This window comes from Ostrea edulis, chromosome 3, assembly GCF_947568905.1.
Source record: "Ostrea edulis chromosome 3, xbOstEdul1.1, whole genome shotgun sequence".
In the NCBI taxonomy this organism is placed as follows: domain Eukaryota; kingdom Metazoa; phylum Mollusca; class Bivalvia; order Ostreida; family Ostreidae; genus Ostrea; species Ostrea edulis.
In genome coordinates, this window is record NC_079166.1 from 58,493,475 (window position 1) to 58,637,653 (window position 144,179).

Consider the following 144,179-nt stretch of genomic DNA (forward strand, 5'->3'; position numbering starts at 1 on the left):
TACGCACGAATAAGTAGCAACAAGGATGTGATTTTGCCCTAAAAATATTTCTATTATGAAATTACCATTATAAGTTTATCTTATCTGTGTTAGATACAAATAATTTGTGACGTAATAATTAGACAAATATTACGTAACAACCATTAGCGATCAATTGATTTTGAATTTGGTATATATGGGACAAAAATAGGACATTAATACCACTAGCTCTCTCGATAAAACATTTGCATGTACTTTAAGAAAATTCAGTATCATTAAATCAGAACTATCTGGAAAACAGTGGTCTATTTTATGTGCTGTCTAGCTAGGAGGAATATATACCCAATGACAATACAACAGTGTGCCACTTTCAAAATCTATAATAGACATGTAAATGTTCATGTTTCAGCACATTAACTTACTATTCTATGTACGTTTTTTTTTTTTACAATAGTTATAGCTATCACTTTGTTATCTGTACACTGATATCAATATTTCAACAGATCAGTGAAATTGTTATAATAAAAGCATATATATTATGTGTTCCTATATATTATTCTAAAACCATTCTTCCTGGTTTTAATCTATATAATTACTTATAAAATCTTCGTGCCCAGAGACATATACATTGTAACGCATAAAGCTAACAATCAGGTTCATCCAGCCTTGTATGGCTGTAACAATCTTCCTCACTCGCCTCAGGCTGTAAAAGCATCGTTTACCACTAGCAAACCTTCCTCCAGTAATTCCAACCTTGTGTGTCAGTAACAACATTCCACCAATTCGCCCCAATGCTTCTCAGCCTTGTGTGTTAGCAGCAACCTTTCCCCTTCCGTTGTAGGGCTTTTCAAGTTCACTTCGCCTCAGGTATTTCCATCCTTGCATGTTCGTTGACACCTTCCTCACTTCGTCTCAGGTATTTTCAGACCTATGTTTCGGTTGAAGCCTTTCTCATATCACTGCAAGTCTTTTCAGCCTGCAACAACCTTTCTCTCTTTCTGTCATCTGATGTTTGTTTCGTGTCTCATCAATTTTTACTTATAGGCATACATGTGATATCAAAATAATTTATTTCTAATTGGAACAGTATGTTTTCCTACTTAAGAAATGTTGGTTATAATACCTTTGTACATGAAAAAGGTGAAGATAAAGATCGGTAATCAATCTAATAAACCCCATAAGAATACAAAAATTGAGAACACCGGCCACTGGAAACACTTGAATAGGATCAGGTGTCTAAAAGAAGTAATATCTCCTGTTCACTGGTCAACCCCGTTGTGCGCACTCTAACTTGATCAAGTAAACGAAGCAATCCGTTGTCAAAATTAGTATACAAAGAACGGCTCAACAACTGGTATGAAACACATCAGACAGAATTAGACATAATGATATGTCTTATTTGCAAATAATATCATTATAAAGATCATAGTATTTGCAAAAATGCTTACTTTAAATGAGACAGTTGAACCCCTATAACATAACCTTATTTGTCAGTAGCCTGTCCCTATTTGATAATTGATCATACGCAGAACATGATCTTGCGGATCAAACTATGTTGGGAAACATAAACACCATATATAGATGATAATTGAATATTACTACATAAATATGGGAAGTTGATGGAGAACTGAAGTCATCTTGTTAATCATAAGGTTGAGTTTTCCGTTCACGTCGATTTTCAGTTAAACATAAAAACATGAAATAGATATGGAATTTCCTGTGGTGCCTTTATTTCGTGTTCATGGGGTAGATCGAATCGACATATCGATGAAAATGAATATATAATTATTTCGATCTCACTTGCATTGCTTCTATACTACAAAGGTTTTGATCATTTTGACCTGCCCTTCAAAATACTCTCCATCTTCATGAATACGCCATCTGAGCCGCCAATCGCACGTTTGGAAGCACAGACCATTCTCTTCAATGGGGATACTTCAGATACTGATAGACATCAGATCCAAAGGCATTTTTCGAATTACATCTCCTTCCAGGTAGACGTTATTTGAGTTTGGGAAACAAAACATTGTTGCAGGGGGCCACATCTTGTGGATACGGGGGATATTGGAGACTGTAAACCTTCTCTGAATACAATGCGTGCCTTGGGAGTGGATGCATTATCATGTAAAAGTCGGAGGTACTGAAGTACTGTTTCCGGGCAGTGAATTTTGCAATAGTTCTTTAATTTTGTTTAGAATAACGTTTTTTATGGAACTTATCTGTGACCGTTCTTGAGTTCGCACAACACGATTTCCCTGAAGAAATGCACAGATGACTTTATTCCTGGAAACACCCCTCGTAAGGGTTTTGGCAATCGTCACTGCAGTATGTACAACATTTTTTAACATTTCTGTGTAATTCATGTCTAAATTCCCTGGAGGAAGACATAGTGTTATATTTTGAATATCATATAATCCATTATTCCCATGAGATTGATTTGTTGCAAGATATGTATTGGTTAGTTTAACCCAAACTAGGATTACATAGTCTGGATTCGCTGACAACAGCATATCCAAATCATCTAATTTGATTAGGTTGATATGAAAATATTTCTGGTCAACGAAAGGCGTAACGTGGTCATATCGGTTTGATCCGCGTCGGTACTTGTAGGTCAGCCGTTACTTGGTAAAGCAGCTGACTGAAGATCCAAGAGTCCCTGGTTCGAACCTCGTTACTGTCAGTTGTGTACTATTCTCTCCTTTTCTGATATATATCCCTTGGACTTGACCCATAAAATGCATGTATGGACAGGAATCTGTTATTTTCATGCCCCCCCCCCCCAAAGGTGAAGGATGTCTGTATCAACCGTGCCTATTCAACTACCAAACCAGATACACGTAGTTCTGTGGGAGAGTACCAATTTTTGATAATATGAAAAAGTAAAGATAACGAACAGTGATCAATCTTAAAATTCCTATAAAGAATTCAAAATGAAGAGTAGAGCAAACACGGACACTTGGACACACCAGACATGGGATCAGGTGCCTGTAGACTAGTCACACCCGCCGTGAGACCTATCTCTTGGTCAGGTAAACGGAGTAATCCGTAGTCAGAATCAATATAAAGAAACGGCCTAACAATCGGTAGAAACATGTCAGACAGCATTCAACTTAATGTCAGGTTGATAAGGTCGTAATAACAATAATTGGATTTGCGGATTGCTGACTTTTAAACGAGACTGTTGACACCCCTGTAACATAAGATTGTTTGTCAGAAGCCTGCCTCAATTTAAAAACTAATCTAACGCAGAACAACCTCTTACGTATCGAATCAGGTGAGAGATATAAACACCATATATATAGTTGTCAATGGAATATTGCTACATAAATATGGGAAGTTGACGATGGAGAAGCTGAAATAATCCCCTTTGTCATAAAGTTGTGTTGTTAGTTTACCGTTAACGTTTATGTTCAATTAAATATCTAAGTATGAAGCAGACGTGGAAGACTGTGGTGTCTTTTATATTTAGTTCATTGGGAATAAGCAAATCGACATATGAATGAAAATGAGTATTGTTAATAGATAAAACATTGTCGATATACTGCAATCATATTCCGATCAAATCCTTTAAAAAAAGAATATGAAAGTATTTCATATTTCAAATAATTACAAAATATTTTACACATTTCCTCTCTTCATAAAAAATACCAACAATAGAGAAACTGTGAACAAGTGACACACTGAAACTATGCAATGTTTCGTTTTGATATGTTATTCAAAATGCAACACATGCTCCTCAAACAATACAAGACAATGGAAGCATATTAATTTTCAACACCCATCTCTTTTTCTCACATAATTAAGCATGTACATGTTCAGTAGAAGTAAGAATTTACGCTCTGTAAGAAGTAGTATATTTTCCCTTGCTGAAATGGATATTTGGACCAGATTTTAGATATTTTTAATACAAAAGCCATGTCGCATTTAAAAGGAAATGACAATGCAAACCTGCCAATAGTTGACAGCCCATCTCTTTTTTTTTTTTTGATCGGGCGAAAGAAACTGCAAATCAAGTATGCACTTTGATTAGTGTAACAAAGAGTTGACAGAGGTCATTTTCTAACGTCTATGTGACAGAAGTGAAATTACCGCGAGAGAAACCGAGACGTATTCTATTATTCCTCCATGTAAAAACTAGATTTGTTTTCCAATCTTTCCTTATGCTTGAGCTAGGTTGTCAATATAAAGGTGGTATACCTATACAAAAACAGGGATAGAAAGAACGCGTTTGTGGGAAAAAATGGATAAATTGACGCTTAACGAAAGTCGGTAATTGGTCATAATCGTTTAACTCGCTTGATCACGACTACGTTGGGTGTCATTAATTGGTTAAAAAGACTGAAATGAGTGATCAGTCACCGACGGCCATTTTGTAATGGTGGTGATGACGAAGTAGTCTACGTGTGTAGGATGTTGTAACAAGTGCACTCGCCTTTATTCGCATTATCTCTATTTTATTGAGAAAAAAAAAACAGCATTGTTTTTGCTCAAAATAACACCATCATGATTACTAGTTCATTATGATACATTCCTTTGTTGGTTTATTATTTTAGGTTTTTTATTTTATTCCAAAATGCCCTTTTCTAACTTATGATTTTAGAATAATTTTACAAAGATTACAATCCCCCTCCCAACCCAAACCCCCTCAAAGCCTCTAGAAGAAGCTTTGTCTGTGTAACTTACATTGAAGTGATATAAAGGACACTCGTGAAATCTCTCATGACATCTTCCACATGTCATTTCAAAACCAGCATTGCACTCAACTTACTTTAAATGTATCACACGAATATTGACTCCTCTAATCAATAGCAAAGGATATCAAGCTGTAAAGCTGTGCTCACATGATATCAAGCTATGAAGCAGTGCTCACATGATACCAAGCTATAAAACTGTGCTCACATGATATCAAGCTATAAATGTGACTATACAGATATAAGGTTCCAATGGTAATTGTTAATTTTTGTCAAAGAAAACAAAATCATCTTCCTCTATGCCTATTGTAAAAAATAAAAAAAAACAAACAATAAAAACCAAAAAAAATACGTACACTAAAAGTTTGGATGCCTATATTGTCTGAGCATTTAAAAGAATACAGAATTGATAAATGTCATAAGAATGCAATTCTTCATATATGCATTGCAATTCTACAAATATTTTGGTGAAAAATATTTTCTTTCACCATTTGTTTACACAGGGTCTTCTATAGAACCAAAACCAAAACCAAAAAAAAAAAAGGAAGATAAAACAAAAGATAACCCCCCAAAAAAAAAATCACGAAAAAAACAAACAAACCAAAGACAACAACAAATAATAGAAAGTGATAGTCATTGTCTGCGCAGTGGAAGCAGTAATAGTTCGGTTATATCTATTGTATTGACATCAGAAATTGTTTTGATGAATAAGCAGTAACTTGTGTTTTTTGTTTAAAGTCAGTAATCACGTAAACCTTTTTAATTAATTGACCCTGGGGGGTAACCCGATATCTTGCACCCATTTCACAATTCACATGTCTCGGTATACAATTTCAAGTAAGAGTTGTTTATGAAAGAAAACGCGCAAGCGACAATGAAGAGAGTTACGCACTTTCTCGCCTATATAAGAACCAATGTTATCATACCCATATTAGTAGATAACCCAATGCAGATGGATGACGTCGACCACAGCGATAGCAGCCTTGAATTGATAGAGTACAAGTCTTAACAGTGGAAGAGAACAACAGCGATAGGACGGCAGTAAAGACCAAACGTCTTGGACTGGGGTAGGATTTCATATCAAAGCAAGGTGTACCCTCTCAGACACATTAAAGGATTAAATCAGAAAGGTAAGTTGAGGATATTTAGTGAACATTGCTTTTCAAATATTTGAAGAAAGTTTGAATTTCAAGAATTGCGAACTAATGTACCAATGACTTTAGTGTCAGATTCTTGAGATTTAAGAAGTCTCGAATGCAATTTTATCGAGTAGGAACTTTCAATTAACGTCAAGGGTTCTGTAATGGCAATGGAAACTTATCTTTCTTCGATTAAATTTATCTCCTAAGTTAATTGAATGAGATAGCACATTGGTTTGAAAACGGGATTGAAATATTTCAAATTTAAGTTTGTTTTTTTAAACAGAGCTAAATTTGAATTAAGGATGTTTAAAAATGTAAATATATTTCAATCAACAACTCTCGTCGGATGTGCGTTTTGAGAGGTGCATAATACTGAAATACCAGTAAAGCTTTAGATTAAAACAAATTTAAAAAAAAAAAAAATCTAAGTGCAATCTTAAATTACTCTGAATGAAATTATTTCTTTCAAAAAGCGAGTAGTTCTCAACGCGCATTGCAGAAATACAAGTATTTTGCACAAATACGTCACCGGCAAGCAAACAAACTCAATAAAAATATTTCGGACCTTTTCTTACTGCACTTTTCTGACAAAGAAATTTTGCACTCATTTTTAAAAAATCATTCCTGTTGCTCATTAAGTTGTTAAGATAATATATATGTTCACCTGCAGTGAATACCTATTTAAATAGCCAGTGCGTTTGCTGTCCACAAAATTTTATCGCACACAAACTGTTTATGTTTTCATTGTTTTCGCGGGAACAAAATCCTTATCTTCAAAACAGCTAATTGAACGTAAAATTAGGTTTGGAAATTACAGATATGGTCACTTCCTTGGGATAACTAAACGTGAAGCCGCTTTACATACAGAATGTTCATGATAAATTTTTCTTTCAGTTGTAAATTGCAAAGTTCCTGAGAGGTAACCCATTTAAGCCTGACCGATAAAGAAAACTTAAACTGAAAAAGTTTAACCATATCCCAGTTGACAGCCCCTGGGATCTGCGTCGCTGGACAGTACATGCCAGAAAGTGGTTCTTTTTTTTTACTATGTCACGGACAGGGAAACAACTGACGAGGTCAACTTCGGCCCTGGACACAGAATACAATGCACTACGCAGGCGGATGAGTCGTCTCAGGGTCCAGCAGGGACATCTACCAGTGGCGGATGGTAGGTGTGTCTTCATATTCACTGAAATACCTTTGCCTGAATTATCATACTACAATGTACATTTATACTGAGTTTCTCAGAAATCGATTATTTGATTAACTATTTCATGAAATGCTAGATCCTGTCCTACATGACATAAAACACATAGTTAATGACATCGAACACAAAGAAAATATTTGGAAACTCAAGTAAAACCGTTTCCAACATTCTTTGTGGAAAATTAGTAACCATAGAAAGTAAGCACTTTCTACTCCGTCGTAGTAAATCAGTAAAACGGTTCTCACTTCAGTACTAAAGTATAAGACGCTTATTCATGTCATGATAATACACATCATATTGAAAATATACTAAGATGATTTTACGTTCAAATGAAAGTGTATGTATTTGAATATGTATTCTAATTGAAGAACGAAATATATTCTATACTAGTCCAGTGGCTAAAATTTAAAGTAATTACGAGATCGAGAACAAGGTTGTGTTAATTAGAATTTTAAAGATTAAGGATGAATAACACATCGCCATAATGGCCGACTTCCTTTCGAACCATATATGAAAAGATGAATATCAGTGTCATATTTATTGTCCTTTTCAATTTCATTACCAATAGCCGGTTCATTCTCTGGTTGAATCGATAGCCGATCTGCAGATTCGGAGTTCAACTCTTTCCCCCTCTGATTACGACTTGCTATAAATGCATTTTAAAAACTGAATGAAGAAAAGTTTAAAGTTTTCGATTTTCAAACAGTAAGATAAACATCCTTAAGGATATAGATGAACAGTAGAATTTCCCTGAAATTATTGGTTAATATCTCCATTGTGTTTTTCTCTTCTTCCTGAAGAACGCAGGCAAACATTCGAGATTTGCTCTTGTACTGTATTACAAAACTATGCATCGGTTCAATTTCCTATTTTGTCTTTAAAAGATTTAAAACACTCATTATCAAAAAAAAAGCATGCATGATATTCTTTTCAAACGTTGTTTTGAAACCATTGTTAGGTATAACACAGTAATTTAAAATGCCTTTAACTGTCAAGAGAGGATTTTGTGATTCACTTTGAAGGTTTGTGTGATTTTAATCCCCTCGTATTTTCATTTGACGGACAATTGAGACATTCTAAGGTCGCGGCCTGTCCTTATAATGTATGCGCAATCTGGAATTGTCTAGGCGGCCATCAAAACATCGTAAAGAAAATGCACTTCTGATATCCTTTCATAACTCACATCTCCACCGGCTATTTACCTACGCTGTACACCATTTTGAACCTCTTAAAAACCATTATTATAAGAGCTAAATGTCCATCGTCTGAATGTGTATCCCGTCGTAAAGAAATATCACCAAACAAACAGATTAAGAAGGATTTCTGAAAAATCAATGTCTAAAATCAGTGTTATCGCAAGTGTAAATGTTAGCTTGACATCGCTTTGAAAAGCTTTCTTTGTGAGGGCTTGCGCTTTATCGTGTAATCTACGTAACGTTATATAGAGGTGCTGAGCACCAATCAATGGCCATACTCTATTGTTCTGAACGATTTAGATACAAAACATTATTTTGATTATACATGTATATGAAGTCGTATCATATCCTCAGCCCCCCCCCCCCCTCCCTCCCCCAAATACTAGAAGATCCAGTAAGATAAATAAGTTTGTAAAAATAATGTTTTAATTGTTGCATCTATATAGTCATTTTGTGAATTATACAACAAGTTTCAAAATGACTATGTTTAGTTGATACTTTTGTTTAGATTGTGATAAGTTGGGTGTGGGCTTTCTGTAGCGAAGTTTGACGATTAAACGCCTAATGTGTTATTTTTATCACGTGGTCTAAATGTGTTGCATTTAAAATAATTTCATAATACCCTCAACACAAGATGTTATAACCAAACGCTGTTACCCCGAGACGAGTCATTTTCATGTTGATTTCTCTGATGGGTAAATCATGTTTATTACTTGAAAAGAATACTTATCCAAATATTCACTTTTGTCAAGAGGTTCTCGGCATTCTTAAACTCATAAAGCCTGAATTTCGATAAGGAGGAAGGACTTTTAATCTCTTTCAAATCTATCTTTCAAAGTCAATTCAACCGAACAATACAAATGAAGATTCTTTGAGATTCCCCACTCCCTACTTCAAAACTTTGACACATCTTTGTCTGTGTGCTTCACACGTTGACAAAAATATCAGAATAAATTACTTAAACTTAAACTTAATGGATGTTTTCAAGAGGACGCGACACAGGTAGAGAAGGGAATGGTTATGAATTCAGACTGAGTTTCAAATAAATGGCATAATAACTACAATGTTCTCAGTAAACACAAGGGTTAATGTCAATTTGTAATAATTAGAAAACAGGCCTCTAAGCCTTCAATACATGGACTGATATTTTCATACGAATTACCGTCCCCAACTTATCAGTATACATAAAATATACGACGAACAATTTAAATTGACTGTAGATAAAAGTTCTCTCGTGTTCTGTAATTATTCAAATTTTGTACAGGTCAATCAAATTTCAAGTTTTTATTTTTCTCATTCGCTGTTAACGCAACATAGAGAATGAATTAAACAAGCATTCAAAAACAATATTCACGCATGCATAATTCATATAAATGTATATCACAATCTTGATAATAACTAAATACAATAATAGACTACATGTATATACATTTAACCCGGAGGGATGTAATCTTTCAGTTTTGAATGCAAATACATTATGAAATTTGATAATATTAGGTCTAGTATGAAATGTTTATGACATATAATGTCGCCTAATATCATTCAAAGCAGGACAAATAGGAATATAATGCATCTCATCTCCAATGCCAGAGTTGCAAATATCATGTACGAACTTTGGATCTTTATTTCTTTAAATCATAATAAAGGACACTAGTTTCGCCTAGTTAGAATTATGAAATAATAAACCATTATATTATAAACGGGTGTGCACACTATTTTAAAAACCAAATCATAGAAAACAAAGCATCACTGAGCCAATATGGATATGCATCTATTAGATAATACGTAATGAATAATATAGGGTTATTGAACTTATATTGGTGAATATTGGCACTCGTTGGCTGTGAAAATGCACGAGCTTGCGAGTGCATTTTGACAGCCAACGAGTGCCAATATTCACCTATATAAGTTCAATAACCCTTTTATTATATAGCTAAAGTATTTGGTTGTTAAGTTATATCCATTTTCACTCAAACTACTCCAAAATAGACGAGAATTCATCAATATTGCCAGTGTGCAATAACAGCATGCATTTCTTAACTGTTCAATATTTAACCCGTCATTAATGCATGAAGCAAACTGATTTTGTAAATGGGGACATCATAATTTATGTATGTACAGTAAAACATAATGCTTAAGTAAATATCAAATACCGGCTCTGTCAAATTCGGAGGACCGTCGTCTGCCATTTTTGCTTGTTTACGTCGTTACGGTAAAGTCAATATTGAACGCTCATACTCGGAATGTTTCGGGCGCATACAATTTACGCCATGTAAAGTTAGCGTTCAATAAATTCTCAGGATATTGAACGCTAACATTCTCTAGATTTTACGCAGATTTTATATTAGACTATTTATTAGCTATATAATAATATAGGGTTATTGAACTTATATTGGTGAATATTGGCACGAGTTGGCTGTAAAAATGCACGAGCTTGCGAGTGCATTTTGGCAGCCAACGAGTGCCAATATTCACCTATATAAGTTCAATAACCCTTTTATTATATAGCTAAAGTATTTAGTTTGTTAAATTATATTCCATTTTACTCAAACTACTCCAAAATAGACGAGAATTCATCAATATTGGTAGTTCAATAACAGCATGCATTTCTTAACTGTTCAATATTTAACCCGTCATTAATACATGAAGCAAACTGATTTTGTAAATGGGGACATCATCATTTATGTACAGTAAAACATTTTGCTTAAGTAAATATCAAATACCGGCTCTGTCAGATTCGGAGGACCGTCGTCTGCCATTTTTGCTTGTTGACGTCGTTACGGTAACGTCAATATTGAACGCTCATACTCGGAATGTTTCGGGCGCATACAATTTACGCAATGCAAAGGTAGCGTTCGATAAATTCTCAGGATATTGAACGTTAACATTCTCTAGATTTTACGCAGATTTTATATTAGACTATTCACTAGCTATATAATAATATGTAATATTGACATGAGTAAAGTACCCCTCCTAGGCACTTGATCCCACCTCTGGTGTGTCCAGGGGTCCGTGTTTGCCCAACTCTCTATTTTGTATTCCTCATAGGAGCTATAAGACTGATCACTGTTCGTTACCTTCACCTTTCATGTATGTTGCAGATACGGATATAGAGCCCAATGATGAATATTACAGCGACCTGCTTAAGTTTTGGAGAAGACATAAAATATATATGGGAAAGGACATGATGTCCACGATCACAGCAGCACAAGGTTTGACGATTATAACGATGAAAAAAAAATTATTGTGCATTTTCTTGAGTATTTCCATAATGAGTAATACCTATTAACTTCTAGCCAAAAAGAAAGCGAAACAAAGGGGAAGAAGAAAGTCTCACGAGTTTGAAGATTTGGATTTTAATCGGAAGACAGGTAAAGTGATTCCGGTCATAGCGGAAACGGAGGAAGATCACCACAGTGGTGAGGACCCAGTGAAGAGCTCTCCTGAGGGAACTCCAAAACTCAAAAAGAGAAGCGTGGCGGGACACTCTAAAGTGAAGAATGAAGAGGAGGCAGTGAAGAGCTCTCCGGAGGAAAGTCCAAAACTCAAAAAGAGAAGCGTGGCGGGACACTCTAAAGTGAAGAATGAAGAGGAGGCAGTGAAGAGCTCTCCTGAGGGAACTCCAAAAATCAAAAAGAGAAGCGTGGTGGGACACTCTAAAGTGAAGAATGAAGAGGAGGCAGTGAAGAGCTCTCCGGAGGAAAGTCCAAAACTCAAAAAGAAAAGCATGACTGATCATTCAAAAATGAATGGAAAAGTGACTAATTCAGAACGCAAAAGAGAAAGCAGTGCAAAATCCACGAAAAATTCCACAAAACTTGGACAATCTGGTGCAAAAACACCCATCAAGTCAACCGTTCAACGCAAAATATCTGATCCTGCCAAATCAAAGAAATGAGATTATTATGCTTCACTAGTATTTCACCAAAGTATTTTCAAAGGTGCTCTGTAAATATGCGAGTGAAATGTACGTGGCGTTGTGATTTGGACTGTGTGTTTATGTGCGAATATTACATTATTATGTAGAAAGTTAGTCATAATCGTATTGTGTTGTAGAATGTAAAAGCACATTTTAGAAGATATGTGGAGAATCTTTAAAAAGGACCATGGGCATCAATACTTGCTCATACAGATATAAAATCCCAAAGTCTGGGAGACGTATAATGGTTAAAACAGTAAATATTTACATTTCCAATGTTTTTGCCTTCGATATCCTTTTCTTAGGTTGTATATTGATAGCCATTTCCTTATGAATGCAATGCAGCTGTGGACAATGCGCGTATGAATCTTAAGAAATAAAACAATGGAAATGGACTTTAATGAAATATAAATAACCATGTGCTTTAAATAAATATTTTTAATACAATGTATAATATAAGAAAATAAATGTGCTTTTATATATTAACATAATACAGTACATTTGGTATGCTTAGATACTATTCGTTATCTTCACCTTTCATATGGAAATAATGATATTCTTAAACATCTGCAAATATTAAAATACTTGTATATTTTTGTACACGTAGAAGTTTTGGAGTATCCACGTTGTACCAACTAACTTTGATTTGCTCAGTTATATAAAGTATAGTTGTAACAAGTTGACTTAAATAGGGTAACGTTATCAGCTCCAAATCTCCTGAAAATAAATTAGATAAATCGTACATAATGTACATAAATACACGTAGACGTGCACTAAATTAATGCTATAATTTATCGGTACAAGCAAGTCAATTATTTAGATCAAAAATTTTGTTTTCAAAAATATATACTTATTCTTAACTTCATGAATTTTAACAGCGATTTCATGTTGGTTTATACATTCTAGTAATTGAACCGGAAACGGGTAAATTGCAAGAAATAGAGGGAGGAAAAAGCGCGTTATCATTTGGGTATTCTATACTGGGACAGATGGGCCCGGGTTATTTCTTCCTAGGGGTAAATTCTATGCTGGATCCATTTTTACGGGGAAAAGTCTAACCTTGGACCGTTTTTATCCAGTGAAAAAGTCTGCACTACAACACCGGGGCTATATTTCTGTAAACCAAAGCAAAAATAGATGCTCATACTGGACACAAAATTTCGTGTAACAGGAGGTTTGTCACACCTCTAAACTACGATCATTTGGATATGTACAAGGTTATTGGAAGAAAATGTTATTGTTTGTTTATATCATCTTAACGAAGTTAACCCGACAAAGAGGTTCATCTTTCAATATTTTGAGATGAAAGACTGGAAATTGATTTTAATTTTATGCTATTATGTTATTGATCCATAACGCCAAAAGCGCTGCTTCCCGTAAATGTAAAACTCTCTCTCTCTCTCTCTCTCTCTCTCTCTGAATAATTGGTATTTGGACACAATGATACATTGTAAATGGTAATAATAATAATGTAAATAAAAGTCCAGAGCGTTTATCACTTCGTTGTTCAGTATTTTCCCCTAAATTGTAGGGATTTAAACCCCCATTTCTCAGGTTGTATTTTCTGTAATGAAATAGCCATTTTAACAGAATCAAATTACAAATTACAAGCTGCATGAAATGCTAAGTATCTATATCGTAAAAGTTGATGATCGCTTGTTGATGTCACAAAAAATTAAAACCTTTATGACTTTAAAAACTCAGATTTTTTTGCGACAGTGAAATGAACTGGATTTGTGGTTTTGTGATGATCATTGCTCTAATTGCTTCCGTAATACAAAATTATGATCAACCTGAATATTGCGACTTGGATGTTGGATAAATGACCTTGAGTGGGTTGTTGCTAAAACATGGAACAGAAGACGGAACGGAAAACGGAAAAATCGTATGCAATAATGTTATGAGGAGGTCAGCATTTTGCGAAATAAAAGGTTTATCACGAACAAGGGAAGCAGAAATTGCAGAGAGAGAGAGAGAGAGAGAGAGAGAGAATTCATCCACAGAATCCACCGTTTCATATAATTCATACTAATGCATATGTATTTTAAAGTTATTAACTAATCATGAAATATATCAATAAAAAAATAATCATACTGAAAAAGACTTGGATTTTCAAATTTTACATCCATTGAATAAAAGCCTTATCTTACGATTTTGTTTTGGTGTTATCTTAGCTACATTAATCAGTCTAATTCTTAAATTATGTTCCGTTTTCCGTTTTGTTCTGTTTTCCGTTCCGCGTTTTAGCAAAAAAAACCTTGAGTCAGGGTCACAACACATTGTAAGGCTTGTGCCATGCCAAGCTTTAGCCTATAATGTATCTCCATTACACATTTGCGGTTCAAGGCAAGTAACCACCTTTTAAAACCAATACAGAAGAAGTGGCATTTTAATAGTATGGAATTTTGATTAAAAATAATAGAATGTCTTGAACCCTTGACCCATAAATGGATATATAATTGTGTACACATTCCGCCTTCTACTTATTCAGAAGTAAAGAATCTTTTATTCGAAAACACAGCAAGAACATAACTGATAGTGTTCGATGCTTTATTGCGAAAGACATACATATCTAAGACAATGGTTTTCCATATGAATTCTTCAAATATATTATAATATTAACGAGCTGGCTAGATAAAAATAAAGGCTAGTATATAACAGCTTCAATATGCTTGCTGTCAAATAATACCTGCTATTATTTGATCATATACGCTCAGGAATTATATATAACAGATTAATTTAAGGGAATCTACTTAAATAACACAGGAAGATACATTGAGAAAAATAATAGTTTTTTTTTTCTTAAGAAGAATAGAAGTCCATATCTCATTTCTATCAAATTTAATAAAAAATAACCGTGACTCATGTTTAAAAATTTTAGGATGATATATTTCAGTATATAACCCAATCCAGGGACTTATGTCCTTGGCCCAGGGACAATGAATTTCACAACATTGATATAAATGTACCCCTTTTTTGTTGCTAAATGCTCAGAAGTAAAGGCGGTTTCCACCCCCTAAGGCCCTGAGGTGGCAGGTACCATGCAACTAACAATTTCTGCTTCCCTGTTCTTAGTGCATTGGTCATATAGGTCCAGAGAAAATGTTCAAAGTATAATAATGACGCTCGACGCACGATGGAACAGACCTAAAAGGCATATTACTAGTATATGTCGTTTGAAAGTTAATTGATAAATAATTACATCTGGTTTCTCTGTGACAATTCTTTGAAGTTTCAGTGTGTTGGTTTCCCCATTTACTACACAAGAATGTAAATTAATCACTTGCATGCAAATCAACAGCTTTTCATGACATCAGTGGGCGAATATATAAAGATTAACACGGAATACCCTATTTCAGTTTTCTGTTGGGTAGTATTTTTGATATGTGGATCTTAACATTTTCATTTTTATATCATATAATTTTACATGTTACACGCTTTTTCATTGGTTGAAAAATTATTGGAATATCGTATCCAACGAAAAAAAAACCAATGGCCGGAGCTACTTTCTATTGGAATGTTGAGGATTCCTCTGGATGTTTCGTATTTATATATAGATTAGGGAATCCTGAAAAGAAAAACTTAACAATTATATCGATCTATATAAATTTATTAAACAAAAACAAACAAATATCAAATATAAACAATACTTAATTATGCAAAATGAAATAAACATGGCTATTTGAGGACACCCCCCCCCCCCCCCCCAATATAACAACACAAGTCTGCTTCTGCAATTCGGACTGAGAGTTAAATTAATACTTTGCTTGAAAAACTTACAATATATTCTTTCTCATTTTGAATTTGACATAACTCAGCACCAATAGAATTGTCTGATGCATCTGTATCCAGAACAAAAGTATCTTGTGAATTTGGATATGCAAGCGTCAGAGCATGTAAGATATGTTTTCTGCTGTTTTCAAATGCATTTTGGTGAATTTCTAACCATTCAAATTTTGACTTTTTGGATATTTTTATAAGCTGGTACAATGGATGTGACAGTTCTGCAAAATCTTTCACATGTTTTCTATGGTAATTAGCAAATCCCCAAAATGACTCTAATTGTTTCATATTTTTTGGTACTGGCCAATTTTTGATAATTTCTGTACTCTCCGGATTGACTGGGATACCATTTTCGCCAAACAATTTGTCTAGAAATTTGATTTCTGATTGATATAGTGCACATTTTTGAGGTTTTAATATCAAATTGTACATTTCAAATCTGGAAAGTACAGCTGAGAGGTTTCTGGTATGGGAGATCATATCACTACCAAAAATGATAACATCATCCAAGTATGCTAAACATTCTTGCCATGTTAAACCCCTTAAAACTTGCTGAATGACCCTACTAAAAGTGGCTGGACTGTTGCATAAACCAAAGGGTAGCCTGACATGTTCATATAGGCCATATTTGGTGGTAAATGCTGTTTTGGATCTATCTTTTTTATCTACCAGAAGCCATATCTAATGTACTAAAAAACGTATATCTAATGTACTAAAAAACGTATTTCCCCCTAAAGTGTCTATACAATCCTTTATATTGGGTATGGGAAAAGCGTCTTTTGTAGCAATATTTTTACGAGCTCTGTAATCTATACAAAATCTCATTTTCCCATCTTTTTTCCTAACTAATACAGGAGAAGATGCCCATTCTGAAATAGAAGGTTGAATTATACCTTAATCTAGCATTTGGTCAATTTGTTTCTTTTCTTCCTTTTCAAAACCCATAGGTGTTCTATGTAACCTTTGCTTACCGGTAATAGGTCTTGCTTCACCGGTATCAATTTCATGAGTTATCTCCCCATTAAAGAGACCTAATTTATGTAGATCAAAATCATCCTTGGCAAAAACATGCTGAAATTTCATAACGATCTTTCTCTTCTAAATTATAAATAGTTTTTGTAAGTACAGGGGTAACTTAGATCTTAATTCTGATGATGATGGTATGACAGTAGAAGACTTGGTTACTTCAATGTTGTTAACAGAGATTTGATCATCTTCCAAATACTTTAAATCCTCACCTTCTATACCAAAACCTACACTTTGACCCTTCTTCAAAGTAATAAATTGATCTGTGGGGTTTCGAAAAGGAATTATTCGTTGATTTAAACTGGCAATTGAATTAGGGGGCAAGAGACCACTAGAAACATCTTTGTCTGTTTCTATGCATAAGGAATCTTTAGATGGTCTGTCAGTCTGGACTGATGCAAATTTGACTGACTGAGGAGGTATAACAGTTTGGGTTTTTTTAAAGAGAAACCCTATAAATTTCAACTTTTTCAGAATTTTCTGTTTTGATCTTGGTAATGGCATTGTTGCTTGATCTAATGTAAGTGTCATGTTTCTCATATTGACAATACCCTTGTGCATTTTCATAAATCCAGACCAAGTAATAATTAAAGAATCTGCTATATCTCCAACAACCACATCCCATCTCTGTACTTTTGGCCTAATTCTTTATATCACATTTTCTGAAATTTTTGCTTTGATGGTGTTATTTTTTCCTGCACCTTTCAATACGATTTTCTTTTGAAATATTGGCTTGGGCTGAAGAGTTTCCAAAAATTCAAAACTCATAACTGCTACTTGTGCAGCAGTATCTATCACAGCATTGGTTGTTTTGTTATTTATTGTACAAGGAACATAAAGTGTGTTTTTAGTTTTATTCTCATTCCTGTAAAGTTCTATTTCTTGGAGTTTGAATTTCACTTTTGGGCATGGCCTGTTTGATGTGTCAGAGTAGGTTACACTTAAAACAAGCTTGTCTACTCGGGCTTCTAGATGGATATCTAACCTTTGAATTTTCACGACTGTTTTAACCTGGATCTATCAAATTGATCAGAGGATTTGAGGACTTGGAGAATATTTTGAAGACTATGTTTGATATCTCTATTGTCTACTTCCATTCTCTTAACCCTTAACTCTAACTTTGATACACTTGTTTGTTCTGAAGTTTGCTTTGTGTTGTATATAGCCCTAACTTTCTTTGATGTTTCCTTGTCAGTCTCATCCTCACTTTCGGAACTCTCAACTTTCACCCTTGCTTCACACTTTCTTGCACCTAATATTAGTTTTTGGATTTGTTATAGCACTTTTCATGTATTGTATCGCAATGTCAAGTGTTGTTGGGTTCTTGTCCATTGCAATAAGTGCCGCTTGTTTGTTTGTGCATCCTCTCAGGAAAACATATATTGCCACAGTCTGTTTGCAATCTTCTGGAGTATCTGGAAACCCGTGTATTGTCATTTCTTGTACCTTATCTGCAAACTCTTCAATCGATTCTTCAGGGCCTTGCTTGATGTCTTGGAGTTGCCTTCTGATTATGTGTGGGAAGTCTTTTTTCCCAAATCTTTCTTCCAGTTTGATGCTTAAATTCTTAAAATTTCTCTGATCATGGGTGGGTCTGGAGCTGAAATATTTCAGTGTTTTGTCCCTAAGGCACTCTATCAATTTGTCGAGCTTCTGTTCTTCATTTCATTTGTATCTTGTGGCAATATGTGTGAACTGTTTGAAGAATGGCTTCCATGCACAGTTTCCATCAAATGTTGACATTTTCGGGGGATTGCCATCATTTGGAGTTGTTGATTAGGATTTTCGATAAATTCCATGTGGGGCTAATTTATCTACCTCTCTGTTGATTTTTTCATCTTCTAGTTGATTTATTTTCTTCTCTAATTCTTGCATTTTACATACCCACTTATTGTCTTGCTCTGCCAGTTTCTGTTTAAGTGGGATGGGCTCTTCATTTTTGACAGTCATTGTTTTGTCCATTGTGTTCTCGTAATGGGTTATTGTGTTTTTTAATTCTGTTTCAAACTTTTGTTGCAAGATGTAAATTTGTTGTTCATGGTCTGTTTTCAATGCAAGGTGAAGATAACGAACAGTGATCAATCTCATAACTCCTATAAGCAATACAACATAGATAGTTGGGCAAACACGGACCCTTGGACACACTAGATGTGTTTTCTAATGTTCAAATTGTATCTGACAAGCAGCAATGTCTTTCTCTGACTGTTTAATTTGTATATCGTTTCTTTCAATTTCTTTTTCTTGTCTGCTAATTAGTGATTGTAATTTCATTTACTGTCTTGTCTAATTGTTATTTCTCTCCCCTTTCAATTTTCTCTCGGAACACTATCACACCCTCACTCTCCAGTGGATCCCACATTGTGCTCGGAATGGATGGTAGGGTTTTCAGATCTTCTAAATTTAGAGAACCTTTCTCTTCTCTCAACCTAACAATGACCAAAGCCCTTTTTTCGCCAATGTTGGGAATTGTATTTAAGTCTATAACACTGCTGTTGTTTATATCTACTGTGTTTGTTTGGGAAGCCATTTTAATTGGAAAAACGTCTTTTTACAAGTAACAAAAATATGGATGGAAGAAATAGACGTGTTTGTTGATCATTCTATCAGAAAGTCCGACAGAGAATCGAGAGTGGTGTTTTTAATCGTTATCAGAAAATCCGACAACACGGTGTGTATTTGTAAGAAAACAGTCTAGAAATGAAAGACAATCTAAAGAAAAATGCCAATCGGTCTCACAAAATTTTTGATAATACACGATCAACAAAAAGTTGGCGCGAAATATAAATATGTAACTTCGCACTTCACTAAGTAACAAAAATAAATGATCCTGCCGACAACGCCAATGTTGTGAAGTGCTGCTAGCAGATAGGGATATAATAAATTAGTAATGGTGATGGAATTGGGTAACTAAAAGTTACAACCCACCTGAGTTGTAGGCTCTGGAAGAGCCAGGATGGTCCGTCTTCGTCCAGGGTATGAGTACAAGTTATGCCCCTCTATTTATAGATCTGATTCCCGAACCCGAACATAATTATACTACATAAATTGTAAACATGTGGTATACCATATAGTGTTTTGAACAATGAATTTTGTATCTACACATTATTCATTAAAATATCTATAAAAGTAATTTTCAAAAACATAGTCTATTCTTTAATTTATTTCGCGCACCCTTTAATAGAGATGCATGCGAATTTAATGCGCATTAGTTTACTTCGCATTAAATTTAATGCGAAGTAAAATTTAATGCGCATCCGTGTGAACGAGGCATGAGAGATTTGTGTCAATCTGAAATTAAAAAAAGTTGTTGAACGGCGGTCGGAACAATGAATGGTCTGTTGAAGAATGAATGATGCCCCTTTCTGGTTTTTGCTTCAGTTTTTGCTGGATTCTTTTTATGACTGCACCATATCTCGGTATAAATTTCATATTGTCTTTATGTTCGTATAACCATGATGATGGAGAAATATTAATAAAACACATCATTTACATCACCTGGGACCTTATTTACGAAGCCTCCGTAAATTTCGCAGTTGCGGTGGATTTTCGGAGTGATTGCGCCGATTTTACGGAAAGATTACGGATGTTTTACGGCGCATTCACTACACTCCCGTAAACTATACGAAGTTTACGGAAAGTTTCCGCATGTTTTGCACACGTCACGGGCACCTGTATATGGTGCGACCATCTTGATAATGATATTTTTAAAAGTTGTTACATTTCCCATTGATATATTGGTTATAGTGTCGAGTTATAAAATCAGTCTTAGTAATGTTTTTTTTTTTTTTTTTATATAACGTTATTTGATTAATATATATAGATATATTTACATTTTCAACGGTATTCACCTACATAACAATATTACGAGCAATACGTATTTATCACTGCATAAATCCACTACGGGGTCAACAAAGGTCACGGCTGTGCGTATGAACATTTGTTAAAAGTAGGTAACAGGTACTACTTTTACAAAGGCAATACACATCTAGCAATTGCTCTCACTACAGAAGTCTATCAATAGATGAAATCAACATCACAAAATGTATTTATGGTTTTATTTGTATTCCAAGCAGTGGACTTTCATCCATAATTGATAAAAGCATTTCTGTAAACAATGTCTTACTATTGTATGTCTAAAATTTCGTCTGCTACAACTTCACCCTGGTCATCGGTGATGCGGAATTGTACCTACTGCTAGACGATGACATTAGTCTTTCGCAAAAAAGTCATTCACAGGATGGGCGATAAGTCGTCAAAGTGCATTAAGACCTACACACAGCACTGCCTCCGTGCCAGAGCAGTCATATGTGATTGATGTCGGTTTCCAAGTTTATTTCGGGACATCGAAGCGAGGCGTCGTTAAAAACCTATTACAAACATTTATCGAGTCAAAAGAAGCGTTCAGTGAACTCATGTTTGTCAACAATTACATATCCAAATCCAAACCGTCCCTTACCTTTGTGCAGTTCCACATTCTCTACGATGTTCAGTTCTTTCCGGAGATTCATCTGAGCTGCGTCCTCTGTCCTGTCTATAAATGATTTGCCTACACCTGACGACTGCCACCCTGTTCTTCATGTTCCTCCATCTCAGTCTTCTGTTAACTCTGTCATATCCACAGAATATCTTTCAAAGTCAGTCTTTAACGTCTTCACTTTTCAAAAGTGAAAGCGCATCGCAACTGTAAGTGTAACCTTGCGTACCCCTGTTTAAATCATAATCCCCCACCCCCTAAAATTAAACATATGGAAGAGTTTTCCATTATATATACTCCCGAGTTAATGTATAAGTATATGTTGATATACTTGCTTTCTAGCGTCTTTTAAAATAATTAAAACACTTCTTCATTTGATGGAACTTTGTTTTTTGTGTTGTCGTCATTTTGAACATATGTGACGCTTCGTTGTGGACGTCAACAATTTGAAATGTATGGAAACGTGTTATTAACACAATTCAGCAATGTTACCGATCAGAAATGTAAATATAAGTAATAAGGTATCATTTTAAAATATTTATCGGGATATAAATACGAGTTGGTACATGATCAAATTTTTGATCACGTGACCAACCCGTATTTATATCCCGATAAATATTTTAAATGATATCTTATTTCTTAAATATACAATCAACAAACATTGTATTTGTGTTTTACATATAATCTAAATACATTGGTCAAATCAAGATTTTTAAACACAAGAAAATTATCTAAAATAATAATTTCATTCCGCTAAACAATGATTAATATTGTGACGTCATGACGTAAAATTGACGTCAACAGACATCGACGTTGAAAATGGAAGAGAGAAAGAAGAAGCCACGATTTTCGGAGAAAGAAATAGAAATTCTGGTTCAAGGCGTCAAAGTAAAGTCGGATGTGATCCACTCAAAGTTTAGCGACGTAACAAACAACGCGAAGAAAAAGCACGCTTGGAATGGAATTTGTGAAGACGTGAATGCTGTTTCATTCACAAAGAGAGTGGAAGAAATTATTGCTCCTTTTATCTTTCACATTTTTCTAAACAAGAGACCACGCTTTACCTTAATTTTGAAATTTAGGGGGGGGGGGGGGGGCTGCGCCCCCTTATATCCGCCACTAATACACACTCATGAATGATCTTAAAATATCGAACTGTTGAATAATTTTCATGAATTAATTATCACTTCTTTAACTGTCTCATATAAATAGTATCTCATTTTGTGCCAGAATCAATGTTTACGAGTTTCATATTTTAAACTCTTCTCATTTTCACCAAAATAAGGCATTACGCCTCATAAAAAAAATCATTTATTTGAAATTTTGATATGAATAAAGTATTTTTTTTTAAAAATAGAATTAAAATTAAAAAAAAAAAAAACACCCCCCCCCCCCCAACAAACACAAGTGAAAAGTAGCTAGTAAAGAACAAATCAATCAAAATAAACTTTCATCTGGTCCACATTTTATCAAAGTTGTACTTTTTAAACTTTTGGATTGCAGCATGTTTTTCCACATGGTATTTAAATCTTAGATGACATAATAATCCAACCAGGTTTGCTTTATTCTGCATTAAACAAGTAAATATGTATATTGTTTGACATATAGGATTATAAAATTAATAACTTTGTTATTAAAAGACACTTGCAATGGAAATTCACCTAATATGATATTGGACACATTAAAAAATCAAATCTTTCTGAAGTCTTTCTGTATATATGAAGACTCATCTCACTCCACAATGTTTGGATTATATCACATGAAGTAAAAATATGTATCATTGTTTCTACATTTTTTAAACAAAATCTACAGCTGTAATATGTATGAATAAAGTAGTTTGTGAATGTTAACATTTCAATGTCCTTTATTTGTGTTTGAATGCATGATGGTAATCATTGTACATTGATAAAGTGGCTTTTTTGTAGGATCCGAAACAGGGACATGTGAGAGAGTGGGTTGGCGGGGATTTCTACTTTCACTTTTGAGGATGCAGTAAACGACAGTACGGGAAGCTGCGCATTGATTTGTGTGCATTTGTGTAAATTGTGTGGACGTGGATGTAATTTCAGTGAGTTCACTTGGATTTAAGAGGCTGAGCAAAGGCACAAAGAAAATGTTTCTTGAGGATAGAGTCTGAACAATGGATATTGCATCATTCCTGATGAGGCAAATCTAGATTGTTCATTTATTTTTTTTATTTATCTTTTTTTAAATTTGTTTATTGGTTTATAATATTACAGAAGGTGAAATGTACATGAGTTCATTTAGATAATATTTAACTCTTTCTGTATATGTGTTGTTGTTGTTGGGTTTTTTTGGGGGGGGGGGGGGGGGGGTTATCAATTTGTGTTGATGTAGGCAGGAAATGGAATTTGGTTTGTCATTTAAAGAATGCAAATTTAATGGGAATGCTTTACAAGGGAGTGAAAAAACAAAAATCTGGTTAGAAGTTGAAAATTGTGTAGAGTGTCAATTTTGTGTATTGCTTAATAATCAGTACCAGTGCCCTAATGTTGAACATTGGGTAGATATGTAAATTGACAATTGTTGGTTCTTGCAGTCCTCCATGACATTCACCTAGCTTTCCCACGAAGACTCTTTCTCCAAGTTATGCGTAGAGTGTCGGTCATCTATCTGTGTCTCGCAAGTACTTGGTGTAGACAGCAATCATACTGAATCCCGTGAAGGAAGGGGATATAGACTTCCTTTGGAACGACGCACATACTCAATGTTGCGTCGCTTGTGGAGACCCACATCTTAAAGAGTGACCTTGACTTTTGACCTTGACCCCATTTTTAAGGTCAACCACCTAAGACCATGTGGATAACAAAGTGATATTGACCATGACCCACTTTCAATGTCATTCAAGGTCAACAATCCTAGAATATCATGTGACTACTCCTACAGGTGTAGATGGAGCTTTATGATAGAAAACGTCATTTTCCGGCCCCTATTTGCCCCCTGGGGCCAATATGAAAATTCCGAAACCTTATTGTACATCTACAGGACATTACTATTCAGCTCCTAGAATATCAATTGACTACTCCTAAAGATGTAGATGGAGTTTAAGTGACAAGCTTTGTGATAGAAAACGTCATTTTTTTCAGCCCCTATTTGCACCCTGGGGCCAATATGAAAATTCCGAAATCTTATTGCACATCTACAAGACATTACTATTCAGCTCCTTGAATATCATGTGACTATTCCTAAAGATGTAGATGGAGTTTAAGTGACATGCTTTGTGATAGAAAACGACATTTTTCAGCCCCTACTTGCCCCTTGGGGCCATTATGAAAATTCCGAAATCTTATAGCACATCTACAGGACATTACTATTCAGCTCCTAGAATATCATGTGACTGCTCCTACAGTTGTAGATGGAGTTTAAGTGACAATCTTTATGTTAGAAAACGTCATTTTTCAGCCCCTATTTGTCCCCTGGGGCCAGTATGAAAATTCTGAAACTTTATCGCACATCTGCAGGACTGCAGGACATTGGTATTCAGTTCCTAGAATATCATTTGGATTGCGCTATAAATATGGACACAGTTTTAGTGACAACAACTGGGACGGACGGACCGGGATAAAAACAATATAATACAATATAAACAATAAAACATAAAACAATATAATGAGCACACTTTTTCATAACCAATCGTACTGATTATCGCACTTGTAACAAAAATTATAAAGCCTATAAGGTTTGTATAAACAATTTTATTGACATACCTCACTCCAACAGTTATTTGATTTTGATAACTAACTACAGAGACCTAAAATTATATCTTTAATAAAAAAATTGAAGGTGTGGGATCGACTAAGCAAAGTGGGCCGAATCGACCAAGGAACGGATCGACTAGGGACGGACCAACCGTGGGACGGATCAACCTGACACCGCATAAGGTGTTGAAGATTTGACGTTTTGGCATAAATGAGTGCGTTAGAGATCGCCGTTTTCCGTACGAGTACAAATTCCTGTCAATCCCGAACGCCAAGTACGCAGTCCGAGAACGGGTTCGAGGTATAAGAACTCACAACACCTCTGTAGGTAGTGTGGTGGAAGAACAAAATTAAGAACACGTTCGTGCGCACATGTTCTCGTCGTTCGAGACTCCAAGAACGGAGCACGAGAACAAGGGAACGGCGACCTCGAACGCACTCTCGACTTAGCTGTCGCCAATCAAATCACGCGCTCGTCCTTTTCCGTAACCGGTAAGAAGACTCGAACGTGGATCGGCGCAAGAATTGCATCAAATCGATGCATTTCTTCGCCGGAAGCGCGCCCGTGGATGATGCTAAAAGGTCAGAACCGAATCCCTGAATAATGTGTTATTTATATCTTCACCACAGATTCAGTTTTGGTATCATTAACGTCTTATTCACTCTAGTACATAAACAAATAAGTGGAAATTGATAGTGGTACAATACCTTAGATGTGTATAATATCTTAGATGCATTTAAAATATCACGTTTCATAATGTAACGTACGACTGTGACGTCATAGTTACGTTTATACATGTATACATAGCAACCAACTCTGGCTAGGTGGCGTCGATCCACATACCAGGGCCGCGTTCAAGATCGTAGCGGCAACGTAGGGCTCGGTAGCGCTACGATCTTGAACGATGTGCTAGGTTAGCCCCTACGTAGGGAAAGCTAGCATAAAAATTTAGTGCTAGATTCTAAAGCAAAATGGCGGAAAAAATCGAGATGTTACTTAAATGAGAATGATTTTAGCTTACATGAACGATAATAATCGGAACAAGTAAAATCTTTCCGGAATACGTCACCGCGATTGGTTTATTCTACTACTAGAAGTTGTTTACGGGATTCGAAAAGGCGACACAAGAAGGTAAACAGAAATAATTGATTTTTCAAGCATAGATGGTAACAGTTATAACCAGCTAAGCACTTTTTGTACCATTTTACGCTTTAGTTACTACCTACATTTTTATCCCACGATCTTGAAGTTTGTTTTATCGTCTGCTTTCGTATCATCACACAGCTGTCATATGATGATGGAATGCTGCATTCTGTACCGTGTACACGTGTACCTCATCAGGGACATTTATAACTAAAATAAATATGTCTCTGACCTCTCATATATGAACTTACATTTTGGATCAAGCGAAACAGCTGTTGTCCTCTTACCCAGTCAATAACTGTATGACCCCCCCCCCCCCCCCCAACCCATGATTTGATCAATCTTGAATCTACACTGCTGAGGATGCTTGCACATTAATCTGACTAAGTTTTTAATCTTCACTAATGAAGGATGTCCTCACATAACTTTAGTCTAGTGGTTCTTGTGCAGAAGATTTTTATATTAAACATGCCACCATGGTACATTTTGAACATTTCTTAATATCATCTCCCCTTTGAAAAGGGCACCACCCTGCATTTGAATGCTTTTGAATTCCCTTTACCGATGGATGCTAAAATAATATGTTTAGTGAAAATTGTCCCTGGCACCATGGTTCTGGAGAAGTAAGAAATATGTAAAGTTTACACTACATGCCAGACAAGCTCTTTTGAGCTCAGGTGAGCTAAAAGTATTCCTGAAATAAATGTAAATCCTAATTGTATTCAAACTGTTTTTGATCATGAAACACACAGTTACAATTAATTTGGATTGTCTAGATTTAATATTAGAAAGTTCTTTTGTTTGTATATTGTGGTGCATTTATACATATTGACAATTGAACTTTCTTTTGGTACCAAACTTTTTGACCTTGTGACCTTGACTTTTGAGTTTGATCTATTTTAAAGAAAAGTTAACTTTTTGAATAAGTCATATTTTGTACATATATTTCTTATAGCAAGACCTTTCATTTGAGAACATGATCCATGACTTTGGGACCTTGACCTTGGAGTTTAACCCAAATTACAAAACTTATACTGCAATCTTCAACTTGCTCATAACTTTTGAATAATGAGTGACAGGGCTGTCATGTTTCATCATGTTCATGTGTGCATTCCTTGTAATAATAACTTTATTTTTGGTACTAAAGGTTTTCAACACGTGTATTGTTTCTTTGTTACTATCAGAGGCATAGTGTTTCACAGGCACATCTTGTTTATTGAATGCAGTATTCTCATTAATTGACACTTCTATCAATAAAATAGCTAAATTAGATTTTGTCATTGTTATATATTCTTGCCCTTAAAAATAAGGAGAATCCTTTCAGTAACACATAACACTTTCATTGGGTCAAATGCTGTCTGACGTGTTTCATACTGATTGTTAGGCCGTTCTTGGCACACTGATTTTGACTACGAAAAACTCTGTTTACCTGATTAGGATATAGGGCTCACGCCATGGGTATGACCGGTCAACAGGGGATGCTTACTTCTCCTAAGCACCTGATCCCACCTCTGGTGTGTCCAGGGGTCCATATTTGCCCAACTCCCTATTTTGTATTCCTTATAGGAGTTATGAGATTGATCACTGTTTGTTATCTTCACCTTTCATGTAACATTTTAATTTTATCTTTGTCTTTTGTTCACGAAGACTACCGGTATCCTGAATTGGATTTGGAAAGGGGCTAGGCAGAATCTCCTAGGACATGGTATGCAGTGTTAAAAGTGATGGACTGAAGTTATTGTTCTAAAATGCACATGAACCATTAACCCAATGTAGGCCAATATTAAGTATAACTATGTATAAAACTCATTTTTATTGCATATCCACTGAAGTGTGATGGAACTAAAGCCCTTCCTATTGATAAATCTACAGATAGGTCTTCCATTGCCTTTACCTCCAGTGGGAATGTGGCGTTCATTGATTCAACCTGATTCATGGACAACCATGTTGATCCTGAAACTGTTATGCAATTGTTCTCATCCAAGACCTTTGTCACAGGACAAACTGTCACAAAAATCAACTATTTTCCAGCTGAATCAGGTGAGTTTCACAGCCCAAAAGCCTGCTTCTGCCACTCTTGTATGACCCTGGAATCAAAGATCAAAGCTAAGGTCATATTCTTTTTGGTCTGTCTGTCGTAAAAAACTTTAACCTTGGTCATATATTTTACACCATTAGAGGTGGAGCTTTCAGTTTGGTATGTACGTCAGTACGTGTATATTTCTTGTGGCAAGACCTTTCCACTGACAACAAAACCTTTGACCTTGTGACCTTATCATTGAACTTTGATCTGATTCCATTTTGTTGAAATCCAGGGGCATCAGCGTTTCACAAACACATCTGGAATTTTAGATCACCTGAGTTCAACGTGTGTCGTGCAACGTGCGTTGACAATAACTACTGTTCCAATTCTTTTCAAATGGTATGAAGCATTTTTAGGACAAGAGGGACATAAATTGTAAATTTCAGTACTCCTGCACCCCTGGGGCCTCGGGAAGGACAAATACTGCCAAAAATTGACCAATTTTCAAAAGTCTTTTCTACAACCGTACATGTGTAAGAAAAACTGAATACATTGTGATGTACAGCAGGAAGTCCTTTACCAAAATTGTAAATTTCATGATCCATGGGGTTGAGTTTCTGAGACCAGTGTGGGACCAAAACCTAGTATTGTATAGTATATATATATATGTGTGTGTGTAAAACATTTTAATAATATGGTCTTAATTGGAGTAGTGATACTTTTAACTAATACTCAGGTGACCGATAAGGCCTGTGGGCCTCTTGGTTAATTCATGCATTTATAATTTTTCTTTTAGCCAAGATGAGCTTTTCTGATAAAAATTGTCCTAACATTTTTAACTGTCAACTTTTCACACATTTTTTATTCAATTCAGAACCACTATGAGTTTGTTACATCTGACTTTGGGCTGCGTTCTCAAACACACACTCTTTAAGTCGTAAGGCAGTTGGATTTGGCACTGGTGGAGGTTGAAATCATGGTTCTGAAGAATGAGTTATGATGGAAGTGATACAATGATGGCACATTTAACATCATACCAGAATTAAAGAGTCAATATAAAGGTGAGATATGTAACCCACAGGCATCTTGTCAAATTATGAATATTATTTTTTTGATTTTTTTTTGGACAACTTATATACAATTTTTGTTTGCAACAGGAATGACAAGCAGCACACTTGATAATGAATTCTTTTGAGCATTAATACCCTGAATTATGTACATTGAAATGTGAAGTTTGTGAATATGACATGCTTTCAGTGCTACAGATTTGTTATTACTAATGATACTTCATTTTGTTTATAAATTTTGTTAAGGTTACATATCTTTGGGTACTGTACATGGTAAATGTTTTGGAAATGCTTTGTATACTAGATGCTAATTTATGTATTTGATTAAGTTTGTGTTCAAATTGGTAGATACACATGTAGGTCCAATGGGACAGGTGTTTGATTTATTTTTATACTGCCCATTTACATAAAATGAGAATGTATATATAAATAAATGACTTATATTACAAACTTTAGAAATAGGAAATAATGCTGCATTTTTTTTTATTTCTTTGTAGTCCAATGGGACAAAATTCTAATTTTATCTTCATGACTTGAAGTGAAAATTTTCATTGTTGAATATGACTTACAATTTAAATTTCAAACTATATTTCCCCCTCAAAATTTCTCCATGTGTACATAACACTGTAAAGCTTATTTGTAGATTATACAGTGTATGTACATGTATGTTGAGTTTGAACCAGTGTGAATACATGCACAATTCATTCTTATCAGTCATGCTTATATGCCCATGTATGCATTAATCTCCCCCAGAACACCCGCAATAAAGGCCATTCTGATCCACATTTTTAGAATGGTAGAAATAGTTTATTATTGTATTGTTGTGCTTTGGTGAGGTATCCTTCTTATTTGTATTTCTCTTTAATTCCAGATTCTTGAATGATGAACTTCCATTGGGGATGAAGGATGAATGAGAAATCTGTAAATGATATTTTGATTCAAATTAAGTTATATTTTATATATAATGATTCAGAAACATGCTTGCTACCCAATCTCGCCTGTATTAAAAATTATGCATGTTGCATAAGCAGTATCTATTGCATTAGATTAGAATAAAACTTTATTATGATATAAAGAATTTTTTTAAAAATAAAATTAATATGACAGCTGGTTTTGATTTGTTTTGTTAGAGCTCAGCCGATCTTTTAAAATTCTAATCATCTTTTGCCTGCCGTATGTCCATCAGCTTCTCCAAAACCACTGGGCCAATTTCAATCAAACTTGGTACAAATCATCCTTGGGTGAAGGGTATTTAAGTTTGTTCAAATAAAGGGTCATGCCCTCTTCAAAGGAGTGTCAGAGATAGTAATGAGAAGGCAAATTAAGGTGGGGTCATTTAACAATCTTTTTTTAAGAACTACAGGACCAGAAAAGTGGAAATTTACATGAAATCTTCCCAACATAGTGCAGACATATAACATATTAAATATATATATATATATATATATATATTAATATATATATATATATATATTATATATATATATATACATACATACATACATGTATACGGAACTATTTTGGCGAGGGCTTTCATATTTTGTATATAGGTTGTTTATGGCAAGACCTTTTTATACCTTAGTGTATGACCTTGAAATCTGACCTACTTTTAATTAAAATCTGACCTAATCATATATCTCCTGAACTATTTAAGCTTTCATATTTTGTAGATATTTCTTATGGCAAGGTCTTTCATTTCCTATCATAATCTATGACCTTGTGACTTTGGTCCTATCCAGAACAGCAAGATCATGCTAGTGATATTGGTGTTGAGGCATACTAAGTATCTGTGTTGTGTGAATTCATTTTCAGTATATTGTGATTTTTTTTAGGTCAAAAATTTTCATTGCAACAGCTGAATAACGGCACGGTGACTTGTGTAAGCGATGTGGCCCACGTGTCTTTTTTTTTTTTTTTTTCGTTTTATTATTATTTTTTTTTTTGCATGTGAATAACTACCAAGCAAAGATGTCTGAGAAATAAATTTTGCAATAGAAAAGGTATGAATGAGAAAATGCAAGCACATGACTGGACCCCCTCCCCCCAATTTTTATTTTTTTTAGAATCCCAAATTGTGGACCCCTAGTATACATGTACACGTAGGTTGTAACATCCCCCCTCCCCAAATAAAAAAAACCTTGATCTGTGCACAAGTAGAATTGCGCCTAGGATGTTCGAATTAAAGAGCAGTGGCGGATCCAAAAGGGGGTAGTGAAAAAACTAGGGCCATCGAAGACACTGCAGGCGCGGATCCAGAATTTTTCCCAGGGGGTGTCGAACTTTATATAATAACAGTCAACTCATTTTTCTTATAAATCATTATATTGTAATTTATTTGTCTTTGCATATTCCAGGGGGGGGGGGTGTCCGGACGCCCCCCCCCCCCCCCCCCCCCCCCCCCCCCCCCCCCGATCCCCCTCTAGATCCGCGCACGCACTGGGTCCAGGGCAAAGACCCCTGCAACTGATTTTTAACAAAACGACATTTTAGAAACGTTATTGGACATATTTCTATGTATAAGAAAAGATCATATTTTGTGATAATTATTTGCAACAGAAAAAGAATTTTAGAAGTAACATTTTTTTTATTTTTTTTTTTTTTTTGCATTTTCAGTAGGCAACTGTAAAAGAATTTCTCTAATGTTTGACCAGAAAACTGATCGTGTCTCTAGAGATCTAAAAGTATATATTTGTTATATCATGTATTAGAAAATACTTGGAGAAATAGTACATGCCTGCTTGTATGTATTTGGGGTTGTTTTTATTATTATTATTATTAGTGCAAGTTACGTACATCTCTTGCACTGATAAATGATTGTATGGGGGGGGGGGGGGGGGGGGGGGGGGGGTATTGATTGTGTCAAGTCGATGTTTGATCGAAATAATACTTGACGTTAGGGTATTCTCTTTCGAGAAATGTTGACTATTTGAAGTGAAGTGCATATTATAACGTTAGATCTGTCAAGAACGACATTAAAACAAAAAAATATCTGCAACAACTTTTTAATTTTTCACCAAAGAAAGTAGACGATATATAGAACTTCTCTATCCACTGGACTGTAAAAATCGGATAATATAGAGCTAATGTATACTGACAATTCAGAAATATTGTGCAAAAATGCATATTGATAAGGCTTAAACACAATCTTAATCCCAAACTCCAATGAATATTGTCATCTTTCGACGTTAGGTCGTCGCACTGCACGTCTCTCAAAGCCGGATATATATTTTGAAGGCTTATTATTATATTTTTACGGTTAATCTCGCCATTTCCGGATGGTCGGTTTCGGAAAAAAATAACATAGATCTGATATTAACAAAATATATTATTCAACTTGCTCGATATACAAGAAAGTGTTTATTTTCCGCCATTTTACCTAGCCGCTACATTGAGCGAACCGTTCAAGATCGCTAGATATCTAGCACGTAGCCCCTAGGCTAGCCGCTACGATCTTGAACGCAGCCCTGGTTCATTTGCGGTTACGGGAATAGCCGAGTAGTTACGATTGAGCGGTCGCGTCATCGCACGTGACCTCTGTGTACACATTGATGTTTTGGTGTAACCCTTGCGATCGCCTCCAGTACTGGTTTATCTGTGCTATATCACTCTATGCCACCTATTGGAAAATTAATTGAAGGTGATTAGTATTCATCAACATAGAATAAATGTAAGAATACTTCTCCACGAAATTTGTTTTAGGCCTATATTAAAGTCGACAAAACGAAACTAAAAATGTAAGAACTTATTCGTAGAAATTTGTCTTACGCTAAAGTCGACAAACGAAACTAGATTTACGTACGCTGTATTGAGGAAGAAAATGTATCATGATAAATAAGATATAGTCTCAAGATTATAAAGAATGAGATGCGTTTGAAAATTTATTCTTTGGGAGCTTTGATGGAAATCCCGCCCGTGAGCTGGAAGTATTAATAGATTTGTAATTAAATACTGTATTTATAATGAGTCATGTCCATAGGTGAATGTCAGTTATATTTATCTGGATTATATCAGTGTTATAGTAACACATTTCTGTTTTGAGTTCTTTCGTACTAAATCTGGAATATGGTTTTTTTTTTATTACAGTGTATATATCATTGTTCACTAAAGTTTCAACAGAGATGGAATGGCAGAGAAGGTGTTTAATCTTTTTTACGGGAGTTGGAGTTTTGGTGATGTTATTTCCTATTTACAAAGGAGTGGAATGGGTATGGACATATTCATGCATTTCTATTAAAAAAAAATAAGTGTTGAAAATATATGAGGGCATGAAATGCGAGGATTCACCAATCACGCCAGCAAACAGTACTAAAAGTGCGCTGGTGCCTCATAAAAAGCACATGTATACCGACGTGAAGCGGTGCAGTTCATATTTACAAAAGTGAATTTATGTACCATTTTTACAGTGTACATTCCATAATTTCTGTTTCAATAGGCATACTATAGTAATGAACTGATTAAGATTCACCTACACATCACATTCATGATGAAATGGCTATCAATACAATACATGTATGTAGAGATGTTGAAGGCAATATATATTCGACTTGCCTAGATGGTCGAGCGATCTAGCGCGCTGGTTACATGCTGCTAGGAGATTTGGTTCCACAGGTCGTGAGTTCAACCCCGGGTAGGGGTGGAAGTGTGTATCCAAATGAAGTGAAATTTTCTGTGCTTTATATACGTATTGATATATATATATATATATATATATATATATGTGTGTGTGTGTGTGTGTGTGTTCGCGCACTATGCCGACACTTACGACACGTATAAGGTTACACACGAGCAACCTACGACATCTTCAGAACCTACGACACAAAAGTGTGTCGTAAGTTTGGAGACCCCTTGAAATCGGAATTTTTCATCGTGTTTTACCCAGAAAATACAAAATTTTGTATAGTGTGAGTTTCCGGGTTACACACGACTTTTGTTACACACAACACCGAGCCATAATGGGGTGCTTACACACTTTGCATCCTTGCCACATTCTCGCGCATGCGCAAATTCAACTTCCTAAGGAAACGAGGTCGAGTGGATGACAATGCAAATGTAAGTGTTTTTGTTTATTTAATTGAATATAAGTAGTCAATTAATGATTTAAAATTGATATTTTTGTTCCCGTCCGTTTAGTTTGAATACATTGGGGTATGTGATGTATCGGTATTCTGCAGTAATGGTGAGAAAAAGTAAGTTGACCTTTGACACGACTAAGATACAATTAGATGCGTGTAAGCTTAAATAGTTCAATGGTTTTCATTTTCTGTATGTTTTTGTGTTTGTTTTATATCATCATGATTATCTTCAGTATTTTGGTTTATCATTGATTTGACAAAATGTTTTACAAATACAGAATCAAGGAATAGTTAGAATTTCCTCTTCAATACAATATCGGTGTACACGTTTTTTTTTTAGACATATGAACATCGTTAAAAGCAACAATTCTCTAAATATTAAATGAGAATTGAATTATTATACACAGTATATTTGTCATTCTTTGATGAATATGCGTATCTTAATGTATAACATTGATATATAACAAACTGACGAACAACTGGAATTTCCTCTTTAGAATATTCTATCTTAGCTTGGCAAAATATTTTCAATATTTTCAAAGATATAAACCCCGTTTCAAAGCGACAATATCAAAGAAAATTAAACAAGTACATAGCTCCAAAAAATTGGGTCTTTATTACCACTATTTTTGGATATTATTAACTGGTAACCGGTGGATAGCTCCAGCCTCTTTCCCCTTAATAAGGAAGGTGTGGTCAAGCGCGGTTAAACAAGTTCTTGGGGAAAATATTGTTTACCTTATTTTAAGAAATTGTTTAGATTTCATTTTGTTCCAACATCGACCAGTTGCAAAGATTTTGGGTTAATTTATCTGATGGTTGACTTTACGACATGGCTATAAACAACTTTATATAATATGTTGATTTATAGGCGTTGAAAGAAATTTCCAAATAAAGGGTGTTGAAATCAAATGGGACAAGGACATTTAAAGTATGTGCGGTTCAAGTGTCTCTCATCAATATGAATAGAATGAAAAATAAAGTAATTTGTCCCAAAATGAAGTCCCCCCCCCTTTCTTCTCTCCAACCCCATCCCCATTTGTGCATGCAGCTAGATCCAGTGTTTTCATACCAGACCAAATTCATGTTAAATTATCAATGTTTGTCCTGTTAAGAAGATATACTTTTTAAGTAAATGGAAACTCCAATCTAGTTCACTGAATTTATGAAAAGGCAAGAGCAGATCCGGATTTCTCTCTCTCTCTCTCAGAGTGTTGCCAAATCGGTGTAACTTACATTAAAAAAAATAAAGGGGTTTCGGTCAAGGGCTACCGCTATTTTTAGAGCGACCCTGAACACTAGCGACAGCGATCACCGCAACACCGGCACCAGAACATGTACAGACTGTTCAATCGAGTGGGGAAGATCCCCAGGGCTTTTTGTAAATTTCATATAAAGTTGCAGAAATGACATTTTTTATCTTTGTTTGTTTTTTTACTTATTCAATTGTAAGAAATCAGATACTATTTATATGTATTTCTAAAAATAAAATTGAAAAAAAAATAATAAATCCATTAAGAGATTCGAACTGGGTACATGTTATCGTGAGTTTCATAGACATCTCTAACGATTACGTAACAGTGTTTTAATCTTCACACTCTTGTTATTTCACACTCTCAAATAAATGAAGTTATGTAAATCAATTTTGTGTAGCCTATGTTTCAAAATATTATCTGTATTTTGCACCATTTACAAATGTAAAATAGTATTGTTAAAAATTCAGAAGTTTTTGAATTTGTCAGCACTTGGAGATTATTTTTCTCGTGCCGTAGACCGACTGAAGAAGAAAAAAAAGGGGTCAGATTATTTTCTTAGTGCTGTGTTTAAAGTTATGTATTAGTAAGTATAAAATGAGGATATCATTGTTTATAGACATCAGTCAGTGCTGCATATACATGTATTACCATTGTCTGTCTGTCTGTTTACCAGTATTTACAGGTATCTGAATTTTTAATCAGCTGTTAATCTGTAAATGGATACAAATAGAAAAATGGGAGGGGGGATGCATATAGATAGATATATAGTGTATTTATCATCTATTTATAGAGATAGAGTTTTTTCCTTTTATTTATTTATATATATTTATTGATTAAAATACCTGTGCAGTATAATGAGTATTGCCCATGTCTGTTGTAGGGGTAGTGGTAAAATAGTATGATATACATGTATGTATGATATTTTAATAATATTAACAATGAACCTACATTGTAATATTTTTGCCATAGTGTGTATATGAATTCTAGGTATCAGGACAACTCGCCCCCAAGACAACTCGCCCTCAAGACAACTCACCCCCTCATCGGGACAACTCGCCCCTAAGACAACCCGCCCTCAAGACAACTCGCCCCCTCTCTTGAGATAATTCGCTCCTACATATCATACATGTTTACAATTATTATTTTTGGTCTAAATCCAAGAGGTGTATTACCAAAAATTAATGAATTTCTTATAGATAGTATATACATCACAGACAATAAGACGTGTTCACATTAACACCGAACTTCATGTCTTTTTATGCAAGACGAACGATTTTAGTGGAAATCCAGTGTTTGGGTTCAGTAAATTCATCATCACTTTTATGTACATGTAAAATATATAATTTCAGCGGAAACAAGTTAGCGTTTGGTATAGGGGGAGTATTAGCTTGGTCTACAGCTGACGTAGTATAATTATCAATAATCTGCGTCTGTTGTTAAATCTAATTGTTTCATTTCCCCCAAGCTGTTATAAATTTACTTCAAACGTTATGAGTTACTCATCATCAGAGTTCTTTACACTTTGAAATCACCGCGTAAAAAGAATCACACTGCGTAAAAAGAATCAGTAAAGCAAAGCCGTTATAAAATTTCTAAAATGGGAATTTTATTTTTCAACGGGTATTAGTTGAGAAATGCATTAAAAGATAATTACATGTATCTTATGTATACTATATCGATAAAAGAAACACCCACACCCTCAAAATTTTCTCAGTATTAGAGACATTTAATCAATTACCTGAAGATCAGTAAATATAATTTTCCTTGCCAATTGATTTATGAAAAATATAACTTTTTCTGAAATGCAATAATTAAATATATGTATAATTCTATTAGAATTTACCATTCGTGTTAAAGTATGAAAGAAAAAGACGTATCTTTATAATTGTAATTGTATAATTAAAAGATTTATATAGCGCCCTATCAACATTAGTTCTCTAAAGCGCTTTACAAATGTGAAAGAAAAGATAATATAAAATCGATGTGCACATACATGTGAATAAAATATTCATAGTGTCAGAATTAAAATGCATAAATATTATTATTAATATATAGCGATATGATATGATTACCATAATAACATATGAAACAATTTAAAACAACCCTTAGGAATAATTAAATATGATAACAAGGACATAGGCATAATAACAAACAGCAGGGGTTTTTTTTTGGGGGGGGGTGTTTGTTTTTTGTTAACAGCACTGTAAGAGCTGTATGTAAGAGCACTAAGTATATAAAAATAATCACAAATTAAAAGCTAATTTAAAGAGATGCATTCTGAGGTCCACTTTAAAATTAGACAATGAAGTACATTGTCTGAGTTTAAAAGGCAGAGAATTCCAGAGACTCGATGCAGCTTTGTCCAAACGTCGATCCTCATATGTTTTCGTACGTGTCCGAGGTACCTGGAGAAGATGCAGAGATTCGGATCTTAGTGATCGTGTGGGATTGTAAACTGTAAGGATATCCTTTATGTAAACTGGAGATAGGTTGTTGGGAGATTTGAAAGTATGAAGGAAGTATCTTATATTGAATTCTGTACTCAACTGGGAACCAGTGAAGATCTATTAGAACAGGAGTAATATGGTCGGATTTTTTTGAGCGTGTTATTAATCTTGCAGCTGTGTTTTGTGCCCTCTGAAGTTTGCTGGTGTGTTTAGAATGAACACCATAAAGCAATGCATTTCCGTAATCTAATCTGGATGTAACTAGCGAGTTTACTAGAGTTTTACATGCTTCATCATTGATAAATGTTAAAAGTGTAAATAACACACACAAAATAAAAATAAAATGTGATAATATATTTATATATAATATTGGGGGCAGGGTTTGACACTAAGGCACGCCCGACCGACCGAGACTACTAAATGATAGGTCTGGTTGGGTAAAATGTTTATTTACTAGTCCGACTGGTCGTGTTAAAAATATGAACAAATTTAAGAAACTTTACTTTAAATCATAAAATATTTTATTCATAAAAAAAATAACTGTAAAGAGTTTGCGAGCAATTTAATGAACCGCATGATGACATAATCTCTATCTTTAGTTCTAATAAGTCGCGGTCGTAAGTGATGTTCTACGACATCTACACATTGTTAATGTGTGTAAAGTTATGTTTTGGTTAAATAGAATTATTGAATTCACTTTCATTAAAAAAAACACCAAAACAGTTCATTTGAATTGAATATAAGAAAGTGTTTATTAAACATATGTGCGGGAATGTCTATATAATCAAATATGAAATCTCGTCCTCAATGAAAGCAAAAGATGTCTCAAGAAAGAAAAAAAAAGGAAAACGTTGGGAAGAAACAAAGCAGCTAGGGCTTATGAAATAGAAATTTAAAAAAAAATATTGAGGTCAATTTATTCTAAATGGATTAAAGAATTTCCGTGCCGGTAAAAATTTAATGAAACTGAAAATAGGGTTGAAAGTAAAAGCATCAAATTGAATGACGAGATTAAAGATTTTTTTGAGACAATTAAATGCATTTTAGTTCAAACTTAACATTTTTCATTTAAATTAAGTACATGTATTTAGATATGGAGAATCTTATAAAAAAAAATTCTGGAACGTTGGTCAGGGCTAGTGGATGTAAGGTCAGGTCTAGCAAAAATCATTTTAAGTAGCCCGATTGGTCTAGTGCCCCAAAAAGTTATAGTCAAACCCTGGGGGGCGAGTGTCTCAAGAGAAGGGGGCGACTTGTCCTGAGAGAGGGCGAGTTGTCCTAAAAGGGGGCGAGTTGTCTTGGGGGCGAGTTGTCCAGCATTCGAATTCTATTGGTATCAATTATATAGTAGGCCTAGTAAGAATACTATTCTACTTCTATTCAGTAGAAATAGAGCAACACATACAAGAATATTTAAGCTTACATTTATGTATAGTAGTCTGGTACCACTAAATATATTAAGTTGAGTGTTCATAATATGTTAAAAATTCAGATCATGATGTTTATTTACATGTCAGAGGGCATAAACATGCACCATACTTTTCATGAAGCACCAACACTCTTCATGAAGTATGCTGGCGTAAAGCGCAGCAGTTCAGGGTACCTGTAAAGTGCGAAACGAAACGAAATATAACGAAACGAAATCCAACGAAACGAAATATGTCGAAAGGAAACGAAACCCACCGAAACGAAACGAAACCTACCTAAGCGAAATGAAACAAATTGTATAACCAAACTCTTTTAATTATAATAATTAAAAATGGCATCTTAGGCCCCTGTGAAAGTTACCACATATCAATAAAATTCGCCTCCCCTTTGATGTAGGCCTTCGGCTTAAATGATATAATTAAAAGAGATCGGTTATACAATCTGTTTCGTTTCGGTAGATTTCGTTTCGTTTCGGCGGATTTCGTTTCGTTTCGATTTCGTTTCGCACTTTACAGGTACCCAGCAGTTCATGCCCTTAAATACTTTAAAAAATTAAACTTATTTCTTAAATATGCATACATGTATTTGTACTTTAATAATCCATGTTTAGGAAATATTTCCATGTTATATATGTTAATCATATGTGTCACCATGCAATGTTAGATTGAAAAATAATATAAATACATGTGTATATGCAAACTAATGTTTCATTAGATTCTTTGCATTTGATTTTAATGTCAAGTTTCTTTTTCATAGTTGACGCAACAGATTATGAGATACAGATGAAACATGCAGGGAACCATGTAAATGATTCTGAAAGTGGCTACCCAGGTGCTGTTTAAGGAAGCTTGTAATAGGAGTGGAAAACCACCCAAAAACTATGTGTCTCAAAATGCCAGTAGAGACATAGAAAGAAGAGAGGAACTAGCTGGGATATCATTATGAAGAACCTAACCTCCTTGGAGTCAAGTATGTGACAAATTATTCATATAAATAATCATCCATGTCACCATGAGATCGAAATTAACTTTTTAACCACAAGAAATTTTAGGTACTGTATTCTTTTCCTACTAGGCTCCAATTCGAAATTTAACCAGCATTTTTCTATCGATTGCTTTTTTTCAGGAATTTAATAAACTATTAGCACCCCTTTTATCAAAATAAATGAGAAGAAAGTGCAATATCAAAAACAAGATTGGAATTTCTTTCCTTTAACATTTTTAAATGAATTATCAGGCAATGTATCATTGGTGGGGGTCATAGGGAACATCTATGCAGCATGTACTCACTATCCAGAGGTCCTCCACCTACAATTTACAGCATTATGTGGCTTGAACCTTAAGACTTAGTGTGTATTTAATTCTCTCTCTCTCTCTCTCTATCTATATATATATATATATATTTCTATTTACTCAATCCTGTGTGTAATCATGCTTAGCAACTATCCAGTATGTTTCTGTGTAACATATTCTCAGCCATGCGGATGTTTTTCGTTAGATGTCATTTTTTTCCCGACGAGTGAGGGGAAACCATCCCCTTACGAAACAGCCTGTAGAGAAATAAATGTTATGTGATTGAACTCCATCTGATCATCAATTTATATATATATATATATATATATATATATATATATATATAATCCAAATAGAAAGAGTTGATATCACACAGTCAAAATAATTAAATAAAAAAGCAGGAAAATATGCAGTTCCAAAATATATTCAAATCGCTAGTGCTTTCTGGATTTTAACATCCATCCTCAGGTGAATACAAATATTGAATACAAAGTTGTTTATCTTATATTGTTGTATATGTATATCTAAAACATTTGGAGATTTCATCACAGTGGCTCATCACAAATTAACCCTCTCTCTTCTATATTTACATGGGGGGGGGGGGGGGGATCTGGTATCCCAATAATCACTCCTTCAAATTTCTATTATGTCTCCTTTATTTTACTGACATAAGATTTTACGACCGCTCTCAATCGATCAGAGAAAGACCATAGTTTGTAAAAATACTTAGAATATCTGTTCGCACCAACAATATATTTGAAGGAACAATGCATTTTCTATCGTTTTTAAAACCACAGGAACTTTTCATCAATCACTCAGAATGGAAGACAGACTTGCATTGGTCAGTTCAAGTTGCTCTTCAGTTAGGATGTGTGAGAGTAGTTTAAGCAAACATCCCCCCATTTAAGAAATTATGTCATTGTGCTTCTGCACAACTAATCATAATCTTACGTTCTAAGTTTTTATAGTATGTACCTGGAATATGTCAATATAATTCCATTTTTCTCATTCATAAGAGATTTACCAGTTATCTAAATATTACGTATGCAACTAATCAGAATGAAATGCTTGACGTGTGCATGTGTAGGTATTCATATTGTAAATCAACAGCAAAAAATCATTTTAATTTAATTACCCTTTAATAAGAAAGTTGTGGTCATTTCAGTACCAAAAAATGAAAGAAAGCAATGCACGTTATGTGCATATGTCAATCTGTAATTCTGTTGATGTCATCCAACAGGTATTTGTATCATGTACATATGATTAGCATAATTAGTTTGAATTTCATGTTTGCATCATATATAAGAAAGCTGTGGAGATTTTGAAATTGTCTAATCAAAATTTAGCACAATTGTGCATGCACATGCTGGCTAGTAATTTTAACCATACCAATTTGTAAGTGCCAAGACATACTAAAATCCTCAACTTCAGAAGAATTTAATGAAAAACATAAACATTATGGTCCTTGAAGTATAGAAAAAATATAGAATCTTCAAAAGACAGGATATGCATATACTGAGTGTTGGCATTTTTGTATTACACCAATCTATATAGATACACATACTATCTACTATGCTGTGATATCAACTCATTCACTTTATTCATAAGAAAGTTACAGACATTTTAGTATTAAATCCAATCAAAATGAAATTTTGCATGCATGTGCAGATTGGTCATTTTGAACATGCAGATCAGTTAATAAATATCTTAAAAATATCTTAAAAATAAAAATCTTAAAAATTACAAGTCTTAATTAATAAATGCCTACAATATGAATATTAAACAATCTCAAAGAACAAAAAAAATTTTAGACTGATTCCCAAGTTAGTGTACCAAAATCCAATGCATGCACATTCAGACTAAAATACTATCTTTCTGCACATCCAAATGATATACATGTACGTACAATCATCTTAAAAAGATTGCATATAAAGGATCTGTTGTATAGTTATTGAGAACAGAGTATACCCTAAGTTCTGGGAACATAAATATAAGGAATCACTGTCTAGTTTGTCAGGGTATATGAGGTGATTAACAAATTAACATCAACTGAAAATATGAGAATTCATGCATAACAGCTTCACCATTTATATAGTTTGCATGCATGTATCATGTTCATGCTTTTATGGGATCTTTGTGAATTATGTCAAGGATTTGGATGATTTGAATATATTATAAAAGTGGCAAGAATGAAAATAACATGTTCTGCCATATTTTTGTTTTCGACAGTTTATTTTATTTTTCAATGCGTTGTTTTACACCAGTTTTATAACGTATGCAATGCAGTGTACACCAGTTTTGGACAAATGAAATTGGCCTTTAGTTTGCTTCATCAATATACAGACTCTATTTCAATTGATTATATATTAATAGTGAGTCTCATGCCAGTATAAGGCAATATACATCTTTCTCACATAATCACTAGTGTGAGACCAACTCAACCCATGTGAGACAGCCATACAAGATTTTTCTGTCTTACACTGCTAAGACATATCTTTGCTTGTGATGTACATATGTATGTCGTATATTTTCTGATTTACATTACACGATAAAGAAAAATAGTTTGTATTGTTTTCTTCAAATTTCAATTTGATATATATTGTGTATAGCTTTTTTATGGACAACCTTGGGTTTTGTACTTTACACTTATATTGTAAACCATTTTCAGGTATGCTGAGATCTTCATACTGTGTAATTAATTTTTGCATATATTCAAAGAAGGATTTCAATAATTTTGAATTTTCTCAAAGCTCTTGAATTAAAATACTGAACTGATAAAATGTGAGAAAAATAACACTTTATTATTTGCTCATGTGGGATAGGGAAATTCCACCTCTGGAACAAGATTCACTGCTTAAGACTCGGCAAAGTCTCGTCCTAGACTGCAAATCTTGTCCCCTCGGTGGAATTTCCCTATCTCCCATTCATACGAATGAAGGATTCCATTTATCACACACATGCAATGCACACGTGATATCATGCCAATATACATATGCATTTATCACACATGTAGCAAGTTTCAATGTTAGAACACATCTGATATATGCAGTGAGTTTTATGTCAATATATATTTATCACACACATGCAGTGAGTTTCAGTGCCAGTACACATTTGCACACATGTAATGAGTTTCAGTGCCAGTACGCATTTATCACATGCGTGTAGTGAGTTTAAATGCCAGTACACATCACACACATGTAGTGAGTTTCAATGTCAGTACAGATCAATACACATGTAGTGAGTTTCAATGCCAGTACAGATTTACCACACACATGTAGTGAGTTTCAATGTCAATACAGATTTATCACACACATGTGAGTTTCAATGTCAATACATATTTATCACACACATATATTGAGTTTCAATGTCAATACAGATTTATCACACACATATATTGAGTTTCAATGTTAATACAGATTTATCACACACATGTAGTGAGTTTCAATGTCAATACAGATTTTTCACACACATGTAGTGAGTTTCATTGTCAATACAGATTTTTCACACACTTAAACTGTTAAGTGAGTTTCAATGTCAATACAAAGTGATCAATTCTTTTGAGAAGCCTGTAGTAACCAACCATGTTGATATCCAAGAACTTTTTAACATTGTTATCTCTTTCTAAAATATTCAAAGTTTATATTCGGATTTCAAAAATCTTTTGTCTCTCAATCAACACATTGAAATTTGGTTTAAAGCATGTTGAATTTAGTTTCACAATCTTGATATGATTTAATTGTGATGATTTCAAAAATAACATTCCTACTCACCACCCTGCACCTCAGAAATTAAAATGTAACCTAGAAATAATGAATGCATTTAAAAAAAAAGAAGATTTAAAAACATTCAATATTTAAAATGATTGGACCAGTATTTCCTAATGTGAAATAATGTTAACGTGTACTGTGTTGTGCGGCGTGAAGACAAAATGTTTGGTAATAAAATAAGGTTATATTTAACAAGGAAAAAGTTTTTGAATAGGTATTGACCATATATTACACAGATAAGTTAAATAGGCAACTTAATAAATTTCAAATGATTAGGTCACTAAAGATCATTTTGGAAAGATCAAGGTCACTCAACATGTACCTTATATAGAAAAGAACCTTTATTTCAAAAGTTATATATCATTGTGCAAGTCATTTGTTACATGAAGTAGTTCAACTTCATTGGTTAGATGCAGTTTGGGGAAGCAATTACTAATATTCTTGTTATTGGATTTCACTCAAATAGAGACATCAACACTTGCCCGAGTCCCCACATACACAGGGTGGAAGTAACTTGTTTATGTGTTTGGAAAACGCGATATGTATATTACATATTTAAAGTTCATTTACATTTTGTTAATAGTAACTTACAGCAGTACAAACATTTTAAAGCTTTATCTCTTCAATGTTGTAGACTATATTCAGAGGGAATGCAGATACTGAGGCACCCAAGCTCATCTAGGAAGTCGGGAAGAAAAAAGCGAGGTATTTGTATGTCATAATTTGTATTATATTTTGTTATTCCCAAGCAAATGAAGTTTAGGAGGGTATATTAGAATCGCCATGTCTGTCTGTTGGTCTGTCTGTCTGTCGATTTGTCTGTAGGCATAATTTTGGCTGTACTCATTTTAGGAGACTAGCTAATGGAATTTTCTTAAAATGTGTACACTCTCTCAAATCATAAAGACATATAAAAATCTGCACCTAGGGTTTTCATAATGATTGGACAAAGTTTACTTAATTTAGATCATTTTGTTGTTTCTTTGAAATTAGAAAAATTTTGAGCCTTGTTTGCTTTAACTTAAGGGTATGTCCTGACCTTAGCAGAGGGTCATTTGGACAAGATTACAGATATTTTTATGCCCCCTAGATCAAAGATCGGGGGGGGGGGGGGATATTGTTTTTGTCCTGTCTGTCATTCTGTCTGAAACTTTAACCTTGCTAATAACCTTTGAACAGTAAGAGCTAGAGCTTTGATATTTCACATGAGTATTCCTTATGACAAGACCTTTCCGTGGGTACTAAACCTTTTGACCTTGACATTTGACCTACTTTTTGAGAAAAAATTGACATTGGTCATAACTTCTAAATGGTAAATATTAGAGCTTTCATATTGTGCATGAACATTTCTTGTGACAAGATCTTTCTACTGGTACCAAGATATTTGTCCTTTTGACCTTGGCCATCTTCAGAATTGGCCATTATCGGGTGCATTTGTGTTTCACAAACACATCTTGTTTGTCCTTGCCATAAATTGCAAGATGAGATAAACAGGAGAATAATATACTAGGTGCAGAGGTTGCTTGTGTTCAAAGAATGTGCAACAACCAGCATCAGATGATAATCATTTGGACAAGCTAGGTCAAGGTTTCTGGGTGTGCAATGCAAAATTCTTCTCTATAATGTAATTTTATTATGAAATAACTTCAGAAAATTATACAAGATTAATTAAAATATGATCAAAGAAATGTCATGACCCTGAACACAAGTCATTCAGACAAGTTTAGGGGCACAGTTTAGGAGTTTCAGATTATGAAGTCTTAGGAATGTTAATATTCTAAGTTAGAGGTGCATGGAGAAGTCATACTTGACACAGAGGCTGCTTATAGCCAAGAAGTATGTCATAAACCTTATGCCCAGGTTATTTGTAGAGGGTCATGATCACATGACTCAAAAGTCAAATGTTCTTTAGGCTGCACCAATTTAATGCTGGGATTTTGGACAGTCATATTTTTCTGTTACTCTACTCAAAGTTTACTCATGACCAGACTTTTGGACCAATGTCATTTTGGGAAAGTCAGGCTCACTCAGAATATACACCTTATATATAAGGAAAAGTGCCTTATTTCATTAGTTTTTAAACAAGTATGGATCATAAATCGTGCAGATAGGTAATAGGCAAATGGCTTTCAGACAAAGGTCACTCAAAGTCATTTTGTAAAGGTCAACATCACTCAACATATACCTTATATATGATAAAGAAACCTTCATTCCAACAATATATCAACATTTATTGAGCATTGTGTGAATCATTTGTTATTTGAAATAGTTCATTCAGGTGAGATGTATTTTGGGGAGCATACATCAGTTTTATCAATATTCTTATTTTATATTAAATATCTATTGGTAGTTTAATAAAGGTTTAGGATAGAACATTTAAAAAATATATTATTGATTTGAAATCATTTACTTTAAGTTATGGTAAATGATAGAGAAAATGAGTTGGACAATCTTTCAAGAAACTGTTGTACAACTGTTTCAAGTGATATGTACTGTCCATTCTTTATTACAGCCAATGTTCAGTGCCACACTTGGACCACTGCAGAAAAGGCAGCTTTGTAAAGACAATTTGAGACTTTCATCAAACTAGGAAAAACTTTGACTCAGGTTGACTGTCTAAAATCCATTTGGAAGGAGAAATCGCTGTCCAGTTTAACATGGTGTCGTGGAAAGTTTGCTGTTAAAAAAATTACTTCCTGGCAGAGGTGTTACAAAGAGTTAATCCAATTTTTATGCCCCCTCCATTTGAACGAGAGGGGACGTATATATTGTTTTACATGACTAATTCGGTCTGTAGAGCAAATCTTGTCTGCTCAATATCTAATGAATTCTTTTGCTTGACTGTTTCCAAACTTGGTACAATGATTGCCCCTAGATAGTGAATGAACCATATTAATTTACAGGTCACAGGGTCAAGGGTCAAACTGGACACAGTAAGATATTGTCTGTTCAATATCTTGAGAACGCTTTCCTGACAGACATCAAACTCGGTATACTGGTTTCTTTTAAGAAGTAGGTGGTTTCTTTTAAGAAGTAGATGGTTTCCTTTAAGAAGTATATGTCCCATAATGTCCCATATTCATTTTGAAGTCACAAGGACAAAGGTCAAACTGTACATAATAAAATATTGTCCACTGAATATTTAAAGAACCAACCCTTTACCTGACAGTTACTAAACTTGGTACAGCGGTTGCCCCTAGAGAGTAGATGACCCCTACTGATTTCCAGATCCCAAGGTTGAAGGTAAAATTGGACATAGTAAGATACCGTCTGTTCAATATTTGAGAACCATTCGCTTGACAGACATCAAACTTGGTTCACTAATTTTCCTTAAGAATTAGATACCCCATGGATTTTGAGGTCACAGGGTCAAGGGTCAAACTGGACATGACAAGATATTGTCTGCTCAATATATTGAGGACTCTTTGCTTGACAGATATCAAATCAGGTACACTTGTTCTACCTAAGGAGTAGATGACTCCATTTGATTTTGAAGTCACAAGGTCAATGGTCAAAATGCTACGGACATAGGTATTGTCTACACAATATCTTGAGTTTGCGTTTCTTGACAGACATCAAACTTGGTACACTGACACATCATAAGTGTAGATATCTAGTATTCATTTTAAGGTCAATGGTCAAACTACTCTGGACATCAGATTTTGTCCATTCAGTATCTTGAGAACCCTTGTTTGACAAACATCAAACTTGGTAGTCTGGTGCCGCCTAAAGAATAGATGGCTCCCATTGGTTTTAAACTCTCAAGGTCAAAGGTCAGGACTCAAATAACTGGTTATTTGAAAATATCTGCTCAGTACCTTTAGAGATCACATATAATGGTTGCCTCTGACTAATAGATACATTGTAACTTTTGCTACAGACATTCTAAATGATCATTTTCAATATTGTAATATGGAGGGCATATATGTTTCTTAAATCTTTCTTGTAAATGGTTTTGATACTAGTTTTATATACAAGATGTATTATCAGCATTTGTCATTCATTGTACACCATACATTGGTTCATTCAAAATTGATAAATATATAATCAACAGCAGTACACATGAAATAATTCTCCATCTATATCTTGAATTGAACAAAAAGTTTAATGGTATTCCAAGGCCTTATATTCATGTGCGATTGAAAGACTGAATGAATATACTAAGATAATATAACAGTATTTAACTAAAACTAATTGCAGTTTAACACTAATGTACTTATAATGTAATTGATAGTACCATGCTCTTACTTGTAACTTGTTTTCATTTATATTCAATAGATATTTCAAGTTTGATAGCTAACTCAAATTTCAAATATGAATGAACATTAAGTGTCTGCTGTTTTAAGACTAAAGAGTAGCTTTATTTACATCATATGAGGTTTTTTGAGCTAAATTGATCAGCTTTGTATGCTTATGAAATAAATATGTACACCTATATTTTGCAGTTGATTGTACTTTGCTTTAAAGAAGTCTTAAAATTGGTGTAGTTTTCATTAGGTTTGGACTTCGCAAGTGACAAATTGGATTAGGAGTATTTTTACTCAGTGTCTTCTCAAATACTAATGAAAAATCAAGACAATTTAATAGAGTCTTATAAATTCAGTATCTCTTGATAGATTGCTGAAAGAGTAGTACGAAAGAAAAATCCTGAACTCTGAACGATCAGATTCATGATGGTTGCAGGGACACACAGTATTTTTAAAAGTCCTTGGTACAAGTTCTTCCTGTGACTTGAGCAGTGTCTGTATTCAGATATTTAAAAAAAAAGATCTTTAAAGCACTGTAGTACACTGTCATATAACCAGGAATATTTCCTGTATGGTCACCTTTAAATGGCCTTTGGTGTCGTATTTCGACATAAAGGACATCCAGGATACAGACGCCTTTGAATGCAACATTGGTTATATTACAAGTGTGACTGATAAGGAGCGCCAAATTAACAAAAACTCAGATAAAAAGATCAGTTCAATTATTACCCGTAATAATCAATTGACGTGCTCATCAAATCAATCAGTGTTCTCATCAATTGATTAGGTGTTCACATCAATTATTGCGCCCATATATTAAATAATGCGCGCTGCCCATCAATTCAATGTATGAGAGCAATAATGGGTTTGCTGCGCGCATTTATTTAACTGATGACTGCAATACTTCAGCGCGGCATGTGATTTTGAGCTCCGTATAATTGATTTAATAATCTCTTTAATTCAATTGAAAATATCTTAATTATTTACAACGATTTTTGTACAAGAAATTAATGAGCACATCAACTCTTATATAGAGAGAAACACTTCAATTAATATAATGAATTCAAGACAGATCTAATTAGATAGTTGTTGTATCTAGAAGAAGTATTGCATGCATCAATTGAATAAATATCAATTCAATTGAAGAGAGCAATAATTAAATTATTACACACAGTAATTGAATTGAAGCGCCAGTAATTGAATTAAAGCTTTTTTTAATTAAATTGTGGAGGGCATCAATTCAATTGTTGATATCAGTAATTCATTTGAAGAGAACAACAATTCAACTATAGCCTAATCAACTCATCAAAGTATTCAATGCTATAAAGAATTCAATCAATGCGCGCAATAATTCAGAATTGTAGATTTTAGTAATTATCTGAACATGTTTCATTGAATTGTTGCAAGCATCAAATGAATTGATGATATCTTCAAATAATTAAACTTATCTTGAATTTAGCTTCTTAGACTGAAAACCTTTTTCAAATCTTTTTAACATTAATTTCTGTTACAGAAGAGTATATTTTAGTTCAACTGACAAAACACTAGACAGCCTCTCTCTCTCTCTCTCTCTCTCTCTCTCTCTCTCTCTCTCTCTCTGATATTTATATAAATTCCCCAAAAAGTTGTTTTTTGAGAAGTGGTTGAAACACTTGAGTTCCCTTTTAATTCCTTCAATCAACCGCCAGACTAAATGTAGTGACTTTCATATATATCAAGTTTATACACTCTGTAGTGAGTTTCCGGTGTGTGTTCACATGTGACATGGTGTCGTAGGTATCAGGTGAAAATTCAATTTTGTTAAAGACGGATTTTCTATATTTTAAGTATCAGAGCAATATAAACAATTTAATCAATGCGCGCTAGAAATTAGAATAGTAGATATTATTAATTATTTGAAGAGATCTTCAATTGAATTGTTGCGCGCATCAAATGAATTGATATTTTCAAATGCTTAAAGATGTCTTGAATTATTTGAGTTTACGTTGATTTGGTGATTCATAGACTGAACACCTTGTTTAGATCTGCTTAATATTAATTACCGGTATTATATAATGAGACTCCCCCCGGAAAATTGGCTATATATAGTAAGCCCCCCTCCCCCGGAGGAGTCTGGCAATATAGTTAGACCCCCCACACCCACACCCACCCCACACTTATCAATAGTGAGCCTCCCTCCTTCGTGATTGGTCTGGATTTCCATCGGAAGACTGGCTATGGTATTTAGTGAGTCACCCCCTTTGAGGGGTGGCTATATCCCCTAGCCCTAGTAGTGAAACTTCCCTACAATACACATACGTGGTTGGTTGCAATTTCATTAATATCTTTGATATATTGATTAAAGGGGTAAATTCTTTTGGCAGTCGTTCAACTACTGAATTGAATGCTCATTGAGCTTATGAAGGATCATTTTTTAATAAGATGCATTTTGCTATATAGCCAAATTTATTTAGGGGTAATACTGATAGTTAGCCAGGTTTCCGGTGGATGTGGTAGGGTTGCTTTATAGCCAGAATTTCGGGGTGGGGGGGGGGGGTAAATAGCTTGGGGGAAAAGCTATTCTTGTACTCTGTACAAGGACACAATGAATGAGCAGACGAATACATTTACTGTATATGTACATTTTCAATATCCACTCTTCGTCTTTTCATCAGACCTTATTTTTATTTGATATTATTGTGTAACACAGGACATATTATAAAATCCAACTTATACTGTGACATAGAAAATGTTAAAAACGGATATTGAACCAGTATTCGTGATTCGATGAAAGACTCTATATTGTCGAATGATAAATGAACCTTTTTCACAATTTATGTCGGGGAAAAAAATAGGAGTTTTTCCTTACTTTTATACCAAACACATAAAAAAAAATAGTTTAATCTCAATTTAAAAGGACTTTCATACAATGATAGACGATTAATAAAATGGTAAATAGAAACGTTTTAAATTTTCAACCTAGGACGTAAATATCCATCTGGATCCTCCATTATCCTAAATTCTTTGAAAGTAATTACTAAATGGCTAGGCATAAAGCAGATTTTCCGGAGGATGAACCTACTGAAGGGGGTATACGCTACAACACCAGGTGTCTCATCCCATGCCCCACCAGGGCTTAACCATGGACGCACTGAAGGCATAACGCCGGACTATTTAGACCCATTGCCTTTGAGGATTGGTACACGTCCTCCAACTCTTGCATCCACTCCTTGGTAGAACATCAAATACCTTTAATTAATATAACTTATGATCAAATATATAGGTTACAATGTGACACTTCAAACCGAGGCTCTTCTTCGGATATGAAGGTCATTGAAATATGAAAATATTCATTGCTAAACACAACCTCGTGCACTGGCCGAGAAGCCATATCGTCTGATATATAAAAAAAAAAATAGTTCTTTTAAAGGTACCAACTTTCCGGATAATATTTTGTGATAAACTGAAGTAAAACAATGCATAAAAGACTGGGGTTTTATTTCAATAAACACATGTAAATTATAGCGAACAGGACTATTCCGTATACCAAAGTAAAGACCCCCCCCCCCCCCTTTACTTTAGTATCCGGAATAGTCCTGTTTGCTGTAAAGGGGGATACTGTAAAATAAAAATTGTTGGGTTTTGTTTTGTTTTTTTTGAAAATGGTTGAAATGCTTGAGTTTCCTGTGCTCTCAATCAATCGCCAGACTAAATGTAGTGACTTTCGGGTAATATATCACGTTTAAACACTCTGTAGTGAGTTTCCCGTGTGTGTTCACATGAGTCATGTGACACCGTGTCGTAGGTATCCGGTGTAAATTCAATATTTTTAGAGACGGCTTTTCTATATTTCAAGTATCAGAACAATATACAGATGTCCCACATTACGTAAAAATGAATTTATATTCTGGTTAGCATAACTAGAACATAGTGTAGTGAGTTTCAGGTGTAAAGTCTTGTGTAGTGAGTTTCGGCATTATGCACGTATGTGTGTGTGTGTGTGTGTGTGTGTGTGTGTGTGTGTGTGTGAGTTTTAATTATAAGAATAGATGTTAATACATACATGTATTTGTAATTTATTTTAGATATGGCCCTTGAAGAACACCATAGAATACTTACTGCAATGGACATACCTTATTTGTGCACTGATAGTGGTAACTTTGATAGTCACTAAAGTCTTTTTAGTTTATCTCCGTTTATAAAATATATAGCATTGATCACTAATAGTTATATGTATTATGGGTTTTTTAAGTCACCTGAGTAAACTCAGATGACCTATTGCAATTGGTTGTCGTCCGTCATGCGTTAACAATTGAACATTTTTAACTTCTTGATAAATACCATTCCAATTCTTTTCAAATTTGGTGTGCAGCATCTTTTGAACACAGGGGACATCAATTGTAAATTGCAGGACTCTTGCACCCCCGGGGCCAAAACTTTTTTTTATAGAATTCCATAGTGAATTTCATGGTAGGGCTTAGTGTGTTTAGAATATTGAAAAACTTCATTGTTTTTCGACTCCTCTGTCTCATTTGTCACTTTAGTTTTGACGTGATAGTTAAATCTATAATGTGTAATTAAGCAATAATGTCATAACTCTTGAAGATTGAAAATGAAACCGGTTGAGTTATTTTCGGCATTCTAATTTTTCTTCATTAAACTATTACTTGTGTGGATATTTACTTATATTTTGGATTATATATATATATATATATATATATATATATATATATATATATATATATATATGTGTGTGTGTGTGTGTGTAACAGACAAGTTATTTTCACAGTTTATTCTTCATGCACATATCGTAAGATAATGACAATGTTCCTGTAAATGAATGGATACATTAGCTTTGTGACCGCGAAAAATATGCAATTACACAAGTCATAAAACATCTCGATATACTCCACTTTATCACAGATGCACAAGAATTTCTTGACCTCAACTATTAATATACAAACTGTAACATATATCCTATATAAGAATACATATGTAGCATACAAAGTCAAATGGACAAACTTGGGAATGCGCAATGTCCACAAACCTAAGCAAGGCACGTGATATCCAGCCCAACATGGCCACCATTGCAGGTCATGGTCAATACTGAAATAATATCATAACCAATGTTTTATAGACCTATTGATAAAATGAACACTGTCGGTTAACTAAAACTAAAACACACATATATACAAAATGAATACTTTCACCTATTAAACCTAAACAGTAGACGCCATTAGCTACATATATCATTTATGAATTCTATGTAAAAGTCTAACTGAGAAAACCCGCTATTTCCTGGCTCTATTTCTATTTATCACATACTCTCTTGTACTACCTTACACACATAATAGTGAACATATAATACTGTCAAAATATTCAATGCCAAATTATTGTGTATATATAAAGGACAAAAATATCACCAAACACTTGTACAACATCGAACAGGTCTTCGCTGTACTGTGTCTCGTGCAAAAATACCACCGAAATAGCAGATTATATTGCTACAGACAAATGACCAATCGCTGACCATCTTCACAAGTGTGAAAAATATATATATTTTATCCCACAAAGAAATGTTTTTACCAAAATATATACATAATAACTAATGAGATAACACTTTTAAAATTCACTTTGAATGATATTGATATCTTACAATTATTAACCATAGACACAGAATATTCTATTATGCTCTGCTCAATAGGAAGTATTCATGGCACATTGGATAAGACTCCCACTAAACAAATATCATATATATATATATATATATATATATATATATATATATATATATATATATATATATTTGTATTGTAAAAAGGAAAATTTGAAAGTGATCGTCTCCTTCATAGCAAAATTTCATAAAGCATATTGATGAATGTATGCATAAAATATTGTTGCAGATTGCATTTGGTAGAAATACAGGTTTGGTAGAAACAACCCAAAGACCGACATCCAACAAAAGACCTAAAACGGTGGTTGGGAAAAGTCAAGCTGTTCAAGTCAATCATGTGACTAAAAGAGAAACTAGGCTGCAGAGTGATTTTCTTGCTACAGCATCCTCAAAAACACCATCAAAAGGTAAATACATTAACAGCAATATTTATGTAGATTTAAATGTCTTACATCTGTTATTGTAGTTTGAAACTGTTGACTACACTGCCCACCATAAATAAATATACACTTACCAAAGTAAGTTTCTTGTGCATGAAAAAAATAAGTCACATTATCGATTCAGATCTATCGATACAAAATACATAACTGTTACATATAAGAAGATGAAGTTAGGCTTTTAACTTTTCATATCCTCATCTTTAGCTCACCTGAGCCAAAGGCTCAAGTAAGCTTTTCTGATCAAATTTGTCCGTTGTCTGTCGTTGTCGGCGTCGTAAACTTTTCACATTTTCGACTTCTTCTTAAGAACCGCTGCCACTAAGCATCCTTGGAAGAAGGGCTTTCAGGTTTGTTCAAATGAAGGGCCATGTCCCTTTCTAAGGGGAGATAATCACAAAAATCCAAAAATAGATGGGTCATTTAAAAATCTTCTTCTCAAGAACCACTGGGCCAGAAAAGCTGAAATTTACATGAACACTTCCTGACATAGTGCACATTCAAGTTTGTTCAAATTATGGCCCCCGGGGGTTGGATGGGGCCACAATAGGGGATCAAAGTTTTACATGCAAATATATAAGGAACATCTTTAAAAATCTTCTTCTCAACCACTGAGCCAGAAAAGCTGATATTTACATGAGAGCTTTCTGACATATTTCACATTGCAGTGTGTTAAAATCATTGCCCCCGGGTGTAGGATGGGGTCAGAAGGATCAAAGTTTTGCTTACAAATATATAGGGAAAATCTTTTAGATATGAGACAAGGTGACTCAGTTGAGCGATGTGGTCCTTGGGCCTCTTGTTTGTTAAAATACTTGATTTTCTTAATTATCTAAAGAGATATTATGCAAACCTTAACTTGAAACCGTTATACATATTATCGTGTATTTGATGAGCACTTTTATAAGATCCTTTAATTTTTCACCTTAAGTAAATCAATATTACAATTTAACAGACAATGCCGAAAATATTGAATGTTCATTAATAGCTTCTCATATATTGAAGTTGTACCCTTAACTGATTATTTTACTGTTATATATAGCTCTTTTTCATTATATGGATTATATTTCATGCCAAAAGGTGTAAAAAGCTAATGTGTATACTTATTTATGGTGGGTAGTGCATTTGTATTCCGAGATGCTAAGTTCCAGTGACCAGCATTTATAAGAGTTAGACCCTTTTGGGAACCTGTATGGACCCCTGATCCTAAATTTAAAAAAGCCATCTACAAGATATGCCTATTCATATATTATGTAAAAGTCTGCTTCCTCGTAAAATCCTAAAGGAGTTCAAATGCCAAGTGCGACAGACGTATTGTCAGAGTTAGGAAAAAGATGATATAACATGAATTAAAATTCGAGACATACGTCAATCTGAATTAAGTTTTCAACATTCTGAGAAAGAGTAGGCTATGCAATCAAAAAGCATTATGATTATGATCTTGTACTAGTATTTTAGAATTAATCATCTGTTCCTTTGACAATGCGTCTTACGATTTTGAATTTATCAAAAATGTGTTGTTTTAATTCTTTTTTAAATTTTGAGATATTTTCGTAAGTCTTTAGATTTGTCCTAAATTTGTGCTTGAAAAAATTATAAAAGTATGTGATTCTAGTTGTTATAAAGTTATGAGAATCCACCTGTCTCACAACTAAATTGCTGTTGTAAAAAGGTGATCTTAATTTGATTCTAGCGAGAACTAGTGAGAAAACCGCGGTGACAGAAGCAGTAAGAGAGAACATCATGATGATCGAGAAAGATCTGATAGTGACTGAGTCCACTCTGCTTGATGAAATGCAGGATTATCTGTCTGAAGAAGAAGTAAACATGATGAAAAATCGGTCTAGAAAGGATCAAGCTCACCTTTTTGCTGCAAAATTAGAAGCTTGTGATAATGAAACTTTCCTTTCAGTTCTCGAAATTTTGGTGAAAGCATCCTTTGGTCATGTTGCTGAGAGATTGAAAGCATCATTTGAAAAACATTCAACGTCCAAGTTAACAAGTTCGCTTTGTTCAGTTTGCCGTATACGATCTGAAGTTGATATTAAAAATCTTCGGTGTAATTTGAAGTTGGGGGGATTTTTAACACCCAGTCTTTACAACAACATTAATCAATGCCAAGCTGATAAAGGACATCAAAATGCATTATGGGAGGAATTATTTTTTCATCTAAAATCAAAGCAACCAAAAGAAGAGATAATGTGGAAGTTTATCAATTTTTTCAATACCCCTAAACATCAAGGATTACACAACCATCTTCGTAAACATCCACCCACTCGTTATGTCTGTACATGTTCCTGCAAAGCTAAATCATCTTTGGAAATTGATGGCTTGAAACCGAAAATCACTACCTCTGACACCAGTGATGAAAGTAACACACAAACCTTGGATTATCATCGGGAAGACGAATGGTATCTAGATGCTCTGGATTCTGCTACCAACTCTGAATCGGGATCAAGGGCCAGAAAATTACCAAAACTATGCCACGATTCTAGAGAAGTATGTTTAATTAAATTCTCTCTCTTTCTCTCTCTCATTCTCTCTCTCCCTCTCTCTCTCATGAAGGTAAATTCATGCACAGAAATATTTCACTTTCAGTCTAACAAAGCCGATGATCGACGCACTAAACAGAGATTCAATAACGATCCAATCAGAAAAGGAACAAAGAAGAATATCTTAACTCGACCTCGTCTATCTAGTGATGATAGTAGCTCCGTGAGTTCCCTCGACAGTAACCCAAGTAGACACAACTTCACATTAACTCAAATACCTCCCCAAGCGAAGAAAAGAGCAGAGAAAAGGACAATGCGAGAAGTGGAGAGATCATCAAATGAGAATTTTGGTGTTGGCCCATCAGAATTAATGGAGTCGGACACAGAGCGAAAAACCATTATTGAATCGATAACATTAAGAAAAACACCACCACCGATAATATCCGTTCGTCCGTATATTGCAGAATCAGATTTCAATTCTGATGGAGAATCAAGAAAGCACTATTGGATCCCCGATAACCCTTGCTACAGAAAATATCCAAAGGATTCCGAATTCTCAGAAGATGCTGTTCCTACAGCTTTTGCAAAGACTCTTAAATCTGGGGGGAACACACAAATCTGGTAACATGTTACTACCATAACAGTGTTGGGTATTCTCATACATGTACATACTTATACTTTATTGCGAATTGATGTGTAAAATTGCAATTGAAATCAAACTTAGTTTATTGTTCAATTCCTTTGAAATATGGTTGGTATCTTGCAGAATTACTTTATCTTTAATTGTAATATAAAGATGGAGAACATTATTTACTGTGCCGGCCAGCAAGGTATTCTAATTTTCCTGGACATGGTCATGTACAGGTGTCAAGGGGGGAGGGGGGTATAGAAACAAGATAATACACAGTGTAACTTGGGGTGATGTTAAGCATCCAAACATAAAACTTAATCATTAAACTTCAGACAAGATTAAAACAAAATCATTACAGTCATCATTATAAAATGAAGTTAAAAGTAAGGCAAAAGTGGGAATTTTAGAGTAAACGATGGCTGAGGAAAAGTAATGAACACTCCTAAAGTAAACGAAAAAATTACTTGCCTAATTACAACAAGTGTTAGAGTGAAATTGGATTTAAATCGTGGCAGGCTACTGACAAACAAGTTGATGATACAGGGGTTTTAACAGTCTCGTTTAAAGTCAGCATTTCGCAAATGCTATGGTCGTTATAACAATCTAGATTGCCAATACAACCTATCATTGGGTCAAATGCCGTCTGACATGTTTCATACCAATTGTTAGACTGTTCTTGGCACTGATTTTGACTACGGATTACTCTGTTTACCTGATCAAGACATAGAGCTCATGGCGAGTGTGACGGGTCGACAGTGGATGCTTACTCTTCTTAGACACCTGATCCCACCTCTGGGTTACCCATGGGGCCTTGTTTGCCCAACTGTCTATTTTGTATTGCTTATAGGAGTTATGAGATTGATCACTGTTCGTTATCTTCGCCTTTATAGGAGTTATGAGATTGATCACTGTTAATTATCTTCACCTTTAATTCTCAAAAAGACAATTTAGGCATCATGTGTGCTTCAGACACACTTTAGCTACAAAATGTGCACACATTTGTCTAAACTTAAATGAAGTGGATTAATGCAGAGACTGTTGTGACACTGACATATGTTTACATGTGATAACGCCTTTTATATAATTGCTTTTTAATGTTTTATTTATTTTCTATGTATTATGTGTATAACATTCTGTAGTAAGGAATATATGCATTGTAAAGCACCTTTGAGCGTACATGTACAAAGTGTATGAAAAGGGTGCTATATATAAATATGGTATTATTATATGTGTAGTGTATGTATATGTAGCATGTATATGAGCCTGTATGCCAATTAAACTTTACGTGTACCCTCTGGAAATGTTATTATAACCCGGCCTTACATATTCCCTCTACCCCGTCTGTAGCAAGTTAACATCATAAAAATTACCATTGACTCTACCCCTACATGTATCTATCTTCCATAATTAAACAGCTAATTTCTCTTCTCTCCATGTGGTATTAATTGGTCCCCCCCCCAAACTTGTCTATATAATTACCCAGACTCCCCATCTAGGTTACAAAAGTACGCCAAACACGACTAGGCTGAAGCTAACAGCCACTAACCAGCAGCCAATAAGGCCATAAAAGCTAGCTGTCAATAAGAAAGTTCATCAACGTACTGAGAGTACTCGGACGGAATACTAAAAGATAACACATAAAAAATCAAAATTGATAATTTTTCAAACAATTAATGAACACATTTTTGATTATCAAGTTTCATACTCGAAGGCAATTGAGCTCGCCTGAAAGTTCCTGGCGTTTAGACGTTATATCACATAGGGGGATAATGAATGTTAATAACAGCTTAATCTTTGAAGAATCCACCACAAAAAGAGTATGCAGGCAAGGACGTAGACCCCTAGGACTATCATTTTCCGCCCTCATTTTGGGGCTGTAAGGGTACCACCTTGGGCCTTCTATGGGTGGGACCACTTTTCAGACCTCTCTAATAAATGACTATAGGGTGTTGGGATAAAACAAAACTGATGAAGGACTAGCGAACAATGATGTCAAACAAATAGAACCTTTAAAACGGGTCACGTGGGACTTTAAGGACAATTGAGCTCACCTGAAAGTTCGTAGTTTTACATCATGTAGGGTCATAATGGAGGCTAATAACAACTTAATCTTTGAAGAGCCCGCTAAAACATTATGAAGGTAAGAAAGAGGACCGCGATGACAGAAAGCTTTTCGCTTTGGAAATTATACTCTTGGTCTAATTGACTTTATTGTCAGAAATGTGGGTTTTTTTTCATAGGGATTTGTGTTATTCTTATATGTCTTGTCAATTTTGAAAATTCTTTTGGTGAATCACTGTATGTTAATTATCTTTCATACATGATATCAAGTTGTGCATTTCATAACAATTAATTCTGGGGGGGAAAACATTGGGGGTTTTATGGATCGAATACCTTAAGTCACGAAGACCTAACATGCGGGGTGTCTCAAAATTAATACGGAGCATTATTCTTGATTACATTACCGAGTATTTTTCTGGTGCGCATATAGAGGGGGACACAAAGTCTCCCACCGAGCTTGGTAGAAAATGCATATTACTATTCTGTGGGCGTTTTCATAAAGCTACTTTAATTAAGACTAAGATATATCTCTGATTATTCTTATGACGCATAAGCTAGTGTCTTAAAACTGTCCTAAACTATGATGCATCTGAAAAATTGTCCTACGTTTAAGACATCCTAAAACTTACAGTAAATATGACGGTCGTTTTAGAAGAGAGTATGTAAAACCACAGGCAGCTGAAGTGTGGATAGCTTGTATACATCTTGTGTACATTCCCCCTTTCTAGAATGAAGTTATTTTTTATACAGAACCAATAATTTATCCAAAATATGTTATTTTCCCACCGATCACCCTCATAAGTCGTTCTGAATACAATGTAGTCAGTTTCTACCTTCTGTAAGCTTTTGAGATGACCACTTCTGAGGTATAAATACGGATGCCTGGTGTAAAACAGTGCACTGTACGTTGGAGTGTTTGAAGCTCAGGGGAATTGGGATTCCGTTTCCTAGTAAATGTGGTCATAGATATGTGATATAGTAAATTCAAGTACGCATTTTGATGGATATTAGAAATCGATTTTAATATATTTGGCTATTTTTCAAGTTAGAATCATATTATTTTTATCTAGCGAAGTGACACGCTGTTACTGGAACGATAGTACCTCTGCTCTTCCAACGTGGCGTAGTCTCATTTACATGTACATCGTCAAGTACTCATAACTCGATGAAGGAAGCCTTTTCAGTATTGTTGGAAAATGAACTTTACTGTTATTATTTGTGGTCTGCACTGATCGCAGCTACAGAACTGGATACTAAATTGAAGTCGTCCAGTCGGTTCTTTGATTGATTGATCATTCTACGTCCCGTCAAGGATTTTTCACTCATATTGAGACGCCATCAGCTGTAGTTATAGACCTCTTATCAGCGCCTATGGCCTTAGAAGTAAGGGTTCTTTAACGTGCCAATGCCTGCCGCGACACGGGACCTTCATATTTAAGGTCTTATCGGAAAGAGCAGTGGTCTCACTTTTAGCATAGCTCTGATCCTTAGGCGAATTTGGCTACAGTATTTGGCACTCTGTTTTTCCTTTTAGCTCTTACAAGTTTATTGTTATTTCGGATTTCCAAAATTTCGGCTTGAGCATCACTGAAAAGACATTATTTGTCGAAATGAGCATCTGGTGCATCAAAATTGGTGCCGTATAAGTTTTGCATTCTAAATGCCGAGTGTTTGGCGAAGGGGCAATCAATACCTATAATTGATACGACCATGGCAGGAGCGTGATTCGAACTCACAACCTCACGGTTTCGAAGCGAACGCTCTACCACTGAGCTACCGCAACCGGTTCAAAGGCGTCCAGTATTCAGCAGGAGACTGGAGTTTGTAGCAAATGATCCGTAATACTTCCTGTACAAACGAAAGTAGATAGTGTAATTCTAGAGATGACAAAAATAAAACTAAAATATTAACCGATTTTTCTTTAAAATATCGATGCAAAGATCAGTCATAATTGTATGGAAATTGTTCATCGTATCGTATAGTCTGGTCCCCGCCCCCGCCACTCCTTGATATCTCGATCTCGTATTGGGGTCCCCAGTACGAGTGATCAAGGGGTGGCGGGGACGGGGACCAGACCACATAGTATACCGAATAATTACATGTGAAATTTTAAGTTGGATATTGAACTCCTCTACATAGTGAATGTTAAAATATAAGCAATACAAATGTTGACAGAATCTATTAACAATTAATGAGTGTTTTGGAATAGAAACACTAGGACTGTATCTACAGGTACATGTTAAAGCTAGCCGAATTTAAATCTGTGAAGTAAGGAGATATATATATATAACAGGGGGGGGGGGGGGGGGGGTAAACAACACTTACTTGTGCTATATCGCGACCCTCGGTTGTTTAATAAAAAATCTTACTCTGATTTAAATCACGTATACCATTTTTATCATGTTTCAATCTATCAGCAAAACATTTGAAATATGATACTTTCCCCAAGATATTTTTCATTTCCCAAATCAAATAAAAGTGTATCTAAATGTGACACGTGGTCTCCGATCGATCAAATCGTCGAAATTTCAGCAAACATTTACGCTGTTCTTGTTTTTTTTTTTTTTTTTTTTATTTCAAAACCAGTTGGATTTGATTCACATTTACTGTAGGAATGAAACATATTTAACATAATACATATATAAGTAATACCTATAAATAAAACGTGAGAATTTAGACCGGCCTGTCACATTTACAAACACGCCGCCGAAGTAGTTGTTGATCTCTGTAATATATTCGACATTGTATGTATGTATGATTGTATGCATGTACATATCATTGTGTAATATTTAAATTCACCCCGTTTTCCCCTTAATATTCACTAACTTAAACAGAAAGTTCGCAACGTTTGAGAGAGTACAGCTCGGGTTTATTATTGAAATGTAAATAAAATTATCAAAATGTAAATATAAGAAATGTTTGATTATTTAAAAATACATGTACATTTGTAAATATGCGAGTTGAAATACCTTAAGTCTCTTCACAATGGCATATATTTCATATTCCTTGTGTTCGCGTGCTCCATTCAATATACTGGTGTAGAGGCTCGGGGTATATAGACTCATATACTTTCAAAATTCTTAATTAGATATCTCAAAGATGAAATATCAGAGATGCTTTCTTTACGTACTAATGGGAATCGATTTTAGCGATTTGCATATGTACGTGACTAGCTAATCATGATAAATATTTTATATACAAATTTTACAAAATTCGAAGTGTGTGATGTTTGAATTGTGCGAGGTTCACTTTATTCTAAAGTAAGAGGATGGTTAATTTTATAAATGAAAACAACATGTTTTTTATTGTCCGACATCTGGTGATAGCAGCTGAGGTGGAACCGTCTGGTTTTGCGTGGTTAACATAACGTTGAAATCAATATTATCATTCTAAAAAGAATTTTGAACTTCGTGTATGATTTTGTGAGCTAGTCAATTGAATTTCTAGGAGTATCAATAAAATTCCTCGGAAAATTCAAACTATCACTGCATTGTATAAAATACTGCTTTCCCCCATACACTGATGCAATAAGATATTAATCTATGATGAAGTTACGGTTTTCATAGATATATTCTAATCTATCATAATACTTCTAATTAAAGTAATCAAAATTTCTTGAAAGCTTCATACTAAGAAAATATTGTTCTTTAAGCTTTAATAGAACATAAAAAAGGAAATTCGATAAGAAGTTAAGAAATATTTCAATATGAATATATGAGCTGATGTGTCTGTCTAAATGAAGTGGATAATGGCATGATTTGAATCGTATTATAGTCACCGATATCATGAATCTAGTTTTAACTGATAGTTTTCATACGTTTAGAAATATATTGTATGACTTGGCCAAGAAAAGAAATCAATCACAGGGAATCTGTGCAGTTTGTCCTATCCGAGGAAGAACAGCGACACCTCCAGCACGTCTATTAATAGTAACCCGGGGTCTGGAAGGTCTATTAATAGTAACCCTGAGCCTGTAAGGTCTATTAATAGCAACCCTGGGCATGGAAGGATATCACAACCCTCTCAAAATAATCCAAAGATGAAAATGATGGTGAAAAGACAAAGGTACAAGACAGTACTTAGTAGACAGGTGTTCTGTACAGGCTGGGATTATAGAAGCACAGTTCTGTACGGGCTGGGATTAAAGTACAGATGTATACGGGCTGGGATCATAGTACAGTTCTGTACGGGCTGGTATTATACATGCAGTACAGTTGTATACGGGCTGGGATTATAGAAGTACAGTTGTGTACGGGCTGGGATTAAAGTACAGATGTGCTGGGATCATAGTACAGTTCTGTACGGGCTGGGATTATAGTGCAGTTCTGTACGGGCTGGGATTATAGAATTACAGTTCTGTACGGGCTGGGATTATAGAATTACAATTCTGTACGGGCTGGGATTATAGAATTACAGTTCTGTACAGGCTGGGATTATAGTACAGTTCTGTACAGGCTGGGATTATAGAATTACAGTTCTGTACGGGCTGGGATTATAGAATTACAGTTCTGCACAGGCTGGTATTATAGAATTACAGTTCTGTACGGGTTGGGATTATAGAAGTACAGTTCTGTACAGGCTGGGATTATAGTACAGTTCTGTACAGGCTGGGATTATAGAATTACAGTTCTATACGGACTGGGATTATAGCTGTACAGTTCTGCACGGGCTGGTATTATAGAAGTACAATTCTTTATGGGCTGGGATTATAGAAGTACAATTATGTACGGGCTGGGATTATAGACGTACAATTCTTTATGGGCTGAGATTATGGAGGTACAGTTCTGTACGGGCTGGAATTATGGAGTCCGATGTAAAATTCTTTATGGGCTGAGATTATAGAGGTACAATTTTGTACGGGCTGGGATTATAGAAGTACTGTTTTGTACAGCATGGGATTATGGATGTACCCAGTATGATCCAATATTCATGATTCTACAAGATATTACAGCTTTCTTGAGGTGAAATGCCGTGTATATGGTTTGTTAGATAGCAAGCGATCCAGCTGCAGTATTGCCACTTGGAAACAGAAAGGCGATGATACTAAGGAAAATATAGAATTGTCCTTAGCGTAAACCCCACCACCACCTAATAACTAATAATACTGAAACATGGTAGTTTAGGAGAATACCGATATTCAGTACTTTTAAAATGTATAACAAAATGTTGGTCAAAAGACTACTGAAAATCAGTACACAAGTAAATTACTGAAAATCAGTCCCCGGGTAAACTACTGAAAATCAGTCCCCGAGTAAACTACTAAAAATCAGTACCCGAGTAAACTACTGAAAACCAGTCCCCGAGTATATTATAAATTAACAAGAACCGAGCATATTACAGAATAATAAATAACCCAGTATATTACAGAATACCAATAACCGAGTATATTACAGAATACAAATAACCGAGTATATTACAGAATACCAATAACCAAGTATATTACAGAATACCAATAACCGGATATATTACAGAATACCAATAACCGAGTATATTACAGAATACCAATAACCAAGTATATTACAGCATAACAATAACTGAGTATATTACAGAATACAAATAACCGAGTATATTACAGAATACCAATAACCGAGTATATTACAGAATACAAATAACCGAGTATATTACAGAATACCAATAACCGAGTATATTACAGAATACCTATAACCGAGTATATTACAGAATACCAATAACCGAGTATATTACAGAATACCAATAACCAAGTATATTACAGAATACCAATAACCGGATATATTACAGAATACCAATAACCGAGTATATTACAGAATACCAATAACCGAGTACAGGCGTGGATCCAGAATTTTTTCCCAGGAGGGGGGGGTTCGAACCTTTTCACAAAATCGAACCCGTGATATAATGTTCAACCCTTTATTTTCCAACTCTCGAAGGAAACGCTCTATATAACCACTGCACCACGCGGGCGACCTTTTTGTCGTGTATTGATGTTTCCTGGTAGGAAGTGTTATTTAGCTAAAGAGACTTCACTGAAATAATCTTCGTTTTCCTTGCCTGATAAATGATTATACAATTTCCTTTTGGTCAATTTCTAATGAATGGTGAAGATGCATTAGTGCAAGCCCAGTCAATCTGTCCTCTTGTATAGTACTGCGCATGTAACTCTTGATGCGTCTTAATCCAGAAAAGGATCTTTCGGCCTCACATGTTGTGATAGGTAAAACACATCCGATGTGAAGAAGAATTTTCACGTTCGGGAAAACGTCCCCATCTACAAAGTTGAAAAGATTGAGCAGATTGCAGAGCTTGTCTGAAGTTTCTTTGCTTATGTTAACACAATAACGTCTCCAATCTCTGAGTTCTTTCTCCAAGTCCTTTACAGAAAGACAAGCCAGGTCGCTCCCCCAAAATATTAGTTCTGAGGCAAGTTTGGACAATTCCTCGCGTGAAATATTTGTCACATTGACAGACAACAAAGAGCATATTGAATATGCCACCAGATCTTCTTTCTGAAACCTCGTATTCTGAGGAAAAAGTCCAGATATGGAATGGCCACGACAGATCTATGATAATCTCTTGGATTACTTGTGGAGACATTTTCTCTGTGTGGCTGCTTGGAGCAAACCCTTGGGGTTTTAATCACTATATCAAGGTCGTCTGCAATTTGTTTTGCATCTTCAAAGCAAGACTCCAATTCGGTGTCTACCGCTCTACGAATTTCTTTGATCCTATCCACGTGTTCCTCAATTAACTTACTTGCAGTGAAAATGTCAATATCTCTTTTCTGAGGTTTGAGAGTCAAAGGCTTTATTGTATCTAGGACATACCTTACAAACACAAATGTTATCAACACAGAGAAGGACGTCATCGAAGCCAAAAGCCCCTGTGCGGTCACTTTAGTTTGCCTATCCCAAGACCAGTTTTCACTGGTACTTTCATCAAGGTTTTGATTGAGAATGTGCTGCAGACATTTGATGACGAACTTGTACATAGTGTAGAACACATCAAAGCAGATATGACGCTCAACCCACCTAGTCTTACAGAGTCCAACTAGTTTCTTTCTGGAAAAATCTACAGACCCATCATTTTCTACAATAGTCTCAAGAAACCCTTGTCGTTTAGGGGAACTGTCAAAGAAAATAAATACTGAATTAAGGACATCTATCATATTCCTCACAAGGGGTAATTTGCAGGCTGAAGCGATGCTCAGATTCAATACATGACTCCGACAGTGTGTGTACAAAGCTAATTGGTTTAGAGACTTGATTCGTCCCTGACACCCCCGTTTTTCCGATGTCATTGCTGCTACACCATCGTATGCTTGACCTCGCATGTTATCAATTGGAATTGCAAGCAAGCGGAGGATTTCAATAAGTTTATCAGCAATTGCTTCCCCAGTAGTTCTGCCTATATTTGCAAAGTCAAGAAATTCCTCCTTAATGATGGCAGGGTGTTCTCTAGTATCTAGAAATCTGAGACACAAGACTAAAACTTCTTTGTTAGCGTACTTGTCAGTTACCTCATCGGCTATGATGGAATAAAAAACCCTCCCTTGTAAACCCTTCAAAATTTTACCCGTGATGTGATTTCCAATGAGTTGGATAACCTCATTCTGAATGGTTTTGCTGGTATATAAGGCATTCTTTTTTGCTTTTTGTAGATGAGACCAGAGCTGCTCATCATGCTTTGCCAACAGCTGTAATATTGCCAGGAAATTACCTTTATTTGAGGAATCACTTGTGGTATCATCTCTGTGTTCTCGGAGAGGAATATTTTGTTTCCCACAAAAAATGATCGCATTTGCTATTGTTTCAAGCAACTTTATGGTGTGCTGATACTGTGCCTGATTTTGCTGATCGAGTTTATACGGAAGAGACGAAGATGGCACTTCGGATGTCATCTTGGTTGTGTGATAAACAAATTTGGCACTCTTGTGGTGTTCTGAATTTTGATGCTTTAAAAGGGCAGATGTTTTTCCAAGGGCTTTCTTATACGCAGTAAAAGGTTGCGTAACAAATGTATTTTGAAGTTGGACATCTGACTGAGGGAACATGACACAAAACTTACACAGACCGCCATTTAACAGTTAAAGGTCAATCAGGAAAACTGAATCATCCAAGAAGATTGAAATGATAAAGTCTTTTTTAGTTCACCCGTATTCGTTGTTTGAGCACGACTTGTTTTTAACTTGGTGACATCGTCTGGCAAGGGTTGATTCTGAATATAACTTATCTTTTCAGCTGAGGACATTGTGTTCAACTTTATTGCACCTGTTACAATTTTACCAAGATCAGAAAAATCAGAATCGTCAAAAGATGTTTTATCTTTACCATGTTCTGTTGTCTTAATAAATTCATTGTCATCAGATTTAATATCCGTCTTTTCATTTTGTGAGTCCATGGTGATATCCGGGGTATCATCTGAATCAATACAAAGTTTTGACTTTTTATGGGCAGGCTCCTTCATTTCATTGGATTCAGTAGGTAAAACTGGGAAACAAACCACAAAATGATTTGGTGACCAATTGTTTGGGTTGCTATTTTCAGTGTGTGACCACATGATGTAGATGGGGGAACCCTGACGTACCTTTTCATGTGAAAATGGCTTTATTTCTTGATGAAGAAAATGTCTGTTTATAGCAACATTTTGTATTGTTGGATAAATGCTATATATTGGATGATTCAGGGCATTTGCCGCTGCGAAAAAATGAATCAAAGAACAATATCCCCCTGATTTGATTGAATTTAGAGTTTCATTCTGAATCGACTTGAGAAAATTCCCCGGTACAAGTGATCTGTCCGATACTGACGTCTCCACAACATATTGTACACTAGTGGGATGAGAACACATCTTGTCGTAAGTTGCCTGTGACGCATACTTTCTCGAATTTTTTACAAGTTCTAATACGGTCATGACACGAAGTTCGATTTGTCTCTCTTCATGACCAAAAATGGCTTTAGAGAGGGCCCTATAGAAGCAATTGCCATCCCCGTACACTTTCACAGGACAAATATCTTCTGGGCCATCTTCTGGATAAAGCACCTCGGCAATTTTGTCCAGATTACCATCTCTGGGCAATATATCGGACCTCATTACACTCAGATCATAGGTATAGTCTCTCTTGCAACTTGCGTATCTTAAAGATACATTGAGCTGCAAGGCTTGCCAGCCTTTTGCTGCTGCTTTCAGGAAAGAGGCATGTAAAAGATCAAAATCCCTTTCACCTATGATATCTTTTGCATCTATTACTAAGCAAGTGTTAAAATTGGAAGGAAATGATAATCGGATTACTGTGAGAGAATTTTATTAATATTTACTTAGAATGATAAACGAATACTAGTCTGTCACATTGAGTCTGAAGCAGAGGTATACTAAAGCCGATGACTTTATGACGATGCAGTAGCATAATGACAAGATTATGACGTCAATCACTCGTAATAGGATATTAAACAAATCGTTCCTGTTTAGATTCGTTTAGAAACTCGAATAACATTTGTGATTTGTTTCTAACCTCATCATGCTCATAATGGCATTACAATACTAAGAAAGTTAATTCAGAAATATTTATAATATAATAACAGTCAACTCATTTTTCTTATAAATCGTTATATTGTATTTTCTTTTATCTTTGCAAATTCCAGGGGGGGGGACCCCTCTAGATCCTCGCATGACCGAGTACATTATGTATATTACAGAATACCAATAACCGAGTATATTACAGAATACCAATAACTGAGTATATTACAGAATACCAATAACCGGATATATTACAGAATACCTATAACCCAGTATATTACAGAATACCAATAACTGAGTATATTACAGAATACCTATAACCGAGTATATTACAGCACAACAATAACCGAGTATATTACAGAATACCAATAACCGAGTATATTACAGAATACAAATAACCGAGTATATTACAGAATACCAATAACCGAGTATATTACAGAATACCAATAACCAAGTATATTACAGAATACCTATAACCCAGTATATTACAGAATACCAATAACTGAGTATATTACAGAATACCTATAACCGAGTATATTACAGCACAACAATAACCAAGTATATTACAGAATACCTATAACCGAGTATATTACAGAATACCTATAACCCAGTATATTACAGAATACCAATAACCGAGTATATTACAGAATACCTATAACCAAGTATATTACAGCATAACAATAACTGAGTATATTACAGAATAGCAATAGCTGAGTATATTACAGAATAACATTACAGAATAACAATAACCAAGTATATTACAGAATACCAATAACCAAGTATATTAGAGCACAACAATAACTGAGTATATTACAGAATAGCAATAGCTGAGTATATTACAGAATAACATTACAGAATAACAATAACTAAGTATATTACAGAATACCAATAACCAAGTATATTAGAGCACAACAATAACTGAGTTTATTACAGAATAGCAATAGCTGAGTATATTACTGAAAATCAGAATTCTAACGGAAAGCACTAAAGAACAGTTGAGGGCTCTACCGACAATCAGTAACGTGGAATATTTTCAATACTTGTGGAGTACTTCAGGAAAACATCCATCCTATGAGCATTTCTGTAAGTTTTACATGGAAAGGCAATAAGAGCACCATCATACACTACACAAAGGTTCAATTGAAATATATCTAACAGTTTCACTGAACTGGGCCGAGGTACTGCGTATCTAGACGAATCATTGGACGATTGTTAGGTATTATCAAAAATGAAAATTACGTAATTTCTGGCAGTGGGGGTATCTAAAAGAGGTAAATGTTTTTCTCGTCACGTATAGAGTGACATATATTTAATAAAAATATTTCTTTTGTTTTTCAAGTGTTTTCGAATGAAAGTGGAAGTGTGTTTCATTGTTCTTCACCGTGAATTTACGTCATGTGGAGGTAACCGAAAATTCCGAAAGACGTATGACGAGGAACGGTAAATATTTTGGTATTGGTGGTCTATTAACAAGCACTCATTATCCATTTAAAAACCTTGACAATTAAAGCGAGCGGAACCTTGATTGCCCGCCGAAGTGAATGGCAGATGTAAAGATATGTCAAAGAGGTAGTGCTTTCGAATAATGTACATATTATTTTCCAATGAAGTTTTAACTTCGCAATAAACCCTCAAAATTGAGTAAACACTATAACATTTAAAAATCTACACCCGTTCCTTTAGTTTATGTCTATATACTTAAAAGAAAGTCTATTTAATAATCAAACACAAGGAAGGCCCGGCAGCTATGGCGGCAGATCGAGTGTATATAAGAAGTCGAACACGCTCCCTGATTCAGGAGCTGATAACCAGTGTCGATACCGGCGCTGGAACTGTCGCTTGTTCACACTACCTTTGTATATTATATGATGCACCTTTAATGCGGTAAGTCAAAAACTGTAAGTAGATAAATTACTTACCGCCACCAAAGTCGTTTGAAGTGAGATTGTGTTATCAGGGGATATTGATTGACTACAACTGAGTCTGTTGGTTATAAGGCACAGAGGGAAAAACATAACATCACAAACACCATCTGACAACCAAAACAAAGATCGCTAATTCATTGGAGGTTGTAGGGGATCTAGTAAAGAAGTGTGAAAAGGATGTGAAATCGTCATTATTTGAGTGACTAAATGCAACACCGGCAGTTCTTTAGAACAGGTTTTTAGAGTGTTAGAAAACACAAGTGAAGACGATGCAGGAGTCGGACGTCGATAGGTACATCAGAGAAAGCAGCAAGAGTTACAAAAACTGTCGTATCAAGAACTCAGCGAGGAGAAATTCTCTGCAGAAAAGGACATTAGGGATAGAGTCTGAGAAACGTCTGGCCCAGTCAGAGCTTAGTCGGGAGGAGAAACAACTCCGAGAACACCTCAAACACATGCAGATTGACAAAATGAAGAACTATCTGGTTAAGAAAATCAGAGGTAAGTTATCAAACGGAAAGAGCTTTGTTGCATGCACGTAAATGACGTGTGCAGTATATTGACGTCTAAGTATGATTTTGACAACATATGAAGCCTTTATCCTACGTTTCAAAAGACGTGACCAATGGCATAGTTGTATACAGACATACCAAATTCGGAATGAAAGGTGATTAAACAGACGAATAGAAGTGTATGATTTAAGATACCCGGTATATTTAAGAAAGTAGTAAGACCTTCTAAAATATCATCAAAGAATATATTACGCATTCGAACAGGCTGAAACAAGGATCATCAAAAAGATTGACATGGTTGGGAGACCCATTACGTATATCATAGCAATGTATTAATTAGTAAACATTCCTTTAAATCGATAATCTACACTTCATTAGTGGTAGTTATTGAGGAATAAATGTAAACAGTAATTGTTGAACAATGCCTTGTTTAAACATCATTAATACTACAAATTAATCCATTCTCCCCCATTGACAATTAAGCCGGCGGTTTGCTTGATATCCGTAATATAAGCATTCGTACAATCCAATAGCTGAACATTCTCATTTAATTTCTATTATATCAATACATGCCTATACTGGTTAATTGGGTCTGGATTTCAATGCCCGTGCTTAAGTTAAACACAACCTTATTTCAATGAAGAACACACGGGTCATCCAACTTTGTAAATATGTAACTCGTTGTTCTCACGAATATTCCGTTATCAGAGAAATGTAGTGGAAAATTAATCGTTAATTGGATATATTCAGTCCATGGTTGACGATGATAAACTGATTTTTAAAGTGACCAAAAAGTGAAAATACCTCTGTTGTTATTATATTAAGAATAAAAATGGTGTGCATTCCGGGTAGAAAGGCAGTTTTATAATTCAACAAACGATGCAATAATCCTTCGACATAAGAAAAAGTAGTGTCGGCAAGCGCTCATATGAGGTCAATTTATCTCAGGCTATGTATATCCCAAACACGTTGACGTTATCCCTCGCCTTTATTAGCCTTTGGATTATGTTAAAGAAATTCACGAAAACTTTTCAATTACGGGACTAACACGAGACTCCTTTTTTTTTATCTGTTTATTAAAGATTTCATAATATAGATCAATTATTAGTATACAACTTTTATTTGACATTTCAAAACCTCCGAAGTATTTTTGCAAAATTAGAAATGTTGTACACATGCAAGTAGAAAAAAAAAATGTTTTGGATTTGCAATTCAGAAAATATTAACTTATAACACAGATCTATAGACCAAGCAGGAGGTAGGGCGACACTGAAACCTGGAAGATTCAAGATGACATCCAAATTTATTGCAGTTATATCAAGAAACTGGTGGGCATTTTAAGTGCTTCTCAGACCAGTGACCATTTTATAGGAAGATTTAAGAGTCCATCTTTTAACTTATTGACAACTCTAACCAAACACGCTAATCTTTGCCTAAGTGTGCTCTAAATCTTAATGCAATAATTTTGTAAACATCTCGACACTAGTTTTAAATCCTTCAAGTCAACTTAAAAGTAAAAATAACAAAGTAATCAAACATGTAGGATTATATATAACCTTGAAAAATAAATTACATTATTCCCTCCCAATAAGTGCCCCCTGGTAGTGAGTAACATGTGAAGAGAGTTACATGTGTATTATCACTATTACATGTACATGTATGTCTTTAGAAAGGAAATCTGATTCACAGATACGTTTATACCCTCCACATCGAAGACATCTAATATATTTAAGGTTAATATTAAGATGTTATGCTTAAAGACATTAAAAGAGGGGCATTGTTTGTTTGGGGTTTTGGTTTTTTTTTTGTTTGTTTTTTCGTTTTTGTTGTTGTTTTGTGGGGGGGGGGGGGGGGTTCTTGTAAAATTGCAGAATATAGAGGAGCGTTGATACGGAACATCTCAGATTTATTTATTATTGTATATTTTTCGCGGTAAAGTGGTCTGCCCCATCAGAGGTTTTGATATTTGTTATCGCGAATTGTTTGCTTTAATGGCTTCCATTAATGAAATATAGCATCAGTAAATAAAATTTTCTTCTAGAATCGCAAATCATATCCTGATTAATAAGAACATTACACACTATTCAGACATGATGGCTGGATATTTTAGGAATTTTACATGGACAAGAAGTGGATATTATCCTTAGATGAAAATGCTATGAATGAATTCCTTATATGTAACTCTAACAGACACATTATATGTTTTACTAAAAAGTATTTCTGATTAGTGTGTAGAGGTGCCTTGATTAACAGATGGCAGTAAACATGTTAATGCGTTAAAGAAAAATACCCCCTTTAAGCTTACCTAAATAAAAGACACCAGAAGGATAATAGCTAGTTGTATAGGTAGAACTATCAAGTTATATACTTAGTAAATCTAATATCATTCGAAATAGGTAGAAATCTGAAAAATTAACATTCTCATCATAAGTTATAACAACGTTAAGATTGTATAGTAACCGGAGGAAATGTAATGTAGAAAATGACTGTTAGTCGAAAACATTTCAACATGTGTGTACAGTTGGTGAAAATCTGGTCGTGTGTACTTTTAATTGCTCATTTCTGGAGATTTTTTCAAGAATCTTCGTTTGAAAAAGGTACAGCATTAGATATATTGTAAGGAATACCGTAGCTCTTAAGTGGTAAGACCGATTGCACGACGGGCACACTGCGCGTGTACAGACAATGTCAAAACTGTTGTGCATTGAACATTACGCAATGTACTACTGTTATGTGCTTTCTTGTTCACAACTACTTTGAAGCAACAAAGAATATGTGAATAATTCATATACAATGAAAAACAGAATACATGTCACTCTACTCAAAATATTGGTCTTGGTGGCAAGAGGCCCCCAGTGTGTTGGTTTGGTCAGGAAATATTCTAAAATAAATTTTCGTGAGTGAATATCCTCTTACATATTTATTTAAAACTTAACACAAGAAAACAACATTGTTTTAAACATAAACGACTTTGTGCATGAATGGAGATATTTCTATGGATTTATCGATTTTGCCCAAATGTCTGGCTTACAATTACGAAGACAAATGCCCGTTTTCAAATCAACACTTGCAGCTAAAATGTGAATAAGTATTGTGAAAAGTAATAGATGATTAATTTATTTGTTACCTTCTGCACGGTCTATCACTTAACATTGAACCTTTACCGGCCCCTGTCCTTTGTTCGCGCGCACCTGCTGCATCGCCTGTGGTCTACTTATACTGAACGTTATTTACTTTATTTGCAATATATTGCTGAAGGTAAAAGTGACAAAGAACAGAAGTATCCGTGAATTGAGTTCCTTTATTGTACACAAAACAAAACACATGACGACACAACACACCTATATGATAAAGAAGCATCAAAACGACACGACCGTTTGCACTTTATACAAAGTAACAGTACTGTACGGTGCGTAGATTGTGAGGGGGAAAAGAAGAAAAAAGAAAGGAAGAAAAAAAAAACACTCCCAAAATTACAACACACAGAACAATGCACTATCATATGTAGGTCTAACAAAGAGGGCTCGTTTCATCATGAGTTGCTACAGATCAGTCTATAAACAAGAAACGGTCAAGTCTGTTAAAGTTTGTAACACATAGACCGGTGTAGCACATAGAATGGTGTAGCACATAGACCGGTGTAGCACATAGAATGGTGTAGCACATAAAAATGATGCACCGGAGTTGCACGATCCCGGAAGCGCTTGAGAAGCTGGTGATAAAGACATATCGTCATTGATTTCTTGTCTGGATGCGAATTTTGCAGACAATTTCAAATGAAACGAAATAAAACCCAGCAATATTTATATTATGCAGTGTGAATAAATACATATTACATTTTTTCTAATAGAGAAACTTAATATACTTTTGTTTCTCTTCTAGATAACTCAGCCGAACAAGAGGAAGAAGACGACGATTCATTGGTGGATCATCAAGACGTCACAGAGCCATATGACCCAGACACATACCGACTAACTCCGCTATTATATAGTCCTAAACAAAATAGAAAGAAATCCAGCATTGAAGAACAAGGTACAGTAAGAATGGATGTGGGGACGCTCTCTAAAATCAATGAAGTATTACCGTATGCCTGATATATCACACACGTGATTATACTTACATATACTGTCAGTAAATTTAGAAAATGTAGACCAGGAAGGCTTCAATATTTGATTTAATATAATTAAATTCTGAAATACATCCATATATAGGTGTGAAAATTCAAGGTTTTATTCATACAGTTTAAAATATTTTCAGGGCGCCATTATGCACAGAGAAGAGGAAGGCGTGTATCGAAAGAATTTGAAGATCTGAATATGGACACGAAAACCGGATCCTTGAAGCAGCCATTCAATATAGCTAAGAGACTTCTATCCTCACAGTCGCGCGTGCAATCTAGTAGCTTAAATAAAATTTCGACACCGAGGTTACAGAGAAGTTCTACAAGTCTCAGTTCCGCGAGAAACCGGAAAACGTCGAGTGATCATAGTGATGGTTCGTCATCGTCCGCCATATCGTCATTGGAGGATTTACATTGGATCGGAGATCCGGAAGCTACTCGGTCAGTGCGGCGAAATCGGAAGACTAGCGAAGAACAGCATTTAGACTTTGAATTGAAAAGATTAGCAAAGGCTAAAAGACCGGTTACAAGGAAAACCTCTAAATGATTCACATTAATCTGTACATGTTATACGTACATGTATGTGGCGTAGTCAAGTGGAGGGAGGGGGCGTGGTTAAACTCACAGAAAATCATCTACAACACATGTATCTCAAGCAAATCCTTCCTTACCTTCGGTAATAAACATTAAACTTCCATGATCCATATTTCAATTTTCATGGCATTGAATTAAAGTTTTGAAAATAGTTTCTATTTGTTTCTCGAGAGTTTGTGCCTATTTTTTTTCTTCAACGTTTTCATCAAAATAGTCCATGATTTGTCAGTCAATAATGCATGGCTGAATCTAAAATCGGGATCAAGATTCAATACGAAATTCCAGTGTAGATGACGATTGACTGAACACAGTTGGTTCAACAACACTATCCTTGATTGACATTGTGTTAATATACTAGACAAAATGTCTAACTCCCCAGCTAAGATTTTTCATCCACTGGGTTTTGTTGTTGTTGTTGTTGTAATATGTATATACGGTGTGACCGTTGGACCGAGCGAAGTATGAAATGGTCATTGGCGTGTCCCAAATGATAATCATAATTCCGTTAAGTACGGTAAATTATAATTCAGATATATATTATGTATGAAATTCCCCTTGCACTAAACGTCCAGTAACATCCAAATATCAAAGGGGGGATATATGAAAGGCGAAGATAACGAACAGTGACGACGATGGTGAAGATTTATAGAGTAGACTGCCCAATAGGGGCCCTGCTACACTAGGTTTGTTGCGGCGAGGCGACGATGGCGGTCGACCCTCGGATCCCCTGGAAACGGGGACGGGTCTTCTTGAAGATCCGGGGGTGGTTAGGTCCTCCAGAAGGTGGTGGATGGCCGGGTCCATCTCCTCTTCCTAGAGTCGATCGCCCACGGATCCCCACAGTATAGTCGGGGGAAGGGCTTCTTGAAGGTAGCTTGCTATTCTTCATCTGTGGTCGATCGACCCTCGGATCTCCCTCAGTAAAATCGGGGAGACGGTCTTCTTGAAGACTGTGTTAGGATGAGGCGAAGGAGGTACGGAGGGAGCACCCCCATCGGATCCAGTGCAGAAACCTACCAGCTCTGTGCTTGAATTTGTCTAAATAATTTAGATAGTCGCCTAAATTTCCTTAGTTACTGGCCGAAAGAAGAAGGATAGTTGTGTGTGTGTGCAAATGTATTTATGGCCGAAAGTGTTTAACGTGGAGTTGACCAAGCTCGCACGTCCATGACTTTATGAGAAAGCCATAGAAGACACGTTAGACCACTGTCTCTAATAGATGGCCTCTAGCACCGATGCGTTATTGTATAAATAATTACTTGATCAATTTAAGTGTATGTGTGTCTAATTTAAACTATAATACAGAGAGCTTTATACCCTATTAAGTAGCATACGCTCATTGATAATACAGGGAATAGGATTCTGAATCCTATATTTAATCCAGGATATACCTGGATATATTAAAATAGTTTAATAGGCCTCAATGGGAAGTTTAATATTAAGGACTTTGAGATTTAGTGTTTGAGTGTTGGCTGTAATTTGTGTTATTTTAAGGAAATACATGCATGTTAGTATTATTGGGGTTTGGGTGTGTGTGTGTGGTATTTTTGTTTTTTAAGTATATACATATATATATTAATATATATATATATATATATATATATAAAGCACTAAATAATCACGACTAGGTACTGAAAATTTTCGCCCCAGCCCGGGGTCGAACCAGCGATGTACGGCACCCACCGCCTAGCAAGATTGTCAAGCCAGTACGTAAGAGGAGTAAGCATCCCCCGTTGACCGGTCACACCCGCCGTGAGCCCTATATCTTGATCAGGTACTGCAGTAAACGGAGTTATCCGTAGTCAAAATCAGTGTGCCAAGAACGGCCTAACAATCAGTAAGAAACACGTGCAAACAGCATTTGACCTAATGATAGGTTATAGTGGCAAACTGGATCGTTATAACGACCATAGAATTTACGAAATGCTGACTTTAAACGAGACTGTTTGAACCCCTGCACCATCAAGTTGTTTGTCAATAGCCTGCTTCGATTTAAAAATGACTATAAGTGGAACAAGCTATGGGATTCCCAATATATAAATAAATCTATAAATACATGTACTAAGCATCCAGAGGAATCCCCAACATTCCAATAGAAAGTAGTTCCGGTGTTATAGAGCCAGACTTCCCCCGTAGTGAGACCCCCCCCCCCCAAGCCAGCCTTCCCCCGGTAGTCTGGCTCTAGAGTGAGCCTCCCCCCGGTAGTGTGGCTCTAGAATGAGCCCTCCCCCGGTAGTCTGGCTCTCCCCCCAGCAGACTTACTCTAGAATAAACCTTACTCCCAGGGGGAAGACTCACTCTAGAGCCATAAAACCCTCTTGAAGTCTCGCTCTAGAGGGATGCCCCCGCTTTCATCCCCTCCTGCACAAACTATGAAATAAATTTTAGGAATTACTAACCTACCTATACTTACCCACCCTTACCTACCTACCTCTCTACCTACCTATCTACCTCTACCTACCTCTCTACCTACTTACCTACCTACCTCTCTACCTACTTACCTACCTACCTACCTACCTATCTACCTACATACATACATACCTCTCTACTTACCTACCTACCTGAAGTTGTACAAGTTTAAAAGCATAACCGATATTTGTACACAGATGAGAAGAAACATAAATTCGAAATTTCCTCATTTCATTTTTCAATCTTCTAAAACTAACCAAGGCATAGTTATTGTGTGGGACAAAGTTCAAGGTCTATGGGTCAAACAAAATGACTTATCAATTCCAATGTATTTTATTCACCGTTTTCTTCTCTTGAGTTTAATGAACGACTTATGCACAATCATTTACTGCCCTGCTGAAAAAGGTCTTGGTATCTAAACAATCTCAAGTGATAGTAGTTTACCGGGAATAAATGAAGGGGGAAGTCCTGCTATGGGGGGGGGGGGGGGGTCTGACTCTACAACTAGTGATAGAGTAGGCCTTCCCATGGGGAAGTCTGGCTCTAGAGTGAGACTTCCCCGGCGGTTCTTCTGCTCTAGAGTGCGCCTTCCCCCAAGGGGAAGGCTCATTCTAGAGCCAGGCTTCCGGGGGGAGGCTCGCCCTATCTAGAGCCAGGCTTGCGGGGGGAAGTCTCATTATGGGGGAAGGCTCACTATACAACACCGGCAATTCTTTTTTCTCGTTGGATACGATATATCTAATTTTTGCAACCAATAAAAAGCGTATAGCATGTAAAATTAAATGATTCCGACGTGAAGCATAGCAATTTATTTTTTTTTTAAAATGAAATTCATTAAGTATACACATTCCAAGAACTCCGCGATTTTTTTCGAGGCAGTGTTGGAAAAAATGTTTTCTGGGGTTTTTTTTGGGGGGGGGAGTTTGTTTTGTTTTACCTTTTATTATCCCCTCGTGCAATTGGTTGCGGGGGGGGTATAGCATCGCTACTGTGCGTGTGTCCGTGTGTGTGTTTGTGTGTGTGTTTGTGTGTATGTATGTCCATTACAGCTTGTGGTCAAGATTTAAAGAGAACCTTTGCACTAACGATTCTCAGCCTTCGTATACATATGTGACATTGTAAAAAGACGAACCCTATTCATTTTCAAGTTAATCGGTGAAATATTTCTTAAAATATCGCGTCTTTACTACCTAAAAACCGTGAAATTCTATGTACGAGTTGACAATACTCACTTCCGGTTAATTTAAACTGGTATCCTGTCAAGTTACGCTTCGGTTGCACCAAGTAACAGGGAGCCAGTTTAAAGAAAACGAGACAGCTTACGTCTGGTGAAGGTAAGTTTGTATTTGTACATTGTCATATTAGTGCACGTTGGCGTGCGCAAAGACAGTCTGTAGGAATTAAAAGCGCCATCTCTGACACTGAGTAATTAAAATAATTTGATGAACGTCGCGGTTTCATTACCAGATTACCCCAAGTGTTTACAATACAGAATTAATTCAGATTACCACACGTGTCTGTTTACAGAATTAATTCTGAATTAATGAAAGCTCTAAAGATATTTCACAAGCTTCGTCGACCTGTCAACACCGGTATATTGTCTTTTTACATAACGAAAAAAATATTGCTTCCGTGGGAATTTTCTGAGTTCATGCATTCTGTATACAACAACCGTAAGGTATATTCAGGTAAGTAAATACTGAAATTTAGTGCATACGTGATATGTTTCTGCTAGGAATAAGGGAAACTGCCCAATCACGTATGTACATGCCCCCCCCCCCCCAAGATAATATGCATCTTGATAGGTTTATTAAAAATGCCATATCAATTATCCCCCACCACCACCACCTAATGATGTTAGAGGTACCTGAATTTTAATCAATAATAAATAGCAATATATATTTCACAACAACCTATATATGAATATAATGCATGCATATGTTCATGATTTTTCCTGCCGCGAGAGGATGCTCCGCTTAGCGGTGCCCTTGTTTGAATTTGATATAATAAACAACACTTACCTGTATTATAGGATGATCTGTTTTAGCTTAGAGTTTAGAGTATAAAGTTTAGGGTTTGTCCTTCGTGGACTAGTTCTCTTAGCCATCCTTCAAAATTGAAATCATTATCAAATATGGAGACAAGTCAGGTCTGGTGTTTTCCGCTATACTTTTCGATAACTTGCAGGTCAGATCTATATTTTGGCACTTAAAAGTTTTGAAAATTTTTATATTTAAAAAAATACAAATAATAAATTATCTTTCTTTGGTTTGTTAAACGGGAGATGAAGGTCGCAATCGCTGCAGAACAAAATAGCTATTTACAATGTCCACGACCACTTATCTCCCGTTTAGCAAACCATAGAAAGCACTGTACTATCAAATACTTAAGAAATGAACAAAACTAAGTCTTTTGAGCTGTTTATGGTCAGTATGAACGGATTTGGATTTGAGGCAAATTCTGTGAATCGCGCTAGCGATTCACTTAAGAAATGAACATCACTTTTGATCTGTTCATGGTCAGTATGAACGGATTTGGATTTGAGGCAAATTCTGTGAATCGCGCTAGAGATTCACAGAGAATTTGCCTCAAATCCAAATCCGTTCATATTGACCATGAACAGCTCAAAAGTGCTGTTCATTTCTTATATTTATATTCATTTACTATATCACCCTTTGTGCCTTTGTTTACATTGCTTCTATTATGTTGCATAAAACGAACTCCTAGCCTCTGTCACAGTTGTTCTTGTGACGTATGACAACACATAGACATGACGTCACATTTCGTCTCACCCTGCCTTTTATCAACATTGCAAGGTGCACTGGAGGTAGGAGACTGCAAGATTAGGATGATAATCCACGTAAGTTTACAATCTTTATCCAAAGGTGTGACTTGCGAGATCTTTGTAACAGTTGTTCTAATTTTTTTTTTTCAAATCATTACGCTCTCTCAGTCGCGCGCTTTAAGCAAGTTCATAATCCGTTCATAGTCAATGAATAAATAAGACTTGAATTCTGGGTTCATCTTAAAGTCCCCAGTGGGACCGGGGTAAAGCCGTAGTGGGGACGCAGGGTATAAAGCCACGGGAGCTCTTAGGGTTTACTGTTACACGTTGTCAAAATATTCGCTTAGATCGAGTGAACCATGTCCTAGGCTTGTTTCAAATCATCGAAACCGGCCTAAATCAACCTAATGCATTAAAATCACGTTGTATTTTAAAATGTTAAAAAACATTTCTCTTTCAGTTTTATGTGTAAAGTAATTAATCCAATTAATTATATTGCAGTTATCATAATCTTTTTCATTTTATGAAGTTTTTAATTTGAGATAAAACAAGTTTTGTCGTAAGATTACGAAAAAATCCTGCTTAGTTTGACAGGGTCGTTTTGATCTTTCAGGTTTTTGTTGATATGATGTGATTATTTGCCAGTTAATAATGGCAGATTCGTTTCGTATAACTGGTCCCCTGCTCAGCATCGGTTACTGTTCACTGTCCAATTTGTCCCTGTTGATTTATTTTAGCTGTTTTAAAGATGATGCAACATTTTTTCCTGCAATTGTTGAAACAAGGTAGGAAATGTATTTTCAAAACTGAAACATTGTACCGAAGTTCCAAATCCAGTTTCCACGATAATTTGTTATTGATATTTCAACATTGAATTATGGCCAATATTCATTATTCCCTTTGTACAATGTTTTATAAAAATCAAGAAAGATTTTGGATTCTAATCCGACTAGAATTTATTTGTGATTCTCATTGTGACATTAATATACTGATGGATATATGTATTGTAGCAGTTTGTAAGTGTAGGAAGGTGTATACATATGAACAAAGCCGTCACAACACATTGTTACTCTACTATATTGAATTAATTACTACAGTATAGTTGTTTGGTTTTTTTTTTTATAAATTGTATCAATAATTATTTTTCATTTTTTAAGCTATTATACATTTTGTTGAGAACATTTCTAGTACCGGTCCCCATAAGATAACACTAACAATAGAAGCTGCATATTATTACAATTAGCGATTGCGTAAAAATCTAATTTATAGAAAAGCAATCAAATATATCGCAAAAGAGAAGAATTTGAGTCTTAAAAATGTTTTTAAACACAGTTTTTATGCCACTGTTTGGGAAGAGATATATAAATGGGAATCGTCATGTCCACTTGTCCGTCTGCCCGTATATAATTTATATACAGACCCTGAATCGTGTTTCTACACCTCCAAAGCCTTTCGTTTCTTTCCGTGCAAACCGTTCACCGTTCCGTGCAGATCGTTCATCGTTCCGTGCAAATCGTTTCGTGCAAGAATCGTTCAAGTCACACCCATAGAAACGTGCAGATCGCTCACGCCCTTAGAAACGTACCGTGCAAGTCATTTCGGCATGGGATGTAGGAGAGGTAAACATTGTTGGGAATTTGAGCAATTATTTCAAAATTATTATTATTATTTATTATTATTATTATTATTATACATTTATATAGCGCTTTAGTCCCGTGGGGATCCGGGTTAGAATAGGTCCTCGGTGCCCCTTGCTTGTCTTAGAAGGCAACTAAATGGGGCGGTCCTTCGGATGAGACCGCAAAAACCGAGGTCCCGTGTCACAACATGTGTGGTACGATGATAAAGATCCCTCCGTGCTCAAAGGCCATAAGCGCCGAGCATAGACTGGAATTTTGCTGCCCTTCACCGGCAGAGGTGACGTCTCCATATGAGTGAAATATTCTCGAGAGGGACTTTAAACAATATTCAATTAATCAATATGGCGCTTTATCTAATTAAGACAATTACCCTAAAGCGCTTTACATGTAACACAATAAAAAGCAAAATTGAATAAAGAACAATAAATACATAGAAAAAGGCATAAAATAATAGTAAAACTGAGGGGGTTTATTTTTTTTAACGTTTTTAGACGGGGTCACGTGACCCCGTCTATTAGTTTACTGCCAGTCGAGGCCTCAAAACGGAAGCCGTGCCGAGAACACATGATTAGAATCTACGTGGAAGAAAATAGTGTATAAATTGCGCTGATCATTTTATACACTGATTTGAAAAATATTAGATCAATAACAATCTTTTTATTTTTCATTGATTTATTAGATGAATTTGAATTATCTTTCAAACAGAAACAATTGTTGTTTTCATGAGCAAATATTCTTACTTTGTTTACATCCGGCCTTTTTACGGAAGAAACCGAGAATATGCGAATGTATCCGAGTTTGTCGTGTTATTTATTCTATGCACGCAAAAAATCGTTTTAATGCAAACCAACAATATTACCCCCGACAACTGTACAGGCGAGTTCTTTTGGACGTTTTTCTTATTTATTTTGAGGTCAAAAGGTCAAAGTCACTATATACTACATAGATTTGAGCTTGCCTCTAACTTTTATACATGTACTTACTGGTGCATGTTTATAAGACTTCAAATCTTGATGACATTCAAGATTCATGTTGCTTTTGAAATCCAAAGATCAAGGTCATTATCACACTAAATACCTATTGCGGCCATTCAAAGCTTCATACTTACAAACTATATAAAATACGTGCATGTTTTTACTTCGTGAATGCAAGCATGCATAATTTTCCAAACTGCAACTCGGCCATACGCATCTTTGATGCATAATATTTTGAAATTGTATAATTTACAGCTCTTTATATTATATTATTTTTTAAAAAGATGTCTGACTTGTGGACTTGTATATTTATGATTGACTATCACATGTATATATCTTTTATTGCATAGGAAACTTCTAGTCCTAATGTGTGTCAAAAAAATTGAAATTATGTAAATAATTTGTTAAAATGATTACAATTTACATGTACATATTTACAGTTCTAGTAGTTTAGAAACTACTGATCTCCGATCTCGGGGGCATATTGTTTTTGTCCTGTCTGTTATTCTGTCATTCTGTAATTCTGTCTGAAACTTTAACCTTGCTAATAACTTTTGAACAGTAAGTGATATATCTTTGATATTTCACATGAGTATTCCTTATGACAATGCCTTTCCGTGGGTATCAACATTTTTGACCCTGTGATTTTGACCTTGGAGTTTGACCTACTTTTTAAAAACTTTAACCTTGCCAATAACTTTTGAACAGTAAGAGCTAGAACTTTGATATTTCGTATGAGTATTTCTTGTGACAAGATCTTTTTGTGGGTACCAACATTTTTGACCCAGTGACCTTGACCTTGGAGTTTGACCTACTTTTTGAAAATTTTAACATTGCTAATAACTTTTGAACAATAAGTGATAGAGCTTTGATATTTCACATGAGTATTCCTTGTGACAAGACCTTTCCGTTTGTACTAAACCATTTGACCTTGACATTTTGCCTACTTTAAAAAAAATTGACATTGGTCTTAACTTCTAAATGGTAAATATTAGAGCTTTCATATTGCACTTGAGCATTTCTTGTGACAAGATCTTTCTACTGGTACCAAGATATTTGTCTTTGTGACCTTGGTCATCTTCGGAATTGGCCATTATCGGGGGAATTTTGTGTTTCACAAACATATCTTGTTTTATACAAGTTTGGAGTGTTTACATGTCCATCTCATTATAACCTTTTCTGTGATACTGAAAATAGCGATGAAAACCCAGCATTGCAATTTATTTAACCCTGATCAGGCATCAGTCTGTATTATTAACTCAAAATCTCACATTGCAACAGTATTATATTCTTTACACAATAATAGTTCATTGTTCTGTATCAATGTTATTACTATTCAACAGTAATGCTTTTACAATTGTTAATTGTCCAGATACTGGTATATGCATAATATTCTAAAATGCCTGAATTTGCAGCACTTCATGTTATATTGTTTCACTTGAGAAGACAGTTGTCTGGCTTATCGACTTATTTTTCATTGCATAGGAAACTTCTAGCCCAAATGTGTGTCAAAAAATTTGAAATTACTATGTTAACCAATTTTGTTACAATGTTTACAATTTACATGTTCTTGTTTACGGTTTTAGTAGTTTAGAAAATTTTCTTTGCAAAAGAAAGAATTGGAGTGTTTACATATCCACTTGATTTTAACCTTTCATGTGTTATTTCGATAGAATAAAGCAACAATGTTTTGGCAGTTTTTGTCATGGCTTTACTTTGAGATAAATTGAGAAATTAATAATAATACAATGCATACAAGTATCAATGACTGTTCAGTGGTACAATGCAATGAATATATACAATGATCAATGACTGTTCAATGGTTCAATACTGTATAGGAATAAAATTGTCAACATGCAGTTGAGACGCAAATATCAATGATCATCAACGAGTTCACACACAATGGTCTACATCGACTTTATCAATAGTATATGTTGTAGAATGTTCAATGACAATGAAACAATGACGGAAGCACAATTATTGGCCGCAGACCCTGGAAGATAACAGAACCTGCAGCGGCGCTTCAAGCAAAATTCGGCCATATGTCGACATGCAACTGCAGCAGTAGCAAAGATGCATGAAGACATCCGCCAAAAGCGGGCAAATTTTGCCCATGCCACGACAAAACTGCATTACAAAGGGGGTGGGTAGATCTGGACGTTTTTACGAATAATACTGTACAAGCCACCCTGTATGCCATTCAAAAATAGAGTTTGTGCTACATCAGACAAATGGGTACCATCTGGAAACAATTTTAGTGTACATTGCTTTAAGTCTGGGTAATTAATATAACCTCCATTTCTTGCCAAAATGAAATTTGACAGGGAACTGTTTATTCGAACCCGTGCTTTTTCAGCAGCTTCAGGTGAAAACATATGTCTATAATATTTTCTGGGAAGGATTTGAGACCATATTATTCTACAATTAGGTAGCATGTTTTGAATATTGACAATTGTAAGTTTCATGAACTTTTGGAGATGGCGCAATGACATAGTACCAATGCTATTCCCCCCACAATGTAACATTAAAACATTGGGATATCCAAACTGACCAATGAGTTCACGTAACTTGGGCTCCACGTCCTCCCAAATCATGCCTCTCTTACCAAACCATTTTAATGAGATGTTGTGGGCCTGTAGATGCAAGTGCTGGTCCGCATAAATGATGAAAGCATGATGATGTGTGTAATGAATTAAGGATGATGCAATTATCCATACTTTGATATTTGCACCTGCAAACTTTGTATACTTGTTAGCATAAAGTATTTTGACGTTGCTAGGTGCATTATACAAACAACAATTATATCCGTATGTAAGAATACATTGCATTTGATTTCCATCTACCTTTGATCTTAATGTCTTCTTCAGGAACCCCCGTTAGGTACAAATGAGTAGCCCCACCTAATCTGAACGAATGTGATTTAAAAGTCGAAGTGTCGAGCCCAATAAATTTGATTGATTTGTGTAGAATTGCAGTAAACTGATATAAAGTGAGAGGTTTACCATTGAGATGGCAGAAAAACGGACCTTCATCATGGGGCCTTACAGAGAAATATTGGTGCATGTGATTAAATAAGGTAGATGTTTCACTACTGAATGCAATTTGTATTGTTGCACCTTTGCACAGTTGATCCGTTTTGGAACCCTTTAAGAGCAACTGAATTTCTGAATTGGATAGTCTGACATCACGAAATGATAGCACTGTTGCCTTGTTGCTAGAAACTGTCAATTCACTAACTCTAAGTAACCCAAAAAATGCCAATTCAAATGCAGATGCAAATAGTGTAGCTTCATACAAATTTGAGCAAACAGTTGGCAGTGCAGTAATAATTTGATTTAACATGGGTAATGTTATTGGTGCCCGAACATCTTTAGATGGTTTTAATCTATGCAAGCCCACAAGCATTTTCTTAACTATAAACGTTTTTGTATTATCTTCTTTCCCCTGTATTTGAAGTTGATAGCTAATGTCACTCAAGTAGCACCTAGCGGTAGAATATGATACTGAATTTGAAGAAAGATATGCTATATAATTGACAAATTGGTGGACTGGTGGAGGCCAGAGCAAAGGGAGAGCAAATTTATTTCTAAATAAAGCAAAGGAATCCAAGCCCCTTTGGTAAGTTATAGCAGTATTTTGTGAAACTGCTGCTGCTAAAATGTTCTCTACCTGAGGTTTAAGATATTCAATAATGCTGGAGGGATTTGTGCCGAAAAGTTGTCTGCATTGGGAGCTAGAGTTATGAATTTGATTGGCCTGTCTGTGGTGTATTTGGTCTGAAGTTAGATGATGCGATGGTTTGATTTGACCAGCAGTGTATGCGTGGATGATTTTTGTGACAGTACATGCACACATGCTGATATAAGCAAGGATTTTTTGCACACGAGCCCTTATAATTATAGTCATAGCATTTGGGTGTCGACTGAGTTGGTTGTGAGATTTGGTGGTTTGACATATAAAGTAACCACAATTCTGCATCGATTGACCCCCACGCTATAAACGTGTTTTTTGACATTTTTAATCTAAACTGTTTGTCGTATTCCAACCATGCACAGGTTGGGTTACGACTAGCTCCAAGGCGAATGGTTTGTACATATTTTAGAATGCCCTGTATGTCTGCAGGGTGTCTTGACAGGTATATGCTCGCAAAAACTAAGAAGGCGTCGGTCCACGAATCAATCGACGTAATTTTTTTAGTAAAACTTTTTGGTTGCATAACTAATTGTCCTTCGACAATAGAAATTTTTTGACCCCTCTCCGAGTCTAACTCGGACTCTAAAACCTTTGCTAGTTCTATATACTCTTTCCCCCATATTTTGTGTTTAATTGTTTTGGGCACGTGAAGTCCCAACTCATCTGACACACTGATGAGAGGAATTGGATTGTCTAAGGGTGAGACAAATATTGCAACGTTTGTTGCAAGAGAAGCAGTACCTGATGTACTGGATGTCTCAGGAGTAGACCTCGCGGCAGAACTGGAGACCAGTGTGGCAGTTGATCCGGAGGCCATTGTATGGGAAGGACAGGATGCGCTTGGATCCTGTGTGGTACTTGTAGTTATCTGTTGGTAGGTCCTCTTTGTTCTAGTCCCTTGGTGTGCATATGATGATGCCGTTTTTCGTTTTGATTTAGCGCGCAGCATTTCCTTGGAATAAGATATGCAGATTTAATTATTATATATATTGATATATCAATTTCCCTGAAATGAGACATGCGGGTGTTAAAATAATATATATTCATAAATTAACCCCACAGACACATTTCGTTATAACAACGCAAAGGCCTAGGTCTAAATGCTCACGGGTAAAGGCAAGCTAAGTGGACTCGCTGGTCTCAACAATTTGTATCGCGTAAAATGTGACTGCATTGACACTGTTTTATTGTATGAATGAGCTAGATAAAGAGCCGTTATTTATATGTAAATAAATATATATACATTTTTAAACCGTTTACATGATTTGCATAAAATACTCACGGGCATAAATATGCAACATCTGTCATCTGAGTAGAAAATATTGAAAATAAATGGAAGTAAATACTCACCGCAATTGAACGTAAAATTACTTAGCCAAAATCTGCACTGATGTACAGAATAAAAAGGATATGATATTGGATTGAGTAGCTGGTCTTCGGAATTGCTTGTTCTACGTTGTTCTAGAATTTTCCAAAAGGAAAGAGGTTTTGCGCATGCTTCGTGGCAACCAGGGTTGCGGAAAGTGACGACATTTACCGAAGCGAAACTAATAGGAATGCATACGAGTTATCCTTCTTGGTCTTGCTCAATTCATCTCAATAACATGACTTAACTCATAAGCGAGTTAAGTCGGATTATTAACAGGTTGTATTGTGCAATTCCAAAGTATGCCATTATCAATTTTATCTTGAACAGTTGGATTCATTATGTTGGTCCATAAAAAATAAGCTATTAAACATATACTGTCATATGTCAACCTATCATATGTTATCTTTCTGTTGTGTTGACATATTAAACTTTGTTCCATACCTTTATCTATATTTCTTTTCATTTACTTTATTATAGCATTCATGATTTTTCACAAGAGTTCAGCACCTGATTTAGCTATGAATAGCCGAAGAGCTAAGTGCACAAGTTAAAATGGTGACCCTCACTATAAGATACAAACCAAGAATATTGAGATTTAATAAGGAAGGAACTATCTCGGCAAAATGATAACCAAGAATATGGAGTTCTGGATCATATTGATTAAACAAAACTGGCCACAAGACTAGGAGGTCACAATACAAGCATTCCTTTAGATATTTGTTTTGGCCTCAAAACCATATAAAAGGAACAGACTTCAAGAAAATTTCGATTTTGAACACTTCTTTTCTTATATCAAAAACACGAATAGGAAGTTGTACGTAAATCTGCAATTCAAGACCTATGTCTGATTAAAGTATTTGTCTGCAGAGTTTTCATATGAATTGTCATATTAGCATAACTGCACCATTTCTGTAAGTTGTGCATTGAATAATTTGACCCCGTCTTTCAGTACTTTCAGTACTTTGATTTTATATGTCTCAAAGACGGTCTTTCAACCGTGAAAATCTGCAAATATTAATAGAAAGAAAACAGTTCATTATAAAAACCACCAGGCAGAGCAAAACCATTTTATCACCCTTGGTAGTTTCTATCTCTGCCCTCGGTAGTTTGTTTTGTATATACGAATAATTTATTTTGTCTTGTTACACTTGTAAGATCTCAAGTTTCTCCTTTTAAATAAATAAGAAGAAAAAAACATTTTCATCAAAATTGTTTATCGGAACTGTCTGCATAATGCAAAGATCGACCTGTGTAGAACTTGTATATTCTAAGAAAATCCCGAGGTGCTTTCTTTTTTTACCACAACAGAGGTCTGCTAATCCGGGTATTTGAAATTAACATTCTCTAAAATGAATGCAGTTTTATATAGGTTTAAAATTAAGGCAAACGTAACATAATTAAAATTGGATGTTAGATCCGCTTGCATACCTGTTGATCATTACTGTAGTTAGTCATTATTTGTTTTATCTATTCATTTATATGTTTGATTTATTTCTCAATCTATTTCAATCCTATTTTGATTGTTTCTTTTAGTTTTGTATTTTCCCTTCTTATCCAAGGTCACAAGTTCTTATCGACTGGCTAATACGATGTCTAGATGCATCCCCCCCAACCCCCGAGAATATGTTCCATTCTTGCCTGACGAGAAGTTTTTAAAATTATTTTATCTGTGGTCATACACGTATGTAAAAATATATAGGTTTTATTTGAGAAGAGGCCTGGAATATATAAATTGCACACATGTTTTAACGGCACTCAGATTGAATGTACAAAAATAGCCAAACAGACGCGACTTTTTCAATGAATTTGATAGATCAATGAATAAATAAAGTTGAATAATCAATATTCCATGGCGATACAATTTATGCATCTTTTCCCTTTATTTCCGAAAATAAAAAATATACATTTCCTTTTATTCCAACGTGTTCATAAGTCATTCAACTATTCCTTGTTTAAACTAGCCCCAGGATGAAACAAATAATCCGAAAAAATCAAAGCGTGCAGGTCATGCCTATCGTTTCGTGCAGACCGTTCACAACCCTCTCCCCGCCCAAAAATATTTCAATCTTTCCCGACGAGAAGTTTTTTAAAATCATTTTATCTGTTTTCATACAGATACACATGTATATAAAATGTTTAGGTTCATTTAACATCTGTCTTTGGCAAGAGGCCTGGAATATACAAATTGCAAATGTATTTTAACGACACTCAGAATGAATGTACAAAAACAGTGAAACAGACGCGACCATTTCATATTCAGCTTCAATGAATTTGATAGAGCAATGAATCAATAAGATTTGGTTAATCAATATTCCGTGGCGATACGATTTTTGCATACTTTCCTTTTATTTCCGAAAATAAAAAAAAAATATTCATTTCTTTTCATTCCAACGTGTTCATGCACTGCAAGTCATTGATCTAATAAGTAAAAATGAAATTTACCGGGTCGTACATGAGCAATCACTTTAAAATTAATCATTATCATTTCTTTCTCAACCTTTTTTAATATCTATAATACTGTCATTATATTGAAACTATTCCTTGTTTAAACTAACCCCAGGATGAAACAAATAATACCGAAAAATATCTAAGCGTGCAGGCCACGCCTACCGTTTTGTGCAGACCGTTCACATAGCGTGCAAGCCACGCCTACAAAGTGGTCAGCATTTCGTGCAAACTGTTCACCGTTCCGTGCAGACCGTTCAGCGTTTCGTGCAAACCGTTCATCGTTCCGTGCAAGAATCGTTTCGTACCGTTCCGTGCAAGTGGTGTATTAGTGCGCTTCAGGGTCTGTATATTACGTGTATATTACTCCATTGACATGTTTGTACAAGAATGGTAGAGTTTGTCAATCCAACCCCCTTTCATGACTTTGAAATAAAATCAATGTAATGTAAATCTCTCGCCAATGAGGACGATAACATTTTTCTGCTTTATGTAATATATTTATGACTCTTAACTCGAGAATCTTTTTTCTTTTTCTTCAAACTACCCATAATCCTAAATCATGACGCGTGAAGATGGAATCAGCATGTAACATAAGCAGTTTAATGTAAAATTTTAGATTGTCTTTATTTTTTATCATTTTTGTAGACCCTATGTGTAATGTTATTTGAGTTTATTGTAAATGACATAAGCGATGCTATGTTTGATAAATGTTGTAAATGTTGTAAGCGAGTATTCAATAAAACGCCATCTTGTCGTCCTGACTTTACATGGTGTCAGAAGTTAAAAGCGAGGATTTATGGAGCAACTAAAGCCTCCTAACCATCTTTCGATGGAGGGAAATCTCGCAGAAAACTGGAAAGAATGGATTCAAGGATTTGAACTCTATCTTACAGCAACGGGAATAAGCGAAAAAGATGAGAAAGTCCAGGTCGCAACCTTCCTACACGTGGCCGGCATCGAGGCACGCCGCGTCTACAATACCTTTGGAATCACAGGTGATGATGTTCACAAAATAGAAGTACTCAAAACAAAGTTCAAAGAATATTGTGAGCCCCGAAAGAACTTAACATATATTAGACATGTGTTTTTTACACGCAATCAAGGTCACGATGAGCCCACTGACAATTATGTGACAGACTTGAGGAATAAGGCACAACAGTGTGAATTCGGTAATTTAGCAGATGGATTAATTAGAGATAGGATAGTGTGCGGAATTCAAGATGAAGCGTGTCGTGCACGTCTACTCAGAGAATCGGATTTGACATTGGCAAAAGCAATCGATGTGTGCAGAGCTCAAGAAATGAGTACGAAACAGCTTAAATCTCTGAAAGGATCCGAAGAGCAAGCGATAGCAGCAATACGTACGTCACACTCTACTAGAAAATTCAGCTCACAAAAGAACACTAAACATGATAAACAAAGAACAGATCATCAAAGGCCGGAAAGTACTACAGGGAAGCCATGTCGTAATTGTGGAAGGAAACACATGGTAGGTGACTGTCCCGCTTATGGCAAAACTTGTCATGTGTGCCAGAAGAAAAATCATTTTGCTAAGTGTTGTTTGTCGAAACAGTCTAACTCTGCAAAGAAAATTCACACCGTAGGAGTCCCACCGAATGCAGATTCTGACGCGGATACTGAACTTTTCATTGGAACTCTATTTGTTAACAAAGTCGACCAAGACAGAAGTGATTGGGTTGAAACGTTGACAATCAATGACCGCAAGGTAGAATTCAAGTTGGACACAGGCGCTCAAGGAAACATTATTCCAAAACATGTGTTTGATCAGTTGGAATTAGATGATCATCAGCTTAAAAACACTAAAATCAGATTAGTGGCATATGATGGACACAAAATCAAACCGAAAGGCACCAAGATTCTGGAATGCTCAGTGCGTGGCCGAAAGTATGACTTACCATTTTTCATTGTCGATACAAATGCACAGGCAATACTGGGTAAGAATGCATGTACAGAAATTGGATCGATTGTGCGGGTTCATGTTGTGAAAAATGAGTCGACAAAGGAAAATGTACTGAAAACATATGATGATGTTTTCAAAGGACTTGGTGAACTTCCAGGGAAACACCATATCAAGATCGATGAAACCATAACTCCAGTGATACACCCACCGCGTAAAGTCCCTGCAGCACTTCAGGACAAAGTAAGAACAGAATTTGACAGAATGGAAACGTTAGGGGTTATCACGAAGCAAGACGAACCAACGGATTGGGTTCATAGTCTGGTGACAGTAAGCAAACCTAACAAGTTAAGACTTTGCATTGATCCAAAGGACTTGAATCGTGCGATCAAGAAAGAACATTACCACTTACAAACAGTCGATGAGGTGATCGAAAAGCTTCCACAAGCTAAAGTATTCTCCAAGTTTGACGCGACGCACGGGTTCTGGCATATCAAACTTAATGAGCCCAGTTCAAAGTTATTGACATTTAATACACCGTTTGGGCGGTATAGATACATGCGTTTGCCCTTCGGAATCAGTTCTGCGCCGAAAGTGTTTTCTAAACGAGTTCAAGAGATGTTCTCCGATTTGTCGGGCGTGGAATGCATTGTTGATGACATCCTTGTTTGGGGAGAGACTACTGCAGAACATGACTCTCGCGTACAACAGATGTTACAACGGTGTCGCGAAATGAACTTTAAGCTAAATAAGAACAAAGTGGAATTTCGTGTACCGGAAGTTAGGTATGTAGGACATTTGATCACAAACAATGGCATCAAAGTAGACCCCGAGAAAGTCCGTGCAATAGTGGAGATGTCACCGACTGATGACGTATCAGGAGTTAAGCGCGTTTTAGGCGTTGTTCAGTATGTGTCGAAGTTCATTCCGAACTTGTCGGATGTGACCGCTCCACTTCGTATACTTCTACAACAAGACGTAGAATGGCACTGGGATGCGCCCCAGCAGGAAAGTTTTGACAGACTGAAACAGTTAGTATCTAGTACCCCTGTACTACGTATTTACGATGTACGTAAGCCAGTAAGGATTTCGGGAGATGCAAGCTCGAAGGGATTAGGTGTTGTACTTCTTCAAGATGCACACCCGGTAGCATACGGTTCGCGGGCGTTAACGGAAACACAGAAGTATTAATTGTTTTTAAAAAGCCGTTTTTAAAGTACATATAAATGTTTGGACTGTTGGTTTTGATATTTTTATTTAACAGTTACGCATTCGTCGACTTTTAGTACCGACATTGGCTTTAAGAATTGAAATTTAAAAATTCAAATAAAATTCTTAGAACCCATATTCATGCATTTTTCTGTTTAAAAATTTAGCAATATATTCAACTGATGATGGTGGTTACTCTTTTGAAAATCCTATTTGATATCCTTCATTTTAATACATATTTTGACTAAATTGACTGGAAAAACATTTACATGTATATAAAATAGATTTTAAAAAAAGGTGAATCATAAGAGAGAAAAAATTAAGAATTGTAAGATGCGAAACCATAAAAGAAACACAAATCTGATTCACTCTGTCCGCTAAACAAGTTTATCTCTCAAACGCATTCTTATCACGTGACTGGGTCTTTTATAAAACTCTTTATAAATGCTACCCGTATTTCTACGTACACGTGTTTCTCGACTTGAGGAGAATGAGGAAATAGAAAGTCGTTGGGACGAAACCATTGACGATATTATCTTGTATCAAGGTTTAAGTGAGATTCAGTGCGAATATCTATAATGTATTTGGAGAACTTAGTCTGAGTGAGTTATCCATGTTTGATATGTGCAATTTTGATCTGGAAGAACTTCATACAGTGGACAGTGATGTTGTTTTGTTTTTCTTTCGAGAATGTGGGCGGGGTTTGAAGAAAAGTGTGGGTTATGTACAGATAACTCACACTTTTAACAAAAGAAAGCACGCCAAACTATGGTACAATTTGAAATACCTGTGATTTTCATGACCACTGACTGACAATACCCAGTGAGAAAGAAGGTGTGTGTATTGCATACATATATGGCAAAACAGCAGAAAATATACACATACGTTAGTCCAGGCGATGATAGGATCGCATGTGATTGTGTCTCCAAGAAAACACTAGGCTTGGATTTTTCGGGGGGGGGGGGGATCTCAAACTGAAGTTTGAGTTTTCCTTTATTTGAATAGGCAAATTTGTAGTAAAATCTCAGACTTAAGTCCAAGTTTTGACTAACGATTGTTTCTCAAACTCCAGGCCAGTACTATTTTAGTTAAGGTAGCACTGGTTCGTGTTAATGTCACTTTCGAAGGATCCTGTTTTCACCAAAGTCTACACCTATCACAATACAGTAAACTCTGGGTGAATGACTCTGAAATACGAGGTGTTTAAAAGAAAACTTTCCGGACACACTATTTAACGTTTCCCGGTGGCAGGAATTGGTCACTGGCGACATAAAGACAAGAAAAGTTCTGATCTCGTCTTCTTTGTCATCCCCTGTATAGAACAAGAGAACATCAATCGCTTTTTTTTTCTCATCCTTTGGACTGATTCTGAACTGTTGACCTTCGCGTGACTTCCAAAACCATGTTTTCGTACAGATTTTTGAATGTGCCATTGCAAAATATGTAATATCCTCATAAAAAAAATATTCTAAAAAACAGTCGACTTCTATTTATAGCAAATTAAAAGAAAGGATTGGTTAGTGCACGAGCTGAAATAATTCATCAATTGGCCCATTTTTTAATTGTGATGAATGATGTAGTTACTGATGCCGATACAAAATATAATGCGTTTTTATTTGTTAAAGTTTTAACGATCTACCCAAGCCTCGTTATTCTGCATACATTTATAATGTTTTCAGCCTTTATATTCAACTAGAACTCAATCAATGTCGGTTGCACGCAACATTTATCATTTCAATTAATCTTTACTCAGTTTAGATGCTACATGAAGTGGGTTTAATTTTCTTATTTTGAGAAAATTATGCAATAAATGACAAGCTGGGAATGCATTGTATCCAAGAACAATCACAATGATCAATCCCCTAAGTGGTTAATTCATTAGATCACCTTTACTGGGAAAAATCTACTATTAACACCAGCACGAAATCATTCACGATATCAGGAAAATAACGCGTCATTACCAAAAGCCTGTAGATGGAAACAGACATTTAGAAGTAGACAGACAAAGAGATAAAGACGGCGTGATACACAGAAAGTTTGTCTAAGTGTTCAATCAATTTCAAATTTTTATGTACACGTCACATCAACTACGTATTCTTATATGTATATGTCCTTACAAAACCAAAATTAGGGAAAGGTGTGAATTTTACATAAATATTCAATGGTAGTGATGTTTACTAAAACTGCCAACTCGAATAAATTACCTCACAAACATATAGGTGCACATATATACCATTGAAGCTGGTGACCCTATTTGATAATCGTGATTCAAGTACCCGATACATCACTAGGCACTGCGGCGGAAATTGTTTCTCTACTAAACTTTTAAAATAGAAAGTCTGCTTCATGAAAATTGAAATTATGAACTATGAAAATATTGTAGACGTTCAAAATCTTAAAATTGCAGTTTTACCGAAATTGATACATTGGTACCCATAAGAAAGACGAAGGGAATCCTACTTTCATAGGTGTAGGTAAGGGGAGACAATGTAAACGCTCTCCAACGAGGTAGAACAAGTTTTTCGGTTTAATTAAAGACAACTTCAGATATAAATTTCAATCCTCTCTTATGTTGTTTCAATATAGTTATATCTATGAAATGTTTCTATGGTTTATTAATTATTTCACATACTTGAATATAATGTCGTCTCCAAAACATTCTCAACCACATTAACTGAAATGAGTACGGATATCCTGATTGTTTATGTACAGGAAAATTAATCATGATTCGAATTGGATCATGCTGATTGCTTGATGTGATTGTCACAACTGACACCCGGTTGTTATGGGTTCTAACACCCTAACGTATGACCAGTTTCTAAATCGAGACAGGTCACTGACTAATGTGTTCATCTTACAGAAGATCGTTTAACGACGATAGGATTTGCGAAATACTGACTTTGTAACATTAACTCAACTTTATGACAAAAGGGATGATTTCAGTTTCTCAACTTCCCATACTTATGTAACAATATTCCATTATCACCAGCATATAGCGTTTATGTATCTCAACTGATTCGATGCTCAAGAGCTTGTCCTGCGCATGATCAATTTTTTAAATGGAGGCAGGAAAACAAATTGATGTTACGGGGATTTCAACAGTCTGGTTTAAAATCAGCATTTCGCAAATTCTATAGTCGTTACAATGATCTAGTTTGCCAAAACAACCTATCATTGAGTCAAATGTTGTCTAATGTGTTTCATACCGATTGTTAGGCCATTCTTGGCACACTGATTTTGACTACGGATTATCCCGTTTGTCTAATCAAGATATAGGGCTCACGGCGTGTGTGACCGGTGGACAGGAGATGCTTACTCCTCATAGACACCTGATCCCATCTCTGTTATATCCAAGGTTCCGTGTTTGCCTAACTCATTATTTTATATTCCTTATAGGTGTTATGAGATTGATCACAGTAGTGTAAGGCGGCTAGATAGGGAGGTCAAATGAGTGCACTTGACCTCCCTATCGGGCTCAACAGTGTAGAGGGAGGATAGACGGGTCAAATGAGTACAGTTTTGAGTGCGGTCGATAGTGCAAGTGCTAGCGAGTCAAGCTGACCGAGTGTCAAATGCGGTCGAGCTAGAGCGGCAGGTACAGGGACCAGCTGTCAGCTGTACGCCAGGTGTCAGATGGAAGTCAGGTGTGGGCGTGTCAAGCTACCCAGGAGGTAAAGTGCGGTCGAGCTAGGTTATAAAAACGCGATACAGATGCCATGTTGTCAATTTTCAGCATCATGTCTGAGTGAATTCAGGATGTAGAGGTAACAGAAGGGAACATCTCCGTTTACAGCGAGCGCGTGAATTACAACTCCGCAGACTGAGAATTTTACAGCAGGGTCGTGGAGTACAAAATCAACAACCAGGTTAGTGTCGGAACACTTATCGCATTCAGTTGGATAGAGATAGTCATTCCCGGAAATCCAAAGTGAAACAAAATGTGTACAACGAGACCTTCAGGCCTATTGCAGATTCTTCAATTAACCAAGACTAGAACGTAGGGGCGGGGTCTGGCGATCGTCCACACAAAACAGATTAGTGTGAGGCCTGTGAACAAAGGTGCCAAGTTCAAACATTTTGAACATCTAGAGTGTTCTATTGGTGTCAAAAACAATTTGTTCGTCTTTTTATCATATATACTACTCAAAATTTGATAAGGATCATAGATATTTTTCTCTTTAAAAACTTAATAACTGCAGAACTGGCAATATTGTGTCCAAGTGAAATAAAAAACGTCTTCAACAAACTTGCACGTGCATTTCATGCCATGGGAAATGCGTTTCTCATCACAGTTTATGCTTTTGCTACCATTGCACGATTTTCACTCAGGCATCGGTGTCTGATTCTTTCTAAAATTTCAAACTCACTTGAGTGTTTACACTACGTTTATCAACACAATGCCCCCTCAATGTGTAAGGCGTCGCCTGACGACAGAACAACTGGGCAGATGTATTGGAATGTTTGACGCTGGCTATTCACAACGTGACTTTACAAATGCACTAAACGTCAGCCAGAGCGTTGTAAACAGCGCCTGGAACCAACAGCAAACTTTTGGTACAGCAGCACACCGACATGGGGGTGGTCGTCAGAGGTCGACAACCCAACGTCAAGACCATTTTATGGCTCTTCAGGCACGACACCATCCCTTTTGGACAGTAACCAGCCTACTAACGACCTTCTGAACGCCTCGGGGGTGAATGTGTCCACTCAGACGATACGGAATCGGCTTCACAATGCAGGTCTCAACACGAGAAGGGCATGCGTTCGAGTCCCTTTGACTGTTCGACACCGGCGGGAGCGATTGGACTGGGCTGAAGATCATGTCACTTGGATACAGAACGATTGGGTTCAAGTTCTGTTCACCGATGAGTCCAGGTATTGTTTGGACTTTACAGACAGGACGCACCGAGTGTGGCGACGACAACGTGAACGTTTCCATGATGCCAACATCAGTGAACATGACCGTTATGGTGGTGGTTCCATCATGGTCTGGGGTAGAATCAGCAGGGATGGAAGAACAGATCTTCATGTCCTGGAGAGAGGAACAATGACGGGGGTGCGGTACCGGGATGAGATCCTCGATGTTTACGTCAGACCCTACGCTGGTGCTGTTGGCCCCGAGTTCATCCTGATGGATGATAACGCCCGTCCTCATCGTGCCAGGGTGGTGGAGCAGTACCTTCAGCAGGAGACAATTGTCCGTATGGACTGGCCAGCGCGCTCGCCGGACTTGAACCCGATTGAGCATGTATGGAACATGCTGCAGGTTGCCCTTTCACGTCGTAGAGCACAACCCACGACTTTGGCAGAGCTCAGAAACGCCCTCGTGGAAGAGTGGAACAACCTTCCCATTGGAAACATCCGGGTGCTTATTGACAGCATGGCTCGACGTTGTCAAGCCGTCATTGATGCAAGGGGAGGCCACACCCGGTATTGACACTTCATCGACTAAGTGTAATGATGGACTATCCCCAAAAACTGTGTAATTCTTCTCTGGTTTGCTGTTAACTTTTTGTAATGAAATGCCTTTTGGTGTTGTTATCAGATTTCAAGCATTCCGTATTGAAAAAAGTTCATGCCGTTCATGAATTTTCATTCATAACCTGAGTAAACACGTTTCTGAGTCAAATATATGTCTTTTGTTATGTTAGTGGTAAATTACACACATATAACCTAGTGATCCTTGTCAAATTTTGAGTAGTATATATCACCCACCGCCATCGAGATCGAACAATCTCCGGAACTCAGTTTTCTTTGAGGAATGGATCAAATATCTAGGTAGCCTCGTGTTAATTCCTGATGAGTTACTAATCCCAGTTGATCTTAATTTCCATCTTGATAATCTCAGTGACAAATATGCTAGAACATTTACAGAGATTTTAAAGGAACAGGGGTTACTGCAGCATGTTTCCGATGCAACACATCTTAATGGACACACTTTAGATGTGGTGATAACCAGAGATGATAGTCCAACTTTGCATGGAGCGCCTTTAGTGGAAGATCCTGGTATATGTGACAACAATGGCAAGATTACTGGGGATCATCTTGCAATTCGTTCTTTGCTGCATCTCTCCAAACCTCCAAGGGAGAGGAAAACCGTGCTTTTCCGGAAACTATGTGACATTGACATCATCACATTAAAAAAAACGACCTGAACTTTTCTAGTTTTATAAACGAAGATACATCCGCTGAAAACTTACTACATGTATGCGTTATAATGCAGTCCTGCAAGCCACCATCGATATTCATGCGCCTCAAAAATCAAAGGAGATCACTTTACGCCCAAACACCCCATGGTTTACAGACGATCTTCATTCTGCCAAGAGAGACCCTCGGAGGGCTGAACGGATGATGAGACGAACAAAATTGTCTGTCCACAAGGAAGCATTCAAGGAGAAGTGTATGCATATTACTAAACTCTTACTACATTGTAAATCCCGGTACTACACTAACACAATTCAAGAATTAGGCAGCAACTCGAAACAACTATTCAAGCCTACAAACAATCTCATGGGAAATACAAATGTGTCAGTTTTATCTGTGCATAATAACGAACTCGATCTTGCATCCAGATTTGGTGAATACTGTATTGAAAAAAAAAATCAGAAAATTAGAGATAGTCTATATTTTTCTAGTACGTCCCATTTAATGGAAGTAGTTCTTCGCGCTGACACTAAGTTTGATGGTACTCCTTTGGCAGTTTTTTTTTAGCCAGTGTTGCTTTGTGAGATAAGTGATATCAGTGGTGCACTAACAAAGTCCTGCGAATTAGACCCAATATTCACGAAAGTTCTAAAACAATATTTGGAATGTGTTTTACCAATAATGAAATTGTTAATAAATCTTTCTTGGAATCGAACGTGTCAATGGATTTCAAAAAAGATATAGTACGACCATTAATTAAGCGCCAAAGACTTGACAAGGATGAATTAAAAAAATCACAGACCTATATCAAACTTACCTTTTCTATCTAAAATATTGGAAAAAGCAGTGGCAGCTCGACTTGAACAACACCAGAACGCTCACGAGCTTCATAACCCGGCGCAATCTGCCTACCGCAGTTGTCACGCCAGAAAAACGGCTCTATTATGGGTTCACCATGATATTACCTCTGCTTTGGACAGAAATCCATGTGCTGCACTCGTGATACTTGATCTTTCAGCCGCATTCGACGTCACAGACCACAATATTCTGATCAGGCACATGGGGTATGATTCTGGGAACGCGGGATCAGCTCTGCAATGGATCAAGTCTCTCTGGTCGAAGTCCACAAATTGCTGTTGGATCTACATTATCCAAAGAGTTCCAACTCCACTTTGGTGTCCCACAGGGTTCTATGCTTGGACTTTGTCTATATTGTATGTTCTCAAAACCAATCGGAGAAATTTGCCGGAGGCATAACATGTGTTATCATTGCTACGCGGACGACACTTGGGTATACCTGATTATAAATCCGAACGACATCTGAGACAGCATCGCAGACAGACTTCAACGTTATCTTTCTGATATTAACAACTGGATGCAAAACAACGTACTCAAGCTAAATCAGGGAAATACAGAACTTACTATCTTTACTCAAAAACGTAAAGCTAATGAATTCTCAGGATATCAACTGACTTTCGGTGGATCTGTCATCATTAGTGCTTCATGTGTAAAAAAAAATCTTGGGATGTTTTTCGACAACACACTTATCATGGAGTGTCAAATAAGTGCATTGACTTCATCATGTTATTTCCAACTTCGTAATATCGGTAGAATTAGATATACCGGAGGATGCGTGCAGGGCACTTGTTAGATCACTGATTACATCCCGTCTTGATTATGGAAATGCACTTCTTTATGGTGTTACTTCAGCATCCTTGCAGAAGTTACAGAAAGTTCAAAACACTGCTGTCAAGCTAGTGACACGTTCACGGAAACATGAGCATATTACACCCATTCTCCTATCGCTTCACTGGTTACCTGTGACATATCGAACGAAATGTAAAATCCTGTTGTATACATGTACTTTCAAGTCTCTGCATGGATTGGCTCCAGCATACATCCAGGAACTAGTTGAAGTCTACCATCCTCAGCGAACACTTCGTTCTGCAGACTCGTTATTTCTTTTAAAGCCATGCGCTCGTACTAAACTGTATGGCGAAAGACGTTTTGATGTTTCTTCATAAACTCTGTAGAACTGCCTCCCGTTGGATCTTCGTGTTGAAGTCATTAGCTGTTTTTAAATACAAACTTAAAACATATCTTTTTAAACTTGCATTTAATCTGTAATTCGGTATTTATGGACAATTATTTTTACAAAAAAACCTTATGCAGTTTTGCCTTCCCATACTTACAATATTAATCTTAGTTTTAGTATTATTTTATGCCGTTGTCTATGTATTTATTGTTCTTTGTTTTAGTTTGTTTTTATTGTTTTACATCTAAAGTACTTTAGGGTAATTGTCTTAATTAGACAAAGCGCTATATAAATGTACAATTATAATAATTATGTGTAAAATTCATTAAATCAATGAAATATTGTATGTTGTAATAGACAGAACAATCTGATTCAGATTTAATATTCATGAATAAATTCTCAGAATTCATTCATCAAATGTCTAAAAATATATGCTAGATTTTCAATAAAATTGTGTTTGAATGCCGCCGCTTTTTTCATATAGCATTATCTGTTATACAAATTATTTTCCACAACTGTTATTGTGAACTCTTGTGAATCATGCATCATTCAGTGGACAAAAATATTAAAACCCATCCTTATTGTGACGACATATTGTAAAGGCAGTAGAGGAGAAGAAGTAATGCTAAATCGACCTTCGCTATCCTAAACAATTTACTAATAGCAAAAATTGGCACTTCCTAACTTTAGAAAACGTTTTCCATTTTCTGGGGCAGAAAATGTTTCTGACACAGTCCAGAAAATTAATCATCAAAATTACGGTATTCTAAATGATCTGATAAAGGAAAATAATATCGGCAGCACCGACTCCGAAAGCACACTTTTCCGAGCACAAGCCCGAGGACACTGGTGCGTAAGACGCCTCTAGTGTGTCATCTCTCATGTAGCACTCTCCATAAAACTCTATACCAAAGAATGCTAATCGTCTACTTCTGGTTTCCAGAGCGCACTCTCGGATCACGGATTCGATGTCCTCCCAGTTAATTCCACCTCTGAGATTAACAAAGCTCGTAAACCCCGTGTTACTGCCAGCAGCATGGTAACAACCAATAGGTGTGTAATCCGGGACGTTCGCTTGTATCGTATTCCCACTTCCTACAACAAAAAACACTATTCATTTCCTTGACCAATGATCATCATCATTTAAAGGATTTTCATATTTTAGGCTATAAAGAGAATATAGCGATAAGAAAATTTGAGGACGACGTTTTGATACACTCCTACAAAAGAATTCACAACATTTCCTTGATTTTGATTAATAGTTTGTAAAGTTGAATTTCGAACATTTGCCAAGGGTTATAATTCCGGTGTAATATACATTTATCGACTCTTACAATGAACATGAATAACTAACATCTGATTAGTAATAGAATGTATTGGATTCCAAGCCGGTCAGTGACTAACAATTAACGGATTGCTCAAGTTAGGGACGTTTTGCCATCTAAATGAATATCTCACCCTGTATACAGCCGGAACACCCATCATTCACCTGACATTGTGTGTCACGTGTACACGTGTAGGGCATTGTGGGATCGCTTCCTCCTTCACTACAGACAAGATCATGTCTACAGCTGTGGTTGCTGCAGCTTCCGGTGTAAAGGACTTCCTGTGAAATAGACAGAGAATGTAAGTTACACCAGATGAAATTTTTAGAAATGCCCAATAAATTGTATGTCATGTTATGTTGATGCATATACTACTAGTACATCAGACTAAAGCTACAATAAACAATTCAATTATTGCTGAATTAACCATCACAAAAGTTTATGGATACCCTTTTAAACACAATTCAATAATTGCTTAATTAATTACCGCAACAAAATTTTATAGATACCCTTTTTAAACACAATTCAATAATTGCTCAATTGACTACCACAACCAAATTTTACAGATACCCTTTTAAAAAAATTCAATAATTCCTTAATTAACTACCACAATTTTTTTTTAAAGATACCAACACAATTCAAAAATTGCTTACTTAACTACCGCAACAAAAGTTTATAGAAACCCTTTTAAACACAATTTTAGAAATAAACATACTTCACTCCAAACACTGACATCGAAAGATCGAATGTGATTTAGATTTTCATCAAGAAGAACGCCAGGAGTCATGTGACTTTTGTAGTTAAGGTAGCATTTCTTGTCCTTGGTGTCAAAGTTGAAGGACAAACATTTCCTCTGAAGTTTGCACCTCCTGCCACACAAGAGCAGACTGTTCGTGGAAATGGTAAGATACGAAGCGTCGACGACAACATTTCCGGATAGGGCGTAAAATGTCTCGAGATGGCAGCAATTTGTCAAACGCCACAGAAAAATGAGCAGGATTAGGTAATATTTAGACGTCTTCATCACAAATTTTAATAAAAATGATCCTTGCTCTTTTTCGCTGACTCCGATCATGGCTGTTTGGTCATGTGATGTCCTCAATTACCGATAGCCAAGTGAAGTATCGTATATATGTTATTGAACAGAATATCCTCATTAATAATTAAAACATTCATAAATCAGTTGATTAACATGTATATTTATCAAAGATCCAGATTACTATCGGGCGGTGTACGTTTGAAATTAACACATCCATTTACTAATCCATAAGATTAAGTCCGTAATGAATGCGATGTTGTTGTGAAAAAATGAGTATGAAAGCCAGATATTCAAATAGTAATCCAACCCATCTTATCCTCCATTTATCTGAGGCATAGAATGGAGAAGCACGCATACCAGGGGATACTGTCTCCGGGAAATCAATCTCTGTCCCATAGACTTTATTGAATACTTCTAATTCTCATCAATTGGAGTCTATTTACACATTTTAACACTGGTCTAGAAAACTTTAGACTCCATCTCTAGAACAAATACATCTCACAATTCATTCCGTTAAATGGATTCCTTGCGGAACTGTGGGTAAGCTTTCAGAAATCTGGTGGAGGGGAAGGTTATCAATTCAAGCATTTATATATTGGAATTAACAAATCTAGCAGGTAAATAAAAAAAAAAGCTGATGTTTCCGTCGAACCTTTATATCTAGACAAATTACTGATAGAATGGCATTAATCGGATTTTATTTCATTTATTTTTTTACGTTTCCTTCAAATAGATGAAACAAGCAATTAGTGGATTTTGCTAAAACGCGGAGCTGAAAACGGAACGGAAGGTAAACGGAAACGTGTATTACAATATTACCTATTATATGAGAAGGTCCGTGTATTGCCAAATCAAAAGCCTCATTAGGAACAGGGGAAAGCAAGTAATATACAGTTTGTGTATTTCTTTCTAATTGCAGAGAAAACGGATAGTCATCCTCAGAATCCATAGTTCCATGTACACTTCATAAGTTTATAAGTGTTAATGCATATGCATTCTAAGATTTTAACTTATTATGAAGAAAATGATGTGATACGGGTGTGACCGATCGACAGGCATGCTTACTCCTTCTAGGCACCTGATTCCACCTCTGGTGTGTCCAGGGGTCCGTGTTTGCCCAGCTATCTATTTTGTATTGCTTATAGGAGTTATGAGATTGATCACTGTTCGTTATCTTCACCTTTCATGAAGCAAATACCGGTCCCCGGATTTGCCATTTTCTGACCCCCACCCCACACCCACCTATGACAGAATGTTGTTTCACAAAAAACAAAAATGAAATAAAAACAGAAAGGAATAAGAACAGCAACAACACACACATCCAATTCGGAAATAAAAATATGAGAATTATGATATAACTTTTCAAACCATTACATTTGTCTGGGTACCATCTTAACAAACGATCTTAAAAGTCTATCCAATTAATAAGAGGTTTATACCCCAACCACCCAACCATCCCTTAAACAGCACTAAACAAGATGAATCATTTTCTCAATAGTTTCCCCCAAACAGCCTTTCCAAACGAACTTGCGTTTAATTGAACGAGATACATATATCTTGAAGATAATCGAACTTGAATTTGATTATAGTGTTATACCTGGTATACCTTATTATCGGTTTGCCTCATTCATGATCGATTTATTGAAGGTGAAAGTTCATACATGCTCTGGTATCCTGCGAATAACATGTGGAGAAACATTGTAATTACCGGTGATTTCAACGCAAGAACCGGATCTCTGCCAGATTACCCAGAAAGTGATGTCCAATATTCTGAAATAAATGAACATATTTCGGAGGTTATGAATTATATACCAGATGATGAACCTCGGCCAAGAGCAACTATGGACAACAAAGTCAACACATTTGGTAGAAGGCTTATAAACATTTGTAAATCATTACATATGCATACGTATTGTCAATGGACTCTGACCCGAACGGAAAATAAAGTGAATCCTTGTAAACTAAAGACGAACTAAAAGATTTATTTCATACGAAATAACTAAAAACTTACAAAGAATTGATGTTTGGTCATCTCATTATTAATCTAAATATCATTTAGCATTAGAAAAAACTGCCAAAAGTTCTCACTTATTTAGGATTGGAGTACTACAGTCTCTTAGTCTCTGTTATTTGAACAAAACAAAAATAAGTCAAACACAGACCACACTCCCAGTCTATTTGTTCTTGTTACAAATGAAACCAAAATAAAAATGCATTTTATAATAATTATAAATAACATCTATATAGCGCCTTATATAAAACAAATTACTCTAAGGCGCTTTACAAGGGTAGCGGTGAGGAATGCAACAATAAAGAAAACACAATTCAATTAAATGACCGTATGGCATACAATCTTAAATCTATAAAATTATCAAAATAAAACATTATTACGATCGATAGTTAAATTATTTTTTAACCCATGGATTCCTTTTCTTGCTTGTATCAAGTGTCCTTAAATTATATAAAATGTTCTAATTGCTGAATGCATGCACCCTATATTTCATAATCCCTAAGATCCTATGAAAAATTCAGCAAAATATACAAGGGAATGTTGCTTGAGAGCATACCTACAAATAGCGTTTCGTATAAGCCGCCATAGCCTCGGACGCAGACATCGTACACCCGGACATGGAAGCTACGATTGCTGAAAATGTTCGGGTTACTGGGAGCAAGGTCATACAAAGATGGAAAACTGATGTGAATCACTACACATTTCGTTTGTTTTTAAAATATCACATCGTGTCATGAACAATATTTGTATTATAAGTGTAAGAAAGAAATGATAACGCAATGTGCCGAACAAATGGAATTTTAATAATGAATTTGCTAATTTGCTATTTCGCGTTTTAACAACACCACATTTTATAGATTAACGGTCTAGTACAAAGAAGTAGTAATTTAACATCCTTATCTAGATTGCGTAAAACGTGTTCTTTATTGAAGGTCTTTTTGATCTTGGAACCGAAAAGTCATACATGTTTATCAGATATTCAAAGCCCACATAAAACTTTCCATTATCAAGATCAAGAAGAGACTGATACAAGCTTCAATAACATACATACAGTCTATTCCACTTATACTGAAGTTGTTTGATACAGTGAACTACCTGTTATAATGAAGTAAAGAATGAATCCCCAGTAACATTATTTACATTGTTCAACATCGGTTATAATGAACTTTGTTGAAAATGAACAATTCTGGTCGGTCTCCTGAATTTCAATATATTCGGAATACACTATATGTAGCTCTGGAGTTTAGCATGCTCCCTATACTTATGATTAGTAATGGGTATGCTCTTTTTTTAGTACCACAAATTAGCCCCTTCGTTTTATAAATATTTTTATCATTTATACTTGTACAACATTATCGATTATCGTTACTCGTGATTGTGAGGATATGTATAATAACAGGAAAATATCGTTACACTGTACATAATGAAAGATAGAAAGACGAAGAGAGATTATCACAATTTAGTAGAGAGAGAGAGAGAGAGAGAGAGAGAGAGAGCGAGAGCGAGAGAGAGATTCAAAGAGACAGGCGCATAAAGATAGACAGACGGACATACAGACAGACGGACATACAGACGGGCATACAGACTGACGGACGTACATGCAGACAGATGAACAGCCATACAGACAGCCTGTCAAGCGGACAGCCAGGCGGACGTACAGACAGACATAATGCAGATAGAAGAACACAGAGAGTCGGAGACAGAGGGAGCGTAGGACAGTTCATTGCTTTTTCTTTCTTTCCCTTTTTTTTTTTTTTTTTAGTCTGTGAAACATGTTCGTTTTTCTTCAAATTAATAATCATTTAAGAAAGTTAACTGTAGTAATGCACGAATATTGTTTAATCACAGAGAACAACATGCATGGTTACGCTAATTAGCGAATTTACAAGAATGGGGTTCTGAAGAATCTGTGACCATGGAGTTGTTGTTGTATCTCATTATTCAATGTAATTATCAGACGGTAGTGAGAGAAAAAGCGTCTTGTTCTTCAAACCAATTATATACCCTTATATAGTACATTCACCCTGTTCACCATGGTTTCATCATTCACAAGCCTTTGTATTTCACTGCATTATATTGTTCCATACTGTGACGCGCAAAGGACCATTTTTTAAATCAACACTACAGAAAACTCTACAAGCATATTCACATAAGAAAATAAGACGTGCTGCAAAAACAACCAAAAGGAACAAATTCTTTTTTTTTAATTGTGAGTGGGTTGATTCATATTTCTGATAATGAATACGGTGTTTTAAGCATTTCCAATTCCGATGTATATATGCTCTATCAACACACGAAATGTTTTTGTGAATACATCCAGTGGAAATGTTTCTATGAAAACATTCAGAATGTTTAAATCATCTAGACATTACATGACATGGTAAACTAGATGTTGTTTGTAAATAAAATCAATTTTTGTAATATATTGTAGGTTAATGGTAGTTTTAAACCACACTAACGTGTATCTATTTACACAAACCACCGCATATCTAAAGCTGCTTTCATTTCCAATTCCTGAACAAATCTATATTTTTTCCTAAATTTCTTCTTGGAGAAATTAGTTCTTTGGAACTGTCTACTTTACTATTTTATGAATAACTGTTAACGATTAAAGAGGTTCGCATCTGCGTTTTGTAGTAAATATTATTTTTGGAAGTAGATTGATTTCTACATTGAAGGAGAATTATGAAATCAAAAGGAAAAAAATGGGGTCAAGTTTATCATTGAGTTACATAAGCCTTCAATGGGATAAACTTGGACCTCTATGCACATAAAATTTACACATGATTTTTCTATCTATACCCATGTACTGTGTAAAATTTGATCCCCGATTCTTGCCACATTCTAAACCCCAGGGTCCATAATTTGAAGATTTTTTTAAATCTCCAGTCCGCACCTTGGGGATGTTTGCATAGCAATATGATTTACTGTGATCCTGTAACTCTTGATCTGAATCCAAATTTTTGCCTTATATCATCCTAGCCTCAGGGGCCATCATTTGATCAATCATGAACCTGCACTTCATTTAAATGCTTGCTTATTAATATTACTAGCCATGGTCAGTGGTTCTTAAGAAAATATTAATTCTACAGATTTTTTAATGCATATATTGTCATGTAAGATCTTGATCCCTATTGTGGCCCAACTTACCTCCAAGGACCATGGCTCAAACTTGAAACAAACTACCTTCAAGGTTTCATATCTTTCTCATCATTCTGTTCCTCTTTTGGAATTTGCCTCATACATCCCCAAATAAAACTTTGAATCCGTATAGTTGCTTAAAATCTACCTTTGGGGCATTGATGTGATAAATCGTAAATCTACACTACCTGAATATGACTGTCTGCTGATATCATTAACCCTTTGGGTCATTGATTTGATACATCGTGGATTACACTACCTGAATATGACTGTCTGCTGATATCATTAACCCTTTGGGTCATTGATTTGATACATCGTGGATTACACTACCTGAATATGACTGTCTGCTGATATCATTAACCCTTTGGGTCATTGATTTGATAAATCGTGGATTACACTACCTGAATATGACTGCCTATTGATTTCAACCCTGGTCCTGCAGCTTCAGAAAATAAGATTTTAAAAGCTTTTTCTCCTATATAAGTTATGAAATGTGCTATTTGTAAAACTTAATCCCCAATTGAGGTGCAACACCCCGTCATGGTTCAGGGATTTGAATAGGATACTTTCATATTATTATATTTACATTTCCCAATGTATTTCCTTATATGACAATAATAATGAAATTGGCATTCAATTTCGATTAACATGAAGTCAGTCACGTGATCAGTCTTTCTTGTGACACCGTTTACTCAAGCAATGTTGTGACGGATTTAGAGGCCCTCTCCATTTTCGCCATAAATTTATACAAGAGGCCCAAGGGCCTAGAATCGCTCTTCTGATAAATTGTACAACCCCACCATTTCTATTCTTAGCCTCTTAGTATTCTAAATCTTTAGTTAAATCCTAAGAATTCAAAAAAGTAGGTCAATGTGACCTACTTTTTGGTTTACACATTTTGAGAACCCAAGAAATATCAACTGACAAAGTTTGATGATTTTAAGCCAATTAGTATCTGAATCTTGAAATATAGCTGTCAAATTCCAATCATAGGTCATGGTGACCTACTCTTTGGTCAGCAAACTCCGAACATGCAAGACCCATCAACTGACAAAGTTTGATGACTGTAGGTCAAATAGTATCTGAAATATATAAATATAGCCATCAAATTCCAAAAGTAGGTCAAGGTGACCTACTTTTTTGTCAACACCCTTCAAACATGCAAGACCCAACAACTGACAAAGTTTGATGACTGTAGGTCAAATAGTATCTGAATTATATAAATATAGCCGTCCAATTCCAAAAGTAGGTCAAGGTGACCTACTTTTTGGTCAACACCCTTTGAACATGCAAGACGCATCAACTGACAAAGTTTGATGACTGTAGGTCAAATAGTATATGAAAAATATAAATATAGGTGTCCAATTCCAAAAGCAGGCAAGTTGACCTACTTTTTGGTCGAAACCCTTCGAACATGCAAGACCCATCAACTGACAAAGTTTGATGACTGTAGGTCAAATAGTATCTGAATATATAAATATAGCCGTCAAATTCCAAAAGTAGGTCAAGGTGACCTACTTTTTGGTCGACACACTCCGTAGACTCAAGATGCATCAACTGTCAAAGTTTGATGATTGTAGGTCAATTAGTGACTGAAATATATAAATATAACTGTCAAATGCCAAAAGTAGGTCACAGTGACCTACTTTTTGGTCGATACACTCCGAAGACTCAAGATGCATCAACTGACAAAGTTTGATGATTGTAGGTCAAATAGTGTCTGAAATATAGTAATTTAGCTGTCAAATACCAAAAGTAGGTCACGGTGACCTACTTTTTGGTCGACACAAACCGAAGACTGAAGACGCATCAACCGACAAAGTTTGATGATCCTAGGTTTTACAGTGCCCAAAATATGCATCTAAAATTGAAAATGTGAAATTTGAATATTTGTAAAATTCAAAAAGTAGGTCACTGTGACCTACTTTTTTATAAATATGTTTCAAGGCCTCAAGATGCATCAACTTACAAGATTTGATGATTCTAAACCTCTCGGTATTTGAAATAACAACTTAAAATATATCTATAAATGATAAGGCATAAAATTCAGAAAGTAGGTCACGGTGACCTATTTTTCAGTTGACGCATTTCAAGGTCCCATGATCCACCAACTGACAAGTTTTGATGATCATAGGCTTCAAAGTGTCCAAGATATGCATCAAAATTAATTTTAAAATAAATACCTGCAAAATTCAAAAAGTAGGTCACCGTGACCTACTTTTGAGACAACTTGACACAAGGTCCTAAGATGCATCAACTGTCAAAATTTGATGATCCTAGTCCTTATAATGACTAAAATATCTAAGATTTAAGGAATTTAAAAAAAAATTAAATTTAGGTCAACTTTGAAGTGACCTTGAGACCACGCCCTTTGCCCCAGGGTAATGCCTTGAACAATTTTTAATCTACAACATATCCTCATCCTTATGTGTAAGTTTGGTGATAATCTGCCCTGTGGTTCTTGAGAAGAAGATTTTTTAGCAACCACTACTTTTGTTTGTATTTTCCTGATTATCTCCTCTTGTTAAAGGGTAACATCCCTCTATTTAGTATGTATGAAAGCCCTTGGGCCAATGATACCCTGTAACAAATTTGAAAAAAATTGGCCAAGGAGTTCTTGAGTTATAGCCCTTTTTCTAAAAAGTTTACGCACACCACACAAATGGCCATAGCATTAGCTCTTTGAGCCTTTGGCTCAGAAGAGCTAAAAATGGGAATAGTATGTGTATAATTTCAGATTTGCAACCAAAATGGCTGAGCATTTTGGTTAATACTTGACTTACACATCCCCCCCCCCCCTTTCGGAAATCCTGGATCCACCACTGCAACGTTATCTTGACAGAAACAAAATCAAGCAAAAAACGCATAAGAATATCTACAGAGTTTATTTTGTAAATAGACGAGAATTTCATGAATTAATAAAACAGAAACATATTGAACATACCGTTCAGTTGTTTCATTTATAAATACCTTCTATGTACAGCAAGACCTGAACTCCAACTTCTGCAACATGGCGAATTCATAAGATGACTTTCATATAAGAAGCGAAGAAATGGAGGCAGCATTAAAGTCCTATTTACTTTATCATGCTGATAACCTGTTGTTTCTGAGCAACAGCCATCACCGCCATGACTCGGCATGAGCGAGGCCGATTTCGAGGAGCGAAAAATTATGTTCATATCAGGGCACCGCTGCGAGTCTTCGTGCTGGTACCTACTCTAACCCCGCATTGATTATTATAGCAAAATGATTTTAAAAAGGTATAAAATTTTCCGGTACAAATTACATAATTTTAACCCAACATACAAAATGCTGAGCACACGAACGAACTGGGATACTGCTCCGGCTAATTTAAAGATGAAGATAACGAACAGTGATCAATCTCAGAACTCCTGTAAGCTATACAAAATAAAGAGTTGAGCAAACACGGACCCCTGGACATACCAGAGGTGGGATCAGGTGCCGAGGAGTAAGCATTCCCTGTCGACCGGTCACACCCGCCGTGAGCCCTATATCTTGATCAGGTAAACGGAGTTATCCGTAGTAAAAATCAGTGTGCCAAGAACAACCTAACAATAGGTATGAAACACGTCAGACAGCATTTGACCCAATGATAGGTTGTATTGGAAAACTCAATCATTACAATAACTATAAAATTTGCGAAATGCTGACTTTAAAGGAGACTGTTGAACCCCTGCACCATCAACTTGTTTGTCAGTAGCCTGCCTCGATTTAAAAACTTATCATACGCAGAACAAGCTCTTGTGTATCGAATCAGTTGACATATATATCACTAGATATGAATATTTCCGTTTTCCATTTTTTTTGGAAGAAGCAACTGTCTATATCAAAAAGTCTAGTCTTTAATTTGTCATGAGGAATGGCCGTGTAAAGTGTTGAAAAATCGTACGTTTTTATGTTGTTGATTTGAGAAAGTTTTGCGATTTCAAATTTACCAAAAGTTTTTAAGAATTTTTTAGAATCCACATTTGATTTACACCAATTATGGCTTATGTTGTGACACAATATCTTGGCGTTTTTACTCCACAGCTGTTAATATTTTCGCTATGAGCATTTACTGGATCCAGCAATACATCGTTCTTTGTAAGGGTCTTTAAAGTCGATAACTCATATTCATACATCTCATTGATTGTTGGTATAGAGCTTATTTCTCATTTTAATCAATTCTATAGGATGACTGTCCAGAAGTAAAGATTTTTGACGATGACATTAATTTCAGCCCAGGGGAGGCAGGGACCGTGAAATTCACAATTTTTGTTCCCTTTGACCCATAGATGTTAAATACCAATATTGAATGAAACTCAATGGCTGGTACAGGTGTTCCAAGGAAGAAATTGAAAATGTTCCAAACCACACACGATGGATAAAAACAGATAGAAATAGATCACCTGACTGACTCGGGTGAGCTGAAAATGGAGGGGTGGAGCTTGTGTTCAACGTTTCCCGGTCTTACATGACAGAGATTTAAAAAAAGAGGCCGAATTCTGTTATAATTTATTCATGAACGAATGAAAAAAATATTATGAAAGAAATATTATGCATAAATGAAAGTTGTGAACCAATGTACACATAACATTTGTATGTCACATGACCTTACATTCAACACAAACAACTTGACTCGACATTTCAAGTCCACTGCAATTTTTCAGTTAACTATGTCGGTCAAAAACTCGAGTTTTTCCAGACATTCACTACTCCAGAGAAGTCCATAATTATTTTGAGTGCAAACATCATGACATTATTTTTAACTATCTACAAACTTTTATAAAAACCATTGGACTTGTATGTTGAAACAGTACACATAAGGAATAACCAAAGCAGCCATCATAGAAAGAGCTAGACTGTACGTTGTATGAATTTCATAGAGGGAGCCACACGTACAGCATTCATATAGGGAGCCACACATACAGCAATGAGCCACACGTACAACATTCATAGAGGGAGCCACACGTACAGCATTCATAGAGGGAGCCACATGTCCAGCAATGAGCTAGACATACGGCATTCATAGAGGGAGCTAGACGGATAGTATTTAGCTAGATGTACAGCATTGAAATAGACATAAAGCATTCATTGAAGAAGCTAGACGTGTGGCTATTATTCACTGCTTAAAAGCACATAGTACTACATGTACAAATAAAAAGGTCCACTCTAATAACAAAAATTAAACACTACAAAGAATATGCTTATTGCACTGAAATACATCTGCTTAACTTATTGTCACATAACAAAGGAATGACTAATCATCTTACAAAAAATAAAAACACAACACTTCATCTCCATCTTGTTCTCTGTTGATGTTTCATATTTATCAGAGACATTGAAAATACACATAGGTACACTAGCATCAACACACTGTTTGAATATTTCTTCATAAAACTCAACCAAAGGAAACTACGATGCAGCATTACAAATAAAAATAAAGTTAAAGGGGACATCTATATAGCATATCAGCATCTGTAAATAAACATAGGGACAATCTTTCTCTTAACTAAACATAACGGCAGGTATAGTTCTAACACTTTATGAGACAGTTCATGTTTTCTTAAAAAATTGCACATTATATGAAAAAATTCTTTATAAAATGCTGAATTGTATCACTAGAAATAAAAACACTGCGATTATATAAAGTAATGATGACTTCATGAATTCTGATTGCACTCGGATAAAACGTTTAAAAATTCATTATATAACAGAAATACTGAAGACCAATGGGGTTGTTCATGCTAAAAATAAAAAATATCCCCACTCCACATAAGTTTTAATTTTAGTCACATCTGAGTTCTACTTTAAGAAATATGAAGTCCTGCATTAGCGGACTAGACTAGATGGGCAATTGAAGCTAGTACATATATACACATAAAATGGTGATGACAACTTAAAGCTTTATTACAAACACAAAATATAACAAACATCTAAATTCAGTCAAAAGACATTACAATGGGACTAGCAAAAAATCATCTCAGCTGGAACAAACAAAAGTTTATGTTCAACATCCATTTTCAGTACCTGTCAAAATTTATAGTTTTGAAAAAAAAATATCTACAGACTGTTGTCAAAGATCCTTGCAATGTAAATGATCACAGTCTTGTCTGTCGGTCAATCTGTCTGTCTGTCAATCTGTCTTCCAAACCAACTGCGACTTGCTGCTACTTTTTCAGCTACCGATTTTCAATGACTTATTTTCAGCCCTTCAGCTTGTCACGTTAAATAACTTTTTAACAACAAATCATTTACTAAGGCCTCTTGTTACATTAGACTATACCGCTCTATCAGCGGGGTGAATGAATGTTACTATAGATACACCTTTCAGCCATGTCTATCTCACATTCACAAACCTCTATTGTAAAGACAGAATGCAGTTGAAGTTCAGTATCTCAAACACCGATATCTCCAATACCATGGATATGTAAACACCGATATCTCCAATACCATGGATATGTAAACACCGATATCTCCAATACCATGGATATGTAAACACCGATATCTCCAATACCATGGATATGTAAACACCGATACCTCCAATACCATGGATATGTAAACACCGATATCTCCAATACCATGGATATGTAAACACCGATATCTCCAATACCATGGATATGTAAACACCGATATCTCCAATACCATGGATATGTAAACACCGATATCTCCAATACCATGGATATGTAAACACCGATATCTCCAATACCATGGATATGTAAACACCGATATCTCCAATACCATGGATATGTAAACACCGATATCTCCAATACCATGGGTATGTCGAAGTGATACAGAAGTCCCAACTACTTATTCTCCAAGTATTTTACCCTCGCGAATCCTCTGATATCTCGATGTTTTTTCTCAGTCCGATCGAATTCAAGATTTGACTATATTTACAATTGAACACCTGAATCTCAGATAAAGTCCTTGTAGTTAATCACAGGACATACGTTTCTACACTCCTGGCAGGATCTACAATTTCTAAGGCATCGAAATGAATTTCATCGAATGTTTCAACTTAAAAAGAAAAGCTGTCTACCTTTTCATCCAATTTGTACAGTAAATAGAACATAAACTTCCAAAATTGGAATGAAGTTTGATATTGCTCTGACTGCACATTGATTTCAAATCATGACCCAAAAACCAAGAAACGTAAAAATTATCATTTGTTCTGGACATTAAGTCAGTGAACACATGAGGTTAAATCAACTGCATCACCAGTTAAAGATGGCGCCACTTTAATTACAAAGACGATAGTGTCACTAAATTACGAGCAGTTCAGTATTACAAATCCATTACATAGTCATTTTAAATCTGCTTCCTTGTGGTCCTCTTTGATAAAATGATGCATTAAAAGCAAGGTTATCTTGGGCCCTCATCTGCAGGTGTCATGAGAAATAACACATAGTTAAAAGTCACTAGTATTCATTAGAGGCTATCCTGTAGATAGAGAAATTCTTGCTCTTGTTTAAATTTTGTTCCATTTCAAGATTTACAAAATGCAAAAATCTAAATAAATAAGGACAAACTGTAAAACAACCAATAAAATCCATTTAAAACACCTGAATTAGTAAAAGCTTTGTGTTGTTCAATGTCTGGCCCTGGCATGAGTGGACCTTGGTCAGCAGGCCTCAGAGAAGTGGTCAGGCAGAAGGGGGGTGGGGATGGGGGCCAAAAAAAACCCCACAAAATAGGTGACTTGTCACACAGCAGGACTGGGGCAGATTGTCAAACAAAATAAACTGAATATAATGCAAAACAAATACAAAAGTGTCAATCATATAAATAAGACTACAATATGGTACCAATACAACAGCCACTGGATGAGGGGTTGTTTCACACACTTCATCTTGCGATAAACCCTTCAAAAAGTACAGGGTTTTCTCAAACATTAAAAAAGAAAAAATTCATAATGATGATATAAGCTGACAATTGCGCACAATTTCTCCTACAAAATGTTCATGTAAGTTACAGGTGCTTTATTACACAATACAAAAAAAAAAAAAGGAAACAAACAAGTATTGCAATGTATCTCGTGACGTGGATTTAGCTGCTTGTTTGGATAAAAGCTGAGGAGTTCCAAAGTGTGCTGACGCTAGGAACCCTTGTCGCCATAATTGTGTTCTACAACAAAAAAGCAGTACTCTGAGCCACATAAGTCCCCCTCATTGTCCTTCCCAGGTGTCAGCTCCTCCATCGTCACGTCACCTGTTGCCATGGAGACGTCGGTAATGGTGTCGCTGTGAATGATATCACGGGTGATGATTACGCTCGGTGTGGGCAGCGGCTCAGACGCGGGTGACTCGCTCCGATCCGAGAACACACTGTCTACATCCGACGACACAAAGTCAAGGGCAGTGCCCTCTGAGGAGGCTTTTGTCACGGAATTTCCTGACATTTTAGGGTAAAATTTATCTGTGTTGCACGAGGCTCTGGAGCCCGAGTGGGAGCTTTGATCGGGTGATAATGCTGATGTCCCCTGATTGTTTGTATTTGGTCCTAAAAACCAGTCCGAACGTTGTCGGAGTCGCTCCAGTTGTTTACGCTTCACCGAATTAAATCGACTTAGGCTGGGCCGGGGTTGTAGCAGGTCGTCTGTATCATTTAGGTTGTCCTCTAGTGACTTTGGTCTCTGAAATAAAATTCCAAACCTATCACTGCATGTCAAATTCAAACATATGCTTCTGATATACAGTAAAATACAGTTATAACAAACCTCCAGGGCCAGCAAAAAATAGTTCATTTTAACCAAACTTCATTATATCAAATAAAATTTTCATTATTTTTTCTCTCTTCGCAGTAAGCGTGAATACATTAAAATGTGTTCGGTACTGGTACATATATGTTTTACTGTAACAATGTCTACTATATGATAGCCGTGTTTCGAGTTCCTCCGGAACACCAGGGAATTTTCGTATTTAGCCACGCCGGTCACGTAATATGAACAAAATGTTCCAAAGGGGTACTTCCGGTTAATTTTGTTTACACTGGTAACACAATTGTTTTTGACAAAATATAGATTTTACAGCACAAACTGTTTGAAATCAGATAAAGGATAGCAAGGGATATATATTTACTTGGGAAGATGTCAAAGTTTACCTTTTCCCAAACCCGGGAAAAGCGTTCACGCAGAGGAAATGATGGCGTCACTTGTGTAGAAAACCACGAGCAGTCGAAATTCAGTGCGATTATTACATTCCGCGAAAACTGAACCAACAAAGAAACATCATTGTTCTAGCCAGTTTACTTATATCAACTTTTATGAAAACCAAGAGGTTTGTACTGACTCTTAAAAATATAATATAGACTGCAACATCTTGTCAATCTTAAGAATAGGTATACCTGTACCTTCATCCACATCTGAGCAGTGTATGTATTTTACAACGGCCGGTGTTCATGTGACAATAAATAGATGATAAAACATCATAATTATTATATTAGAGAATTTCAATTATGAACTCGTGGTTCAGGCTCATAAAAATTACGAAGCAATTTCACAAGGGAGTGAGAAGGGGGGGGGGGGGGGGGGGGGGGGGCAATATATATCTTTCAATTAAATAAAATACGAGAACACCAGGTAATCTATCCCTACGGATCTAGACTAGAATTTGCATTATCATTTATCCAAACTCAATACCGATGGTTCATTCACTGCAAAATTTTGAATTATTGCAAAGAACTTTCATTTATCTTTGCTCCAACTTTTGATACCAATCAAGAACAGATTGCATCACTTGGGGTCAAATCTACTATCACAGAGTACTCTTTAATAGTAAATTCGAACATAAGTGATACATATTGCCTGTGCAATCAAGGTACTTCAGAAATGCACATTTCCACTCAAACCACTTGTATACAAGAATGGAACCAGCCGAACATGAGCCAGGTTATATATTATGTATTTGCTCTCCTACCCCTTTGATTCAGCACTGTGTTAGAAAATATGCTATTGAGTATATATTTTAAAAAAAAGAATAACAAAGAACAACAATTTTCATTCATATTTTATTCAACATACATATACACAGGTTGATAACAATGGCTGATCTGCATATAATAGTTATTGGCTGGTATGCAGTGAAAGGGAACTAAAAAGGAGTAAAAAGTTAATTTCAGACAGGTGAGAATTAATTTCTTCTTTTTCCCGTGTTATACATATCTAATTCTTTTCTTTTGCTGCTTCAAATCTTGTGTATTTTAAAATTTTCAGTCTAATATTTTGGTAGTGTGGCTGAAATAAATCAGTGTTCAGGAATGTCCAGTAATGGCATGACATCATGAGAGTTTGGCATACAGACATTCACATGATTAATGATGTAATGATGAAACTGAAGACCTCAAGTGAAAGGCATGGAAAATTATCTAGTTCCCATATACCCGAAAAAGAGGAGGAATGCCACAATATTGATAATAGATTTTTGTCAATTTGAGAAAGATGTAAAAAAAATAAATAAAAAATAAAAAAAAATGCAGAAATTATAATTCATGTTTTTGTTAAAATTCTGTTCACTGCACATACAATATTATTTTAACTTATTTGGAAATACATGAAGTAATTCATATTAAAACTGAATGTATGAGTTTCATGACTTTTATCAATAAAGCTTACCATATTTATTGCACATAAATCTAATTTCCCTTCAATCTAATTAAAATCAGACCTTTCATCTCGCTCTTTGTTATGTGTTTGTCACTCGTGGAAGCGACAAACACATAACGAAGAGCGAGATGAAAGGTCTAATTTTAATAGGATTGATTTCCCTTATACATTGTAGTCATATGGGAGCTTGCTTGCATTCAGAGTTCTGACATCAATCTGAAAAATATGCATATTTCATCACAAGAGTCATTTGAGCACTTAACATGTATCATGTATAAAGCAGAGTTAAACAACTTCAAAATCTACCCAACATGTTTTAAACGAACACAAAAGGTTTTTTTTTTTCATGTTTCAATTTTGTTCATAAATATTTAAATCAATTCACCTATTTCAAACTTTTGATGCATATGATGGATCTCCTCTGTATTGCTATATCTATCAGGCCCAGCACAATCTCTATATTTAGCTATATAGTTTTATAAAGCTAGTTTCGATTAAATTTCTTAAGTACAATGGCACATAACAATATACATGTACTTTGAACTAACCACAGCACTATTCTAGTCATAGATCATATGACATTTTAAGAATTTTCATGAAAAGAGAATTTCTTTTGTATTGACAACTGTCCTTGTGTGTCCACTACCTTGTGTGTGTCAAAGCTTTGATAAGTATATGATGACTTTACAATGTGGAATCTGATTACCAATATATCATTCTACTGATCTTCAACGGTGAAGATTGGTTAAATGTTACTTAACAACTTAATAATCCTAAACATTTGACAATTTTGAATCAAAATTCTTCCTAAGGTACAAAGTTTAAGAAGCACTTTTTGTTTACAGTGTGTTGTTTCGAGTGGCGTCGTTGGCCGAGTGGTTAGGCCGTTAGACTCTCGACCGAAAGGTCATGGGTTCGAGTCCTGGCCGCGGCAGGGCTGACATTGTGTCCTTGGGAAAGGCACTTTACATGAATTTCCTCACTCCACCCAAGTGTAAAAGGGGTACCTGGCTATAGACAGTGAAAGATATTGTTAGAATGTTAGTGCTCTAGCGCTTGTAATGGCAGCTTGCACTGTATGCTTCCTAGGAGGCTGAGAAAGTTCTAGATTGATATAAGGTCTGCCGGGGTAATAATGTACATTGATTATTGTAAAGCGCTTTGAGCAGCATACGCTGGAAAAGGCGCTATATAAAACCAATCATTATTATTATTATTACAAGGATGAAATATTTTCACTTAGAAATTCAATTTTTATGCTTTAAAAATATATTTGATAGAACATTTGAAATAGTTATATCAAGCTATTTCAATATTAGCTTTATATAGCTATCTCAATTAGCTTTAAAAAGCTATATAGCTTGATTAAGCATATATATATACATGGCTAATTATACCAGAGATTGTGCTGGACCAGTCTATGAGCACATAATTGAAATGATGTTGCTGAAAGGAATTATAATATTACCTTAATCATGATCAGATATATATTTTGTTCATTGATATAAATATGAGCAGTAATCACAAATACCTACTGGATTGTGAAAAGTCAATAAAATGACTACAACAATCAATAGTCATGCTAAAAATTCTTCCAATTACATGAGTATATCATTAGAAGTCAAACTCCAAAGACTTAATTTGTAACACAAGTATTAGTTGATAAATAATTATTTTCAAATTAGACAGCATATTGACTATACCCAAGTAGATAATTTCATCCTCACCCACATATGGCTATACCATTGCACTTAGAAACCCAGTCTGATTCAATCTAATAAAGCTATTTCAAATACCTATAATGTTATAGCTAATATATTACTCTTCACTGTGTATTGTCATTATTTATGTTTTTATCAATAATTATCAGGTCCAGTCCAAAGACTATTTCTACCTACGTAGCTACTTATAGATACCTAGGTATTTAAACCTACTCCAGGTATAGCTATTAATTTTTTACCTACTTTTTCCTTTACTTGCATTTCGTGGCCAAACGCAGGAACGGCGCAATATGGTGTGTACCAAATTTCTTGATTCACTTACACTGACGATGAAATTATACCACAAAAATATTGGACAAAAAATTATTACTTTCAAATTTGCATCAATAACTGCACCCACTTCAACTTTCTAGAAGCTTAGGATCAAAGCTACATGATAAGAAGTCTAGAATGTTTTACACATCTTTATTAATTTTAAAGTTAACATTCATGCATTCTTACATTAAAAGTTTTTGGGTCGATTTTTCATGCAATTTCCTCTACATTTTCCACCCTCGTAAAGTATTTAAATTTACACTCCGAATTTTGTCATGCACATGCACAACATGATACATAAAACGACTGACCTGTTTAAAAGATGTGCCATAATTATTATTTATTTATATCTTTAAAAACATGTAAAAGTAGCTACTTTTTATAAGTAGCTTTAAATACCTAGGTAGCTATTAATAGCTACGTAGGTAGAAATAGTCTTTGGAATGGACCTGATTATATATGTTATGTTTATGCCCATTTTGGCCCTGATTTGGTATAAACGTAAATTCTATTTCACATAGGCCCTAGACTGTACTGGACATAATGTCTGCTTTATGAAGCAGTGTACATTGTGTTTTGTTTAATCATATATAAAATGTTGTCATAATTTTCATTTTACCTGTTTGACAGTTTTCACGGAGTCTAATACGTTCTTTTCCTTTTCTCCTCCGGTTACTACACGTATAGACAGCTGGGCCTTGTGTGAGTTACACGACAACATCGTCTTCTTCTGTTCTTGACGAAGTCTTTCGTTGTATTTCGTAGATCAATAGTAGCTTATCAAACGCTCATAAACAAATATGTACCGCATACACCCCAAACTATTACATGTGTATTTCAATTTCATGATGATCGACAAAATTAAGTCTAGGCCTAATACACGAAGTGTCGACTGTTGGTAAACAAAGGTAAACAATGATAAACCGGAAGTAACCCTGTGGAACATTTTTGACGCGGCGTGACTAAACACAGAATAAACACTGTGTTCCGGAGGAACTCGAAACACGGCTATTATTAGCGTTGTCAAACCAATCAATATTAGTACTGTGAAATGGAGAAAACATTTTGCTACTACATGTAATTAAGACAAGAGATATCACGCCACATTTTATAGTCACAGACCGTACCATAGTGAACTGTGTTTAAATTAGATATTTTTTTGGCTACCATATTTCGATGTCCCTGCCATTAAACAGACTGTAGTGTTAATATATATCTTTAATTGTTGTTAAAACATTAGGGCTTTAGTAACTGGGATAATGAAAGAAGGATCTCTAAAAATTGATGGTGATCAACCATCAACAAAGAAATACCAAATGATTTTTTCCCCCCAAGTACTTGAGTAATGAATTTTTATTCAATACTTTAAGACACCTTCTGAAAAGTACCAGAGTAACCGATTACTTGATGAAAACCTTAATTATTTGATAATATTTTCAACAAATCTCTTTTGTTATTAACAAACAATACACAAGAAATAGATTTCTTATTCTAAAGAATTTATATTAACGCTGTAATGTCTTATTTTTCTTAATGATTTTCAAAATCACTATTAGCGTAAAACTAATTAAATCTTTTAGCTCACCTGAGCTAAAACAATTGATTCAATACTGTGACGTATGACCTACCCTGCTGATGACCCCAGGGGAGGGAACTAGCGATACCTCTGGAGCAGAAATAGTGGATGCAGCAAGTTGTCTGGTGGCTGATTCTCCATCTCCACGAGGACTGAGGTAATGTCGCAAATCCGGGGACTGGTCCGACGTTTCCATATCTTCCCTTTCCTGGTCCAGTCGTCGAGATGCCGACTCGTAAAAACTTTCCTCAGTTATAGCTGGAAAGTGACAAGATACAGAGTATATTCACATGATAAGACTGAACAGCTGTTGACACTAAGACCTCCGACTTCCATTTAAAATTTACATACAGTCAGGGAGATAGTTGAAAATAAGATTATAGAGCGGTCATTGTATTGTGATACCTCTTTAATTCGACATAATTCTGTTAGACTTAATCAGTGTAAGGAATATTATATTAAAACTCTTAAGATTGTGCAACAAATATAAGCCTGGACAGGATTTCCACCTGAAAATTCAGCTGCTGGATTGGACAGGTTTAACAGTATACATTCTAAGCACAGTAAATAGTCAAACAGCTCCCAAAACAAAGATGTGCGTTCATTATCTTTCACATATCAAAGCGAAATTTGAGATGCCCACCTCCAAAGAAAAAATCTCAAGCTAAGGACATCCTGGAGTCAAAGTCTCAATAAAAATCCAGCAATAGTCACAGTTGTAACGAGAAACTTTTGAATACTGACCATTTGGGCCTATTTATGGACCAAACAAAAAGAAAATCACTGGCACAATCAAATACATACTATTATTATATGTACGAATTAATTACATTCTCCTTCACTCTACTTCATTATTTGTATGAATTAATTACATTCTCCTTCACTCTAGTTCTTTATTTGTATGAATTAATTTCATTCTCCTTCACTCTAGTTCTTTATTTCTACGAATTAATCAAATTCTCCTTCACGTTAGTTTTTTATTTGTATGAATTAATTACATTCTCCTTCACTCTAGTTCTTTATTTCTACGAATTAATCAAATTCTCCTTCACGTTAGTTCTTTATTTGTATGAATTAATTACATTCTCCTTCACTCTAGTTCTTTATTTCTACGAATTAATTACGTTCTCCTTCACTCTAGTTCTTTATTTCTACGAATTAATTACATTCTCCTTCACTCTAGTTCTTTATTTCTACGAATTAATTACGTTCTCCTTCACTCTAGTTCTTTATTTCTACGAATTAATTACATTCTCCTTCACCCTAGTTCTTTATTTCTACGAATTAATCAAATTCTCCTTCACGTTAGTTCTTTATTTGTATGAGTTAATTACATTCTCCTTCACTCTAGTTCTTTATTTCTACGAATTAATTACGTTCTCCTTCACGTTAGTTCTTTATTTGTATGAATTAATTACATTCTCCTTCACTCTAGTTCTTTATTTCTACGAATTAATTACGTTCTCCTTCACTCTAGTTCTTTATTTCTACGAATTAATTACATTCTCCTTCACTCTAGTTCTTTATTTCTACGAATTAATCAAATTCTCCTTCACGTTAGTTCTTTATTTGTATGAAATAATTACATTCTCCTTCACTCTAGTTCTTTATTTCTACGAATTAATTAAATTCTCCTTCACTCTAGTTCTTTATTTGTATGAATTAATTACATTCTTCTTCAGGTTAGTTATTTATTTGTACAAATTAATCACATTCTCCTTCATGCTAGTTTTTTATTTATATGAATTAATTACAATCTTCTTCACGCTAGTTTTTTTATTTGTACGAATTAAACTCTCCTTCACTCTAGTTATTTATTTATATGAATTAATTACATTCTTCTTCACACTAGTTATTTATTTGTACGAATTAATTACATTCTCCATCACTCTAGTTATTTATTTGTGCGAATTAATTAAATTCTCCTTCACTCTAGTTCTTTATTTGTACGAATTAATTACGTTCTCCTTCACTCTAGTTATTTATTTGTACGAATTAATTACGTTCTCCTTCATGCTAGTTATTTACTTGTATATATATACTATTACATTCTCTTTTCCCCAATGAATGAACGACCACAAACCCAATGCTTTTCTTCAGTAGAGATTTCACTCAAATTTTGATCGACAAATTCTTTGAAGACCCTTATTCAGTTTAAAACACACACACACATACAACCAACCACTGCTCAATAGAATCATAAGGATAATATCAAATACCGCAAACAAAAACTGTTGCATAACCTGTACATTTAAAAATGTATTTTATATTGATGAATTAGAAATTAAACGTGATTAGAATGTACATGTATATCAAGAATACATGAAATAAACGTCAATATATTGGATTATAATACCTATTTAGATGAGAGCGATACACAATATATAGGATTATAATAACTATTTAGATGTCAAAGAACAATATACAATATATAGGATTATAATTACCTATTTAGATGAGAGCAATACACAATATATAGGATTATAATACCTATTTAGATGAGAGCAATAATCAATATATAGGATTATAATAACTATTTAGATGAGAGCAATACACAATATATAGGATTATAATACCTATTTAGATGAGAGCAATACACAATATATAGGATTATAATACCTATTTAGATGAGAGCAATACTCAATATATAGGATTATAATACCTATTTAGATGAGAGCAATACTCAATATATAGGATTATAATACCTATTTAGATGAGAGCAATACTCAATATATAGGATTATAATACCTATTTAGATGAGAGCGATACAAAATATATAGTATTATAATACCTATTTAGATGAGAGCGATACACAATATATAGGATTATAATAACTATTTAGATGTCAAAGAACAATACACAATATATAGGATTATAATACCTATTTAGATGAGAGCAATACACAATATATAGGATTATAATACCTATTTAGATGAGAATAATACACAATATATAGGATTATAATACCTATTTAGATGAGAGTGATACAAAATATATAGGATTATAATACCTATTTAGATGAGAGCAATACACTCTATATAGGATTATAATACCTAGTTAGTGTTATATGATGAAAACAATAATGTTCTATACAGCTATTTCTAAGCAGTCTACATAAAAAGCTTACAGGTCTGCAGTTTGTATGCCATTAATCAGCCAGTTTAGGTTTCTGATAAAACCATTATAGATGATTGTTGTAAAATTCTGATCAGACAAATACTGCAAGCTTAGTCACAATATTCTCTGGTACATACACACTGGCTGTTCTATCAGTCTCAATATTCTCTAGTACATACACACTGGCTGTTCTATATATCAGTCTCAATATTCTCTAGTACATACACACTGGCTGTTCTATATATCAGTCTCAATATTCTCTTATACATACACACTGGCTGTTCTATAGAAATAACCAGTGTCAGTATTCTCTTGTAATTATTAGCTGTTCTCTAGAGTGGATAGCTAATGTTGGAATTTCATAAACTGTGCAAGTGGTGAAATACAGGGTTAATTGAGTTATTTGTTAACCTTGAGTACTGTCAGTATTCTCTTGTAATTATTAGCTGTTCTCTAGAGTGGATAGCTGATGTTGGAATTTCATAAACTGTGCAAGTGGTATAATACAGGGTTAATTGAGTTATTTGTTAACCTTGAGTACTAAAACAAAATATCATAAAATAAAAACTAGCCTGAAGTCTATAAAAAGATAACTGATATCTGAACATTTATATTTCCTATTGTCAGTATGAGGTACTGAGGGATCTGCCCTTATCATCAGGAAATTGTGTTTGTTTGACGTCCCATTGATTATTTCTCACTCAGATAGAAACATCATCAGTTGTAGGTGAAGTGCCACGAATGCAGACCTATGCTTAGCGTTTACAGCTGTAGCAGTGAGGCCTCTCTAATGTTCCAATGCCTACCGCGACACAGGACCTCCGTTTTTAAGGTCACATCCGAAAGACCCTTGATTTTCACTTCTAAATGCCGAGCGTTTGGCGAAGGAGCAATCTCCACCTATGATTACATCTTAGGTTTGACGCAGCCATGGCACGAACAGGGCTCGAACTCGCAACCTCCCAATGAAGAAGCAAACGCTCTACCACTGATCTACGGTGACCATTACAATTTCATGTATTGTGTATGGGTAAAAATTAAATTAATTTACAGCCAATTGAAAAATGGATGCAAAATTAATGTGTATCAAATTTTTCAAGTAGGAAAAAATGAAACCTCGTCAATCATCATCAATAAAAAACTCACAGTGACTGATTAATTCTGACACACAACTGGTGTCTCGTCACATTTAGAGTACAGCTTTCTGTGCAGAGCTAAAAAAAAATCTAAATAAGGTTTGTTTGTCCTACGATATGAAGAGGTGATCGCGTGATATGCGAGTTAGCTGCAGAAATGTTAACTCTCTGAAAAAATAATGGGAAGGATCAGAGAGCTAAAGATCCACCCCTTATAAAAACCTTTGATTTACGGCACAGGAAAAAAAAAGTGCATGGTTGAAGCCTTATATCATTATATTCTTGCATCGCCATCTCATAAATTTAATTATATCAAACAATTTTCTCAGAGAGCTACAGTTCTGCAACTATACATGAGTCAGAAAGTTAAAGAGCAGTTTCTACAGTATACTGTGTATTTGATCGATAACTTGTACGAATTCCTTGTGAAACAAATGGAGGTTATGATGGTTAAGCAGTAGCTAAGCAGCCACAAAGAGCAGGTGCAAGATAAGTTGTACCAAGTATCATGATTCTTACCGTGTTTAACGGGGTGGAACTTTTTGTTCTGTGCCTCTTGACACAGAAATAAACAAAACCATTTTAATGCCTCTCTCCCTAAATAACATGCAAAAAACATGCAAAATTAACATGCCTCAAAACAAACAAAAAATTATAATAATTAGTAAAACAACTGAATTCACTCAACAAAAGGAACAGTAAAACTACTTATTTTTGTAGGGTCAGATCAGTTTTCTTGTATTTTGTTTTTATCTTTTGTTTTTGTTTTTTGGGGGTTTTTTTTTTTGGAGAGGGGGGGGGGGGGGTACAAGTATCATATCCAATGGGATCCTGTGGTTGAATAGTTGTCAGTTCTGATATACAACAGTCCATTTTCTCCCATTTCTGAGGACAATAATTTTTGGATATGACTGAACCTAAAACACAACAAACAATCAGACTCCACAAAAATGAGCAGTTAAACAGAAATCTATTACATGAACAGGGCTACATCTATTTCTACATCCCTGGTTCACTTTATGTTTGGAACTCAAATTTTCAAATTAACAGATAATTCAAAACTGGAAAGGTCTTTTTTGAAAAAAAAAAAATGCTGAACATATAGTGCATTTGAGCAACTTCAAATCATAATAATGAAAGAAAAAGAAAACTTTCTCAAAAACTTTAAGATACAGATTTACCTCCTCCATCAAGAGGCCCATGGGCCACACTGGCGGATCCAGAGGGAGGGGGGGGGGGGTCTGGGGGGTTGGACCTCACCCCCTTTTCCTCAGAAAATTTTGCTAAAAAAGGTAAAAATAGCGCACTTTGAGGGAGGACCCCAACCCCCTCTTGAAATGGTAGAACCCTTTCCATTCAAAAATTCCTGGATCCATCTGCACAATTGAATTTTTCCTGTGAAACATTGTGAACCCACTTTGGTCCCAACAGTCATGGTCCGAACTGTATCCCTGATGTTATTAAGAAGATTTTACAGAATTGTGTGATACAGTTAAACCTTGTTATTTCAAACTCAACGGTGCCAAGAAAAAATTGAGATATACGAGAGTTTGAGATATTGAAGTTAAAATACATAGAGAAAAATTAATGTAGTTGGGATTTTCAACTCACTTTGACGTATCTATGATAGTCGAGATTATTGACATTTAATACACCGAAGTTTAACTGTACATTCTTGTGTTAAACTTGTGTTGTGGCCAGGTCCCATGGGTCATATTACATACTCTCAAATCAACGTTTCTTTATCAACCATTTCGTTTGAAAGCAAAACTTCATTATACATGTGTATGAAAATTTACATGTAAGTTTTAGCTTTTATTATAACATCCTGCCCTCTTATAATTATTCTTTCATTATCTACCCTTGGAAATGGATATGGCAGTTCATTAAGATAAACTTGAATCCTTTTTATCCAAGGAAACTGAGTGCCTGCCAAGTTTGGTCAAAATTGGCAAATAGGATCTTGAGAAGAAGTTGAATGAAGATTTACAGACAGGTGACAGACAGATGACAAAAAACTTCAATGAGAAAAACTCACTTGAGCTTTCAACACAGTCAATAATTGCATTGAATGCTGGGTGAAGAGAAGAAACTAATACATATTATAGTGGACAATTTCATGCAATCACACAAAAAAGCTAATATAAAATTAAAACACACTAGTAAATATAAGGCCAAACAATAAAGATTTTGTTGATACTTCCACATGAGGGCTATTCCAGCAAAAAACGTATGGGGGGAGGGACGGCAGCCGATATTTTTTTGGATGGGTGGGGGTGATTTGGGAAAATATATTTGTATGGGTGGTTGTCTTCCAGGTTAAATAAAAAACATGGGTGCCTGTGAATTATGATAAAAATGGACACGTATCACGTTACATTTCTTTTATTACAAAAGAAGAAAGCGGAGCCATTCTACATTAACTAAAGTACGGAAAAAAAGATTGATAAATGGGTAGATAACTCAATGTTACCGTAAAACTTTCCCCTCCAAGGTGTTACTCAACCTATTGTACCTGTCCTAAACGATCACCTGTCTAACGCAACCAACGATCATGAGTTTCACAACCTTTTCGTGTAATTTCACCTTTATAAAACGACTGTACATTTTTTCGATTACAACGCGATTCCTACTTTCGATTTCAGTCGAGCATGACTATTCTGGGAATTATCGCCCCTAACACTTTCGTTTTAAAATGCACAGGTAATAGTTCGGTGGTGATCTTGTTTAATCAGCACTATGAATCAATTATTATACCCAAGCTATCAATTGGTTAACGTGTAATTAACATGCAGCGTCGTGTGAGGTTAATTACCAAAACCCGAGTTGTTGTTTATTTAACAAAATCAAGGATCATCGATCAGGGAATCATGACCGTTGTTTCCAAAGGTGTGAATTTCGACAAACTTTGAGATGTGCGGGGTAATTCGGATATGAAATCTCCCACCTGGTATACCATTACGTTTAACAGAGTGGAAAATTTGCCTGATTGCGATATAAATCGGGTAAATATTATGCTTGGGACTAAAATTTTAAATGGAATATTCGCGAGTTTCCTGTACGAGAGATTGTAGGGGGAAAAGTCAAAGGAAAAAAGTCACAATCTATATGCATACACTTTGTAATTTAGGGAAATATCTATATCTAGCACTTAAGTTGCGAGAAAACCTAACTCGTTGAAAAGTTCTTCTCCGTTGCTTGCTTGAATTTGTACACCACTATACAATGCCATTTTATGTATACATATTGTAACTGATGTAATAAGACACTTGTCTTTTAAAAGTAATAAAGAGAGTAATAATATATGTGAATTTAAATTTAAAGTGGTATAATATATTCATATTTTATTTAGTTTTATGTCATTAAAAAAAACCCTAACTTCTTGTTATTTCAACTGTGCAATTAACAAGTACCCAGATCATGACATGAGTAAAAAGGACATGCACATCTAGTCCAGAAATGATATGACAATATCCCACATCACTAGTGAAACTGTTCATTTATAATAAGCAAACAGAGCTTAGGTTTCTACAACTCACATGTTTCCAGAGTATACAAAAATAATTGCATTTTTCTTTCATTTTATATGCTGAGATCATCCTTTATTGTCCCTACCAAAATTGCATTGGAAACCAAAATATGTAGTTTTTTCTGCAATGATTGCTACCTTCATCTCCCGATGAAACAACAAAGAAAGACATTTTATTGTTTATAATTTTTGCATTTTTAAAAATATAAACTAGAATTAAGTTCTAAAATATCATATGGTTGATCCATTTGTTACGTTAAATGAAAGTATTGAATTGTATGGGTGGTGGTGGCAGGGGAGAATCTAATTGTATGGGTGGTGGTAGCAGAGGAAAATTTAATTGTATGGGTGGCTGTCTTAAAAATAAAGTGCCTTCCCTCCCCCCCCATATTTTTTTTGCTGGAATAGCCCTGAGGGTTTGCTGAATTTTACCAATATATGAAGAAGGGAGATAACAAAGATTTCAAATACTATTTAAGGAGGTATTCTACATCATCATAATGACTGATTTTCTTTTAAAACATGGATGAAAATATAAATATCAGCAATATTCGCCTATTCATTTTAAAAAATCATCACCTAGCTGAGTAGCTCAGTAGGTTAGCATGTTGACTACTGAACTGTAGATCGCAGGTTCAAGTCCAGCAGGGGTTTTAAATTTTTTTCAGATTGCTTTCTACCAAAACTACATTTTATGACTAAATAAAGTAAATTTGAAAGTTTTTAATTTCCAAATATTGTTGCACATATCCTTCACTTTCTCTGGTGTAGCATACATCCTTAATAATAATATCATAAGCATTATGGTATTAATGGGAACTACCTGGATATTTTTTGGATTAAATAGAAATCTACATAATTGTTGAACAGTTAGTTGGTAAGAACAATTTCTTCATACCTAATAGTGTTACTAATCATTTAGAAATTGAATATTTGTACCCAGATGAAGAATATTTTTAAATTCCTAATGAAACAAAGAAAAGTAACTCTTGATATGCAATACCCTGCATAAAGAATAAGAAAGAAATAGAAACATGCCTGTCACTATCAATTTTGAAAATTTTGTCCAGAGAATTGAAAGATTAATTTTGCCAAGCGTAAAATAAAATGAATGATAATTCCAGATAATTTTTGGGGTATTAGAGGGAAACTAATCTGATACATACATTAAGAGATTCAGTAAAACAAATAGGTTTTAAAAAATGGGTAGCGACATGTTACATGCAGCACAAGCACTACTCTGTTGACCAGAAGTTAACAACTATTGACGAGGTACCCAGACTTACGAGGTAGGATTTCCTCCGTAGGATACTGGAAGTGATAGCGGAATTTTTCTTTGATATGAATGCTTGTTCTGGTGGTCTCAGCAAAGAATTCAATGTTCTCCTGCCCAAACATGCTGGCCACACCAAAGTTCTCGATCAGAATCTGCATCACCTGGCTCGCATGTTCCACCATCGCTGGATCTGTAGCACAGGAGTGAAACATGCTGCCGGCTACGCTTCGGGCTAAGGCCTCGGTTGTCATGAAGTTAACGTGACTGTTATTGATCATGGTGAACCAGATCCCAAAGAGTAATGCCACCAGCTGCTGATGACCACGGCTCAGCGAAATCAGGAATCTGTGAAAGACGGAAAGATTCAATACAAACACACTGCAATCACATATCATCGACCATAGATGCAGAATTTTTCACATTAAGGGTTTACATGTCACATATCCAGTTTTTCACAAATGATGAAAGAAAAAAAACCCACTGATTTGAATTATCACTAATAAATCAATGACATCTCAAATTCTATTTTTTAGTCCAACAGGTTGTTTATTATTTAAAAAAATGTAGGTTGACATCTCTGCTCCCCCTCTCTACATACTGTCAACATCAGAAATATGTAGGTGACATTTCAAAGATTTTTATTTTTGAAAATGCATAAGGGCATGAACTGTGGTGTTTTATTCCAGCTTACTTCATGAAGCGCCAACGAAAGTGCAGTACGCTGATGCGAGGCGTAGCTGTTCATACTCTCATGTATTTTTTATTTTTTATATCTATTTCACATGTATTTTTTATTTTTTATATCTATTTCACATGTATTTTTTTTATTTTTTATATCTATTTCACATGTATTTTTTATTTTTTATATCTATTTCACATGTATTTTTTTATTTTTTATATCTATTTCACATGTATTTTTCATATTTACATTTTACTTTTATTTCCATTGGAATACTCTCAGATTTTAAAATAATTGTACTATATTTATCAAGAATCATATGCACATTGTTCACATTTACTGTATGAGGAAATTAATGGCTATCAATTCAAAAGGTCAAGATATTGAAGATAAAAACATTGGAAATAGAAATATAACGATATTGAAAATAAAAACAATGGAAATGTAAATATTTACGCATGGACTGCTTCATACTGTTCCATCTTGTGCTGCAGTGACAGAACAGATAGAAGAGTGGCCTCCCCTTCCGTCCCAAAAATTCCACCAGGGATCCGCAAAAGGAACTTCTGCCAAAAAAAAAAAGGGGTCAGAAAAATGATTTCTAACAAAAAAAAAAAGAGAAACAAACAATTGGAAACATACAACAAACAAAACAGAAATAAACAAACAAAACAATGAACATACAAACATAACAGCAAAAGTAATGCCCCCCCCCCCCCCCCCCCCCCCCAATCAATTAAGGTGATAATAGACAAAACATAAAAATATACATTACAGATCGTTATAAGTTAAAACCTATCAGATTTGGAAATCATCTGAAATAATTAAATTTAAACAGCTTTTGATGGTTTTATCCTACTCGCTGTTTACTTAATGGCCATTGTTCTAAATAAAATGCACCCATGACAAAGAAGAGTTCCTAACTAAAAGCTTGGATATTAATACCTGTACAATGAAACTTCTCTAAACCAGCCGGCTCTCGGATTAAAAAAAAAACCCAAAAACATCTGGTTTAGAGGGGTGGCCGGTTTTGCATTTTATCTCAATTTTCACAACGAAGGTACTGTTCACTTTGATCTGGTGATCTACGATAAATTATCAGTGGAGATCAAATTAGTCCACTTGCACCTACAGGTAATTATTACAAGAAATATTCTCGCTGAAATCATTTAATTTTAAACTGAAAACCTTTAACAGATACATAAAGAAAACACGCGCATTGATGAAGTTTTCCGTCCTATGTTTCGTTTGATACATGCATCAAACAAAGAATTGTTTCATTTCTTAAGTCATTAACAAATTTGTTTTGACGTTTTTAAAAAGTACAGTAGTAAATATGAAATTGTAATTTTAATATTTCTTGGGAATTTTAAGTCCATGGAAGCCAAGAAAATTAATTCATCTTTTGATAATTATCATTTACAGTCATGGGTTTGTTCTTTATTAACTACTGCTTATATCCCTATGATAGTATGGTGCAACATTATGGCATTTGATACTGCATTCATTCAATATGTTAATATCTGTTTATTACATTTTGTACAGGAATTTGGAAGGGTCACTTGGATTAGCCAAGTGTCACTTAACACCCTTGACTGCACAAGTAAACCATAGAAATTACAGAGGTAGAGTTCTTGAAAAGTGTCGGTAATGTCGGATTATCCGATAAAAGTAGTAAATGTCCGACACAAGTTACTAAATTGTCGGTCCTGATGGCCGATACAAGATCAGGATCAAAGTCTGTTTTTTACCGGGGAAAATGGCGGCCATGTGGCCCATAAATTTTCAAACCGATGCTAAATCCGGCAACACACTGAAACGTAAACGTGAGGAATCAGTTATGAGGAACTACGAGAATTTTTTTCTGGACTGACAAAATTTTGTTTAGGCTGACACTATTTCTAACAGTATCGGACCAAATGTCCGACACTTTAAAAGAAATTTCAAGAACTCTGTAGAGGCCACTTGTGTTTTTCACACCTCCAGTCTATAATTTTCTCATTTTTCACACCTGGCTGTCTTGATCACCCTATGGCCAAAATTTTCTCATCTTCAAAAAGTGACCAGTATTATAAGGGTAAATTACACATGTTTGTTAATAAATGTACTTTAAAAAGTGGCCGCTGTCTGGTTTTCAGTTTTGTAAGAATTTCTTTGTAAGGAAAGATTTCTGCCGGGACTTTGAAAATCGACCGATACTCAGGGAGAACCGGTATTCTGAGGGGCCGGTTTGGAGATGTTTCACTGTATATAGATATTAGCAAGTGTGGATTCATAACAAGTTAGTTTTCCTGTACCACCTTATTTGCATGTCTTGACTTATTTTCATGTCTTGACTTATTTGCATATCTTGACTTATTTGCGTACCTTGAGTTATTTGCATATCTTGACTTATTTGCATATCTTGAGTTAATTGCGTACCTTGACGACTGTTGTTAGTGTGTACAGATTATAATTCTGGAAGATTACGGGTTTGCCTTCAGACATCCTTTTGACAATACGTCGGGTGTCGCGAGGGTTTCCAGGTCGACGAAACAAATCAGCGGTGTTCATTCCTTCATGGGCGATATACACCAGAAGTTCCTACAATCATGATGATTAAACAATTAACACAATCATAATGTAACAATACAATGTACCTAAAAAGTTCCTACAATCCTAAAGATGAACAAAACTTTTACATACAATGCATTTATCAAAATCATTCTGATACAGTCGAGCACTTCCAACTTTTCAGAAACGAAATGTTTACGTAAAGAGTGCTATCTACAACTTTCTGATATTCCTGAAGAAAGTTTAAAGTCAGAGTTACATTATGGTAGCTAACACAGAATGTGCATATATAAATCATGGTATTTTTGTTCTTTTGTTCATTTCACTACTGTTGCTCTACTTTAAAAGAAAAGAAAATCATCCAGCAGATCATCAGAAACACAATTTGCACTCAATTGTTAACAGTCCACATAAACACGTGTGTCATCTTGAAACCAGAGGCCCTTGGGCTCACCTGGGTCACCTTGGCCTTGGTATTGTTCAGCTGTTGTGATTTAAATTATTTTAAAATTCTAATTTTTATTCCCATGAAAAATTTTGACCCACAACTGTGACCCTAACCTAACCCATAGGGTCACGATATAATCAAACTCAAATTCACACAACATGGGGGATGCTAGCTTCAACTTCAAAATCACTATAATGACCTTTCTGTTCTGAAAAAGGTCAAGGTCACAAGACCAAATATCCGGGTATGAAATGATGACCTTGCCATAATAAATATACACACAAACTTTGAAAGCAGTACCTTAAATAGTTCAGGAGATACTGAATAGGTAAGGCTTCTTTTTAGACTAAGTCAAACCCCAAGGTCAAAGTCACACTGTTCGAAATCAGTTAAAAACTTGGCATAGTCAAAGATGACATAGACCTCATCGAATTGGCACATACCACAATATTGGAAAAAAAAAAAACCCACAAATTTAAAACATTATTATTTACTTCTAATGTATACTTAGAAAGCATATTTTCTTTCCATTTCCAGAACAATGTCCTCCTTTCTTCATAACGTTTATCAGACGTCGACTTTTGGGATAACTCTTTTGCTTTAAATCTAGAAAATCAGTATAGACAATTTGGTCTATCCCAATTACAATTGGCATAGACCGGTGTCATTTGACAAAGACTCGGTCTATGGTTAATTTTGAACACTGAAGTCACAAGGTCAAACATCATTCTTAATCTGGCCAAGGTCATTAATACTGGGGAAAACACTTACAAATCTTAAAAAGTTTAAAACGCAAAACTATTTGTTATTATCTACTAATTTAAGCGAACTTTAATTTCCTATTTTTAATGTTTAAAAAAAATGGAAATTCATGGACCTGCTAAATACCCAAAGTGTTCCGAGTAAAGTTCTTAACAAAACTCAAACAAAATGTTTTTGATTTCCATTTTTTAAATGTAATTTTTTGGAAAAAGAACTGCTTTCAGCATTGGGAATGGGGACAAATTTTGGCCCCTAAAAATATCTCTCGTTTAAATCAATTTCCGGTACATTCCCATGTAAACCTCTATTGTCATCCCACACTATCCCTGGTACTACATGAATATGCTTACACATCAATATTACTATCATAGTCATGATCATTGATGTTGTTGAGATGAAGATCCTTAAAACTTTTTATACACTACCAAGGAATGTTTGCATAAAATATGACTAATCATGGTTCTATTGTTCTTGAGAAGATGTTAAAATAATTTTCACATATCTACATATAAAACTTTGATCCCCCTATTGTGTAACCACCCTACCCCAGGGGCCATAATTAGAACAAGAGGCCCATGGGCCACATCGCTCACCTGAGTCACCTTGGCCCATATTTAAAGATTTTCCCTATATACATGTACAACTTTGATCCCTTAATGTGGCCCCACCCTTGTCCTTGGGGGTCATGATTTTAATAAACTTGAGACTGCATTTGTCAGGAAGCTTTCATGTGAATGTCAACTTTTCTGGCCCAGTGGTTCTTGAGAAGATTTTAAAATATTTTCCCTATATATTCGCATGCAAAACTTTGATCCCCTATTGTGGCTCAAACATACCCCCGTAGGTCATGGTTTCAACAAACTGGAATCTGCACTATGTCAGGAAGCTTTCATGTAAATTTCAGGTCTTCTGGCCCAGTGGTTCTTGAGAAGATCTTTAAATGACCCCACTCTATTTTTGCATTTTTGTGATTATCTCCCCTTCGAAGGGGACATGGCCCTTGATTTGAACAGACCTTCATCAAAGGATGGTTTGTGCCAAGTTTGGTTGAAATTGGCCAAGTGGTTATGGAGAAGAAGTAAAAAATGTTAAAAGATAACAGACAGACAGATGGATAAACAGGTGATCACAAAACCTCACTTGACCTTTCAGCTCAGGTGAGCTAAAAAGGCTTTATCAGGAAAAATAAATTTTAAAAGAAAGACAAAACTGTACAAAAGAATGAAACAAACAAACAAACCATCAGTGGGATGGGAAGGTAGCCATTCTTCAGCGCTGTAGATATCGGGGCACCGAATTTCAACCTGCAATTAAGGAAGTACTCTATATTGTCATAATGGCTGACTTCCTTTTAAAACATACATGAAAATATTATTACCAGCAATATTTGTCTATTCATTTAAAAAAATCATCGCCTAGCTGAGTAGCTCAGTAGGTTAGCATGCCGACTGCTGAACTGTAGGTCGCGGGTTCGAGTCCAGCAGGGGTTTTAAATTTTTCTCAGATTGCTTTCTACTAAAACAGCATTTTTTGACTAAATAAGGTTAACTTGAAAGATTTCAATTTCAAAATATTGTTGCACATATCCTCCACTTTTCATCCATATCAAATTTCTCTAGCGTAGCACTCCTCTCCTTAATTTAACAATTGTCTAACAATAGCTACAACTCTTTAAAACAACTCTGCAGTATTTTGTTGATTATTTCGTGACATTTATAGAAAACACAGTTCAATTCTGCAGATCATTTGGTGATGTGATGTACAGTGGAGCCTCGGTAATCCGGACGTCATTAGTCCGGACGCTTCACCTTCAGGACGATTTTTCTAGGGAACGGAATTTTTATGCGTTATTTTGCATCATTAATCTAGAAATTCGCGTTCCAGATCTGGACGGTCATTTTTTACTATAAAACTTTAAAATGCATTGAAAATTGTACCGTTAATACGGACGGTAATTTTTTTGAGGGAAGGTCTGTGTCGGACAATTTTAGCAAGGCGTAAATTATAAAGAAAACAAGCCAAACTGGCTAATTGAAGCGATTACCTATACCCCGCCAACACCTCCCTTTAATTAGGTGTTGTGTAATGTGTGTCATGCCGACCCCGTGAATCGTGACAGATGGAAATGGCCGGCCTCTTTAAGAAGTAAAAGCATGATGAAATGTTTGAAGTGTAAATGATTATGTTAGTTACTAATGATTTATTTATTTACAGTTACATATAGTGCTTCATTATTTGTTTTAGTGCATACGGTTCACAGTTTTATATATTTATTTGTAGTGCTAATAAACATGTACAATGTAAGCATAGGCAAATAAACTGCACACGTATATTTCAATTTTAGAGCTTTGGAATGTATTGCTCATAGGAGTTATGAGATTGAACGCTGTTCGTTAACTTCACCTTTCATGTAAATGTTAACATTATCATGATTTATTTACTAATGCAAATGGTTAAATCCAATGATAGAATGTGTTTAATTCACTATGTATAAATAACGTAAGCATATTGGTTACTTATGTAAAGATAAAAATATGCGATTCAGTTATCCGGACACTTCATTTATCCGAACGATTTTGCTGGAAACCAAAGTGTCCGGATTAACGAGGCTCCACTGTACATGCAAGCACATGTTTGTTTCAACTGAACACATACAACTGTGAAGACTGAAATACTGCACTAGGGATAAATAACTCTGCCTCTGAATCATCATTAATTCCACGTAAATCATTGTATTTAACATGTTTAATTAAACAGACTTAGCCCTTGTATCTACTGTACAACAAAATAAAACTGATTTATAGACTCTGTGTGAACTGTACGCTTATATTATTACTACATTAACTTGATCCGAAGAGTGGGATCACGTCGAGTTGGCTTGCGTGGATCATCAGATCAAATGAGACGCAAAGCGTCGAGTTTGATCTGATGATCCATGCCTGTCAATGAGACGTGATCCCACTCTTCGGATCAAGTTAATGTAGTAATGATACATTTATTATATATCCCCTTCTGTACTTCTAAATCTATATTTATAAGATAATAAATGTAATCCAATTTATCGGAACCCCCGACGTAGAGTGAAACACATGCTTTTGTTTGTGACACGATAATCATCAATATGTTGCGTTTATGCATTATGGCGTCATCAGAGGATACTGATATGGAATCAGAAAACCAGTGTGGTGATCCAGAAAATCAGATCACACTCTGTGAAATCCACAGTATCAGAAAACGAAACATTGATGGGTATATAATGAAGTAAAATAAAACAGACATTTTATATCCAAATTCCTTTCAATTTACCTTTAAAGCAAAATTTATAATTTTAATATTGATTATAAACATTTTATAAGAATACTGAATCTGCCCTGACAAGCAATAAAATAATTTCACAAGTTAATATGCAAATTCCCTTTATTGGAAAGTTTCAAGTAATTATTTTTCAAAATCAATAAAATTCCATGTTACAACTGAAATGAATTAAATCATTCCCTAATGATAAAGTTTACTGCTAAGGTGATGATAACACATCTATAATGATGGCCGACATCCTTTTGAAATTCTGTCTTAATTAAATTAAATCAACTGAATTAATTTATATAGATCTCTTTATATCCACTGGGGCTTCATTGTTTTCCTCTGAGATTTTTTATTTAATACTGATTTTTTGGGCAAAATAAGGTAAATTTTAAAGAATCTAATTTCATAAGATTCTGCATACATATGTATGAAAGTGAAATTTTTGATTTCAAGAGTCAAATATTTTAATAAAAAATCAATTAAAAATACAAGTCTATAACAAGAAAACTAAGATAGTCCCTATGTCCAAAGTCAAACACATCTAAATTTTAAACAGACTAAAATCAGTACTGTACAAAGAAATTACTATATCATAAAAGAAAAGTCTTGTCTTTAAAAACACCCCGATTCATAATATGAAATCACATCTCGTACTTACTTTTTAAGACGCATGGTCTCGGAGCTTCGATCAGAAACACAACCACCAAACACACTCCTCAACATGGCCATGTTACAACTTCCACGCAACGGCCACCCCAAAACCCATGATGTCACTTCCTGTTCAATGTGACGAAGCTTTCGTTCTGCACATCATTGTTCTCCGAGACTTGAAAATGGTGGTGTCTTTCTGCAAATTCACACATACATCAATTCAATAAGAACAACTGGTATGAAACACCTTCAAACATTAATATAAAAAATCCTTGCCTATAGTGCCCACTGTTAATACTAGTTCAAATTTCGAGTGCACAAAAGGTACTCTGAGAGAGAAAGTGTGGAGGAAAGGCTTCGCGTGGAGTCCGGAGAGAGACTTCGCGTGAGTCCGGAGAGAGACTTCGTGTGAGCCTGGAGAGAGACTTCGTTTGGTGCCCGGAGAGAGACTTCGTGTGAACCTGGAGAGAGACTTCGCGTGAGCCTGGAGAGAGACTTCGCGTGGATTCCTAAGAGAGACTTTGTGTGGAGTCCGGAGAGAGACTTCCTGTGGAGGAGGGGCTTCGCGTGGTGCCCAGAGAGAGACTTCGTGTGGTGCCCAGAGAGAGACTTCGTGTGGTGCCCGGAGAGAGACTTCCTGTGGAGGAGGGGCTTCGCGTGGTGCCCTAAGAGACTTTGTGTGGAACCCTAGCTGATTCAGACTTGATGTGGTGTTAAGAACATTGCCACTTTATCTGTGTTTGTGAGTGAGGACTATCTTTATATAGTGTTTGTAAACATTGAGCCCATTATCACATTGACTTTCAACTATGAGTCATAAGACCATCTAAACAGTGTGGTAATGGCAGTTCTTGCAATAATTAATTATCATCATTATTATCACTACACCTAACCCCAACGTCTGCAGTGTCTAAAACCAAGCTATACGAGTTTTGATACTGATTGTTTGATTAATGCTGAAACTTCTGACTCTGTTATCAGTCAATCATAAAACTGAACACAATTTTTTTTTATTCAAAACTGCACTAAAAATGCAAGATCATAAGGTGTATATTTTTTTTTAACTCATTCAAATTCCTTATATATTTACTGTCCAATACACTAACAGTCTATAATAATGTTGTGACCAGAAATTCACATTGATATTCTACGCAAATTATGCGTTAAATATTTATTTTTTGAAGCTATAAGTGTGCTGGTAATATCAACCTATCACCGAACTACGGAAAACTACTGGTAAAAACGTTGGAAATTCTGAGAAACATGAAAGTACAATGTAAATATATGAAACAAACTTCAGTTTTGAAATACATGAAGGTAGGAACTGCGACTCTTCACACCAGCGTACTTTTCGTGAAGCCTAACATGCTTCAAGAAGCGCATGATGTATCATGACAGTGTCGCAGGTCCTGTCGTCATGTATTTTCAAAAATGAAATTCATTTCTTGCATATAAATACAATGTAATTTATGCAATATATGCCAATTACATCTGATATTCATGACATAATTAATACACACACAGTTTAATTGCTTCCTTACTCCATTTGTGAATTGAAACCAAATTCTGGAAAGGAA

At 35.4% G+C, this 144,179-nt stretch overlaps 6 protein-coding genes and 2 long non-coding RNA genes across 26 annotated transcripts in view; 5 read left to right on the forward strand and 3 right to left on the reverse strand.

The window, feature by feature from the left end:
* The first annotated feature begins 5,508 nt into the window (after positions 1-5,508).
* Positions 5,509-13,629, forward strand: LOC125673334 (uncharacterized). Of its 2 annotated transcripts, none has more exons than XM_048909877.2 (4): positions 5,509-5,800; positions 6,707-6,984; positions 11,317-11,427; positions 11,512-13,629. In XM_048909877.2, exons 2-4 carry the CDS (start codon positions 6,978-6,980, stop codon positions 12,111-12,113), a joined length of 720 nt encoding a protein of 239 aa, XP_048765834.2. In that variant the 5' UTR covers positions 5,509-5,800; positions 6,707-6,977; the 3' UTR covers positions 12,114-13,629. The 2 variants fall into 2 exon arrangements, with proteins under 2 accessions (XP_048765834.2, XP_048765832.2); XM_048909875.2 differs by having other exon boundaries at positions 5,522-5,800; positions 6,707-6,980.
* A 12,390-nt stretch (positions 13,630-26,019) lies between these two features.
* On the forward strand, positions 26,020-30,476 carry LOC125677589 (uncharacterized). Of its 5 annotated transcripts, none has more exons than XR_008801045.1 (4): positions 26,020-26,268; positions 27,928-28,052; positions 28,153-28,320; positions 29,178-30,235. It is a non-coding gene; the product is annotated as an uncharacterized LOC125677589 (long non-coding RNA). The 5 variants fall into 5 exon arrangements; XR_008801043.1 differs by having other exon boundaries at positions 27,928-27,985; positions 28,113-28,320; XR_008801046.1 differs by having other exon boundaries at positions 27,928-27,985.
* Positions 30,477-32,735: 2,259 nt separating this feature from the next.
* Positions 32,736-59,387, forward strand: LOC125676370 (uncharacterized). Of its 5 annotated transcripts, none has more exons than XM_056158314.1 (6): positions 32,736-33,007; positions 33,454-33,575; positions 52,944-53,012; positions 54,762-54,939; positions 56,663-57,468; positions 57,568-59,387. In XM_056158314.1, exons 1-6 carry the CDS (start codon positions 32,980-32,982, stop codon positions 58,084-58,086), a joined length of 1,722 nt encoding a protein of 573 aa, XP_056014289.1. In that variant the 5' UTR covers positions 32,736-32,979; the 3' UTR covers positions 58,087-59,387. The 5 variants fall into 5 exon arrangements, with proteins under 5 accessions (XP_056014289.1, XP_056014292.1, XP_056014293.1 ...); XM_056158315.1 differs by having other exon boundaries at positions 32,877-33,293; XM_056158316.1 differs by having other exon boundaries at positions 32,877-33,037.
* On the forward strand, positions 34,212-49,069 carry LOC130052667 (uncharacterized). Of its 2 annotated transcripts, none has more exons than XR_008801048.1 (4): positions 34,212-34,419; positions 40,330-40,542; positions 45,267-45,337; positions 47,145-49,069. It is a non-coding gene; the product is annotated as an uncharacterized LOC130052667 (long non-coding RNA). The 2 variants fall into 2 exon arrangements; XR_008801047.1 differs by lacking the exon at positions 34,212-34,419 and adding an exon at positions 35,970-36,281.
* A 7,196-nt stretch (positions 59,388-66,583) lies between the features above and the next one.
* LOC125676369 (52 kDa repressor of the inhibitor of the protein kinase-like) lies at positions 66,584-68,026 on the reverse strand. Its single transcript, XM_056160954.1, has one exon. The coding sequence runs from the start codon at positions 68,024-68,026 to the stop codon at positions 66,584-66,586; it is 1,443 nt and encodes a 480-aa protein (XP_056016929.1).
* Positions 68,027-71,348: 3,322 nt separating this feature from the next.
* LOC125677284 (uncharacterized) lies at positions 71,349-76,947 on the forward strand. The gene is made up of 3 exons (XM_048915292.2): positions 71,349-72,068; positions 75,962-76,111; positions 76,337-76,947. Exons 1-3 carry the CDS (start codon positions 71,837-71,839, stop codon positions 76,744-76,746), a joined length of 792 nt encoding a protein of 263 aa, XP_048771249.1. The 5' UTR covers positions 71,349-71,836; the 3' UTR covers positions 76,747-76,947.
* A 27,109-nt stretch (positions 76,948-104,056) lies between these two features.
* LOC125676366 (uncharacterized) lies at positions 104,057-106,125 on the reverse strand. Its single transcript, XM_056158319.1, has 3 exons — positions 105,458-106,125; positions 104,876-105,023; positions 104,057-104,512 (listed from the first exon to the last, which is right to left on the reverse strand). Exons 1-3 carry the CDS (start codon positions 105,815-105,817, stop codon positions 104,184-104,186), a joined length of 837 nt encoding a protein of 278 aa, XP_056014294.1. The 5' UTR covers positions 105,818-106,125; the 3' UTR covers positions 104,057-104,183.
* Positions 106,126-115,436: 9,311 nt separating this feature from the next.
* Positions 115,437-144,179, reverse strand: part of LOC125673814 (uncharacterized) — a 45,885-nt gene continuing 17,142 nt past the window's right edge. For 7 of the 9 annotated variants that reach the window (XM_048910634.2, XM_056158321.1, XM_048910637.2 and 4 more), the window contains 8 exons: positions 142,610-142,798; positions 139,889-139,952; positions 137,307-137,468; positions 135,342-135,451; positions 134,217-134,551; positions 129,921-129,998; positions 125,201-125,406; positions 115,437-119,568 (listed from right to left, as the gene is read on the reverse strand). In XM_048910634.2, the coding sequence (XP_048766591.1) occupies positions 119,032-119,568; positions 125,201-125,406; positions 129,921-129,998; positions 134,217-134,551; positions 135,342-135,451; positions 137,307-137,468; positions 139,889-139,952; positions 142,610-142,680 (1,563 nt within the window). In that variant the 5' untranslated portion in view covers positions 142,681-142,798 and the 3' untranslated portion in view covers positions 115,437-119,031. The remainder of the gene's footprint in view (positions 119,569-125,200; positions 125,407-129,920; positions 129,999-134,216; positions 134,552-135,341; positions 135,452-137,306; positions 137,469-139,888; positions 139,953-142,609; positions 142,799-144,179) is intronic. The other 2 variants (XM_048910641.2, XM_056158322.1) reach the window with 1 other exon arrangement.

Bases quoted from the DNA above. Each gene is read 5' to 3' on its own strand.
- LOC125673334 (XM_048909875.2), top strand. From the start codon at position 6,860: ATGTCACGGACAGGGAAACAACTGACGAGGTCAACTTCGGCCCTGGAC. The intron at 6,981-11,316 runs GTAGGTGTGTCT...TGTATGTTGCAG, and splicing joins ACATCTACCAGTGGCGGATG to ATACGGATATAGAGCCCAAT. The intron at 11,428-11,511 runs GTTTGACGATTA...ATTAACTTCTAG, and splicing joins CACGATCACAGCAGCACAAG to CCAAAAAGAAAGCGAAACAA.
- LOC125676370 (XM_056158314.1), top strand. From the start codon at position 32,980: ATGCCACCTATTGGAAAATTAATTGAAG. The intron at 33,576-52,943 runs GTATGGACATAT...AATTTATTTTAG, and splicing joins TTTACAAAGGAGTGGAATGG to ATATGGCCCTTGAAGAACAC. The intron at 54,940-56,662 runs GTAAATACATTA...ATTTGATTCTAG, and splicing joins CTCAAAAACACCATCAAAAG to CGAGAACTAGTGAGAAAACC.
- LOC125676369 (XM_056160954.1), bottom strand. From the start codon at position 68,026: ATGACATCCGAAGTGCCATCTTCGTCTCTTCCGTATAAACTCGATCAG.
- LOC125677284 (XM_048915292.2), top strand. From the start codon at position 71,837: ATGCAGGAGTCGGACGTCGATAGGTACATCAGAGAAAGCAGCAAGAGT. The intron at 72,069-75,961 runs GTAAGTTATCAA...TTTCTCTTCTAG, and splicing joins TCTGGTTAAGAAAATCAGAG to ATAACTCAGCCGAACAAGAG. The intron at 76,112-76,336 runs GTACAGTAAGAA...AAATATTTTCAG, and splicing joins ATCCAGCATTGAAGAACAAG to GGCGCCATTATGCACAGAGA.
- LOC125676366 (XM_056158319.1), bottom strand. From the start codon at position 105,817: ATGATCGGAGTCAGCGAAAAAGAGCAAGGATCATTTTTATTAAAATTT. The intron at 105,024-105,457 runs GTATGTTTATTT...TCTATTTCACAG, and splicing joins ATGTCAGTGTTTGGAGTGAA to GAAGTCCTTTACACCGGAAG. The intron at 104,513-104,875 runs GTGAGATATTCA...TTTTTGTTGTAG, and splicing joins GTGTTCCGGCTGTATACAGG to GAAGTGGGAATACGATACAA.